Source organism: Eurytemora carolleeae, unplaced genomic scaffold (assembly GCF_000591075.1).
Source record: "Eurytemora carolleeae unplaced genomic scaffold, Eaff_2.0 scaffold5, whole genome shotgun sequence".
Lineage (NCBI taxonomy): Eukaryota > Metazoa > Arthropoda > Copepoda > Calanoida > Temoridae > Eurytemora > Eurytemora carolleeae.
In genome coordinates this window covers 604,336-748,514 of record NW_019396741.1, presented here as the reverse complement: position 1 = coordinate 748,514, position 144,179 = coordinate 604,336, and the positions used below count along the sequence as shown (strand labels likewise).

General features: G+C 32.4%; 9 protein-coding genes and 1 long non-coding RNA gene across 13 annotated transcripts in view; 3 read left to right on the top strand and 7 right to left on the bottom strand.

The window, feature by feature from the left end:
- LOC111708028 (uncharacterized) overlaps positions 1 to 24,508 on the top strand; it is a 34,842-nt gene extending 10,334 nt beyond the window's left edge. Inside the window, exons 16-44 of the mRNA XM_023481271.1 lie at positions 345 to 375; positions 552 to 653; positions 1,409 to 1,480; positions 1,875 to 1,982; positions 2,292 to 2,489; positions 2,999 to 3,126; positions 3,761 to 3,915; positions 4,558 to 4,667; positions 5,534 to 5,614; positions 6,033 to 6,067; positions 7,291 to 7,366; positions 8,252 to 8,290; positions 8,757 to 8,883; positions 9,097 to 9,194; positions 10,082 to 10,174; positions 11,561 to 11,639; positions 12,653 to 12,690; positions 13,387 to 13,494; positions 14,743 to 14,810; positions 15,407 to 15,541; positions 15,682 to 15,724; positions 16,388 to 16,480; positions 16,754 to 16,843; positions 18,608 to 18,700; positions 20,242 to 20,375; positions 21,095 to 21,159; positions 22,006 to 22,079; positions 22,642 to 22,748; positions 24,385 to 24,508. Of these exons, the coding sequence (XP_023337039.1) occupies positions 345 to 375; positions 552 to 653; positions 1,409 to 1,480; positions 1,875 to 1,982; positions 2,292 to 2,489; positions 2,999 to 3,126; positions 3,761 to 3,915; positions 4,558 to 4,667; positions 5,534 to 5,614; positions 6,033 to 6,067; positions 7,291 to 7,366; positions 8,252 to 8,290; positions 8,757 to 8,883; positions 9,097 to 9,194; positions 10,082 to 10,174; positions 11,561 to 11,639; positions 12,653 to 12,690; positions 13,387 to 13,494; positions 14,743 to 14,810; positions 15,407 to 15,541; positions 15,682 to 15,724; positions 16,388 to 16,480; positions 16,754 to 16,843; positions 18,608 to 18,700; positions 20,242 to 20,375; positions 21,095 to 21,159; positions 22,006 to 22,079; positions 22,642 to 22,748; positions 24,385 to 24,493 (2,689 nt within the window). The 3' untranslated portion in view covers positions 24,494 to 24,508. The remainder of the gene's footprint in view (positions 1 to 344; positions 376 to 551; positions 654 to 1,408; positions 1,481 to 1,874; positions 1,983 to 2,291; positions 2,490 to 2,998; positions 3,127 to 3,760; positions 3,916 to 4,557; positions 4,668 to 5,533; positions 5,615 to 6,032; positions 6,068 to 7,290; positions 7,367 to 8,251; positions 8,291 to 8,756; positions 8,884 to 9,096; positions 9,195 to 10,081; positions 10,175 to 11,560; positions 11,640 to 12,652; positions 12,691 to 13,386; positions 13,495 to 14,742; positions 14,811 to 15,406; positions 15,542 to 15,681; positions 15,725 to 16,387; positions 16,481 to 16,753; positions 16,844 to 18,607; positions 18,701 to 20,241; positions 20,376 to 21,094; positions 21,160 to 22,005; positions 22,080 to 22,641; positions 22,749 to 24,384) is intronic.
- Positions 24,509 to 24,823: 315 nt separating this feature from the next.
- LOC111708042 (uncharacterized) lies at positions 24,824 to 26,722 on the top strand. The gene is made up of 3 exons (XR_002766581.1): positions 24,824 to 24,926; positions 25,791 to 25,880; positions 26,575 to 26,722. It is a non-coding gene; the product is annotated as an uncharacterized LOC111708042 (long non-coding RNA).
- Positions 26,723 to 27,538: 816 nt separating this feature from the next.
- On the bottom strand, positions 27,539 to 37,598 carry LOC111708066 (transmembrane protein 87A). Its single transcript, XM_023481318.1, has 14 exons — positions 37,544 to 37,598; positions 35,734 to 35,808; positions 35,612 to 35,664; positions 35,119 to 35,160; positions 34,434 to 34,565; positions 34,205 to 34,263; positions 33,327 to 33,571; positions 32,415 to 32,549; positions 31,881 to 32,086; positions 30,067 to 30,141; positions 29,208 to 29,365; positions 28,993 to 29,105; positions 28,539 to 28,624; positions 27,539 to 27,999 (listed from the first exon to the last, which is right to left on the bottom strand). Exons 1-14 carry the CDS (start codon positions 37,596 to 37,598, stop codon positions 27,955 to 27,957), a joined length of 1,479 nt encoding a protein of 492 aa, XP_023337086.1. The 3' UTR covers positions 27,539 to 27,954.
- A 576-nt stretch (positions 37,599 to 38,174) lies between these two features.
- On the bottom strand, positions 38,175 to 60,429 carry LOC111708032 (ubiquitin carboxyl-terminal hydrolase 34). Its single transcript, XM_023481275.1, has 32 exons — positions 60,403 to 60,429; positions 59,684 to 59,757; positions 59,252 to 59,381; positions 57,006 to 57,048; positions 56,567 to 56,635; positions 56,124 to 56,236; positions 55,375 to 55,484; positions 54,893 to 54,976; positions 53,740 to 53,833; positions 53,335 to 53,419; positions 52,546 to 52,657; positions 52,027 to 52,192; positions 51,563 to 51,622; positions 51,294 to 51,434; positions 50,252 to 50,355; positions 49,470 to 49,579; positions 48,845 to 48,939; positions 46,988 to 47,055; positions 46,291 to 46,417; positions 45,979 to 46,070; positions 45,484 to 45,556; positions 44,941 to 45,023; positions 44,667 to 44,726; positions 44,431 to 44,544; positions 43,457 to 43,551; positions 42,987 to 43,071; positions 42,485 to 42,573; positions 42,116 to 42,177; positions 41,537 to 41,693; positions 40,482 to 40,649; positions 40,027 to 40,172; positions 38,175 to 38,537 (listed from the first exon to the last, which is right to left on the bottom strand). Exons 2-32 carry the CDS (start codon positions 59,752 to 59,754, stop codon positions 38,367 to 38,369), a joined length of 3,177 nt encoding a protein of 1,058 aa, XP_023337043.1. The 5' UTR covers positions 59,755 to 59,757; positions 60,403 to 60,429; the 3' UTR covers positions 38,175 to 38,366.
- Positions 60,430 to 69,737: 9,308 nt separating this feature from the next.
- LOC111708041 (acyl-CoA synthetase family member 3, mitochondrial) lies at positions 69,738 to 74,832 on the bottom strand. Its single transcript, XM_023481287.1, has 7 exons — positions 74,727 to 74,832; positions 73,984 to 74,065; positions 73,505 to 73,605; positions 72,925 to 73,000; positions 72,716 to 72,764; positions 72,112 to 72,223; positions 69,738 to 70,741 (listed from the first exon to the last, which is right to left on the bottom strand). The coding sequence occupies exons 2-7, from the start codon at positions 74,037 to 74,039 to the stop codon at positions 70,626 to 70,628; spliced, it is 510 nt and encodes a 169-aa protein (XP_023337055.1). The 5' UTR covers positions 74,040 to 74,065; positions 74,727 to 74,832; the 3' UTR covers positions 69,738 to 70,625.
- Positions 74,833 to 74,848: 16 nt separating this feature from the next.
- On the bottom strand, positions 74,849 to 78,222 carry LOC111708065 (uncharacterized). The gene is made up of 6 exons (XM_023481317.1): positions 78,115 to 78,222; positions 77,708 to 77,785; positions 77,357 to 77,436; positions 75,771 to 75,835; positions 74,956 to 75,039; positions 74,849 to 74,862 (listed from the first exon to the last, which is right to left on the bottom strand). The coding sequence occupies exons 1-6, from the start codon at positions 78,184 to 78,186 to the stop codon at positions 74,849 to 74,851; spliced, it is 393 nt and encodes a 130-aa protein (XP_023337085.1). The 5' UTR covers positions 78,187 to 78,222.
- Positions 78,223 to 78,828: 606 nt separating this feature from the next.
- LOC111708064 (acyl-CoA synthetase family member 3, mitochondrial) lies at positions 78,829 to 90,732 on the bottom strand. Its single transcript, XM_023481316.1, has 10 exons — positions 90,450 to 90,732; positions 86,150 to 86,432; positions 85,097 to 85,127; positions 83,868 to 83,946; positions 82,235 to 82,323; positions 81,862 to 81,928; positions 81,527 to 81,590; positions 80,763 to 80,959; positions 79,478 to 79,618; positions 78,829 to 79,071 (listed from the first exon to the last, which is right to left on the bottom strand). Exons 3-10 carry the CDS (start codon positions 85,105 to 85,107, stop codon positions 78,829 to 78,831), a joined length of 891 nt encoding a protein of 296 aa, XP_023337084.1. The 5' UTR covers positions 85,108 to 85,127; positions 86,150 to 86,432; positions 90,450 to 90,732.
- Positions 90,733 to 94,895: 4,163 nt separating this feature from the next.
- LOC111708024 (spore coat protein SP96) lies at positions 94,896 to 102,041 on the bottom strand. Its single transcript, XM_023481259.1, has 6 exons — positions 101,776 to 102,041; positions 101,230 to 101,304; positions 100,452 to 100,514; positions 99,866 to 99,887; positions 96,063 to 96,117; positions 94,896 to 95,337 (listed from the first exon to the last, which is right to left on the bottom strand). Exons 1-6 carry the CDS (start codon positions 101,788 to 101,790, stop codon positions 94,956 to 94,958), a joined length of 612 nt encoding a protein of 203 aa, XP_023337027.1. The 5' UTR covers positions 101,791 to 102,041; the 3' UTR covers positions 94,896 to 94,955.
- A 2,295-nt stretch (positions 102,042 to 104,336) lies between these two features.
- On the bottom strand, positions 104,337 to 131,716 carry LOC111708023 (uncharacterized). Of its 4 annotated transcripts, XM_023481253.1 has the most exons (22): positions 131,470 to 131,716; positions 129,388 to 129,447; positions 127,795 to 127,838; positions 126,966 to 127,034; positions 126,281 to 126,381; positions 124,992 to 125,154; positions 124,050 to 124,154; positions 122,297 to 122,392; positions 121,557 to 121,637; positions 121,223 to 121,272; positions 120,101 to 120,185; positions 119,344 to 119,403; positions 118,555 to 118,656; positions 117,959 to 118,068; positions 114,617 to 114,681; positions 110,763 to 110,831; positions 108,748 to 108,836; positions 107,683 to 107,795; positions 106,807 to 106,959; positions 106,094 to 106,156; positions 104,792 to 104,872; positions 104,337 to 104,428 (listed from the first exon to the last, which is right to left on the bottom strand). In XM_023481253.1, exons 1-22 carry the CDS (start codon positions 131,519 to 131,521, stop codon positions 104,386 to 104,388), a joined length of 1,854 nt encoding a protein of 617 aa, XP_023337021.1. In that variant the 5' UTR covers positions 131,522 to 131,716; the 3' UTR covers positions 104,337 to 104,385. The 4 variants fall into 4 exon arrangements, with proteins under 4 accessions (XP_023337021.1, XP_023337022.1, XP_023337026.1 ...); XM_023481254.1 differs by lacking the exons at positions 104,337 to 104,428; positions 104,792 to 104,872; positions 106,094 to 106,156 and having other exon boundaries at positions 106,853 to 106,959; positions 108,770 to 108,836; XM_023481258.1 differs by lacking the exons at positions 104,337 to 104,428; positions 104,792 to 104,872; positions 106,094 to 106,156; positions 106,807 to 106,959; positions 107,683 to 107,795 and adding an exon at positions 108,285 to 108,341.
- A 4,644-nt stretch (positions 131,717 to 136,360) lies between these two features.
- The window catches only part of LOC111708063 (sodium bicarbonate transporter-like protein 11), a 23,966-nt gene continuing 16,147 nt past the window's right edge, over positions 136,361 to 144,179 (top strand). The window contains exons 1-4 of the mRNA XM_023481315.1: positions 136,361 to 136,599; positions 139,694 to 139,763; positions 140,975 to 141,061; positions 141,663 to 141,713. Of these exons, the coding sequence (XP_023337083.1) occupies positions 136,361 to 136,599; positions 139,694 to 139,763; positions 140,975 to 141,061; positions 141,663 to 141,713 (447 nt within the window). The remainder of the gene's footprint in view (positions 136,600 to 139,693; positions 139,764 to 140,974; positions 141,062 to 141,662; positions 141,714 to 144,179) is intronic.

Below are 144,179 nucleotides of genomic sequence, written 5' to 3'. Positions count from 1 at the left end.
AAACTTCTACTGTACATGGAAATTAAGGGAATTTGACCGTACCAAGGGTTTCCAAGACCAATTTTGCTTACAAACATCCAGAGCATATTGTCTTTTGAGATGAAAATGCACAAATTTGTTCACGAAAACTTCGCAGAGTGGTATGATAGGATAATTAAATAAAATCAAATCAAATCAGACTCTAAGGAACGTTTTACTCCTTCTTTCATACTCCAAATTCAAAATGACTATTTACTAGATAACTCAACATCCCTCTGTTGGGGGAATCTAGGGTTGGTATTGGTCAAAAGGCGGTAAAATTGATAGTTACATTCTTTTCAATTAGAAAAATAAATTTTTCGCAGACCAAACCCTGATGCACCAGCCCCTGCTAAGGTATTAAAATGTGTTTTTTTATATTATTATTATTTCATATTTTAAAGATACTAACATTTTAGGGCGCTTCACGCCCATCTTCTATTTTAATTGTGAACATGTTCTCTTAGTGTACATCGTAAAACAACACAAAAAAAGTTCGCAGATTTAAAAAATACCTTTATAACAACTTTCAGGGAATTCTCAAAAAAGCTTCCTCCAATCCCTCATTGAACAAATTGGAGGCAGGATCAGAAATGGGAGGACCCATTTCGGAGGCAGGAGGCACAATTTCGGAGGTAAGAAGGTTCAAGACTCTTGTCCTTCCTTTTACAAGACTATTACAGGGACAATGAAATGCTGTAGTTTCTTAATTGAATAATTATAAGGAGCTATTAAAAACTGGTCGATCCCTCATATGTTATGGCTTTTTATTTATTGTTTGACATATACTAACATATTTGCCTGTATCTAGGTTGGATATATAACTAACATATTTACCTGTATCTAGGTTGGATATATAACTATCATATTTGCCTGTATCTAGGTTGGATATATAACTAACTAACATATTTGCCTGCATCTAGGTTGGATATATAACTATCATATTTGCCTGTATCTAGGTTGGATATATAACTATCATATTTGCCTGTCTCTAGATGGATATATAACTATCATATTTGCCTGTATCTAGGTTGCATATATAACTATTATATTTGCCTGTCTCTAGGTTGGATATATAACTATCATATTTGCCTGTATCTAGGTTGGATATATAACTAACATATTTGCCTGTATCTAGGTTGGATATATAACTAACATATTTGCCTGTATCTAGGTTGGATATATAACTAACATATTTGCCTGTATCTAGGTTGGATATATAACTAACATATTTGCCTGTCTCTAGGTTGGATATATAACTAACATATTTACCTGTATCTAGGTTGGATATATAACTAATATATTTGCCTGTATCTAGGTTGGATATATAACTAACATATTTACCTGTATCTAGGTTGGATATATAACTAACATATTTACCTGTATCTAGGTTGGATATATAACTAATAAGCTGACCGAAAGGTTAAAAGCTCGAGGAGCCCTCATGTCGCCAAAACCAAAGGTAATTTCACTTTTTTATATTTATCTTTAAAAATACCTTGGAAACCCAGCTTTACTATTACTGTGGTTTTGCTAATTTTTCTAATCAAAATTTGAGGCATATCTGTCAAGAGGTTTATGAGTTATGATCAAACATCCAAACAAACCATTATACAAACAGACAGACAGACAGAAATTACTACTTTATTTATATAAATAACTAGCTGAAGTGCCCGGTGTTGCCCGTAAAAAACTACTGGGTTATAATTAAATACTATTAGGTTATTATTGTTGTTAGGAGGAGAGTAGGTGGGTGGAGGAGAACTGTTGGTACTAATGGGTTATTAATCTTGCTGGGAGGAGAGTAGGTGGGTGGAGGAGAACTGTTGGTACTAATGGGTTAATATTGTTGCTAGGAGGAGAGTAGGTGGGTTGAGGAGAACTGGACGAGGCAGAAGGAAGAGTTGAAGGCCTGGGCACAGAACCAGGGAAACCAGTCCTATCGATCAGAGCATATCCCCCAGGTGACATGACATTGGTGATGTGGAAAGGCACATGTTTTTTGACTGTTTGTTCTCAACTTTTGTTCTTTTTACACTAAGCCAAATTTTGACCCAGACAGAAAATATATGCAAAAAACAAGCCAAAAACTACATGTCATGCAGAATGATACAATAAAATGAATGGGTCAGAACCGGTTTAAATATTATAATGATTTTTTAGACCATGCAAGGGGCTTAATTTAAAGTCTTCTTGTGAATATCTAACCAAGTAATGAACTACTTCTGTTCTAGTTAAGACCTATTTGAAATTTTTAAAAAAATCTTTTTTAGCACGGACATTTGGATAGTGGAGTAGAGGACAGATTGGATGGTAGAATGGATGGTAGAATGGAAGGGTATTTAGAGGGTCGATTGGATGAAAGAATGGAAGGAAGAATGGAGGGGAAAATGTACAGAACTTTGTCAGGACATTCCTTGGCAGAGCCTGAGCTTATGGCACAAAACTTTGCCCGAAGAGGTTTAGAGCAGGTAAGGAGCTTTTATGCCATAACGTCATTTTTAACTCCGCTTTAAGATTTGGAAAATACATAAAAAATATAATTTGCATAGCCCTAGAAAAAAAAATTGGCTTATACCGTTTTTACAATAATGCTAGCTAGAGTTTTATATTGGTATTTAAAGAAAGGAATCAAAAAACTAGCTTTCCCGCTCTGCAAGTTTTTGCAGGCTTGCAAGAATATCCGAAACTGTGAAAAAACTGAAAGTTCCTCTAGATTTTGAAATGCTCAGCGGCATTTGTGCTTTTATAATATATAAATATCGTCTTCATTGGCTAAAAAACTAATCATTAAATGCAAAGAAAATGCTCAGGTATTTCTATAATTACTGTTAAAACTCTTTTGATTATTGTTTCTTTCTATTATAAAGTATAAAGGACGTCTAATGTGATTAGAAAATATCTTATATCTGTTTTATCCTTGTCGTTTATTGAAGTTTACAAAAACTAACTTCTAAGCATCAAAATGTTTTTGTTCCAGGTAAATGGAAAACGAAACTTTCGGTCTAAACGGTTCTCCCGGAACCTTGAACCAAGCTTGAAGCGAGCACAATCCTTTCACATGGATCAAAGACTGGATGGAGAAAACTGGATGGATCAACAAAGGAGGTAGGATATCGATGATTGATTTATAACTAGGATTGCGTATAAGTTAAATCTATGAAGAGCCGAATACTCCAAACTAGGTATCCATGATATTTATGTTAAACATTACTATAGATAAAAATTAAAGGGACTGTACGGATAATTTCAAGTCACCCTTCATAACGGTCCCTTTAAACCTTTCACTATTCACCAAGTACAAAGAACTCCATGTGTAAATCTCTCAAAAAGCACTTGAACTCCTGTAAAACCCGGTGTACACTTCGTACAGTGTGAACTCAACGCAGCTGATCCTTTACTTGTGTCCCTTGCAAATACAGAATATTTTAAATAATTTAAAGCAAGTTAAAAAAATCGAAAGAAAATATTTATTGTCTGTCAATTCTAGAAAGTGAATATTAATATATTTTAAACTTAAAATCATTTGTTAACATAGTGTTCAACAATTTAAATCGTTTCTGTAGATTGATAAGGATAGGTTCGACAACCTTGATCAGTCACGGGTTTAAAGAGTACTGTTGTGAATCGAATATGCCACTCTACAAATTGAGGATCACTTTAAATTATCCCTACAGTCCCTTTAACTTGGCCTGGATTTTAGTTTTAGTTAGAAGTATTCAAAAGAAAAGAACTGTTTCAGGACATTTTACCGCGCTAACAGTAAGAACTCGATAAACTCTGAGCACATGGGTGGTCCAGCTGAGAGCTATTTGGCCGGTCAAACAGACAGCTCAGATGTTGAGGAACCGGTGACATTCATGTCAACTGTCACAAGCTCCACCAGAGGGCCAGGAGGTTAAATAAAATAACTATTTATTTCAATTTTTATATATCTTTATTATTCAATTTTCAAACTCAAAACTTTTTATGCAAGACAATTGTACTGAGCTCGGGATTTAAAAACTTGGGAAAATTAAGGCTCAAGACTAAGCTGTCATTGAAACAAATCTAAGACTCGAGCTTTTGGGATAAGTTGCGACTAATTTTCCACAGATTAGAGTTTATTAAATGAGTTAAATAATTTATTTGGTGGATTTTTATGGTTGAAATTGGCGGTTTTGGGATTTGATTAGAATAAGACTCAAAGACACTAAAACCAACCAAGGTCGGTTTTATTTTAATCAGGCCTAATTCCGGCATTTCCGTAAGTCAATCACGGCTTGAGAGCTGGGGTAAGCAATCATCAATCATCATGTTACTTCATGTTACTTCATGTTACTTCATGTTACTTCATGTTACTTCATGTTACTTCATGTTACTTCATGTTACTTCATGTTACATCATGTTACTTCATGTTACTTCATGTTACTTCATGTTACTTCATGTATCTAATTCTTATCGTGATTTAAGATATCTGATTGCTTCTCCTTCTTTCTAGTATTTATATGTGCATTAAAAGATAAATTGACAGAAATAATAATTGACTGACTATTCCAGGTATTGGAAGTTATCTTTCCCGTCGGGAGTTTGGTAGCAATGAAGTCCAACCAGGGCCTGATAGTGGCTATGTTAGCCATAGTAGTGGAGGAGGCTACCCTAAACTACAGGTTAGTAGTGGAGGAGGCTATCCTAAACTACAGGTTAGTAGTGGAGGAGGATACCCTAAACTACAGGTTAGTAGTGGAGGAGGATACCCTAAACTACAGGTTAGTAGTGTAGGAGGATATCCTAAACTACAGGTTAGTAGTGGAGGAGGATACCCTAAACTACAGGTTAGTATTGGAGGAGGATACCCTAAACTACAGGTTAGTAGTGGAGGAGGCTACCCTAAACTACAGGTTAGTAGTGGAGGAGGATACCCTAAACTACAGGTTAGTAGTGGAGGAGGCTACCCTAAACTACAGGTTAGTAGTGGAGGAGGCTACCCTAAACTACAGGTTAGTAGTGGAGGAGGCTATCCTAAACTACAGGTTAGTATACCCTAAACTACAGGTTAGTAGTGGAGGAGGCTACCCTAAACTACAGGTTAGTAGTGGAGGAGGATACCCTAAACTACAGGTTAGTAGTGGAGAAGGATACCCTAAACTACAGGTTAGTAGTGGGATTATCAACATAGCCTAAACTTCAAATTTGTAGTGGACCTGTATACCCAAATGTTTAGTACTTTCCAACTTTTACAACCCAGCCCCGACCATATTCTAGCCCCGCGTTCGGCTTTTTCATATCGATCTTTTTTTCAATCATTTTAAAAAGAATATTTTGTTTATTCTCAAAATCATCGTTCATTTTCCGGTGTCATAGAAAGACATTTCATAGAAATACATTTCATAAATATAGAATACAATATTGTTTAGGTTCAGAACAAAAATACAATATTGTTTAGGTCAATACAAGAATACAATATATATTGTTTAGGTTCAGAACAAGAATACAATATTGTTTAGGTTCAGAACAAGAATACAATATTGTTTAGGTTCAGAACAAGAATACAATCAAATCCTTCACATTATCCATGGACAGAGGTTTCCTTGGTGCTCCACCTCCAAATCTCAAGGAACAAAATAAAATACTTTTTAGAAATTAACATTTAACCCAGAGCTTCGGAGAATCAAAAGAATATATAAAATGTCGTCTTGACAATTTGTCAGTACGGTTTTTACTTTATACTATTATACCTGAATCTGATCAATTGTTAAAAAATAAATTAATATCCATTAAATGCATGGGAACAGTTTTACAAAGCTTCATATAACTATTAAAAAAAAACTGAATATCTCCAGCATTCCATTATCCGTAAAAGTATAGAAGACGACATTTTATATATTCGTTTAATTTCTCTTAAATTCTGGGTTTAACGTAATTGGTTTTAATTTTGTTTTTTTTTAAAGCAAAGGGTTTACATAAACCCATTTGCTGCAGAGTCCGGTATACATCTTTTGTTTCAATGTGTAATATATTTTGTTTGTCTATAGTCCGGTATGTCCGGTAGTATATCTGACTTTGCGAGGTAAATATAAAGATTTAAACCAAACTACGCAAATGCAATCATTAGCCAAAGATTATACGGCGGTAGGCAATTATATCAATATAATGAAGACGATATTCTCAATTAAGTTTAAATTTTTAACAAGCTTTTTTCTAATTACAATTTTACAAGTAATTAAAGAGAAAATTTTTTAGTTGACAGTTTCTCTTTGTTTCCATGTTTATGTGTATCCATGCTGTTCAAAAGCTTGATTTAAATCAAAATTGAAATCGAAAGTCGTCTTCATTATATTAATATAATCGCCTACCGCCGCCTCTCATGATTCCAAACTTTAAAAATTACAAAGTTAGTTTAGTTCTTTTTTATTGGAATTCGTAATTCACGAAGTCACCATCCCCTTCATCCAAATATAGCAATTCTCGATTTACAACAAAAGTTCTAATTTTTATGAAATTCTCAATTGTCTCTCATAAGCAATAAATGCGCAAGACACTTTTGCAGAGAAATCACAAATAAATATATATACAGTTTAAATTAACAAAAATATGCATTTCTAATTCCTGCCAGAGCTGAAAACTTTAGAATGAGATATCCTTAATCCTGATTACTTAATCTGAGTATCCACTGGACACACTTTTGATTTTCTTCTTAAAATCCTCTCTTTTTGGATATCCCTACTGTATAAAAGTTACTTTCGATAACAATTACAGTTACTCAAGTTAGGATGCGATATCGACTGGACTAATATCCGATTCAACTAAAGTCTGCTGTTCACAAGCCGGCTTTTAGAGCATTCAAACAAATATAAATTTAATCATGTTAATATGAACTTATTAAAAAAAAAACAATTTTATCACATTTGAGGACTATAGTCATTTTGAACGTTAGTCTTCATAAACATTAATCCAAAACTTACATTCGTTCAAACAATCAAATTAGTTCAATTGATATGACATCATCATCACCAGAAATGCGCTAAAACTAAAAACCAGTTTTTCAAAAGTTTAGAGTGCATCTAAACTTGACACGCTGGTCGCTGATTGGTAGAATTTTAAACTTCTTTCTTGGATATCTCATGCGACTTAAGCATTAATCTTGATGTCCACCATTTTAAAGTTTTCAGCTCTGATCAGATAAAGTGAATTGAAATTACACGTACAGTCCTTTTAATGTTGAATTTAAACTCCACTTAAAAAAAGTTGAGTTTAAAAATTTTGCTTTTACTTTTTTGTTTTTATTTCTAGATTCCGATCCATGGAAGATTTGACAGTTGGAAAGAAAGAATCAAATTCTAGTATACAGCTTGTCCAAATTCTTAGGGTAAGTACAGGGTGCCCTAATAAATATGGGAATTCAGTGACGAATTCGATATCGTCTTTTCAAATAATTCTTTGATTTAGTATAGTGATACCTTCTGAGAAAGCTGTAATCTGTAAGAGTTTCGTCTGCTATGTTTACATTTTGTTTGTTTACGTTTTGACTGCATACTGTTGTACTTAGTAAACCAAGAAAATTGCACATCTTTACCGTTTTCATAAATTGAACTCTAGCAGACATAATTATATTATGGCTTTTGAAATTAGGTATTACATTGCTAATTCATAACAAAGACGATATACCATTCGTCACTGAATTCCCATGTTTTTTGGGACACCCTGTATAAAAACATCTCAAGTCTCCAAACCTAATTACAGACTATGAAATATACTTTTAAATTTTGATACTTTGGTCCAATACACAAAAAATAATAATTTTTGCTTCCCTTCTCCTCCCCCTTAAACAATGTATCATTTATTATCAGAAAAGTGGAAATTTAAACCCCCAAATGTATTCAATAATAAACCCCCGAGGGAAACTCCTGTATGCCGAGTCCATTAGCGCCTGATCCAATCAGGGTTCAGTCATGTGTTTGTTGTCTATTCTGAACCAATAAAATAGTATGGCGGTAACATCTTTCAATCTTTCTCATTATCCAATCAGAGTTATGAATCCTTCAATCGGCGCTATCAGTAAATGGAAATATTTACTTCTACTGAAACTATAGTGGGGCGTAGCCAAATGGTTTATCATTAAATAATATTGAACCATTCCTTTGTAAAGAGCTGGGTATATAGTTCTTAGAAAATAAAAATTGTTCCAAACAAAAAAAACAGCTTTTTATAAAGAATTGCATAATCATAATTCTTAATCGATAATTTTGCTCAGGATGCCGAGGAGTTTGGATTCTCTTCAATTGATATTCAGGTATTAAATAAGATGGGCTGGACAATTGATATTCAGGTATTAAATAAGATGGGCTGGACATTTTCAGTTCTATTTTTCAAAAAGAAGAGTAGGATTTGTAACCTGGTTTAATGTTAAGGGTTCTAATCCCAATATTCACAATAGTAGTGCAAAACTTCACCTGTAGCTTGATAACTTATCTGAACAGATTTAAATTTTATCTTACTCACGCCACCACGCCACGTGTCTGTATTGCTGTGGATAAAAAAAAATCCTTTTCTAGTGTCTCTATTGCTGTGGATATCAAAAAAATCCTTTTCTAGTGTCTCTATTGCTGTGGATATAAAAAAGTTATAAAAAACATTGTGCTAGATAATAGTATAGTCATGTATTTTCTATAAGGTTAGTTTTTTATAACTAATATAAAAACATATATTTTTAATGTAATAAAAGACAATTTTAACAAAATGTACGCATACATGTACAGGTAGCAGCAGTACACTGTGGAGCTGGTAACCCCGTGGACTGGTTGAATGAGAACTGGGGAAACATGATTGAAACTGTGATGACTTTGGCCAGCAATGTGGGACATGAAGCTGAGGAGAATACTGTAGGTGAGCTATCAATCAATCAATCAATAGTGCGATATTGTTGAACCAATTAATGTGGTTCAACCACTTCTCCTCTGCTTGAACCGGTACAAAAGAAAAGTGGTTGAATCATGTTTGTGCTGTTTAGCTACTTCTTTCTATTCATTAAATCTGGTCTCAGGGGTGTATTTTTCAAATACCACCTTTAACTATCCACCAATTCAAATATTTGATCAGGAACTATCTCCAAATTGGAGGCTCGTGAGGCACTGAGGGCCAACAAAGGAAACATATGGGTGGCGGTGACAGACTGTGTGGAGACCCGGCAGAAGAAGGTTAGAAAAGTGTTTAACCAATATTCCATGTTTATCCAGATTTTACAATCTGAAGGAATCTTCTAGTTGGAATAGAGACTCTCTTCTGTTTAACAAATGGGATTGGAAATCAAATAGAATTGTTAGTAAATTTAATGATAACACTGTTTGAAATATGCTTTATCATATTAGCACCAATGATATGAGTGTGTATGCATTCTTACAAGAGATGAGATTTTAACAGCTTAAACCCGAGTAAAACCCGGTCTTTGCGTCTGCTTAGACCCAAGTAAAGCTCAAGTCAAGACCTGGGTTTTGGATGGACTTGAGTTTAGTAAGAACCAACCATCTTGGGGTTTTCTCTCTTTAAGGCTTGAGTCTTCAGCAGCTGATGATCGTGAATTTCGTAAAGTCTTTTATATTTGTACATTTAAAATCTCATGAACTATTTGAGGTGTCAAATTTTATTAATTATACAAAATAAACATACTATGAAAAAAATGTATCTACATAAAGTTTGAATTTTTGAAATTTACATCTCCTTGTCACAGCTGATCGGAAAAACAGTCTCTCATTGGTCGAATCAGACCCAATCCTGGATTTGGGTTCTATCTAAGCCCAAGTTTGGGCCTTACTTAGGTTTAAGCTTTTAAAATCTCAGGTGCTATCCAGTGCCAAACCCTCTCAAATTGATAAATTGGTGAGAATGCATACATACACTCTAATCTGACTGGTGCTACCATTAGAAAGTATATCCAACAATAGTTATTCATGAAAGAAAAGTTTTAAATAATGTTTTGACGGCAAACTGTCCTGTCTTTTGACAGGCATAAGTTTGAAAACGGTCAAGTTCTGAAAACATAGGTTTAACATAAGACTTCTATTTTTTAACTGATGAACTTGTTCAGTATGATGATTTAATGAGCCGGGGTAAGTTCTCCAGAGAGGATGTTGTAACCATGCTAACTGCTCATCAGGGTGATACTGAAGCTGCATTCCAGGTTAAAATAATCAAAAATCACTTTTTATACTTAAAAAGAGTAATTCATTCATCAATTAATCCTTTCGAAAAGTTTTTGAATTTCAGGGATAAACCACAAAGGATGAGACTTCAGAGACGATTGTACGAAATTTATACTGTTTGTTTCTTTACATTCACGATTCCCTGCAACTGTAAACTTTTTAGGTTCTTTGCCAAATCATTGAATAAGCCATTATGTTACTATATCTAAGGCAGAATACATATTTTAATCCGGGGACTGTCATATTTCAAGAGCTTCTGGTCGTCTTTACAGTCTCAACTTTTGTGGGTATTCTTGTATATAACTAACTCATGAGATTTTAGCAAAATTCCAAGAGATTTCAACAAGTCTTCATTTGCTATTATTGGCTTTTCCTGGGATTATTAAAGGGACTGTAAACATAATTTCAATTGTGACCTTTCATTTGACGAGGAGGTCTACCCCCAGATTAACAACTGTTGACTGGTCAAGGATGACGTTTCCTAACTTAACTACAAATACGCTTCTTATTGTTAAAAAGCTGTTTTTATTTGACGAGGAGGTCTACCCCTGGATTAACAACTGTTGACTGGTCAAGGATGACAGACGTTTCCTTACTTAACTACAAATACGCGTCTAATTGTTAAACAGCTGTTTTTATTTAAGGAATATTAATATTTACTTTCTAGAACTGCCAGAACATAAACATTCACATTGAAATTTTTGAAAATCACGTTGGACATAGAATTTTCCAAGGATGTAAGGCAAGGAAAGTCATTTCAGAAGTGTACACATCTTTAGTACTGCAGTGTACTGTCTCTGGGCGCTAATGTAAACACAAGACGGATGTCGAAGCCTGACTGGGATCCATCATTCACATAAAAAATCAATGAAATATTCTGGTCATAGGAAATTATTAAGTGAATTATCAAAATTATCAAAATTTAATGCTTTTAACCTCCTCGGATACTAAACGAACACTGATGCATCTATTATTGTCTACAAATTCCGCCCAGAGAGAACTGGTTTCAATATGTACACAGAGTATACACAACCGCAATTGACTTTCCATGCCTAACATTCTTGGAATTTTCCATATTTTCCAGGAATCATCATCCTGTTGAGTTAACACAGTACGTTAGCGTACACTCCATTTTTTACAGTTATTTACAAAGTATTTAAGAGCTACAATGAAATATCTGTACTTCATGGTCAGCTAAAGGTTTAAAGGGTATCGTTGTAAATCGGGCAATGCCATCTTTGCATTAGGGGTCACTTGAAATTACGCTTACAGTCCCTTTAAGCCTTGAAAGGAAATCCAAAGCATGTGTTTGTTGGTTAAAGCAAAAGCTATCTGAAATAATAATGATGAACTATGTGTTATAGGAGCTGAATAAATCTCAACTGAAGACATTTCTGCAGAGAATCCGTGCCGGACCCCAGGAGGCTCCAACAAACCAAGAAGGTAGAATCCCTGCCTGTGCCGTAGAAGCCCCACCTCCTTGTCACAGCTGAGCTGTCTTCTACAGAGAGAAAGCTTTCTAAGCAGTCTTTCATTGGTCGAATCATAACCAATCCTGACTTGGGTTTTACCTGCGCTCGAGTCTTTGAATAGGCCGGGGTTTACTCGGGTTTAAGCTTTTAAAATCTCAGATCTGGTAAAAACCGCTATTTCGACCATTTTCTACATTATTTTTAAAATTGTAAAAATGTTGAAAAGTTAAGTTTTATTTAAATTTTGTAAGTTAAGATTTCTAAGCGTTTTTACTATTTGATTTGATCTTGAATACTTATAATTTTAATTCTGTACTTTATAACACTCCTTCTGATGAAATAAATGCTTTGATTATTTTGGACTTTATTCTTCATGTTCATATTTTAATGCACTTACTTTTTATCTTAATACATCAGAAGGCGTGTTTTAAGGTAAACTGGTTTAGACAATTAAAGGGAGCGTATACTCGTTTAGAAAATTAAAGGGACTGTAAACTGGTTTAGGCAATTAAAGGGACTGTAAACTGGTTTAGACAATTATTGGGACTGTAAACTGGTTTAGACAATTAATGGGACTGTAAACTGGTTTAGACAATTAAAGGGACTGTAAACTGGTTTAGACAATTAAAGGGACTGTAATCGTAATTTCAAGTGATCCTCAATGTTTAGAGTGGAATGCTTGATTCACAATGGTAGCCTTCAAATCTTTGTCTGATAAAGGATGGATGAGATGTCTGTATTTGTTTGGCTAAAAACTGTTTATTTTCAATTGCTTTTTTTCTGTGAAAGTGATTTGCGAATTTATGTTTAGAGAAAATTTACACAATTCAGCATTTCTTTTTAGGAAAATGACAATATCGTCATTGATTAGCTCAGAGAGAGGTTTAAAGGGATATCTTGTATCAGAAATGAATATCACTCTTAAAATGGAGGTTTGCTTGTAATTACATATTTAGCCCCTTTAATACTTTTTTCTTTAATTAGAGCTTGAAGATTTTGAGGATGCAACATCAGAAGCAGAGGTAGTATATTAAACTCGTTCTTAAACCCATCTCTTATTGGTCAACTCTCATGTATTTAACCAATGAAATATTTCTAAACCTTCTGAAATTACAATTAAAACAAATCAGAGCTGAAAACTTTAGAATTGGATACCTTTAATACTGATTGATAAATCACTGTATGTATGTCGACACTGCTTAATCTATCTTTTAAATATCCCCGCTGCTGGGTTTGGACCAATGAGATTTCTGTAATTGATTGAACACCAAAATTTCTAATTTATTCGGCCTCTGATTGGCTGTTCGTTTTCTACAATCCACACTGGCTGGTTGCAGTTCAGACACTTTCCAAGATACTTATCTTGGATTATATATTAATCTGGAGATTATTAAAAAGAAGAGATCAAGCATTGATCTTGATATCCACAATTCTAAAGTTTTCAGCTCAGAACCAATAAGCAAACATGTTAAGCTCTTAAAATCAAAAAATATCTTTGTAAAAATCAAATGATAAATGCAAGGATTTGCCAACAGCTTACAACTTTCAGAATGGAGTTTCAAATCCTTAATGAACGCCCCTGACATGTTTATCCATAGGAACACCTAGTACGCCCCTGACATGTTTACCCATAGGACCCCCTAGTACGCCCTGACATGTATATCCATAGGACCCCTTAGTACGCCCCTGACAATCCTAAACTGAATGAATGTATCTAGATTGAAGAACCTGAACATAAAGCTGAAGTAGATCAAGAAGAGGAAGAGGAGAAGGTTGTTCAACAAATTGTTCATGAAGTTGTCTCACCAGAACAATTACAGCTGGAGGTAACATATATTCACACCTTCATCAGATTTATTTTGTAATTTCAGATAACTTATGGGCTAACTACAGTGGTAGCCGATTATATCAATACGATGAATACGACTTTTTTATTTAAGTTTTGATAGTTAACAAGCTTTTTTCGAATTACAAGTTTACAAGTAATCAAACAGAAGCCTTTTAAATCGATAACTTCTTTTTGTTTCCTAGTTTATGTGTATCTATGCAGTTTAAAGCTTGATATAAATCAAAATTGAAATCGAAAGCCGTTTTTATAGCATTGATATAATCGCCTACCACTGTACTAAACAAATACTTACTTCTAAACAAGATCTCTGTCAAAGTTTAAAGATTTCAACATGTTATAAAATAGTGGAAATAAGATCAGAACAGACTTCCAAATACGGAAATATTATTTAAGTGGTTTCAAATCGAAATTCTACATCCAAAATCTATAAAAGTTTCTTAATCATATATAGTAAACGAAAAATGTATTGTGTTTAATCATTCTTTTATTCATGCCTTAAATATGCTACAGGGTTATCCAAGAATGACTTCACATACGAGTCTACTAAATTAATACTGCCTGTTTCCTTACATTCATGGTTCCTTGCATGCAACTGTAAACTAGTTATTTTCTTTGTGATGTTTCCCAAAGGCTTTTTCCCAAGCGACAACTTTCCAGGGGTATTTTCCCAAGTGGCAACTTTCCAAATGTGCAATTTCCCAAGCGGCAACTTCCCAAATGACAATTTCCCAAGTGGCAACTTCCTCATTCTTTTATGTCGATAATCTGGTTTACCTTACGAACTATTCACTACAGATGTTTGTGTTAAATAATCAAAAGATATCTGCGTTTGGAAAGAAATCATTATTATTAAACTACCATATTATATGAGACTTTTTTTCATTGACAATCTTATCAGAGACCCACATTTTTACAAAGATCCCAAATCTTTTCATTAGAGACCACAAGCTCATCATCAGAGACCCCTATATCTTATTAGAGACCCCAGTTTTTCGTCGGAGACCCCCAGATTTTCCTTCAAGGCCCCCAGTTTTTCGTCGGAGACCCCTGATATTTATCAGAGACCTCCAACAATCTGGGGTTTCCGATGAAAAGCTAGGGGTGTCCGATGAACAGCTGGTTGTCTATAATGAAAATCTGGAGTCTCTGATGATATTGCTGTGGAGGTCTCGTTAAGTACTCCAATTATGATTTCCTTTGAATAACTTGACTGAAAACTGTTTAGAGGCAAGTGCGCAGACTCCTAGCAGAACAGAAGGTTAAATCCTTTCAACAAGGGGAGATCATTCTCAGGTTGGAAATTTTTTCAGATTTTTCCAGATTTAATAAATAGAAGAATAAAGTTGAACTACATAGGTTAAATTGAACCACTTCTCTTTAGCATGAGAAGTAGTTAAACCGTGAGTAGGTGGTTCACCTACTTTTCTTTAATCATTAAATCTAATTCCAGGCCTATAACAATTATTATCATCATATGTTTTATGACAAAGGACTTTTTTTCATGGAAGTACCCTTTGTGTAAAAATTCTTGTTATCAACAAATTTTTTGAAGAGACTTCTAAATAATTTTTCTCTAGTATTATTATTATTATTATTATTATTATTATTAATATCATATATAACTTGAGAACGAATTTAATTTTGCATATGTGCATTCGGTATATTCGGTCTATTCGGTATATTCGGTATATTTGGTATATTCGGTATATTCGGTATATTCGGTTTATTCGGTATATTCGGTATATTCGGTATATTCGGTATATTCGGTATATTTGGTATATTTGGTATATTCGGTATATTCGGTATATTCGGTATATGTATATTCGGAATATTCGGTATATTTGGTATATGTATAGCATAATTTAGATTAATGCTTATCCACTGTTCAGATTGATAGATGAAGGGTTCCCTGAAGATGAATGTTTACTAGCAGCTGAACAAGCTTCTAAAGCAGCTGATACTGAAGGAACAGCTGAAGATCTAAATGCTGTCGCAGACTTTAACACTGCTCTAAATCTACTAAAGTAAGAAAAATATTGGTAAAATGGTAAAAAATGTTTCTTCAATATCAATTTTAACCATTTGTACTTTGTAATTTGTAATTTGTAATTTGTATAGCTCTTTTTTCTTCTTTTATTCTGAATGTTAATATTTTGTGTTGAAGGCGTGATTGCGAGTTATGTGCCACGCAAATGAACATAAAACAGGTGAAAACATTTCGAACATGGAGATATTGCTTTAATACAAGTTAGCCTCATTTCTAGAGATCTTACATTCAGGGATGTCAACGCCAGATTCACAACCCTTGAAATCTAGATAAAAGAGAATATCTATGCCTTGAAAGCTTTGTTTAATCAAGTATAATTAAGATATCAATGTTTAAAACCTTGACAAATGATTATTTTCAATTGTGGTTTCTCTACAAAAGTGATTTGCGCATTTCTACGACAGGAAAACATAAAAAAAAATTTCGGAATTAAAAACTTTCAAGCCTCGAAAAATAACAATATCTTCCACATTATTGATTCGAAAAAGGTGTTATGGGTACCGTTGTGAATCGGACATTGTCATCTTTGCATAGACGGCTACTTGGAATTATGCTTAAAAGGGTTCAAACTGAACTTTTTTGCTTTAGATATTGAGTTCAGGTATTGTGAACACTGTTGTTGTTAAACATGTTATATTGTGTTCAGGTTGTTCGTATGGTTGTTTGTGAACACTGCTGTTGTTCAACATGTTATATTGTGTTCAGGTTGTTCGTATGGTTGGTTGTGAACACTGTTGTTGTTTAACATGTTATATTGTGTTAAGGTTGTTCGTATGGTTGCTTGTGAACACTGCTGTTGTTGAACATGTTATATTGTGTTCAGATTGTTCGTATGGTTGCTTGTGAACACTGTTGTTGTTCAACATGTGCCACAAACTTCTTCTCAATCCTAATCAAGGATAAAAACATCTCACAGGTCAGTGGCTTTAGATGGTTTTAAACTACATGTACAATAGGCGTATAGAGAGGAAGGGGGGGCAATGGAGGCTAAGGCCCCCCCCTGGAGAAGTAAAACTGGACAAATTCGTGTACACGCTCCAGGAATATGCAGGGTGTCCCACATCATATACAGGGTGTCCCACATCATATACAGGGTGTCCCACATCATATACAGGGTGTCCCACATCATATACAGGGTGTCTCACATCATATACAGGGTGTATATACCACTGTATATCTTGACTTTCAGGCAGTATGTCCGTTCTGTGCAGAGCCTAGTGATCTTCAAGATGATGATGTTGCACTTGAGTATTTTGCAAAACTAGATATACTGCTTAAGGTGGGTTAGGGAGGGAACACCCGTCCTTCATGAGCCTCCCAGATCTGCTATGCAGCACCGAGCCTCCACTAGGCAGTATACATTTTAAACTTAAACTTCAAATTTTTTTGAATTTTGTTAAATTTAGATAATTCTTTGAAACAATAATTTTGCAGTACAAGATTTATTTAAGCATAAATAATTTTTTAAAAAAGTATCTAATCAAATTCACTTAATAATTTGTTTTCTAAATATCTTCCTTTTTGCGTATGAAATTAAAACTGCTTAGCGGAGGCTCGCTGCTGCATAGTAAATCTGGGTGGCTCATGGCGGCCGGGGGTTCCCCAACACGGTGAGTAGATTATTAGGAAAGTTTATATTAGTATACAGGGTTACCCGCAAAGGATGAGACTGTAAAGACGACTTGAAACTATTCAAAGATGACGATGGTAAAGATAGAAAAGAGTATTATTATAATTGCAGGGAATCATGAAACATTGCAAAGTAAATTTTATGCAGTCGTCTCTGAAGTCTCATCCTTTTTGGACAACCCTGTCAGCTGTGTCCAATTCACAACAATACACTTTAAACCTTGGACTGATCTAGTACATATCAGACTTATTCTAATTAAACTATAGAAACTCTTGTAATTGTGGAAAACTTGATTTCCTGTTCTACATTTAACCCTATATATCCCGATTGGACTATTTTTGTCAATTACAGAGGGGGGGGGGGGTTTACCACCACCCTATGATTTTGCCCTTAGAGTTATTATAGGGGAGTGTGATACATTGTCCAAATTGTCAAGGTCTGCTCATTAAACAGAATTAGACCATTAACTTTAGAGTTGATACAGGGGAGTGTGATACATGTCCCTTGTCCAAATTGTTAAGGCCTGCTCATTAAACAAGAATTAGACCTTTCCCTTTAGAGTTGATATAGGGGAGTGTGATACATGTCCCTAGTCCAAATTGTCAAGGCCTGCTCATTAAACAAGAATTAGACCCCTAATTTTAATGATTAGGGTGTAAGGGAGGATTTTTAAAAAGTTAAAAAAGTATGTCGAACATTTTTTTTAAAACATTTTTTTTTGACAAAAATTAACACATTTTTTCAAGGCCTTTTCAAATTTAAAAGTCTTAGCCCTTTAGCTTAATTAATAAAAAAGGTTTTAACCATTTCTAATTTTTTTTAAAACACCGATCCGCCGTTAGACCATTCTCCACCTTACCTTATGCATAAAAAAAATTATTTTTGCAAAATTTGTTCACAACTATGCAAATGTTGAAAAAGTATAGAAGTTTCAGCGTTCTAATGTAAGCCATTTTTAAGTTATTTAGAAGAAACCACAAGAGATAGGGTTAAAATATATTAACATTTCTAGAATCTGCAGAATATAGATATTTACATTTAGACAAAAAAAAATTCGGTATTTTTGAAGTATATGTAACATGAGCTTTGTTAACTTTACACCATGTATGAAGATGTACACTCTCATTTGACGGTAAGTTCAACACCATTCAAGAGATGACGTTGACTACTCTGGTCTAGAGTATCAGTCAAAGGCTTAAAGGGTACTGTTGTGAATCATACCATCTTCACATGAAAGGGCACTTGAAATTACGCGTATAGTCCCCTTCAGTGGAATACTTTCTCTGAAATATTAAAATCTCTGAGTGTTAAGATTTTGTTTTACAAAATTGCTGATCTTAAGACTTATTGATAAAGATGTTGTATCTCTAGGATATACTAGAGAAGGATATTCATGATCTGTTCTATCTCTAGGATATACTGGAGAAGGATATTCATGATCTGTTCCAAAGAAAGCTCCGAGATAGAACATTAGCGAAGGATCCAAATTTTAAATGGTGCTACAAGGTAAACTTGTAATAAATCAATCAATTAATCAACCAACCAATCAATCAAACAAACAATGAAGTTATTAGTAAAACTAACTTTTTTTGTGTGGGACTTACCATGTTCCCAGAGAAGGTTTACAGATGATCAAAATTTCAAAAATTTGCCTCCAACAAAATTGGATTTTTATTAAATGTTGAAATTTTTGTTTGTTTTTGTTTTACAAAGAGAAAATGTTCACAATTGAAATAAAAGATGTGCGCTTGCCCCCCTTAAAAACATAGTATTGGAATATTTAGAGTCATAATTATATGTCTGATTCAAAATCCGTCAAAAATAGCGTAAGGGACTTTATATACTTAAATATTCAAGACAAGGCTTTTTCTTTTTGTTTACATTTTAAAACAAAGAAGAAAATTTTTTTGCGGATTTAAAAAAAAAATTCGCGGATTTTTAAGAATTTAAATTTTTTTACAAAATTAAAAACCTTTAAAACACATTTTTAAAAATTTTTTNAATTTGACGTTTATTGGATACAAACAAACAAACAAACAGACAGACAAGCCAAATTTATATATAGATGTATAAAATAGATAAAAAAGATCGTGGTAGACCCCCAATGTGGGATCACCAGACCGCCATCAGACGTTAAGGGCCAGTGCCTAAAACCCGTTCTCCCGTCACCCTGATCTCCTTACCCATATGCCCGGGCAATTCAAATCAAACTACGGTACCACCAGATGCTGGCTAGTCACTCAATTGGATGAGGATTGTGTACACTTCAATCATGGGAGGTGTTAAGCAGAACTTCAGAAGCTACTTGGAATTTAGATAGCTTCTATCACTTTGTGCCATGTCTAAGAGGACATGTACATGTTTAGCTCTGCATCTGTTCCTCAGCTCCTTCACTTCAGCATTATCTCCCCTAAGTACCTTCTCAGTGTGGTTTTCGGAATTCAATCGGAGAGCTGGAATGAGCTCTGGTTGCTTTCATATATTATGCTTTGACATTCCAGGATCACATTTGCTTCTTACAGCTTTGCTTTTGCTCCTACAGTGATACACAAAAGACAGTATGAGTTTACTTTACCCAGGGGGGTAGGTCTTCTATTTCCTACTACCGAGTCCCCTGCTATTACTCTGTTCAGAGTTCGGATTTCTTGACTATCATTTACATGATCTTGGAGCTAAACCACTTAAGGCATACAAGCTAGTGAAGACATATCTCTCTTCATGTCGAGAACGTCTGCCACAGCCATATTTAGTAAGCTTCTCTTGAACAATCTCTTGGGGCCATTGAATAGATGGCTTCCCACCGCTACTTTGAGGGCTTCTACTTGGACAGCCCACTTATCATGCGGAGACCTCAATCACAGCATAAAACACTGATTTGAGGATTTGGCCCATCAAAAAAGTATAAAATAGCAAAAACAAAAAAACCTACATTTTACTGGGTATAAATTTAATGACTCACTATACTCTTAACCGTGCCATTAATCCATTGATCCATCAATATATCTATCTATCTATCTATCTATCTATCTATCTATCTATCTATCTAGTGTCCGTTTGGTTTCCTAGCAGATCCTAAGAACAAGAAGTTAGTGTGTCCCGACTGCCGAGCTATGAGCTGCGCTAAATGCCTGGCACCCTGGGAACCAACCCACGAGGGTATCACGTGCCAAGACTTTGCCAGGTATGCGACAAGTTATAAATAAGTTCAAGACTTAAAGGGATTGACTGGCAATGTATGGTAGCTGAACTGATAATGTACTATTGTGGAGACATTTTTAGGGTTCATTTTAGTCATATAAAAAGTTTTAATGATGCATAAATACTGAGTTTGACTCAAATGAATCCTGAAAATTTCTCCACAATACTACATTCTCAGTTCAACTAACATACATTGCCGGTCACTTCCTTTAAAGACTTTAGTATTTCACGCATTTAAATTATTCAATATTAAAAAAAAACACAGTTAATAAATGTTTTATTTTTATAGATGGTCGGTACCATTTAAACCTTTATCTGATCAATAATGTGGAAGATGTGTTTTATTCTCACAATTTCCGCTATTGTTTTTGCAGCCTAAATATTTAAGTCAGAGTTTTAGAAATAATTAATTATCAAAAGGGAAATAAAGATATCTAATTTGTGAATTATCCCTTTAAAGAAGAAAAAGCACAAATTATCGTTATAATAAAGCTCTTCGCTCATATATACATATTTAAATATATGTTAGCAATAGCTGGCCAAACGGTTGACCCAAATTGGCTGAAATTTGTAGGGAACCATTGAGTACGCCGGGGGTAACATAGGCTAAAAAAATCAATTTTTTTTCTCGGGCAACGCTGGGCCCTTGAGCTAGTATCATATGTATTTGAACAGTTAAATTTATGTATATTTTCTCTGGAGATGGAAGGAAGAGAATGATCCTGATCATCAAGCAGCAGGACTCGAACAGCATCTAGCTCAACATGGTAATATTGAAGGGATTCACTTGAACTCACAAACAACTAAAATCACTGCAAACTTGACATTTCGACCAAATATGGAATTAAAATATATGTACTGTGGTAGGCGATTATATCAATACAATGAAGACGACTTTTTAAAAAAGTTTTAATGTTAACAAGTTTTTTTGACTACAGTGATAACCAGAAAACCCTGGAATAGAAAGACGACTTTTAAACTCAAATTATGACTTTAGTTAGTCCAATAAGCACGGGAAACAGAAGTTGGTCCGTTTAAAAAGACCCAATTCACTTAATTTGCGATTTAATAAGTTTCCAGTAAAACTATTTGCTTCCTAACAACATAAAAAACGCAAAAGTATTGCTACAAAGTCGTCTTCTTATTTCGGAGTTTTCTGGTTATGACAGTAGCAAGTTTTCAAGTAATCTAAGAAAAGCCTTTTTGATTGTCAGCTTCTCTTGACTCTTGTCAGCTTCTCTTGACTTCTTTGTTTATGTGTATCCTTGCTGTTTAACAGCTTGATATTAATAAACTGAAATCGTCTTCATTGTACTGATATATGCGACGACGACGACGACGACGACGACGAGACGACTCTTGATTTATAATACCTTTAAATAAGTGAGCATATCAAATACGTAGAATTGTCTGCATCATTGGTTATGAGTATCTTAAAACCGATAATGGCCATATTTTAGCTTTAGCTTTAGCAGGGGGGGGGGTATGGTTTAATGATATTTTTAATTTACAATTGGAAAAACTTAAACCACTCTAAGTCTGCATTACCATGCAATTAATTCCATGAATTTTATTTGATTTTTATTGATGCACAAATTAGAAATTTTTTCAAGGTATTTCTTGTCCTGCTTGTAACTTCAGATATACACTTACTAAAGGAGGATGCATGCACTTCACATGTACACAGGTACATAGAACAAGTATATACAGTACATAGTTAACAGTACACAAGTACATAGTAAACAAGTTTACAGGTACATAGTAAACAAGTATATACAAGTACATAGTAAACAGTACTCAAGTACATAGTAAACAGTACTCAAGTACATTGTAAACAGTTCACAGGTACATAGGCATATTTTACACAAGAAAGTTCACAAGTACATTTTGCACAAGTGCATAGTTTACAAGTACATGTTACACAAATGCATAGCACATAGGTACATATTACACAAGTGCATAGTACATAGGTACATATTACACAAGCGCATAGTACATAGGTACATATTATACAAGTGCATAGATAGGTACATAGTTCACATGTACTATGTATTATATTATTCAATTATATTGCTATTATTGCACAATGCACAATACTATTAAATTTCCCCGTTTTGTTGATTTTTCAATATTTTTTTTTGTACTTCAAGACCAACAGTATTAAGTAATGATTAAAATGGAAAAGATTTTAATACATTTTCACATTTTATTTTATTTTAAATTTAAAAAAAATTAAATTTTTGTTTCAGTGTAAGTTTGAATTCTGTATTGGATGTAAGCGCCCCTTTAAACTGGGGACAAGGTGTGGGAAGGATCCAGGGTGTGCTAAACTAGGATTACACGCACACCATCCCAGGTAGACAACTGTACACGCACACCATCCCAGGTAGACAACTGTACACTTTTAAAGGAACTGTACACGCACACCATCCCAGGTAGATAGATGGACATCTTTTAAAGGAACTGTACGCGTACACTATCCCAGGTAGACAGATGAACATCCTTTAAAGGAACTGTACACGCACACCATCCCAGGTAGATAGATGGACATCTTTTAAAGGAACTGTACACGTACACTATCCCAGGTAGACAGATGGACATCCTTTAATGGAACTGTACACGCACACCATCCCAGGTAGATAGATGGACATCCTTTAATGGAACTGTACACGCACACTATCCCAGGTAGATAGATGGACATCCTTTAATGGAACTGTACACGCACACCATCCCAGGTAGATAGTTGGACATCCGTTAAAGGGACTGTACACGTACACTATCCCAGGTAAACAGATGGACATCATTTAAAGGGACTGTACACGCACACCATCCCAGGTAGATAGATGGACATCCTTTAAAGGAACTGTACACGCACACCATCCCAGGTAAACAGATGGACATCCTTTAAAGGAATTGTAGACGTTGGGTGAAGTGATCTTTCATTCAGTAGAGAAGCATATTTGATACACAACGATGCCTTTTTAAATGCTTTTTATGATTAATAACGTTTTTAACTTTTAGAAATAATGATTTTATTTTTGTTTTGTTTTTTATTATACATTTGCTATATAAACAATGAAGGATCTGGTCAGAATTATACACTTTTTGGTAAGAAGGCAATATCTTACACATTATTAAGCAGATAATGAGTTAAATGGTACCGTTGTGAATTTTCCTTTTTTCCTGAACACAAATTTTGGTAAAAAATATTTGAGTAGGCCAGAGATTATAAATTCAATTAATTGATGGAGTCTCTAAAAGTCTGAATAATTTATTAATTGAATTGAAGATTGACAAACAAAATGGTATATTTAGTGCTAAAAAACAATCATAAAAATAACAAATAGACGAAGGAACGGACAAAGAACGAACAGACGAAAAAATAGACAAACAAATGGACAAAGGAACAAACGAATGAAGAAATTAACAGACAAAAGAACACTAATGGAACGTAAAAAGAAAACTAACAGACGAAGAAATGAACAGCAAAAGAAAAATAATGGACAAAGAAACAAACAGATAAAGAAAACTAACGGGCGAAGAAATGAACAGAAAAACAAAACTAACAGACGAAGAAACGAACAGATAAAGAAAACTAACGGACGAAGGAACAAACGGAAAAAGAAAACTAACGGGCGAAGGAACAAACGGAAAAAGAAAACTAACGGACGAAGGAACAAACGGAAAAAGAAAACTAACGGACAAAGAAACTAACAGAAATAGAAAACTAACAGACAAAGAAACGAACAGAAATAGAAAACTAACAGACAAAGAAACGAACAGAAATAGAAAACTAACAGACGAAGAAACGAACAGTAAAAGAAAACTAACGGACAAAGAAACGAACAGACAAAGAAAACTAATGAACGAAGAAACGCACAGAAATAGAAAACTAACGGACGAAGAAACGAACAGAAAAAGAAAACTAACAGACAAAGAAACGAAGGATCAAAACGATAAAAACATAAAAAGATAGATTATACACTATCCAGGAACTGTTTATTCTACCTGAGGGATAAGGAACCAGAGGATCTTAGGAAATTACTCAAGGTCCAGTTCTTTAAATACATCCTTATATCTATTTACTTATCAACTCAATAATTTAGCAATTTTTTCTTGTAAGTAACTCAACCTTCCACATTTTATTATCAAACTTTTAAAATTCATTTTTTATCCAAAAAATCCTTTTTATTTTATTAATGTTTAAAGTTTAGCAGTATATCTGAAAACAATGTAAAATATTCTGAAAAAAAGTAGTTTTACAACAAATATATATTAAGAAAATATACTTAAATATACTTTAACAAATATATATATATTAAGAAAATATACTTAAATATACTTTAACAAATATATATATATTTAATAAGAAAAACAGTAATGATGATGATGACGATGACGACGACGACGACGACGACGACGACGACGACGATGATGATGATGATGATGATTTAGGATCCACTATGTCGAGTATCTCTGTGAGAAGATTGTGGAAAACAAACTTGAAGTTGTCTCACTACTGGAATTAGGAGAGGTAGAATTGTATTTTCAATTTTATATAAATATGGACCTTGGCCTCATTCACAATGGTACCCTTAACACTTTAATTTGATCAGTGATGGATATATTTTTTTCAAAAAAGTTTTCTAAAAGCTTTTTATTTAAATGATTTATCAAATTATTTTGTTTAATTATATCTAATGTTGGCAGTTAGTGTATATTTTCTGTAAGCAAAGGAATAAAAACAAACTTATAGAGCATACAATTTTATATTTCAACAAGCTAAAGTACCCACTGTTGCCCGTGGAAAAAAAATGCTGAAAAAAAATATTAAAAAAAAAGAAAAAAAAATTTCGAAAAAATTTAATTAAAAAATAAAATAATTCAAAATTCAATAAAATATATTATTTATTTGAAAATTCTAATCATCCATCAAATCACATGGAAACATAAGTTTGCAGATCAAAAATGTAATATATTTTATTTCCATCAATGTTATATTTCCCAAAAACACAAATATTCCTGTGACTAAAACTTATTCCTAAAAACATATACTCCTACCAAAAGTGCTCAGAGGTCAAGACTGATGTATTTTAAATCTATTCAAAATTCAACTTAAATCATTTAATTTATAAGTTTACACCCTGGATGCTCAGGTTAGCGCTATCACACTCAAAAGTTTAAGCCTCCTGTCGTCTTTATAAGGATTCTATTTTGGGAACCCAGATTTGTCTGGAACTAAACTCATCTATAAAAATCTACTTAAAATTTGTAAACCAAGCTAAGAACATTCCCGTGGTTCAAACTTAAACCTAGTTAGTTTACCAACCATAAGCGTTCATGAGTTATGATCGGACAAACAAACAAACAAACATAATAATACATATAAATATTCTAGGTGAAGGCAGTATTTTCACGAGCTGGTAAATTTCTGCCTAAACAGCGGCCTGGAGAATATGAATTCCAGTATCTTAGACGACTTATACAGGTACAGAACTTATAAAGGTTTTGTAAGTGTATATTTAAGCAACTCACGCAAAGATAGCAATGCCCGATTTACAACGGTACCAAAGTTGGCAGAGGGAAGTTTGATTGAATTTAAAAAAAATGTCGCCCAAATGATTAAACAATTTCTCCAATGAAGGGCTTAAAGACCCGTAAAACTGTGGAATAGGAAGACGACATTTAAGCAAATTTATGTGTATTTGACGTTGTAATAACCCAAAGTTTTATCAGCACCTTTAAAATTAACTTGTTGAGTGAATTGGGTCTGTAAATACTGCACAATTTCCGTTTTATTTATTCATTTCACTACTTAAAATAATTACTTAATAAATGGGTCTCACTATATTTTATTGGTAGGGGACATGTTGAAAAATAAATAATAAATGTATTTACATACAGTTAAACCCTTAATGAGCCATACGTGGAAAGAATTTATCAAATGTCGTCTAGACGATTTTTCAATGTGTTTAATGCTATTTACTTAAATTTCAGTATTTGCGAAAATAAATAGATTAATATGAATATGCAGGAACAGTTTTAAAGAGTTCCATATAATCATTTAATTAAAAACTAAATATCTGCAACATTCCATTATCAGAAAGTGAAGAATACGACATTTGATAAATTCTATCGATGTATGGCTTATTTAGGGTTTAACAGAAGTTCTTTTCCTTCAGGTTGTACAGGAAGAAATCCCTCTCGAAACAGCGTGATTGGATATTAAGAACCCTCCAAGTTGTTCCATCAGAAGTTCCCCAAAATTTGATATTTACAAGTCTTGAAGCCCTTGTTATTTTAATTTTTACCGATTTGTTAATTTAAATATTATTTTCAATTTTTTACGTTAATAAATATGGTTTTATTCAGTATTATTCTTAATATTATTATTTAGTGACAAAATTAAAAATCTAATTAGACATTTGATGGCCGTCTAATGTAGATTTAATACAGTTAGGTTAGGTTAGGTGCAATGAATAGTATGACACATTTTGAGTTGATTTTCCAGCTGTATAAAAAATACAAATAAGATTGCTTTAATGTCGTCTTTCTATTCCAGTTTTTAGGGCCTCACTATTGAACTAAGAATATTCCATAAAAATAAGAACATCAATATCAACAACACAGACCAGCCAGAAAATGACAAATTCTAATTTAGAACAAATAATTCTAAGCTTAATTTAAATTTAAATGAGCTGAAAATGAAAAATGTTTATAAAAGTTTTTTTTTATTTCAAAATGATCAAATTTAACAAAGCTTCAAATAACAAATTAAAAAGTACTAAACTAACTAAACTATACAGTATTGCCCAAAAATAAAGAGAGACAATGAATATTTAAAATGTAGTCTTGAAATTTTTGAACGCTAAAATGCCACTGTACTAACTGTAAATCAAAATAAAACCGCGAATTTTCAACATTTGCGTTCGAAAAAATCTAGAACTGGACATTTAAAACACAACATTTTTGCTTTATATTTAGAAAATGGTGTAGTAGTAAATCACATTAAATCTTACTGATGAGGGGGGGGGGGGGGGTATGAAAAGCTTGAAGTATGGGTTAAGAGTAATCTTTGGCTCAATCTAGGATTCAGGCATTGATTTATAAAACAAAAACAAAATCTCAATAATAATCGGAATTCTGTTTTTTTTGCGAAATATGAAAAAAACCTGAATTTCACTGCAAAACTTTTAAAACAAAATAACGTACTGCTATTTATACAGTGTACAAACGGATTTGTGGTGTACAATATACAGTACAGTAATTGTAATGTGTACAGTAGTTTTACATCAAATATTTTCCGTGTTCACATACGATACGAAAACAACAACGATGTTTACAGTTATGGTTCTGAACTGTACTGCAATATCTAAGATTCTAAACTGTACTGCAATATCTGTATCTAAGATGTTGTACTGTTTTGTTTAAATGTCGACTTATAAACAGTACTGCATTGTTTACAGCTTTACAAAAATGCCTTTACGTAGGATTTCTAGCTGTACTGCAGAGAATACATGTAGAATTTTAAACTGTACTGCATTGTTTACAAACAGTCATGTTTACATTAGCTTAGAAATCTCAAGCTTTGTATTCTCAATCTCCTCCTGAAAATATATTTATTAGTAAAATAAATTAAATAATCAGTCATTTAGTTAGTCAGTGAATTAGTCATTTAGTAAGTTAGTGGTCAGTCACTCAGTCAAAGATTAGGATAGTTAGTTAGTAAATAATTGGGTTCGTGAATGATTAGGTGAGTAAGTAAATGCGTGAGCGAGTAATTGAGTCAGTCAGCAAGTGAGTAAGTTAATTTGGTTAACAGGGGGGCTCAGCTAAAACAGCCCCAGGCTATTGAGTCCGCCTGCTGCGGAAAATAATATTTTACATATTGTGATTTTTAAAAATTAATTCGTAAATATTGTTTTTTTTTTTCTGCAGAAATAAATGATTTGATATGATTTGATTTGAAGTTATAGAGTATGTATTGCCAAAGTTAGGAAGGAAGCAAGCAAGTCAGTTATTAAGTCAATGGTTGGATAATAATCAAAAAGTCAATGTTAGCGAATGAGTGATCAAACTAGTAACTAAGTGATTGAGCAATCTTGTGAGTGATTGAGTTAATGAGTTAGCTAGTGAGTGATTTAACCTCCGAGTCTAGAGCAGGAAGAGCAGGCTCAACTCCTGCAATATTCTCCTCAACCCAGGCCAGAGGATCCTCTTCAGGGTCAGCACCTAAACATAGCAATCAATCAATCAATCAAACAATCAATCAATCAATCAATCCATTCACCATTCCGTCAATGAATGAATAATGAATGAATAAATGAAAAAATAAATGAATGAATAAATAAATATAAAAATGATTGAATTAATGAAAAAATGAATGAAAAAATGGACGAGTTAATGAAAAAATCAATAATAAATAAATAAAAGATAAGCATCAGTTCTGGATGGATGAATAAATACATGAATGAAAGAAAGAAAAAGAGTTTTTAGTCATAATGAAAATAAGAATAAAATGGATGATTAAATGAATGAAACGATGATATGATGAATGAATTTATGAATAGGTGAAAGGATGAATGCATGAATGAATAAACCTGAGGGGGTATCAGGTCTGGAAGATCCCTTTCCTCTCATCTTCATCCCCTCCCAGGCATCATTATACAATATCTCTTCATCAGAAGAATAATCATCATCTCCTGGAAAAGTTTAAAAATAATCCCATACATACTAAATATAACCCTCATCATAAATAATATACTCCCCCCCTCTTTATTTTGAAAGCAACTGTTAATTAGGGGTGTGAGCTAACTNAGCCGTTTGGCCGGCTATAGGGAACATATATATACGAATTACGAATGTCTTTTTTTTTGATAAATAAAGAATATATAAATGTATTCCTGAGAAGAGAAGATGCCAGAAAGCTTCATCCACCCAGAGATCTTTCCAGTCTGTTAAACATTCTACAACCTTAATTATTCAGTAGGTATCTGGATTAAACTTTATAGACAAGTTAATGGGTACATCTGTCAAACCCTGCAAAGAATGGATCAGATAGAGGTCCCCATTAACTTGTATAAGAGAACTTAAAGACTCTCCATTAGCTGAAACATTCAACACAGACAACAGGGGCATTTTTTGGTATGTATCTGATTCATACTTAATGGGGATCTCTGTCTAACACCTGCAAAGAATGGATCAGATAAAGGTCTTTATTAACTTGTCTAAGAGAACTTAAAGACTCTCCATTAGCTGAAACATTCAACACAGACAACAGGGGGATTTTGCGGCATGTATCTGATTCATACTTAATGGGGATCTTTGTCTAACACCTGCAAAGATGGATCAGATAGAGGTCTTTATTAACTTGTCTAAGAGAACTTAAAGAATCTCCATTAGCTGAAACATTCAACACAGACAACAGGCGGAAATTTCGGTATGTATTTGATTCATACTTCTGTCTAAAACCTGCAAAAAATGTCAATTTGTCAAGGAAAACTCCTTCAAATATTTTGTACCCTAGATTTTGTTTTTAAACCTTCTAGAAACAGGGGAATTATTCAGTACATATCTAATTCATACTTTGTCCAGTTCATTCCATGTAGATTTTAGAGAGGTCCCTAGGAAAAACTTTCTATTATTTAAAATTCTAGATAGAAATTATATCTTACCTTATGATATTTGATACTCCAGATCATGAAGATAATACTGGACAGAACAGCAAATGCGAGGGTGTTCGTGAAATGCTGAAAACAAAATATTTCAAAAATGGATCCTTCATCAACATTAAGACACTAGTCTATATTTAGACAGAGATATCTTTGTTTTTCTATTTCTAATTTAATTAGTTCTGGCAGTTTTTATTAACTTTGATAATCCCCAGACTGAATTTAAAGAATTTGAGCAACGGCTTAAATTTAAGCCACGCCTCAAAGGTTCCACTTAAAATCGTATTAATTATTTTAAGATTTAAGCCGGCGCTCAATTGAAACCGGTTTTTGGCGGATTTTTGACGCGGCTCAAATTTATTAAATATTATGTTTTCACTTAAATTAAATTTTTCCCCATTATCATATATAATTATAAAACCGTTAGGGAATGGAGACAAATATTAGAGACGGAGGCTTGGAAGACGCCCCCCTTCCATTACCATTTATTTCAGCCTGACAGAATATGCATTAGAAATATGTGTTTGTTGAATTCAGTTGCTGACACATCTAATGCGTGTAGGAAATAGGAAAGGAGGCACCTTAACTTGGTTCTAAAGTTTGCAGCAAAACTGCAAAGAGTGTGAACTTTTTTTTCTTCCAAATTAGCTGAAATATGATTGAAAGATGAATGAACTAGAAGAAAATGAAGAACAAGAAATATAGAAAAGTCAAAATATTTACATCTGACATCATAAAACTTTTTAAAAAATATTGTAAAAAAAATTTTAAGTTTAAAAATTAAGATGTAAAATTTTTTCCCATTCAAACTAAATTTTCTTTTTCATTTACATTAATATATCATAAAAATGTAAGTTCTAATTTTCTTCATATTTATCATTCCCGCATGTTGGGAGTGAACCCCCCCCCCCCTTTTAGAGTGTCTTGCTAACGGACATTTTTCTCCTATTTGGTTTGTTAAGGATACTGTTGACACAAATTCAACGTCAAGTGATTTATTAAATAGCTTCGATTCACAACAACACCCCTAACAACCTTTGCAAGTAGGGTTTCCAGCAAATAAGGCAAATCGGCGAAAAATGCGAAATTTCCGCAAAACAAGAAGTGCGAAAATTTTGCGAAATAACAAATGCGAAAATTTATGGGAAAACAAAATGCAAAAACTTTGCAAAAAAAAATACTGAAGAGAAAGTTTTTTTGCTCGATAAATTGTTGCTGATAAAAAAACTTATGGTTTTCGCGGAATTTTTTTCTTTCGCAGAATCAATTTTCGCAAATTGAATCGTTTTCGCATTGTTTCGCGTAATTCATTTTCGCGGAAATTAAATTTAAAAAACAATATCTTCCTCAATGTTACTCAGATAATGGTTTAAAAGGTCGGGTTGTGTTTGTAAATCGGATATTCCATTTTTGAAATAGAAGGTTACTAGAAATTGCGTCTGTTTTCCCTTTAACTTAAAAAATATTAATACCAAATATATTATCAAGTACAATAGGTGGCAACAGAGAAATGGACCAATGATACACGACGTCACAATTGTGTCAAATATAACAAGAAAAACTAAATTTTCACAGATTAGTTGACATGTTTCCCAAGATTAAATGAAAAAATGAAAAATAGATAAGAAAATAAAGAACACATAGAATTGCACTTATTTTACTGTAAGCACTTTATTCTAAAATTTTCACTATTATAAATAATTTTGTCGGACACAAAAACTAAGTTGACACTTGTGACGTAAGAATACAGCTGTACTGAGAGTGTACAAATTCTACATTGCCATCTATTGTACTAGAATCTATTTGATTAATACTACCTTATAAACTGAAAGTTTGACCAGATTCCTCCTGAGCCTCAGTGCTCTAGTTGTCTGTATGAGAGCGCTGAACACCCACCAGCAAATAGATGCATCTATCACCGCCAGGGGGACAGCGGACATCAAGGTTATATTACTAGGATCGTTCTTAGGATAGATAACCCTAGTTACAGACTCAATACTAGCCAAGATACAGTAGAGTCCACCTATACCAGGAGTTCATCTAGGTTTAATCTGGGGAAACATGTTTACACCTATTTCACCCCCTCCCTCCAAAAAAAAAGCATAACAGGAGGGCAAGGTTAAAACAGCCTCTGGCCTTGCACGCTCTCCTGGACACTTCTGTTAAAATATTGTTTGACAAAATTTTGTCATTAATTTTAAGATGTGCCGATTAAATCAAATCAAATCAAATCAAACAAACCAAACCAAACCAAACCAAACCAAACCAAACCAAACCAAACCAAACCAAACCAAATCAAATCAGGGACTGTACGAACAATATTGAAAACTCTAGATGAACTCCTCCTGCACCTGTGGCAACCACACGGTTGAGTGTAGGACCAAGACGAGGTTTAACTATACCATATCCCAGGCTAACTATAATCACCAACATACGGGCCAGGGTTCTCTTCATACAGGAGATAAGTTCAGCACTGATTATTAAACCTGGAGTACAGGGGTTTCAATTATTTTCTATAGATTTGAGCGGAGTAGAGGGGTTAAAAGGAGCTGTAAGCGTAACTCCTCTCTCTGCAAAGATGACTACGGTGCCTTTAAAACCTTTATCTTATCAAAGATATTTTTGTTTCTTTTAGTTTGAAAGTGTTCGGATTCTGATCTATAAAATATGTTTTTCTGCAGTTGAAATGCGCAAGTCACTTTTGTAGAAAACACAGAATTGAAAATAATCAGTTTTCAAAGTTATAAACATTGATATCTAATTCAAACTTGATCAGACAAAGCTTTTAGGGTTCTGTTGTGAATCCGGCATTGTCATCCATGAATTGAGGTTTACTTGTGTATTTGATATTGTTTGAAAGAAAATGGTTTTACTAGTAACTTATAAAACCACATATTAAGTGAAATGGGTCTGTTTATACTGCACAATTGCTGTGTCTCACCTTTATTGAACTATTTAAAGTCATTAATAGAGCCTAAAAGTCGTCTTCCAACACTAGAGTTCAGTGTACGTAAAATAAAATGTAAAAAACTAGGGGCTAAACTTTGTACTGTTATTCAATATATTTTGTGGTTTTATCGGATGAGCCACTTCCACTTTAATCGAAAATATATTTTTAAAAACATTGATATCTCAATCATATTTGTTCAGACACAGCGTTTAATGGTACCGTTGTATATCAGGCGTTGTCATCTTTGCACGGAGGGTAACTTAAAAAGTTAAAATTACGCTCATAGTCCCTAAAAACAAAGTGGAAACCCTGCCTTGTGTTGCCTCCCCATTATTATTAATATTCTGATATTCGGAGGTAAACATTGCTTTCTCAACCATCCCCAGGAATATAACGCCTCCGATCCAGAACTGCAATCGGAGGATGTCCCTCCAGTGGATAGAGCAGAAGATCAACCAGAGGAGGCCGAGCACAACGTAGACTCCGCACATGAGGCCGTAGAAGGGGAGCATCGGCCAGTCAGTCAGGGATAGGTAACCAGCAGTCGGAGATAGAAACCTAGTCATCAAAGGGATTGTTGACATTATTTCAAGTGACCCCTTCATTTGGCAAGTATGCCATAGATATCCTTATTGCATCAGACTAAGGATTCAAGGGCACCGTTGTGAATCGAACATAACAGTTTATAAATGAAGGTCACATGAAATGCTGTCCACAATCATTCTCTGAATAAAAATACCAGCAATTATAAAATTTACGTTAAAAGCTTTTCAGAATTCTTACTCTTAAATTGAGTTAAGGAAACCAAGAAAAATAAAATGATTGATAACTTTTCTTCAAGTAACTCTTAAAATAAGACTGAACATTAAATTGTAACTATACTTGACTATCTGCGGACTTCTACATCAAAAAATCTAAAATTTGTTCCATTCGAGATTAAAAAACCTACATAACCTCTGCCATAGTTTATATCAATTTGAAGTTTTAAAGCTTATTCTATAAATGTATGAATATTGAAGGATATTTAAAAACAAGTTGCCAAGCTTAAGAATAAAGCAATTCTCTAAAAGAAAAATCTATCTCTTATATATATATAGGTTGCTTCTATAATTTAAATAATATTTTTTTTAAGTGCGTAGATTAAAAAATGCTGCCGCGTCGGGATTTATGTTCAAAATTGGCGGATTTTACCTGACTTGAAGTGATGCATGAAAGGTCTGCTGACTTGGATTAATCTGATCTTGAATCTCCTTGGACACAATTTAATAAACCGCAAGCGCAAGCGCAAGAGCAACAACAACAACAACAACAATAATAATAATAGTGATAATAAAAATAATATTAAATAAGCTTAAAAATCAAGACCAAGCCCCTATGTAGTCTATGTAGTTCAACTACTTTAATTTATTAAATTTAGTCCCTGATCTACTAAACTGATGAGGACAACTAGAAGGTAGACCCCGTCATGTTTGATAACATACTGAGGAGCATCTACAGCCCCGACACTAGACACTGCACCAGGGTTGTGATGGGACTCAGGAACAACTTGCCGCTACATTAAAGAAACAGTTTACGTAATTTCAAGTGACCCTTCATTTATAAAATTGTATGCATTTTCAAATTTGTGACCCTCCATGTGTAGAGCCAGTGACATGCCTGATACACAAAGGTACACTGAACAGTTTGATCAAGTATGAATTATATTTACATTATCAATGTTTATAAAAACAAAACTGACTGATGAAGTCTTTCTACAAAAGTAATAGTTCTGCTGCAGGAAACAAGGTACGTATAACAAGGTACGTATAACGAGGTACGTATAACAAGGTACGTATAACAAGGTACGTATAACAAGGTACGTATAACAAGGTACGGATAACAAGGTACGTATAACAAGGTACGTATAACTTATTTAAATTAAACACTTTTCCGATTAGAAGAACAAAACTATCATCGTCATTTTTTTAACAGATAAGGGGTTCAAGGGTACCGATGTGAATCGGTCATGTTTGATTTCTGCATACGGAAATAATTGAAAAAACTCACGACTCATATTTTGTAGAACGTTTTGTTATTAAATCTAAAATCTCGAATCAAATGATCACCTTAGAAAGGTGAGGTTGTGGGGAAGGCAGTGCTTCAGTTTTCTTGAAAAAAATTTACATATACAAAGTTTAACAGTCACAACTCATCTAATGTCATTCTAAATGTAAAATTGAGCGCATCGGAAAGTCTTTCTCACAAACGTTTTAAGGTTTCTTTCACTATGAAGTAATTTATAAGTTGTTAGATATCAGCGCAAAAATATAAATGCGCATGAAGAAAAAGAGAGGTGCTTTCAAAAAAAATGTTGATGCATGAAGTATAAAGTAAAAAAGCTCAAAGTAAAAAAGGTGGTGCATGAACAAAAAATAGTTGCGCCAGAAGGTGGCGCATAAAAAAGTGGTGGCGCAAGGAAAGAAGTAACAGCATTTTAAAAACAGGATGGCGCATGACAAAAATTTTGGTTCATGAAAAATATTAGTGGCGAATCAGAAAACAAACTTCAACAATCTAAATTGGTCTGGCCTCAAAATACAAATTAGGAAAATAGCTTACCGGAGTGGTAGGATCAAATGGTTGTATCAGGATAGAAGAACCGCAATCATAATCTGGAAAAATAGACTTTTTTGAAATTATAAATCCAATAAGAAAATCTTTAATTTTGCAAATTTAGTTACCTATAGGATCAGGCTTGACGAAGTGCACAGTATAATTAGGTGCGGCATTTGCGTAATATTCGGATATTCCATCCCCTGAATTTATATAACGTTAGACTTAAGTAGATTTCTCGTTTTAAATCATAAGTTCTTTTATTGAAGAGCTATTGAGAAAAGCAATTTTTTTTAATTGATATCATTTACTTTTATCTCATACGTGTGCGTAAGATCAAAATAATGGAATAGGAATTAACGGAAAAGAAATGGCGCTGGTCTGGCATGAGAAAGCCAGTCGCACTGCTTTGCAAACGAGTTCGGTATTCCTTACACACACTCTTTTGGTACAGACACACAACATGATTACAGTCAAGGAAATTGCAGAACAATGTTGTCAATTATAATTAAGCTTGAATAACGACTATATTTATAGTAAACTTTAATCCATTGTTTCATTCTTTGCATGAAAATCTGGCTTATAGTGTTGACCTAAATATATAAATAATATACTACATGTATATTAAACTTATTTTTAAGTAAACAATTAACAATAAACAAATGTACTCTCCTAGACTGTACAAATACCGAGATTCTTTGTTACCTACAGTAAACGCCTTCGGTTCGGTATTACTTACACACACTCTTTTGGTACAGACACACAAAACATGACGTTTCCGCCCCCTGCAGCTACGAGGTTACAAAGTTGTATCAGTAATGTCGCATATGTTCGACTTTCTCCTTCTTCCTGGTTTACAGTGATATACAGAAAACACGTAAAATAAGATTTCTATAAATTTTTTAAACAATTAGGATCTTGACAGTAATTTATTTGTTTAAAAAGTAATACATTGATAATTTTTTTTATTAATTTATCTATTTCTAAATCCTTTATTTAAATAAAAGTAAAAACTTAAATAAATAGATATATAGATTTCTACAGAGTGAAAGTTGATTGTTTATTATTATTGATTTTGTCTAACAAGATACACATATTTTACTTTTCTTTTATTCAAGGGACTGTAGGCATAATTTCAAGTGAACCTACAATTTTAAGATCTGTATTGCGAATTAACAACGGTACATTAACACCATCATCTGAGCGAAAATTGTTGTGATATTCTTAGGGTTCTTTCTAAAAATTAAAATTTTCAATTGAGCTTTTTTTGTTGGAAATGATCTGCGGATTTATTTGGCAGAGAAAAGGAATAACCCTGCCAAAATAATCACTTTAAGACATAAAAACGACGAAATCTTACTTCTTGTTGCTCAGATAAAGGAGTAAGGGTACTGTTGTGAATCGGACATACTCCTCGTTAGATTGCTGGTTAAAATATTAAGCCTGCGTACATTTCCCTTATATGGATTTTAAAATAAAATGATCCCAGCTGTTTGATTAAACCTAGCAAACGTGAGCAGTTTTTTAATGATAATTGACCTGGATTATTATAACAACTCTTAAAATAATAGTTGATCTGGATTATTATAATAACTCTTCAATAATAATTGACCTGGATTATTATAATAACTATTTAATAAAAAGTGACCTGGATTATTATAATAACTCTTAAAATAATATTTGACCTGGATTATTAAAATAACTCTTTAATAATAATTGACCTTGATTATTATAATAACTATTTAATAATAATTGACCTGGATTATTAAAATAACTCTTTAATAATAATTGACCTGGATTATTAAAATAACTCTTAAAATAATAATTGATCTGGATTATTATAATAACTATTTAATAATAATTAACCTGGATTATTATAGTAACTCTTTAATAATAATTGACCTAGATTATTATAATAACTCATTAATAATAATTGACCTGGATTATTATAATAACTCTTAAAATAATAATTGATCTGGATTATTATATACATAAACGAGCATGATCTGAATAGGAAAAATACAATTTTTGTTTGGTTTGACTTTACTTTCCGATTTTTTTTTGGGGGCTTTACTTTCCGATTATTGGTCTTTTTTGGCTTTATTTTCCGATTGTTGGTCTTTATTGGCTTTACTTTCCGAGTATTGGTTTTTTGGCTTTACTTTCCGATTATTGGTCTTTTTTGGCGTTACTTTCCGATCATTGGTCTTTTTGGCTTTATCTTCCGATTATTGGTCTTTTAAGAGTGACATTTTTTTTGTGTAAAAAAAAATTTAATTAAACACATTAAAGTGAATTTAGATACAAACAAATGTAATAATTATCTAATCAGTTTATAACTTTTGACTAAAGCTAAAAATTGGAGGTTTTCTATAAGGACAAATAAAAAATAATGATTAAAAATACTACCTGTATACGAAGTTGGATCTGTGATATCCGGAAAAGTCCAAATCCCCGGATCCGGAGCCCCGCCGACTAAAACCGCCAAGGCGGTCAGTGACAGAGCTAAACGCATTTTAGTTCCCGCAATTTCAAAACAAAAATTCAAGATGGCGGCATTGTTTTAAAATCTGAAAATAATCTTTCACTTTTATACAGTTTTTAACTCTTGAACAATCACAATATCTTTAAACAAACAATAATTTACAAAACTTTCATTAGAAAATCATACCAGGCTTTGGATTTAACAAGTCATGCGAAACTGAAGCAAAATACAAAACAACCTTTGATAATGCCAAAATGGATGATAGGATTAATTTTCTTATTTGGTTTGGTCTGGACCAGCTGGTGACGACGAGTGTTCGTTTGATTTGGTGCTCTCCTCCTTCTCCTCCTCCTGCTCCTCCTCCACCTGCTTCTGGAGCTGGTTGATCAAAGAATCACAACTAGAGAACAGGATTTGTAACGTGTCCATCAGCTTCTCGTTTCCTCGCTGAACAAATTACAATAAAGGGACTGTAGACGTAATTTCTAGTAAAACGTTCCATTTAAAGGTACTGTAAGCGTAATTTCTAGTAAACGTTCCATTTAAAGGGACTGTAAGCGTAATTTCTAGTAAAACGTTCCATTCAAAGGGACTGTAAGCGTAATTTCTAGTAAAACGTTCCATTCAAAGGGACTGTAGATTTAATTTCTAGTAAAAAGTTCCATTCAAAGGGACTGTAAGCGTAATTTCTAATAAAACGTTCCATTAAAAGAGACTGTAAGCGCAATTTCTAGTAAAACGTTCCATTAAAAGGGACTGTAAGCACAATTTCTAGAAAAACGTTCCATTAAAAGGGACTGTAGACTTAATTTCTAGTAAAAAGTTCCATTAAAAGGGACTGGAAGCGTAATTCCTAGTAAAACATTCCATTTAAAGCAGCGTTTCAAACGGATCCGGATCCGGATTCGGTCGGATCCGTATCATTTGGTCGGATCCGGATCCGTATCAGGAAACGTTGATATGGATCCGGGTAGCGCCAAAAATTAACCAAAACCATGGAATAAATAAATCAAAATGGTTCGTAAATGTATTATTTACATGACGAAAATTTTTCAAAATTATCTTTAATAATTTAATGTTTACATTTATATAATAGTAATGACGACATTTTTAACTTTAGGATTACTCGGAATATATAATAAATAATAGTTTATAAATTATAACCTTGCATAACATTTAATAGGGAAAATCCGATTCACAGAATCAAAAGTTACCTCGGATCCGGATCCATCATCACGGATGCGGATCCGCATCCGGATCCGCATCAAAATGAAATGGATCCGAAACACTGATTTAAAGGGACTGTAAGTGTAATTTCTAGTAAAACGTTCCATTCAAAGGGACTGTATGCGTAAGTTCTAGTAAAACGTTCCATTTAAAGGGACTGTAAGCTTAATTTCTAGTAAAACGTTCCATTAAAAGGAACTGTAAGCGCAATTTCTAGTAAAACGTTCCATTTAAAGAGATTGTAAGCGTAATTTTAAGTGAGCCTCCATGCAAGGATGGCAACAAAGGATTCATAACAGTGTCCTAGAAAGCTTTGTCTGATCAAAGAATGCATTAGATATCGATGTTTATAATTTTGAAAACTAATTATTTTCAATTGTGGGTTCTCTACAAAAGTGACTTGCGCATTTCTATACTGCACGGAAACAATTCAGAGTTATCAGAAATATACAATTTGAAATCTGGAAAAACAACAATATCTTCAACATTATTTATCAGAAGGTTTAAGGGTACAGGCATGAATTATACATTGCCATCTTTGCATGTAGGCTAACTTAAACATTTCGCTGACAGGTTGCATAGATATAGGAATTGGAAAATTATAATTTTAGGCTAGTAATTAAAAGTAAAATATCCATCAGACAAAAGTAAGTAATATACATATATATAAAAAGTATTCTGATAGAAAAATAAACTGTTTAAAATTTACCTTCCTAGAGGGTCCTGCCTTTTCCTCCTTCTCCTTTTTCATACAATCACTTTCCAAGGGATATTTTTCCTTCTCTCCCTTCTCCTTTTTCATACAATCACTTTCCAAGGGATATTTCTCCTTCTCTCCCTTCTCGTCTTGAGATTCTGAAAAATAAAAAATATGCTGCTCCCTTAAATAGTAATTTATTTGGTACATAAATGAAACTGTTGATTTCCTTCATTATTTCTGCTGCATATAAATTTCTGACAACAAATCCCTTGTATAGACATAACAAAATTGAAATTGATAAATTTTCAGATATATCTTTATCATTTCTGCTGAAATAATAATTAAAAGAATAATAAAAGTTTTTTAATTCCAAACGCCATTGACTATTCCTTGAAAAGTATCTATTCTTCCAATAAAAAATTTGCGATAAAAAACAATTCAAGTTTTTAACATTTAAAACTAACCTAACGAAGATTGAACCCCTAAACCTTGTTCTTTAGGTCCTGAAGCCCCTTGGCCCCCTAATGTTCCTTGGTCCACTGGTGTCTGTTTGACTGGAGACGTATTTGTATGTCTGTTCACTCTTTCCCGGAGTATCAGTAAACTAGGTAGAAGATGCTTTCCAGAAAATCCTGAACAAAATGTATGTTGTAACGGATGAGAATCCCTGAAAGAATATTATAAAATCTGCAAGAACATCAGGATTCTGGAACCAGAGATGACCTCCTTTTCTAATAAAGAAATTTTTTTTTCAGATTTTTAAAAAATTCCATTGGCAATGCCGGGCACTTCAGTTTTCCATATTACATATTGTATTTCTACCTAGAGTAAGTAATGTTAAATTTTGTATACAGTGAAACCCATAAAACTGTGGAATAGGAAGACAACTGTCAGATTCAAGTTATGATTGCAACAATTGTGCAGTGTACACAGACCCATTTCACTTATTTTATGTCGTTAAACCAGAAAACTCTGGAATATGACGAGGACTGTTAGACTGAACTTATAACTTCAGATAGTTCAAAGATTTCTGCAGTGCAGTGCATTTCAATTTATTACAAGTGAAACTATTTGCCATGTTTGAACAACAAAAACACGTAAAACATTACAATAATGTCGTCTTCCTATTCCACAGTTTTCTGGTTCTTACTGTATTTTTCCTTCTCCCCTTTCTTCTTCCTACCTTTAGTTCCGGTCTTCTTCCTACCTTTATTTCCGGTCTTCTTCCTACCTTCAGTTCCGGTCTTATTCCTACCTTCAGTTCCGGTCTTATTCCTACCTTCAGTTCCGGTCTTCTTCCTACCTTCAGTTCCGGTCTTCTTCCTACCTTCAGTTCCGGTCTTCTTACTACCTTCAGTTCCGGTCTTCTTCCTACCTTCAGTTCCGGTCTTCTTCCTACCTTCAGTTCCGGTCTTCTTCATACCTTTAGTTCCGGTCTTCTTCCTACCTTCAGTTCCGGTCTTATTCCTACCTTCAGTTTCGGTCTTATTCCTACCTTCAGTTCCGGTCTTCTTCCTACCTTCGGTTCCGGTGACAAGTTGAAGCGCGCGCACGTCTCCCACAGCGCCCTTAACAGCCTGTAGATTGTTAAGATCTAGTGTGTGCGCATGGTCCAGGAGAGAGCGCACAGAGCTGAGCACATGATTTACTTGATCATTGAGTACCTGAGCGCTCACCTAAATAAGGGATATTCAGGATTATGGAAGTTTCAAACTTGAACAATTAGCGATTTTGTAGAGCTTGTGATCCATATTCTAAATTGATTTCATCCCATAAAATGACGATTACTTCCCTTCCCCACCCTCTCATCCCATTTATGTAATTCAATTTAATTCAATCCCATTCCCACCAAACCATATTCATTTCATTCTATCCCATAACTAATAATTTTGGTTGATCTGTGGAAGACCATATATAGTATATATTTGGTAACCTTTCAGATGTCATATATATTCTAGAGTCATAATAAAATGAAAAAAAAATGATTTTTCAAGAAATTATTAACCCCTGCATTGTACAGTGTACACTGTACAGACCCCTGCATTGTAAACTGTAAATTGTACAGACCCCTGCATTGTAAACTGTACAGTGTACAGACCTTTGGAAAGAAGATAACCAGGAACTGGAAAACATACTGATTGTTCAAACAGGATCTCTCATCTAAACAGTCAATCGTTCATCATCAATAAATCAATCAATCAATTATCATCTATTATTATCAATTAAATATAATCAATTATTCAAATAAGCAATCACCAAATAATGTATTATTCGATTTTAATCAAAAAGCTAGTTCGTTAGAACATAAAAACTTAAATTTTAATCAAATCTAAAACAAAAGAAAACTAAACTAAATAAACGAAAAAGTTAACAAATCATCAAGCAACCATTGAATCAAATTATGAAATGAAAATATTGAAGGAAAAAGTGAGAATAAGAATAAGGGGTTAAATCTAAAAGTATTTACCAAGAAGAACAGCGTCAACATATTCCATGAACGCTGTAGATTCAACTAGTAGGTTAATACTGTTATTCAAGGTGCTCTCCTCTATATTCCTAGATAGATAGATAGATAGATAGATAGATGGATAGATAATTAGATAGATAGATGGAAATATAGATAGATAGATAGACACCAATGACTCCAAATGACAAAATGACTATAAATAACTATTAATGACTATAAACAACTATTAATGACTTTAAACAACTATTAATGACTATAAACAACAATTAATGACTATAAATAACTTTTAATAACCATGAATGACTTTTAATAACTATAATTGACTTTTAATGACTGCATGACTAAATGACATAATAACAAGATAACAGAATGCAAAATGACATGAGTACACGAGTACACGAGTACATGAATAAATGAATAAATGAATAAATGAATAAATGAATAAATGAATAAATGAATAAATGAATAAATGAATAAATGAATAAATGAATAAATGAATTACTTTGAATTATAAATATCCAGCCAGAGTTTAGGGAAGAGCATGAAGTGAAGAGGAACACCGTCAAACCCGACAATGGCGCTCAAATCTATAAAATAAAGTTTTTTTTGTGTAATACATTTTTATGAGAAAAATCATCTCCCAATAGAATGTTATTAGTCTTTACCTTGTCCAATCTTCTAACTGAACAAATTTAGATTCAATTGAATTTTATGGGTAAAAAGTGTGATTAATATTGAATTGAATGTGCGTAAAAAGTCTAATTGATTGATTGAATTGAATGTGCGTAAAATCTTATTGATTGATTGAATTGAATGTGCGTGAAAAGTCTGGTTGATTGATTGAATTGAATGTGCGTGAAAATTCTGATTGATTGATTGAATCGAATGTGCGTGAAAAGTCTGATTGATTGATTGAATTGAATGTGCGTAAAAAGTGTGATTGCTTGATTGAATTGAATGTGCGTAATATACCTATTAGAGGTTTGGTAACTGATTCTTCATTCACTGCAACACGAACCATTAGATCCACCAGGTGATGGAAACTCCAGAAATACCGATGCAAGGCTCTAGATAGATAGATAGATATATAGATATACAGATATATAGATAGATAGATAAAAAAATAGATGAACAAATAAATAGATAAATATTTAGTTAGATAAATAGATAGATACATTGATAGATAGATGAATAGGAATATAGATAGATAGATAGATACATTAGATCCACCAGGTGATGGAAATTCCAGAAATACCGATGCAAGGCTCTAGATAGATAGATATATAGATATATAGATATATAGATAGATAGATAAAAAATAGATGAACAAATAAATAGATAAATATTTGGTAAGATAAAGAGATAAGATAGATAGATAGATAGATAGATAGATACATTAGATCCAACAGGTGATGGAAATTCCAGAAATACTAATGCAAAGCTCTAGATAGACAGATAAGTATATACTATATAGATAGAAAAATAGATAGAAAGACAGTAATATATAGAAAAATTGACAGATGACTACATGGAAAGACGCAGACAGCCAAAGATAGGTAGATAAATAAATTGGTAGATGTATAAGTAGGTAGATAGATAGGTAGATAAATAAATTGGTAGATGTATATGTATAAGTAGGTAGGTAGATAGAAAGGTAAAACTATTAGTTTAGTTAAATAATAACAGATACTCTTTCTTAGAAGATAGGAAATTAGAAAGATAGATAATTAGTTATGTATTTGGACAGAAAATCGTATTATAAGAAACATTTTTAATAAATAAATAAATAAATGCCCCCTCTTATATTCTGAATTCGGTACAATAGATAAAGAGAAAGATAGATATATGGAAAGATGTATAGATAAAGGGATAAAGAGAAAGATAGATATATGGAAAGATGTATAGATAAAGGGATAATGGGGGGAAGTTAAATGAATGGTCTTTACTTATCATATTCTGGATCTTGTCCATGGCTGGCCTCGAGCTGTGAAGCTGGAACAGTTAACTGCAACATTGGCCTCGGAGGCCTAACTGCCTTAGCAGGCAGATTTCTACGATGCCTGGAATTTTATTGTTAAAATTTTGTATTTAAATAAACCTATGAGTGAAGAGAATAAACTTAAAAATGATTTAAATTTTTTTATTAAAAAAATGTCAGAAAAAAAATATTTAATAGTACAACCTGCGAGGGAAGAATGGTCCGATCATGGAGGAATCCGTCTCTGAGGACGCAATGTGAGATCTGATAAATATAATACAGGGTGTTTCAATAAATATAATTCAGGGTGTTTCAATAAATATAATACAGGGTGTTTCAATAAACTTGGCAATTAAAAAATATGTTGAAAACATTCAAACTGATATGAACGTTAGTTTTGAAATGTAAAAGAATTAACCAAAAAACGTCTGAAAAACAAATAATGTAAACAGCTGTTAACGTTATTCAAAACCATTACCTGTGGAACATAGGAACCATGTGGCAAAGCATTTCTTTAGGCCACAGCAGTAACATTTCCTTTAGGCAGCTTAAACTAGTCTCCTATTTAATTATAACAGTAATAATAATGATACTTTATGACAGAGCAGAAACATTTCCTTTAGGCAGCTTAAACTAGTCTCCTATTTAATTATAACAGTAATAATAATGATACTTTATGACAGAGCAGAAACATTTCCTTTAGGCAGCTTAAACAAGTCTCCAAATTAATTATAACAGTAATAATAATAATACTTTATGCCAAAGCAGTAACATTTCCTTTAGGCAGCTTAAATTTGTCTGCTAAGTAATTATAACAGTAATAATAATAATACTTTATGCCAGAGCAGTAACATTTCCTTTTAGCAGCTTACACTAGTCTTCTAATTAATTATAAAAGTAATAATCATAATACAATGTCTTTAGGCCATAGCAGTAACATCTCCTTTAGGCATCTTAAAATTATCTTTTAACATTTTATAACAGTAATAATAATGATAATTGGAAAAAATGATGGACTAACCTTTAGTTCTGAAGGAGTGAATGAATTACAGAGTGTAACTAGTCTACTTGTCATCTCAGGCATCTCCTTCCATCTATTTGAAATTTTATTTATTTACAATATTTAGTGATGTAGAAAGTAGGAATTTATATGTTACCAACTGAAGTGCCCAACGTTGCCCGTGAAATAAAAAAAATTTAAAAAATGATTTTGCAAAAAAAAATTGAAAGATTAAAAACATTTTTTTATAGAAAAAAGCAAATTTTATTTATCCAATGTTACCCCCAGGGCTTCCTTAAATTTTTTAGCCAATTTGGTCAAGCCGTTTGAAATAATTGAAAAGGAAAAAACAAGAAGTGCCTGATGTCAAATTCTACGACATGACACGACATAAAATGACATTCTAAAAGATATTAAATGACATTGTAAAAAATGACAAGATATGAAACGACATACAATGACACAAGATATAGTAAAAACATATAATGCTAAGAGAGAAAAAATGCCTAAAAATACCTTGATGTTACTGCATGAAGCTCAGGGCTTTTACTTGAGCTGCGCACTGTTCTAATCAAATCCAAGAATATGTTCAACAGTTCACGGATCTCCTGGGATATAAACAAAATTTACATATGAAATGCTTTATTTGGCGCTTTAATTAAAGACCATTTATTTATTTTTAATATCAACCCTAAAACCACGAATGGAGTCAGTACCTCCCTATAAAGCTATTAGTTAGATGGCTAGCTATGGCTTCATGATGCATAAGATGCGGAATATTGAATGCATCAAAGATGAGACAAATCATGAAGGTGATCTACAGGTTACCTGAGTTACGTGACAAGCTGTTGCTTCGTGATGCATAAGATGCAGAATATTGAATGCATCAAAGATGAGAGAAAGTGCATTATGACAAACTGCAAAAACTCTATCTTCTGCAGTTTCAAGCAGAATCCTATACATTTTACACATTCAATACAATGTAAAGTAATTTAAAACTATTTGTCGAAAAATAAATATGTTCAATTAATTTAATTCTCAATTTTCTGCTCGAAAGATAAGGAGATCTCATTCATCTTTTCATTCTATTGATGTAAAAGAAAACCTTCTTGGAGAATAAAACTTAAATCTCAGAATCTTGAATAGAATAAAATAATAGAATTTTGATGTAAAAAATGGAAAACTTTATACCAAACATGATACCGTGGGAATAGGAAGAAAATACTTAAACAATCTTTTGTATATTTGAATTTTTAAAGAAAATAAATTTCCAGTAGCTTCAAACTCAACTTATCAACTAAAATGGGTTTATGTACATTCTACACTGTACACTGCACATTGTACATTGTACACTGTACATTGTACACTGTAAATTGTACACTGTACATTGTACACTCTACATTGTACACTGTACATTGTACAATTGCTATGTTTTACTATTCACAATCATAACATGAGTCTCAACAGTCATCTTCCTATTCCAAAGTTTTATGGTTCTGACTGTATGTTTAGTGTTGATGTGTTCCTAAGAGCAGAGATCAAGGTGACGGAAGACGACCTCCCATCCAGAATACCCAGGTAAAGTTGCAAAGTCTAAATATTAAGAATATATTTTGCAGTTTAATCAGAAATAATCATAAAAAAGAATCTTTAAAAATTAAAATTTAGGGTTGGAAAAAAATAATAAGAAAAAATCCATCAATTAATTCATTAATAAATTAGTTAATAAAAACAACTCAAAAATCATTCAAACTTCAATGACTCTTGATCAATTACTTAGACTTTAAAGAAATGTTAACATCTAATCTTTCAATCATTAATTTACAACAAGAAAACATTGAACTAAAATTTCCAATTGATCCATCAATTTAATTTTAGGACGCTCTAGCACCCTCGAACGTGAAGCCATCCGGCTGGCAAGCACATTTTAGGAACAGCAGAGAGCCTACCTATCCGAACATTTTCTCAAGATTTTTGCACCCCGAGACTGGCAACAAATCGTATTCTTTGAAAATCCGAACATTTTTGCAACCCGAGACTGGCCTGGTGCCGACCATCTCAAATATCCATTCAGTTTCAGGATCATTTAATTAATCATCCAATATGTAAAGCTTTCTATATTCAGACCCTCAAAAGAAACTGCATATTACAATTACATCGTTTATCCAACCCTAACATCGAATTCCAAGATGTAATTTTTCCCTCTAACGACCATTTACATTACGAATAGATTTAACGACTTAGCTAAGCAATTGTTTTTTTTTTGGTATGGATTTATCCAGAGAGCCAAACTTTTGTATCTTAAACCAGTGATTTTAGTGCTCAAGCTAAGGGTGAAACTATTTCATCGTAAGTGTCAAATCCTTTTTCCACAAACAAAAAATTATACAACAGTAAATTAGACACAACATTTGTATGAGAAAAAAACTTTTAAAAATCAAAACTCATTATTCCTTAATTCAACCATTTAAAAAAAACAGATCATAAGGGAAGGTAGATTTTCGATTCCATGCTGATATGGGTATCTTGAACCTCTGAGTAGTGAATACCGTCCATTTATGTGTTTTTTGATATTCCAAAAACTGTTTTTTTGCTTTAAAGCTCAATTTTCAATGGATTTTGGATTTTACAAATTTAATGTTTCTGAACTCGGTGCTTCAAGACGGATACTTTGAAACCCATCTTGATTTGTCAATCAAACAATCAATCAATCAATCCATCTTGATTTGACGAACTTTTATCTGGCTTACATTAGTCCTTGGTGCCTAGTTTCAACCTTAATAAAACAGTTTTTTGAAAGAGAATAGAATATATATATTAGAGTGGAATTTAGACAATCCCACGGTATGAATTTTGTCAGTCCCTTTCAGCCTGAAATGGAGTTCAAAGTGTACAAATCATGTAAATGTTCATAAATAATTTGATTTATAGTTATAACGGAAAATCATTGTTTGTAAAGTGAAAGACATAGAGTCTATGTGAAATGATCATTGGTCAATTATGAAACCAGCATATTTCATAATTTTGTTTTCTTTTAACATTAATTTTAGATTTTCTATAAATAAGGTTATATATCACAAATATGTGAAGTACACCTGCAGTATTGAAACAGTACAACAAAATGGCCTTTTACACTTTTTTCTAGTAAATTCCACTCTATTATATATTCTGTTCTCTTTGACTTCTTTCCAACTCAACTGGTAAAACTAATATGTTGGATGTCTCATTGGTGCCAGGGAGGACAGCTTTCCCTGATTCATCGATTTAAATCTTAAGTTTGAGCCGGGGACATCAAGTTCAGTAGCTAACGATAAGCGCTATCCCATGCAAAAGTTTCGGCCCCTGGACATGTACAAAATACAATTTATATTTAGTTACACACCTGAGTTTTAAAGAGTCTGATCTCCCTAATTTCTTGTTCAGTAGAATCTGGAAACCTTTTCACAAACTCTTCTACTAGCTTCATTAACTCATCAACTAGAAGAACACAATTTCAATATCTGACTATATCTACTTTTGCTTTAAAGGAATCAGTGCTTGGATCCCGGATCCACCCTAGTGCTTGGATCCCGGATCCACCCTAGTGCTTGGATCCCGGATCCACCCTAGTGCTTGGATCCCGGATCCACCCTAAACAAATGGATCCAGGGTATAATAATTCCTTCAAGAATTTTTTTTTTGAAGTAATTAAATTTTTTTAATATTTTTTTAGCTTATTATTATTATGAAACTAGATGAACCATTCAGTCGAGATTTGTATTATGCATGCGAGCAACCATTTTTTCTGTTAGGATTTGGCTGATCTTTGGATCTGGATATATTTTGCAGGGAACTAGAAGTGGTGTTGACATTTTTCTCAAAAACGCATTCAACTCAGTTTTGAGAAAAGATTGGTCGCGCTGTATTTCCAGTTTATAATATCATAATGTATGGCCTTTAAAACGTCTATTGATCAATTGGAATTTATTGAGTATAAATTGCTAAATATATATATATGTGTACGGCACCTGCTGCTGTGTACTGAGTACTATATGGAGATATATTCTTGAACGCCCATTGTATATTCTGATGCTGAGCCAAACTTCGACAGAAACTACGGTTCTCAGCACAACACATCCTAAACAATTAAAGATTAGAGTTTAGAATAACATCTGTTGACCATCTAGTGAGGTTTTGTGTCAACCCATTTAAAGCAACCCAGACCGCCTACAGGTAAGATTAATCCTGATCCAGCCCGGTCTCCTTTTCTATGAGAGGTACAAGAAGTAACAATACTTCTAAAAGTTGATTTTAACATTAGAGCAAAGCTGTTGTTTTAAATCAAATCAGAGTTTATGGGTCACCCTTCTGCCTAATGCCTGTCTTAAACCCTAAGAGAATTTACAAAATCAAGGATGAGATATGGTTTTGCTTCAGTACGCAGGAGATGGAGAAGCTTACTGAGGTCTCTTACTCTGACAGCATATGTCTGAGATTGAGACAATAATTGTGTTACATATGCCGAGAATATGCAGATTAAAATACATCTGGAATAAATAACAGATGTTTTTAATCAAAATAATGCAGTAATAGTCAGAAAACTGTACAATAGGAAGACGACATTAAAGCAATATTAAATTGAATTTCAAAGCAAATAGCTTTACTAGTAAATCATACAATTACTTTAAGTAAAATGCATCTGTTTAGACTGCACAATTGCTGTTCCACATGTTCACTGGACTATTAATAGTCATAACTTGTGTCTAAAAGTTGACTTCCTAAAAGTTTCTGGTTATCACTGAAACACTACCTGAGAATACCATAGTAAATAGGAAGCATTGTTCTGTTGAATGCTACAACTTCAGCATCTTCATGATCTGCCAGGATATAGTTGAATGCTAGGTTCCTCACAACCTTAATATTAAAAGAGTAGCTGAAGTGCCCAGCGTTGCTCGCGGAAATTTAGAATAAACTTAAGAAAAAATTAGACTTTTGAAAAAAATAAAGATAAAGAAGAAGTTCCATCTTCGATTCTGATGGGATTGAACTGGGCCCCTTAGGTTTTCTAGATTGATTAGGCTTTAAATAGTTTAATTTTAACTCCAACATTATAAATCAAATCAAATCAAATCATAAGTTGCAGGGATGGCCTAAGACTCCAGTAGTGGATTGGAGTTTCAAGTCTTCCCCATTCCTGGTGTTTCAGTCTGGCCTTCTGTTACAATATAAATTCTTTAGTATGAAATTTTCCCAACCGATTTTAATCACAATTGATTTATTGATTACATGACATCTCCTAAAGTCTAAATTGGGAGTAATGTCAATCTGAAATAAGGATCACCTAGTCCAACTGAAAAACTGAAATGCATTTATTACAAAAAAAAATAACATTTAAAAGGTTTAATATTGGGACTTAAATGTTATCACTTGCTGGTAGGTCTTAGAACCTTTCATGAACCCCTGTTGTAATCAGATGTGAGCCTTAGAGGTGCAGGAGGAATGTAAACATCGTAGCCTAGTAACTACATGCCCAGGTCAGGCTACCATGGGCCTGGGCTTGCATAATTCCCAAGCTTTCACCCCAGCCCATTTACTCTTCGGAGAGATATCTCATTTTGTTTGGAAGTTTATTCCATAAGGTCGCAATCCTGGTGCTGAATCTACCTGTGGTTTGGAGAGTACTAGCTGTATATTCTCCCTACAGTCTACTAGAGAAGAATACCAGAACTGTAGATGAACTTGCTTATTAAAAATCTACCTGTGGGTTGGAAAGTACTAGCTGTATATTCTCCCTACAGTCTACTAGAGAAGAATACAAGAACTGTAGATGAACTTGCTTATTAGAAATCTACCTGTGGGTTGGAGAGTACTAGCTGTATATTCTCCCTACAGTCTACTAGAGAAGAATACCAGAACTGTAGAAGAGCTTGCTTATTAGGGTGTACAGGAATACTGGGTTCAGACAGCTTTGGGTGGAATAGACACCATAGATCCTGAAAACAATAATTCTATGATAAGTTAAAGTATCAATAAATAAATAATTATTATTTCAGAAAGAAATCCTTCCTAAAAATAAATTCCCATACCTCTGTGCGTAAGTAATAACAAATAACTATATTACCTGAAAGTATTTCCCAAGAAGCAGCTTTTCTGGTTTTCCCAAGAGTAAATGGTTCATCACCTAGAAACATTTATAATCATCAGCACAGATGCCATGGAAATAAAAAAACACATGAAAACAATATGTTCTCAAGTGAACTAACCCTCTAAAGGAACCAGGTTATTTCGGGGTGATTTTCAAACATGCATAATTAGATCTTAACATCAGTCAGTGAATTCTAGAAAACAAAAAAAACCTTCCCCATTTTTGGAGACCAAAATCAAGAACTTGACCGAACTGGCCTCCTACATTAGTAGCAGTACAGATTGCAGTAAAACTGTGCGTTTTCTTTTTATCCTGATTGGCTACCCAATCCATCTGTGTATGATTAATTGTTATTGGTCCAAAAGAAAGTATGACAATAAACTCAACAATGCGTTTTGTTGTTGTTTAATATATGAAAACATAACAAAATGTACACCCACCTGGAAGTATGAGACTAATTTGTTGCTGCCATGGATATTAATATCAATATAATGTTTGCAGGTTTTCAACAAGGATAGGAGGAAGTCCAAGAGACGATGGACTATATGGATACCATCATTACTCTCCACGGACTCACGGATCTGTAAGCCAGTACCCCGGGGAGTCCTAAACATCATTAAATATACAAATCGTTTATCAAATCAGTGAAGTTCGTAATAATCACTTTTAACTAATTTAAAAGAAAATTTTACTTTACCAAGGGTTTCCAAGACCAATTTTGCTTACAAAACATCCAGAGCAGAAAAATGTCATTATCCTTCTGATGAAAATGAACGATTTTCACTCCAAAACCTTTGCAAAGCGCAAAGCAATGATTTTCTACGTAATTGTCCCAAGGGAGATTTAAGTAATTTAACATCCCACTGTTAAGGTATCATTGGTCAGTAAAATACAAAACAGGACAAGTCAGCCAACAAACATGCCATAGATTCAATGAATAAATAAAAAATAAAACCTACCGAAAGGTCTGTCTGAAATGAAGGCTGGGAACTAGAGAAACAAGAAGGAATGCTGCTGAGTTTCTCACTTTTCCATGACAGTGTCCAATCAAATACTGTTGCACCCAGTCCCCTGAAAAATGTGATACTTGTGAATGCCGGACAAAACTATCTAGACAGTCAATTGTGCCCTTTGATGGTGGTCTAATAAGCCCACTCTTTAAAAATAGACATTGATTCAAAGATATTTTCCATATTTAGACAATAAAAATGAGTTTTAATATATCTGGTAATCACATATAAATGGTACACATATTCACACAAAATTTATATTTTTACTAGTCATAGATTTTACATGTTTACAGTTGGTTCCAAGAATTCAAGTGCGTTTATACTAATACAAATAATTGGGGCAAAAGTGGGAGCAAAAGAATTGTTTTATCTGAGCTGGGAATTTTCGAATGGGATACCTGTAATCCCAACTTCTTAATCAGAATATCAAATGTGGACACTTTTAATTTCTTGCTTAATCCACTCGTTTTTGAATATATAACAGAAAAATCAAAAACCGGTTTTTCAAAATTAGAGAGACCCCCCCGTTTCTGTGTAGTAATCTTTAATGGCGCGCAAAATTTCAAATTTCCCGGCTTCTGAAACGCGACTCTGATTGGTTGAATTTTATGCACTTTTCAGGATACAAGTACAAGACTTGGTTAGTCTAGAGATTAAGAAAAAGGGAGGGTCAAGCATTGATCAAGATATCCACCATCCTAAAGTTCCCAGCTGAGATAAAATAAGATAAACTTTTACCCATTGAGCTGAGAAGCCAGGTTTGAGCATGTTTATTTCTTGTGACTTGAATAGATAGCCAGTCCAGAGCAGCTTGGGGACAAGCCTAGATAAAATAAAATATTATCAATTAATGAACTACAATAGTTAATGATTATTTTGAAACATGATCAAAAAATGTGTCTTCTGTTAACACTGCCAATCTGAAGTATCATTATTGAATTATGAAATATAGAAACTATGATCTTTAACTAATTAAACCATCTAGTAGCTGGTTCTTGTCAAAGGTTCCCTCAGGATAAATGGTGCTTATTAACAAGCTTTATCTGTTAAAGTGTATGATTAGGAAGCAGGGGAGGAGCGAAAACGCCAGCAACTTATTCTCAAACTTTAAATGGGTGGATTGAATGATGAGAAGTATATTACCTTAGCTAGATCCCACACCCTGCACATGATGAGGGTTGTGTAACAGGGTAGACCAGCAGGTCCTCCTGACAGTTCTGTCAGCAAGGTCAATAATCTTAATATTTATATATTCTCAGGGTCCTCCTGACAGTTTGGTCAGCAAGGTCAATAATCTTAATATTTATATATTCTCAGTATAATCCAGCACTTCCTCCTGACAGTTCGATCAGCAGTCAATAATCTTAATATTTATATATTCTCAGGGTCCTCCTGACAGTTTGGTCAGCACGGTCAATAATCTTAATATTTATATATTCTCAGTATAATCCAGCAGGTCCTCCTGACAGTTCGGCCAGCACAGCCAATAATCTTAATATTTATATATTCTCAGTATAAGCCAGTAGGTCCTCCTGACAGTTCGGTCAGCACGGTCAATAATCTTAATATCTATATATTCTCAGTATAATCCAGTAGGTCCCCCTGACAGTTTGGTAAGCACAGTCAATAATCTTAATATTTGTATATTCTCAGTATAATCCAGTAGGTCCTCTTGACAGTTCGGTCAGCATGGTCAATAATCTTAATATTTATATATTCTGAATTCATTTAATTTATTTACAGAAAAAATTAGACTAAATATGTTGAACCAACTAAATATTGGATAACTATAATCAAATTAAATATGGTGTTTTATTTTGTCTTAAAACCATATCAAATCAAAATTGAAATTCACTTCAAGTTTAATTTAAAAGTTCCAGAACAAACACCTTATAGCTTTGTTGATAATTATGCTTGCCTAAAGACAAAACACAAAGAGGGTTACTAACAGATTTGCATCTAATGCTAAGTGCATTACGCAAGAGCTAAATGCTAGACACTAAACTGTACACACTTAAAGCTAAACGCTAACCGCTAACCGCTAACCATTACACACTAAACGCTAACTGCAAACTGCTAAATGCTAAACGCTAACCGCTAACTGCTGAGCACTAAACGCTAAACACTAAACGCTAAATTTTAAATGCTAAACGATTTACACTAAATGCTAAACATTCAACTTTAATGGTTTAAACCTATTCTCTGAATGTTAAACCTTACATCATTAAATGCTAAATTTTTATCACAACTTTTAATGGTCTGGAGCACATATTTCATTTGATATAAGATCACTTACTTGAAGAAGTGAATGGAGTGCTCCTGGTTCTTTACACCAAGAAATACCATCTCTGCCACACTTTCAGCCAGTGAGGGATTATGTCTAAAGATAGATGAACATTATTAATTTCAAGATACTAGGTTGTCAAGATGTATAGTACTTCTCTCAAAAGGTGTTTTATGTAATGACAATGTCATCTTTGTAAATGGACAACAGTCTTGTTTTTAGGCATGTTCTAGCCATAATGCATGGCTCAGAACCGCATGTTCTAATCTAATTTGATAGATTTATATTTCATATTAAAAAAATAGGACTGGGATGAAAATTCAAACTTCATTTTGGACTTTTGATGTTGGAGCTCAAAGCAAACTCTTCAATCCATGAATTGATTTGATGAGTATTTGCCAACAGCTTCAAAGTTTTCGAATGGGGTTTCAAATCCTTGCTGCACTGTACATTGAACATCTCATGTTTTTCTTAAAGGTTTGCATCTATTATACCTGGTCAAGGAGAATATAAGGTTGCAGGTCTGTCGTATGTTTATATTCTCCTTGGTGATATTGTAGAGAAATATTGGGAACTTGCCACAGGTCAAAGAGTTCAACGTTGTCTAAAATGATATCTGTATAGTGTATACAATACAAATGAATAAATTCCAATGTTCATCGGATAAAGATAAAATATTTCATTATTCCCCAGATGGTGATGAATATATTCACACAATTACTAGATGACGACGAATATATTCAAATAATTACCAAATAAATCTGAATATATTAAAAACTTCTGGATGCAAATGAATCAATTATAATATATAAGCCAGATAAATATATTCCAATATTTAAGCTGGATTAATATATTCCAAAATCTAAGCCAGATGAATTTATTCCAATATTTAAGCCCATGAATTTATTCCAATATTTAAGCCGGATGAATTTATTCCAATATTTAAGCCAAATAATGTATTTAAAATATATAAGCCGGATAAATTTTTTCCAATATTTCAGCCAGATAAATATGTTCCAATATTTAAGCCAGATAAATTTATTCCAATATTTAGGCTGGATGAATGTATTTCAATATAAAAGCCGGATGAATTTAATCCAATATTTAAGCCAGATAAATATATTCCAATTTTTAAGCCAGATAAATATATTCCAATATCAAAGCCAGATAAATATATTCCAATATTTAAGCTGGATAAATATATTCCAATATCTAAGCCAGATGAATATTTTCCAATATTTACCGGATGAAGATGGATGAGGTTGTCTGGTCCCCTGGATTTCTCCACAAGTACAGCAATCAAGGTGATCATTTTGTCCAAGGAGGCTGTTCTACTAGCGTTCATATCTACTCCTACTACAATCACGGGGAGTAAGTTCATATCTACTCTTACTACAATCTGGGGGAGTTAGTTCATAATTAGTTCATATATACTCCTACTATAATCAGGGGAAGCAAGTTTATATCTACTCCTACTATAGTCAAAAGGGGTAAGTTCATATCTACTCCTACTATAATCCGGGGGAATTAGTTCACATCTACTCCTACTATAATCAAAGGGAGTTAGTTCATATCTACTCCATTATCAGGGGGAGTAGTAAGGAGTAATCACCAAATAAAACATTAAAAAAAGATATATGGTATAATTATTAAGATGTCCAACAATTTATTCAATTACTTCGTTACCTAACGGCAGAGTAATGATATCTTCTTCCTCCTCTTCATCATCTGATATATCAACTTCAGGATCCAAGCCTGAACCAAACCCAACCAAATCAAACCAGCTCAAAGTAAACTCAAACCGGTTAAAACTGGAAGTCAAAGTAAACCAAAGAAGTTCAAACCAGGTCAAAGTAAACCAAATAAGTTCAAACCAGGTCAAAGTAAACCAAATAAGTTCAAACCAGGTAAAAGTAAACCAAATAAGTTCAAACCAGGTCAAAGTAAACTGAACCAGTTCAAACCAGGTAAAAGTAAACGAAATAAGTTCAAATCAGGTCAAAGTAAACTGAACCAGTTCAAACCAGGTCATAGTAAACAAAAAAAAATAATTAAAACCAGTTAAAATTGTTAATATTAGAAAGCGAAAAAATATGAAATAATGCATTTTTATGAATTTGGTTTCCTCCGATAGTTTTGAGGTAGAACTCTACACAGCTGGTTATGGCCTAAAAAATTTTGAGATGAAAAAATGTTAACATTTTAGCAGAGCTTGAATTTTTGCAGAAAAAATAATTCTTCACTGTTTGGGAAAATCAAAAAATCTTATAAATAAGGAATAAGTTAATCTCCTTCTCGAGGAGAAATCAGCTTATTTCATGGTTCGCAGTTGTTCACTTACATTACACATCTGGAGCTAAATTTGTCTAGCTAACAAAAAATTATGAAATACATAAGTTAATAAGGAGGACGGAATATAATCTTCAGAACATGTTATTATATAACCTTCTGAACATGTTATTCAAAAAGTTTCAAGTACGGAATATAACCCTCAGAAAATGTTATTCAAAAAGTTTCAAGTACGTAATATAACCTTCAGAAAATGTTATTCAAAAAGTTTCAAGTACGGAATATAACCTTCAGAACATGTTATTCAAAAAGTTTTAAGTACGGAATATAACCTTCTGAACATGTTATTCAAAAAGTTTCAAGTACGGAATTTAACCTTCAGAACATGTTATTCAGAAAGTTTCAATTACGTAATATAACCTTCAGAACATGTTATTCAAAAAGTTTCAATTACGGAATATAACCTTCGGAACATGCTATTGAAAAAGTTTCAAGTACTGAATATAACCTTCAGAACATGTTATTCAAAAAGTTTCAAGTACTGAATATAACCTTCAGAACATGTTATTGAAAAAGTTTCAAGTACTGAATATAACCTTCAGAATATGTTATTGAAAAAGTTTCAAGTACTGAATATAACCTTCATGTGGGTGACTAATTAGATATGCCAAAATACATTTGAAAACAATGGTGTGTTCTAAATTCACTATGTCCAAGAGTACAAGATGAGTAGAAAAATGTTCAGAATGGCCAAATATTAGAAATACAAAATTCCATAGTTTAGCACTTAGAGCAATTTCAGGTTTTTTGGCTTGTCATTTTAGTTTTGTCAGTTCAGGCCCCTTTTGTAGGCTTATATAAGATTATTAATATCATTATTATTATTATTAATAATAGAAGATATATCACCAGAAATGGTAGAAAACAATTGCATTTTCAGGTCTTAAGTCAATCATAACTGTAGTTTCAAGGCGTTATTCAGTAATCCGTCCAAAGTGATTCTTTGACTTACAATGGAGCCCATTAAACCAACTGTCTGATCCAAGGATATTCTTTATTTTTTCACTCAAAAACTGAATTGTCTCGAAACCAAGATTGTACACTAGCACGAAGTTTACACTGCAACCTCAACAGCTCCGACTCAAACAGCTCAACAAATAAGAATGTCTTCTTTAACCTTTTTAGAACAAAGTATCCTTGTCAATCAGACATGCCATTCTACAAATAGAATGTCTTGAAACTAAAACTACAGTCCCTTAAACCCCTGTTTATCACTATGAAGCTAAAAGAAAACTGAAAAACACCTGTTATTAAACTAGAGCAATTTGTACTTCTCAGAATAATTGTAGTAGGTGTGTTTCTACACATTTGAACAAAAAATAAATTTACTAGATGAATATATAAAAGATTGAGATAAGCATAATTTTCTATAACTAGAATGAAGGGAAGCATGGTCTAAGAAATGTACAATGTTAAAACAGGCAAAAAAATTTCAAGCCAAACTGTTTATAAGATAGAGCATATTGAATAGATATTAAAGTTTATGCATTTCAAACAACAAATTTTTTTTCAAAACAAGTTTTTGGTGAGGAATATGATGAAAAACTTATTTAACGTTTTTTAGCAAAAAACGACATTTTAACGTATAAAAGGTAGTGCCTAGTCTTTACGATATGAAAATCTTTAACAAGATCTAGAGATTTTGAGCAGTTGTAAAACTTCACTTTATGACCGATTTCATGGACTATCACTAAGGTGTTATTTGTGACAGATATTATGGTAGATTTATGCGTCTTAATGTTCATTGAAGAGTTTTCTTTTTGGATAGTCACTTAGAACTCTTGATCATCTAGCTTGATAACGTCTAGAAGACTTCTTGACCTATATGGCCAGTTAGAACTCTGCCTCTTGATCTTCTAGCTTTATAAAGTCTAGAATAGTTCTCTACCTCTGTATAGTCAGTAAGAACACCCTTTGATCTCCTAACACTGGTAAAGTCTAGATGATCTCTTTACTTGTATAGTCAGTAAGAACTCTGCCTCTTGATCTCCTAGCTTGGTAAAGTCTATAAGAGTTATCTACCTGTATGGTTAATAAGAACTCTGCCTCTTGATCCCCTAGCTTTGTAAAGTCTAGAAGAAAGCTGAAGAGTTCTGTAACATGCTTCAAGTGAGGTTTAGCTGTTCCCGACTCCAGGAGACGCAACAAGGTTCTAAATTAAAAAAATATATAATTAATCTTTACCATCCTCAGGATACATTTCTTTTTGATGCGGATCCGGATCCAAATCAGCAAAAGATCCGGATCATGATCAGAGAGGCTAAAATACGAATTTAAAGTACTGCAATATTTCACAAATGATGCATGTGATTTCAGTTTTAAGACAAAAATCATTTCAAGTTCATAGTTAAGCTTTGAGCAAACTTAGCGGTAGAATTATCTCAAGAAGAATGGCGGGTGGGGAGGGGGATTTTTTAAAGAATTAAGATGTTTTTGTGATTATAATGTTCCTACCTGACAAAAGATGTGACAGGTGAGGTGAGTCCAACCAACATTTGAGTAGCTGGGTCCGGGTACTCATCCATATCCTGGATATCAATCAATCTATCAACCAATCCATCAATTAATCACTCCATCATTACAATATTCAATCAATCAAAATAATCATACTCAATCATTCAATCAAAACATTAGTGAAGCAATTGATCTATCCATCCATTAATCAACCAATCAACCCAACAAATGAGTTACTTGTTCAAAATCAGCAATCAATTTATTCTTCTCCGCATGAATCTACTGATTTATGAAACCTTTTAAGATCTTTTGAACACGCAGTGTGGTCCATTACATTGAAGAAAATGAAGACAATATTTAAGCAATATTGTGTGCATTCAATGTTTCACTTTAACTTTAGCTTGAAAATCAACTTTTCAAGTGAAATGGGGGTTTGTTTTGTTTCATGTTCATTGAAACGTTCAAAATAACTTTAGTCTAGACTTTAGTCTTCCTCCTCCATAGTTTTGTAAAACCTACGGAGACCAGAATGAAAGGATAAGTCTCCTCTGCCATCATTGAAGAAATTCTAAAATCTACAAAATTCACACCCGCCCCCCCCCCCCNAAAGTCTCCTCTGCCACCATCAAAGATAAATTTAAAAATCTACAGAACTCGACACCCCCCACCCCTAAACAGGAAACGGAACTTGTACACTGTACAGTTCCAGCCTGTCACACCTCCAAGTGTACACAATATACCTGTACGCTCACTTTATTGTCAGTCTAACTCTACTTGAAACCATGAATCAAAGAAGAACCCAAATTAAGGATATGGTCCAAGGAGAGGAGTGAAGTCCAAGATGGGTTTTTGGAAGATGGAATGAGCTAAAGAACACCGAGATTATGCAGTTAAAGTGTGTATTTTTATTTCCAAACTATTAATTCAATTATGTTATTTTAATGTTCTAAACATTCTTTTGTTCAGCTTGAACCTGACTAGAATAAACTAAATATTCAAAGATATCTGCGTGCAATTGTTGTACAATAAAAGGTTCAAAATCACCCTGTTTTTAAGCTTAACTGGATTATACACACTAAAACTTCCAACGTTTCAAAACAGTATCGTGTCAAAGTTTGCTTTTATTAAACTTTGCATTATCTTTCTCCTAAAAGAATAAAAATTTAAAAAAGATCCAAAAACGAAGGCTACAAAGATTACAACATGTTCGTTTTTAGAATGTTTTTTGGTCGTTTTTAGCTTATATCTTCTGTCAGGGTCAGATTCGACATACTAAAGTCAAATGTTTAACATAAGAATTTTAGAAAACAATTTTGATCCTGAAAGAAAGTGTAAACAACAAACGACCTTAAAAACGAACTAATGTAAAGCACATCATTAATCACAAATTCGTAAATCTGCAGAACCAAATAATAATTTTATTCATGTCTAGAACCCGGAACATGAACAGGTCAATGAAAAGTACTAAGACGTCAATAGAATGTCCATTCCGTTATAAAAAATATTTTAAAATTCTTGAAATCTTATCCACGTGGCTCAACATATGAAGAAGCAATGCCTTGTGAACTTGTTTATCTGTCTAGCTGTAAGTCTGATTTAACCAAATATAAGACTGAGACTGAAGTGTAAAAGTATCAACATGTGTCAAAAGATAAACTACTGCTGGAACTGTAAACATTTAAAGTACGCAACAAGATTATAAAAGCAAATATTAGAGTACGAAAAAAAATCCAAAGAACAAACAAAACCTTGACAATCAATAGAAAGTATAATTAAGATCACACAAATAATGATAAAATCAAAATTAGAAAAAACCCGACTTCTCTTTTTTTAAATTATGAAGTGATGTAACAGGTATTGTAATTTGCTTATGAATTATTTTTTAAAATAGTGCTTAGAGCTGAATACTTTAGAATTGTGGATATAATAGATTGATTTATTTAACCTTTTTTTCTTCTAGAAAAGTGTCTAAAATTTAACCAATCATAGTGTTGTTTGCATAAATCAAACAGCCAATCAGAAGCTGGGTAAATTGTGTGCACAATTCTTGAGATAACTCATCGTTAGTGGGAACCCATGAGGGATATCCAAAAGACAGGAATAAGCAGAAAATCCAGGTTGGATATTTAGATTAAAAGGACTGTAAAGGAAAATGAAAGGGGGTATAGGCTGAAACCTAAGTATCTTATGGAGTTGATCAAAAGCCTTGCGAAATCTATTATTTGAATTTAATAATTTTTCATTTTTAATAGATTAAATTGATAATTAGTATACATATAATTATTCATTCGTCCGTATCACGTGACCAGAATTCTCACCTATGGCAGTGCAGTATTATTGTCACGTGTCTCTGTCTGTATCCCGTTACCAGTTTTATATCAATTTCTCGAGACAGGAACATCAGATAGAACTCGCAAGGGTTTTGATCAGCTTCTTAGTAACTTAGTTTTTAGCCTATACCCCCTTTCAATTTTCCTTTACAGTCCCTTTAAGCAACGGGACTATAGGTATCCAGCTCTGAACATTTTCACAAAAAAAATTAGTTGCAACAATGTAAATCACAAAATCTTTAAAGATATTTCTAAAAAAATGGCAAATACAAGATTCTTTATAGCACTATTTTCCCACTGTACTAAATTTAATTTACCTATATTTGGTTATTATTATAAAGATTTATTCACACACAAAGATATAAATACATATATAAATGGTGTAGTTTAAATTTGTTTAAATACATTTTTGAATATATAGCTTTACAAAAGAAAAAAAGAAAAATTTGCAAAATTATGCACAAATAGGCGATATTGATCTTTACTCATTACAAAACATATTTATCATTTCAGTTATTACGTAATCATCGAATCCTTCAACAAATAAATTATTCGTTCTTTTATTTAAAAGTTCTTGTAAAACCGAAACTTTCCATGCATGGTCCAATGGGACATCAAAATATTTCATTTGCTTCTTAACTAATATTTTACTAAGATTAGAAATATTTACTGAACATTCATTTGCAAAAGAAAATAAATTTCTGCCAAGAACTGAGTTAAGGTCATTTTTACATAAATTAGAAAGATATCTAATGCAAAGCTTAGAACTTGCTTCAATGGTCTCATAGAAAGACACAGATCTGCTAGCTAACATAGTTTTTACATGTAAACATTGTGAAATACTTTCAATCAAGTACCTATGCGTATCTCTAGGTACATTAAAAAGAATTCTAATAGCAGTATTCCATGCTGTATGCAATTTTGAAACACATTGGGAACCCAAGTCCCAAATATTTGATCCATAAATACTACAACAATAAATTTGGTATTGGTATTTGGTAATATTATGCATTGTTATCTAGCTTTTATCAGAGAATTAAATTTATTTGTTTATATTTTATGAAAAAAGATATTTTTCGTATATTTTAGCGGAAATAAATATTTCTAAATTTTTACCTTAGCAACTAGCTTGACAATTACTTAAGCACTAAAAACACGAAGTTTACAAAACATAAGTAAAATCATGAAATATTTGTTGAAAACGTTAATTAGAAATTTCTTCAAAGCTAAAAATATTTTGAATATTTGAATAATTATAAGAATATTGTCACGATATTCGGAGAAAATGTTACAGAAGCCTTAATTTTTAACTGAACCCGTCTGCTATTTAGAAATTTATCATTTCTTTTAAGACTTTTCATAACATTATCTCTCCCGCATTTCTCAAAGAAATGACATTATTTTCCTTATCTAGTTTCGTCCTATTATAATAACAAAAACCAATCAACAATCGTTTAGTGGAAGCGAAGTCCCATTCCCTATTAACCAAAATATGAACGGTATTACTCAAACAACTCAGTACTCGTTTTCGACGAAAGGTAACTGGCCAAAAAACATAAGGGAGTTAGAAAAGTAAAACTAAAGGGTGAAGGCGCTACGACACATCAAAGTCGACCCGATCCAAAATGTTGATGAACATTTTTGATAGCTGTCTGGATCTCTTTTCACTGTAGGATATATACGCAATTTTTTTATTAAATATTGGGGAACCCATAATACTACGGAAAAGGAAGAAATCATTTAGACTTACTTTATACAGTAATAGTTTAAAATAGTTCAATCAACATGAAAACAGGTATTGCTATCGCTATATAAAAGCAACTTTTAAAACTATTGGCTTCATACCAGCTTTAAATGCACAACAGATGTCGTCTTCCTATTCCGCAGTGGTTTGGTTTCCGGTTAAGATTGTGAATCCTTTATGACAATCTATCACTAAGAATCAAGTATATATGTATATTGGTTAAAGGAGTGAGGTTAAGAAACTGGTTTGATTCTCCAGGTGTGGCGTTGAGTACTAAGAAGCAAGAAACCGTATTATTCAGTATCCTTGAACACAACCCGGTACATTCATACCCGGCCTATCCTACCATCCATAGAGGAGAAATATTATAGAGCATACTCATTCATACCCGGCCTATCCTACCATCCATAGAGGAGAAATATTATAGAGCATACGCATTCATACCCAGCCTATCCTACCACCATAGAGGAGAAATATTATAGAGCATACTCATTTATAACCGGCCTATCCTACCACCATAGAGGAGAAATATTATAGCGCATACTCATTTAAACCAAACTTATCCTACCCCTGCCTTACTCTTGTCAATGAGGAGAAGTTTTATAAAGCATTTTCATATCCGGCCTATCCTACCCTTGCATGCCATACCCTTGCCATCAGGATTTCAAAAGGAGGGTAAATTTTGGCATTTTTTCGCATTTCGTTCGCTCAAAAAAAAAAAAATTCGTTTTTTTCGCGAAATTTTGCTTTAACCTGCTTCGCAAAAAAAAATAGGGAGAAACCCATTCGTATTTGTTGTATAGTATATTGTATAGTTGATAGTATAAGGTTGGGGGGCTCCTCAATCTACATATATTAGACAAAAATAGCCCTACAAAAATACTTTCAAAATGATATAAAATCCAGCAATTTTATTCAGTAATGTGATAGTTTGTTAACAATTAGTACACATTTATAAATTTGAATTTATTAATATTTTTTAAAGATTTTTGAATTAAGATAAGCATTTGTATTACTCCATTAAAAGAACAAAAAAAGGGAAAATCTCAATGAATTTAAGCAAACCTGTGAAGCTTGAAATGAAGTATTAAGGGTATACTATAAATATATATCTATCTATCTTTTGCCCACTGTGACTCATCAAGAACTGGTTTACCGGTGACTGTAACGTGGGCAGGTTCATCCCCCACCAACATACAGGAAGTTAACTGTCAAAAATCCGCAAAGTATTTTTCCATCTAGGCGTAACATTGCGCGATTTCGACAAAATACTTAATTTTCTCTTCAGTTTTACAGAATTTAATTAGAAAATGACTGTGCTACTTTTTAAGGATGCCATGAGTTAAATGGAAAGATATAGAGATAGAGATAAATGAATAAAACATATGCGTGGGTTGACAAAACCATAATTGTAAAATTTCTATATCAGGAAGTGTTGAGTCATAACAACATCATACAGAGCTTTAAAACTGACGGATTAATTTAAGCTTATTCTTTTCTTGTGTGAAGCTTAACCTTTTCTCATCCATTGATTTCCGAAAGTTTTGATAAAGTATTTCATTCAAAACATTCAAAAGAGAGAATTAGCAGAGACAAAAATAAAATTTTCGTTGAAAAGTTTGACTTTGACATGTATTACAGTCCCCTTTCTTAACAAAATGAAATATTAAAGGGGGTGTTGGAATCCCNAGTTATAAATTAAATAAAAAAATTTTATAAATAAAATTAAATTTGTTATGGATAAAAATAAAATTTGTTATAAATTGAAATTAAATTTTTTATAGATTAAAATAAATTTGTTACAAATTAGAATGATGTACTCCACTAGATTCAGGGTGAATTTAACGATCCATAACTTTAAATATTTAATGAAGTCTCCACTAAACTATAAACGGAGATGAGGAAGAATTATTTCAGTTGTTTGAAGAAAAAAGTAGGATTTAGTATTAGAGAGTCAAAAAAAATTATTGATTATTCCGATAATTTTTGGACAAAAATGTGCAAGATATAGGATTGGCTACTGACTAAAAGTTAGAACATAGTCTTAAGGACTTAGCGCTCTGACATAGATGAGGGGGGGGGGGCTTAACAGCTACTCTTACCCATCATTAAAAAATATTATCTCTAAAGGCAACTTAATATTTAGGCGAATTTAGTTTTTAAATTACTTTAAGACTGATTTCATCAAATCAAAATTCTTAATAAGATATTTTGTTGTAGGAAAACTTTAATATTAAGCTTGTTTCTCTTACAGTGGTAGGCGATTATATCAATACAATGAAAACGACTTTTTTATTTGAGTTTTAATTGTTAACAGGTTTTTTTCAAATTACAAGTTTACAAGTAATCAAAGGGAAGCTTTATTAATTGCCAGCTTATCTTGACTTTTACATTAATGTAAATCCATGCTGCTTAACAGGCTAACAGCTCTTAATAATTTATTAAAGATTGAAATCGAAAGTCGTCTTCATTGTATTGATATAATTGCCTACCATTGTAGCATGCAAGATTTAAAGGTTTGGTTGTAAATCACTTTAATCAAATCAATAGCTTTTTAGATTTAGAGTGAACTTTGTACTGATATCCTTGTACTCTGCATGAATATCATAAATGATATGTGTACTCTTATACTTTCTACTGTCTATATAATATATATTATATACTGTGTACTCAATATTATTGTGTACTTAATACAGTAATACTACGTACTCTGTACTGAAGTTTATAATGTTCTGCATGTGTACTTGCTGTAAATCGCGTTTTAAAAGTGTGTGGATAAATTTTCAGATTTACTGTGTACTAATGAACTGTATAATATGGACTGTGATATTGGTACTCAATTTTATCTACTGTGTACTACGTACAAAACTGTTTACAATATTTAATGTCCTTAAATATTTATGTGTTCTTTATACTATATACTATACTTTATATTCTACTTTATATTGTCGACTGTGTACTGTTTACTTGCATTGGAGAACATTTCTATAACGTTAATTCTAAAGCTTAACATTGTAACTTAGCAGTTAGCTCTACTGTCTGCATGGTTTATATATACACTGACAGTCAAGGCAGAGAGCAGGTAGTTTGGTAGATACTTAGACAGATAGAACATGTAGGATATATACTTAGACAGATATATACATGTAGGATATATACTTAGACAGATAGTTACATGTAGGATATATACTTAGACAGATAAATACATATGGATAGATACTTAGACAGATATATACATGTAGGATATATACTTAGACAGATAAATACATGTAGAGTAGAAACTGACAGATAGATACATGTAGGATGTATACTTAGACAGATAGTTACATGTAGGATATATACTTAGACAGAAAGATACATGTAGGATAGATACTTAGACAGATAAACACATGTAGGATATATACTTAGACAGATAGATACATGTAGGATAGATACTTAGACAGATAGATACATGTAGGATATATACTTAGACAGATAGATACATGTAGGATATATACTTAGACAGATAGATACATGTAGGATATATACTTAGACAGATAGATACATGTAGNACTGTAAACATAACCTAAAGTGACCTTCTATTCAAAGGGACTGTAAACATAACCTAAAGTGACCTTCTATTCAAAGGGACTGTAAGCATAGCTTAAAGTGACCTTCTATTTAAAGGGACTGTAAGCATAGCTTAAAGTGAGTTTCTATTTAAAGGGACTGTAAGCATAGCTTAAAGTGACCTTCTATTCAAAGGGACTGTAAGCATAGCTTAAAGTGACCTTCTATTTAAAGGGACTGTAAGCATAGCTTAAAGTGACCTTCTATTTAAAGAGTGACGTCCCTAGATTCGAACCATTGACCGATCACCGAGGACAGAGATCTTAGTGTATTAATCTCTTAAGTTAGGGGAAAAATTCAAATGACCCGTAAAATTGGAGTTTACATTATCGTATTGTGAACTCAATACAGATGACGCCACATTTATTCCTGAAAATCTAGAATACTCTGAGGTTTTCACAAAGGATTTGAGTCTTTGCCACAAACTTAAATATTCCATTCCCTTCATCTTTACAACCTGGCGGTGCAAACCTTTGATATTTCAAACTTAGATTACATGATCTAACAAAGTTTATAGTTTAAAATATCTAAGGTCTACGACATTGGGTTCCAAAGATAGAGGTACTTTGTGGGGAAAACTAAATTCCTTTGAATGTGAATATTACTATTCTGCCGCTTCTATTAACCCTATCCCTGCTGGGGTACTTGAAAACCCCTCTAAATCCCATGTTTTATGTCCAAATATGACAAATGATACATCATTAGAAAGCTCTTGTGCTCTACTTTTAGAATCTGCAAAAAAATTTGCAAATTTGCAAAAATTGAATTTTTATCGCAAAATCCAGTTACATAGTAAAAATGTTTGCAAAAAAAATTTGTCCAAAAAATGAAAAATTATACATTTTGAAAAGCCCTTGACCATACCAAATATGCAAAAAATTATGCAAAATTTTAAATAACCTGATTTTTAATCAAGAAAAACTAAAAATGTGCAAATTTCCTTTGACAGGTTGTTTGCAAAAAAATTGCAATTTTTTTCGCAAAACTTGTGCAATCCGTTTCCTTGTATCATAGGCTTTCCAAAAAGCTAAATTTTATCAAAATCTGACGAGTGAAAGTGGGTCAAAACAAAGATTTAGTTTATTACAGGCAAAAGCAGTCATTCAGGCAGTGTGCCTGAGGACTCAGGCTGTTAGTATTAAAGCCCGGTTTTAGGCCTAAAGGGAGGGCTTTGGGTATGTAAGAAAAGTCAGAAAATTTCAACAGCCTCAGACCAATACTTTTTGAGTTATGTACAAATAACTACAGGGGGGGGGGGGGGGCAAATTGACCCCCCCCCCAGCAGGAATAGGGTTAAGTAAAAATCCCTGAAACAAAAAACAGTTTGCAAACTAAGTGTTCAACAATTACAAGCGTTTCTATAGATAAATTATAGAAGTTCGTTATCCTTGAAGGGTAACGTTGTGAATCAGAAATACCTCTCTTTAAATGGTACCGTTGTGAATCAGAAATACCACTCTTTTAAGGGTACCGTTGTGAATCAGAAATAACCCTCTTTAAAGGTTACCGTTGTGAATCAGGAATACCTCTCTTTAAATGGAAGGTCACTTGAATTACGCGTACAGTCTCTTTCCGCATTGATTTCATTATAATTTACTGAAATTTTGAATAAAACTGAACTATCGAATTATCTTTTTTTGCTCATTTTGGCTAAAACTCGATGAACCATTCAGACAAAAGAAAAAATAATCTCTTTTTCATGAACAGTTAAAATTATGGTTTTAAGGGCATATTTTTTCTTCATTTCTTGGTTTATATTTTTCCCTTTGAATCCGAATCCGTGGATGCGCAAAATTTTGAGGATCCAGATCTAGGAAGCAAAAAAATGTTGCGATCCAACGGGTTACAACAGCTCTTCAGATTTAACATGATCTATAAACTATTTAAAGCAAACAAGCATGAATGTATTTTATTATGTAAATATTCTATATAAATGAAAGTATATTTCAGTTTTTAACTTCACATTTTATTATTAAAAAAGAATTATAAATGAAAGTTTTTATTTTCATAGAAAAAATATCTAACACATCAGAATTACACTTTTGCAGATGTTTAAATTATATAATTTGCAGATGTTTTATATGATATTGGTATAAATATTAACCGTATATAGCATCGTTCACAAACAGTTAAAACAGTTATTGAAACTTCAAATTAAAAGGTTAACAAAAAAGCTGTAGAAAGCCACGGTTACCATTTTGTAAAACAATTTTAGTCAAAATTCTAAAAAAATAGATATATAGTACTGTTATCTACGTTTATACAACCATTATAAAGTATAAGCACTTTATTGTGACTTAGATAGTGTTTGAGAAAGAGAAAGTCAAAACAACATGAGAACGATGGAAAGTTTGGATTTAAAAACCATAACTAACATTATCTACGTCATTTTATTGAATTGCAAGTTATAATCTTGAAGCAAAAAAAACATCTTTCATTCTCTTTAATCACAACCGGGAAAAAAATTAAGTTTTCTTGAACCTTAAGCCTCAAACAGGAACCTTTTCACATGTTTAATCACTATTAGAACCATTAACAATTGATTATTATTGGTTCAGGAAGGTTTGTTATCAATCCATTCAATATTAGAAGCTTTGACATTTTGACAGTGATTTTATTTTCTTGATCTGAACAAAATTGGACAAAACCATTAATATGTTAACCTTTTGATATAATTACCCATTTTGAATAACACCAATTTCAATATGACATTCTTGTTTTAAATCATCAAAAGAAAATCTTTGAAAAAATCAATCATTAGAAACATTTACTTTCTAATCTAATCCATAGAAAGAATGTGTTAGGACGTATTTTATTACAATTTTAATCAGTAATAGCAGGGGGTTCTTTATCAAGGCCTTAAATGAAAACCTTTGGATATTTCAGGTCATTAATCCAACATTTGACATTGATATGTTCTTGTCCCATAAACTTGAAAATAGTAACTTCGGGATCAGTTCACGCAAATGTGAGCCTTTGGATCTGTTTAACCACCCTCAAATCCTTTGGAAGTGGGTTATTCTTGACCCATTTGAACATATTTAGTCACTATTGAAACCATTTAAATTGTTTTATGATTGAACCAGTCTGTTTCACAATTGTTTTCAGTTGATTTTATAAGAATTCCGATTTTCTCTACTACTTTTTTTCATTCACTCGCACAGTAGTTTAAGTTAACTGTTGGTGTGATCGTAGAACCGTTTGAAGATTTAAATCATGGCAATGTTTTCTTCTTTCTTCTTGAATGATGAAACATGATTTACAGCTTTGAATCAAAAAAGCATAGAACAGGAATGTTAGGGAACTGGTTGAAAAGAGGCATCTTGTCAACATGACCTGTTCTATTTCTAGGGATGTTCTCCACAATTTTCAGCACTAAAACAAAACAGGTAAATAATGATCAATCAAAATAAGAAAAGTTAAAGAGTCAACAGTTAAAGTACTTCCATGCAAAAGATTATCAAGTACAATAGGTCACGTGGTAGTAATTAAAAAAATGACGCCATTGGTGTCAAATTATACTTAGTTCCAAACACATTTTGTCCGACACTGAAAATTGAAATGTCAGTAAAAAGTGATGAAAATACAGCGGAACTGATTGTTAGTCTTCAGTGCCTCTTTCTGTACTTGATAATCTATTTTGAGTCCGTGCCTAAAAGGCTCTTTAAGCTAAACTGTTTTTTATTCCTTTAACAATGGATAGTCTAAAATGGATATGCAATTTCCCACCACTGTTCTTTTCCTTTAAATTTTATCCAAATTTAGAACCAAAATAATGTGCCTTCTGATTATGTTATGCAAAAAAAACCTTTAAAAGCCATTTTCATGAAATGTCGTGTACACTCTTGACAGTACACACTAACTAGAATGAATCATATTTCTGGACATATTATTGTTGCACCATTCTAGAATTTTCTCATATAATGTATGGGAGTGATTGTACACTGTACACTGTACACATAACCTGAAGGAATCATGTCCCTGGACATATTATTGTTGCACCATTCTAATTACTCATTTAATGTATGGGAGCGAGTGTACACTGTACATACTAACCTGAAGGAATCATATTCCTGGACATATTATTGTTGCACCATTCTAGAATTTACTCATTTAATGTATGGGAGTGAGTGTACACTGTACATTAGGGGTGATTGATTTGTGACTTTTTTAGAAATCAGCCAGCCGCCCACTTGAGGTAGCTGCGTTTTTACTTTATAAAAAATATTGTAATCAAAAACAAAATTAAAAATCGTCCATAGGGTTGCGAATTGATGATTTATTATTGGAGAAATCGCCGTAAGGCCAAAAAAAAATATTTAAAAATAAATAAATATGATACATATCATTTTCTTGGAAATGTCATGCTGAATTCAGATTCGAAACCCATCTTTAAAAATATTAAAATCTACAGAATTTATGGCCAAATAACGATACTAAATTCAGGATTTTTAACTTGTTAATGTTTTTGATAAGTTTTTTAGCTCTAACTCACTCAATTTTCAATTTTTTTAAAAACACTTTTGATTTGAATTCGGCATTAAATTTCCAAGAAAATGATGTGTGACATGAAAACATGTGGCGTTACGATGAATTCTCTGGTATTAAATCGTCAAATCGCAACCTTCTGGACGATTTTGAATTCTTATTTTATTTGCAATAGTTTTCTTAAGTGAAAACCCTGCGACCTCTGGTGGACGGTTGGCTCAATTCCAATATTGATCACCCTTACTGTACATACTAACCTGAAGGAATCATATTCCTGGACATATTACTGTTGCACCATTCTAGAATTTTTTCCAAATCCATTTTCCTGTTTTTATTGAGAACTAGCAAAGCTGCAATCTTCTGCTCTGCCTAACAGTTTTAAAATAAATTAATCAATCAATCTTTAATATTGATTTTATCGATTGCGAATAAAAAGTCAAAGAACCAATCCAACCGTTCATCAATGCACATCATAACACAAAATATCGGACATAAAGTGACTGTGAGCAAAATGTCATGTGACGCTTCATTCAAAGATGACAATGTCCAATTTACAGCGGAGCTCTTGAAACCTTAACCTGATAAAAAAATATGGAAGATACTTTTGTTTTTCTAACTCAAAGTGATATTGTCTATAAATTTCTTCATTGCTTCTTACAAGCAAGAAATGCATTAGTACTTTAGCAGAAACCCGCAAATAAAAATAAACAATTTAACTTTAATCAACAAAACATTGATATCTAATTCATGCTTGACCAGAAAAAGATTTCCAGCGAACCGTTGTAAATCGGCTTTTATCATCTTTGCATCCACGGCGACTTAAAATTACGCTTACAGTCCCTTTAATATTTTACTACTTACATCTGTGTCCCCAAGACCCACAACTGTAACATCGTCAATATCAGGATTACTGAAAAACGAATGATTGAATTTCTAGTTTTATTGGTGAATTAAATAAAAATAAGAAATTTGAAGGGGGGGGGGGGGAATTTTAAAAATATTGGATTGAAGTTTCAGAAAAGAGAAAACCTGCCAGTTAATGTTTTTATAATTAAGATATCATTTAGTACCTTAATAGTTTCTTCTTTATTTCTAAAGCATTTACAAGCTCTCCATTTCGTTCGATTGTCTTTATATTTAATCTGCCTGAAATAAATAAAAAATATAAATACGAAGTTGAACAAAACAAACAAAATGGTATAAGAACCATACCTTTAATAATTTTAATAATATTTTATGCGAGCGGAACTTTTAGTTTTTCATCCCTTGAGAAAGTAAAAATCCATCTCTATCTGGATATTTTCCATCTGTGGCCATAAAAAAATTGCTATTGGCCAATTTGGGAGAGTTCCAAAATATCAAAAATGTATCGCCCTCAAAATGCTTTAGGAATATGGGGAAATCTGGGGAATTTCCAGAAATCCCAAAATGCTTAGGAATCTGGGGAATTCCCCCAAATTCGATTTTCTTCAAAAATATAATTGCTGACAGATCATGCAATATCGTGACCAACCATTAAGGATTAGCTCAACCTCATTTTAAAGTTTCGATCTCAATTAACTGGTATTTTCATCAATAATCAAACTGTTCTTATTCTTGCTATTTTCCTTGTACCGTACAACTATTAAGTCATTAAACTGAATAAGTTACCTTTTACAGTATAGCATCCAGCTTCGTAGAGTAGGATATCCCCAGTTGGTATCCAACCATCATAGCTGAATACATCCCTCTCCTCCCCATCATTCCAGAACCTTATATAATCAATAAATATCCAACCATCATAGCTGAATCAGTGAATACATCCCTCTCCTCCCCATCATTCCAGAACCTTATATAATCAATAAATATCCAACCATCATAGTTGAATACATCCCTCTCCTCCCCATCATTCCAGAAACTTATAAATATAATAAATAATTAATAATACCCCCTCCCCTCTTCCCGATTTATTATTTTGCTTAAGACCAATGAAATGAAAAACAAAATAAGAAAAAATGAAAAATACATGCAAAAAAATCAGCAATAAATAAAAAAAACTTAATATTTTAGGGTATTTTTCATATTTTTGTTCCAACTAAACTTGAATCGCTTGTAAGTCAATGTTTTAAGGTTTATATTTACTTTTTTACCTTTTAGCAATAGTGTCTCCCTTGACTAGTAGTTCTCCTAGTATACCTGGACCCATTTCCTCCTGTATATTCTCCTCATGGACTGAAACAAAAGTAAAATCAATAAAAACCGGCAATTGGATTTTATTAAAAATATCGGAAGAATAGACTCTCTTTAAAGCTTTTTGTACCTTTTATTGTTACTTTTACCTTCATATTTAAAGAATTTTCATGTGTTAATGATTAGTAAGCTTTAACTTCTATATATATATAAGCAGTAAGCACGTCTCCACAAATGTCATGAACGACAGAACTTATGATGCCAACATTTGTTGTGGTAATTCGCAAAAGCGGAAGGTAAAATAACTGTTAAATACAAGTTGTATGCGATTAATGATTTATTTTAAAAACTACCAATGAAAACTGTAAGATTTGTTAAAGGCCTGCATCTAAATAGGGACAGCAAATTGAATTTTCATTTCTTACGGATCAATTTCCATCCCGATTTACAACAGTACTCTTGGAAGCTTTGTCTGATCAATGATGAATTAGATATTCAAGTTTTTATTTCTTTTAACTGTTTATTTTTATTTGCAAGCTAACTGCAAAAATGACTTTCCTTTTAAAACGCAATGGTGAATTTATTAAAATTAATTTTCAGAAGACGACAGAATCTTTAATGGGTACTGTTGTAATTCGGGCATTGTTGAAAAAACGCTTACACAATAATTTCGAGTAAAATTGGGAATAAATTACTATTTTACCTGTGACACCATTAGCCCCATCTCCTAGGAGAATATCAAAACTTGTCTTAGTATGATCTCGAAATTGGACTGGAAATAACAAACATTTTAGAAAATACAAAAGGGCTTTTCAAATGTGAATATTAGAGCTGTGAAGCTTATTTCAGGGGGGGGGTGTACCGTACCGTACCGTACCGTACCGTACCGTACCGTACTGTACTGTACTTTACTGTACTGTAATGTACTGTACCTGGTATGTTAACAGAGCCTCCAATTCTATTGGATAACACTGTTCCTGCCTCAGGAGATATGTAGTTGTGAAGAATATTGTGCCCTAATATATTTTAAAATTATTGACATACAAGGTTTAGCAAAAATAGGGCTAAGCCAATTGATTACTGGCTAGCATGTCTTATTGGATTAGATGGGGCTTTTTTCGGGATAAAATTGACAAACCTGATTTTGACAAAAAAAATTAAATGTTTTTTTCTGATAGCATAAGATTCCTTTGCTGAGTTAAGGATGTTGGACGTCGGTATAAAATTTTTAAAGAAACTTTCAAGCTTGCATAAACTTAAACTAGAGGTAGCAATCAGGAACCCCAACCTTATTTATTTATTTATAAATATGCAATGACCTGTGAACATTAAACATAAATCTTTATACTTAAAATTTATGAAATCAGGGGTTAACTCTGGTAAAATGCTCATTGTCCTCCATGAAAAGCCTACCCCTATGTTTTTAATCATTTCAACACAATTTTAGACATCAAACCCAATTTTAAAAAATTTAAAATTATTAGTTTACATAAATAAATTTAGTTCTCAAATGATTTGTTAAAAGGGGAAGACGCCAAAGTAGTTTTTTCTTCGTAATTGTCAAACAATCATTATTTCTTTGAGACAAAGATAATTTTTTTAAGTGTTTGCCCAAACAAAATACGTTAATAGACATCGGCAAGTGTCCAAATATTGATATTGATGTCTAAAATTGTGTAAGCACTAGGATGTAGGCTCTCCACGCTAGACACTATCAAAGTGGAGCTAATAATAAAACACAAAGAACCTGTCAAAGATTTCCATTGAGAATTAAACTCCTCTGAGAGTGATGAAGAACTGGAGGCTGTCAACCTGAAAACATTCAAATTAATTTAAAGAACCTGTCAAATCATTCGTTGGGATATTTAGAAAGATGAAAATTTCCCTGTATGATAATTGAAGGACTGCAGTATGGTTTTGGTGAATTATATTGACGTACTAAGCCTAGGGGTGTCAGAAATGATTTTTTTTTGCAGTTTTTTGAAAACGTCCAATAAACCAAAAAAAGTTTAATTTTGATTAAACTTTTTGTTCTGGATGATTACAAATATCTATCTAAAACTTTCTTAAACCGGCATATTTTTTCTATATTCATTTAGTTAAGAGTTTGAGTCAAAATAAGTATTAATAAATGTTGCTTTATATCGAGTAGATATCCTCAAACATACCGATGTAAAACCTTTCAGAAAGTAGGAAAGATTCTGCAAAAAAAAGTTGCCAAACCAAACAGTCCGAAGCGAGGTATGGGAAGAGCTATCTTTATTGATGCAAATGAAAACATTTGTTTATAAATTTCTGAATGTGTTCTTCTATAAAAAAAATATTTTTAATTATTTCTTCAACAATATTGAAGTCATATTCCTTTATTGGAATTAATTTCTTGTATAATTGTTCAATACTTTTATTATTGTTTTAGTCGTTTTTGTAGCGCCCAATTTCCCATAAATTTAGCATTTTATCTATTAGTATAGAGGACGTGAGTCAAACTCTAATGAAAACGCATAAAACAGTATACATATTTCTTATAACTTATTACTAGAGGGTTCAGAACTTGAGTAAATATCGATATCACACGTGTAAATGTTTATCAGTACTATGCCCCGTATCCGTTCTATCTAATTCTGTTGAATCTTGTGGGATTTGTTTAACGCGACCAAGCATCGTCTTCGACATCAGTATAGTTTGCTTGTCTGTCTATTTTGTTTGTAAACGAGATAATCGTCAAAACGTCACAATAACCCAGGGTAGGTTTATAGATCTCAAAAATTGAAGTAAAGATCCAGTCAAAGTCCGAAAACATTATACAGTATTTAACACAATCTGAATCCGGTTTTCGCCATTAAACTTAGATTTTTTAGAAACACTAATTCTTAAAACCTTTAAAATGTCTTTAATAAACCTATATATACCCTGTGTCATAACCCGAACATATAATTATCTATGAGTTTATACTTCTTAAAGAAGTCACATATTAATCTGCACAAATGAAATATCTGAAATTTAAATCTACCATATGTAACAACGTGCAACGTTGAAATGATGACACAAGTTAAACTGTATTATGATGAAAACCAGTTTATTATAACAATTGTAATCCATTTACAAGAAATATGGTAAATGAAATAAATATTTTGCTTAAAAAAAAAATCTCAATAATTGAACAAATTTGACTTACAAAAAAAATAAAGATAAAAGAGCAACGATTAAAAGTTAAAATAGAAGAGAGCCCAGTTCATATAAATTTGCAACGTTTAAAATCTGTCCAATTGAATTAATAGAATAGTAACTTTCTATTGATATCAAATATAGCTGACTGGCACGTGACAACAGTACCTGACTTTCTTTACACAAGTTGTTTTAACATATTCCTTTGTTTTTTTATCTCTCCATATTTCATCTCCTTTCTTCAATAACTAAATAGAATATATAAAAAAGCATATATATAATGGAGTAAACATGTAAACATGTTAATATGTAAATAAATTTCAACTCTCTTCACATCAATAACTATAAAAAAAAACCATGTAAAAATCTTAAAATAGACCTTAAAAAAAGAAAAAATTAAGAAAAAATAACAACTTTTCAAGCTTAGGGTAGAAACCATTATTACAGTGAGATACATGAGACCCATCTTTGAAATCAGATTTGAAGGGATATTATTTTAGAAATCTTATTAAAACTTACTTCCAGGTACATGCTAGGAGTTCCAGGGAATAAACTGACCGGTCTACAGCTGTTAATACCCAGCAGGTGGGACCAAACCTGACAATTCGAATATTTTATTTATTCATAATTTAAAATTGCACCATGAGGACATCTCATTAAAGTTTCTTTGCATAATTCTCATTAGTTTTAAATTCCATTCTTTGAAATATCATTTTTTTCTCTAAAAGGAGAAATTTTTAAACATTTTTTTTCGCTGAATTTGTGAAAAAAAAATTTTATTAGGTAAAAAAAATTTTGGAAAAAAGGATCAAAAGAATGAAAAAAACTGTCCAGTTTTTCCTTTTTTCCCAATTAATAAAAAATCATTTCCCCCTTCACCCTGTTACATTAGGTTAACAATGCCATTATAAGAACAAACAACTTACCCTTCCTGGATCAAATGAATCCAAAGTAACAATCTTTGCCCCGCAACTAAGAGGTGCATACAAGCTGTTCATTAAACTGTAAATCTAAACATTTATCAGGGATAACGCAGGTTAGAATTGATCTCGGGTTGGACTGATCAACATGCTCCCCCCCCCCCCAAAGTGGGGTATTTCAGGGGTCAGGAGGTGTGTGTGAGTGTATTCTGAAATCTCTTTTTTTATAAAAATTGTATCAATTGCAACTTGTATTGATTTATTTTGAGTTCAATTTATAATTACTTTTAAAAAATAATAACTTTAACGCGCAACATTACACCAACGTACTCAGAAACTTCTCTAAACAAAATTCTTGAACTAAATCAATTTTTGAAAAATTTGGAAATGGCCTTTTCGCTTTGAGCCCCAATACTGCATTCTTGTGACTGGAAAGTTATAAAAGATTGAAAGAAGATTGAAGGCTCCATGCACATTGCACAATAACGTTTAATTTAATTTCAGGAAAATTTGATAAAATTTTATTGAAAATTGTCTTCAATACTAATAACAAATATATTTTAAAGTTAAATATCAGAAAACTAGAGAAAATTCACAGTGTTATCGCAAAATGTGTCTTATTCTTCTGATATACATAACAACAGAGACGCTGGAAAATAGTTAATTGTCCTACCAATACGATTTCTTGTTGTGACATGCAACAAGACGAATTTTGAATTATTACAGATAAGTTTGCCAGCTAAAAAGCAGGTTTTGCGCTATTATTGTGCAATGGCGCATTGGAAACCCTAGTTTCAAGTGTGGGAAAGTTGTAGTTGAATTAGACCCTGCAAAATAATCAAAAGTAAAAAAGTCAAAATTCCCAGAGAAGTTTACCTGACTGGAAAGGCTTGAATGAGAGAAAATAATACCCCTAGGGTTCCCTATTCGACCAGCTGTGTACAATATCATAGCATTACTTGCCTAGTTAAAAAGTGTCATCTTTTTAGTAAATATTATACAACATTCCCATTAGACTAACAAACAAGTGCCAAGTGATTAAACAAAACAGCCAAATATGGTCTATGTTAGGTAAAAAAAACAATCTGTTTCAAACCAACAATGGCTAGGTGCCAGTCTAAATTAGAAAAAGAAATCTGCTGCATATATTTGCAAATCTTGTGTCTCAAATTGTCCCAAAACATAAATTTTACAGCTTTTTATAAAACTAGAAATTCAAGGCGCTTCGCGCCCTTCTTTCTAGCCTTAGAGGTCAATCGAATTTTCTTATTAAATAATCATATTTTAAAAAAGTCTTTCTTCACAAATTTCCACGGGCAACTCCGGGCATTTCAGCTAGTTTTAATAAAACATACACCCCCGACTTTACCTTGAGAGTTGAACTGTCTACAAAGTAGTCTGGTAATCTAGCGTCTGATGATTCGATGGATTCAGGATTCTGCCACCAGCTGTCATCTAGTGCTATCAGCTTCAATCCAACTGATTTTGTTATCGTGTTTAATGCATCAACCTGTAATTGGAAAATGTGAGTACGGGATCTAATTCCTAATACCTGAAGTACTGAATACTCAGTCAAAGTATTATTATCATTATTAAAGGACAACCCATCATTCAATGAAATAGGGGTCGGTGCTCTTAGCCGCCGAAACGTATCCATGGGCTGACCGAACCGTGTCACCCTAGGGAGAAGACTTATACTAGGCGATCCGCCCAAGACAGCTCCGTTTATGGAGACTCTCTGAAAACCAAAGTATTAGTACATAATAAAGTTTTTTTTTTGTTTTTAATAGGTTTGAAAATTTTCAAAAATACGGAGTCCAAGATTCAGAAAGGGAAAATACCAAGTTTTCCCCTTTTTGATACATTAACCTAAGAAAGGGGTTCTATCATTATCAAACATTTTTAAACAAAGTACACATAATTTTGCCTGGAAACTATGTTTTCCCAATATTAAACATAGACTTTGCAAAAGCCTTTGACAAGGTCCTTAAAAAACGCCTTGTAACAAAATTCAGAGCACATAGTATTGATGGAAATCTTCTGAACTGGATTGAATCTTGGTTAAGTGACAGAAGACAGAGAGTAGTCTTGAATGGTAAATATTCTTTGTGGATGGAAGTTGAATCTGGAGTACCACAAGGATGCATCTTGGGACCGGTTGGATTTACTATTTATATAAATGATCTTGATGATCCAATACAGAATCTAGTAACACTGATTAAAAAGTTTGCTGACGACACAAAAACTGCAAAAATAATCCTTGATGATCAATGTATTTTAGATATGCAAGAATCACTCAACGAACTCCATAAATGGGCAGAGAGATGGGGAATGGTATTCAACGTCGACAAATGTAAAGTGAGCATATTGGTAAAAATAACCCGAGTTCCACAATCAAAATTTATGGCAAATTGGTCAAGGGCTTCATTAGTTATAATCCGACATACAAACAGAGATTACTACTTAATATATAATATATATAGATATATTAAACCCTTGAGAATTACGAACAGATCTTGAAATGCATTTCAACGATCAAAAGTGTAGAAATCGGGTTTTTTCGGTTTTTTTTTTCACCTAACATTTCTCCTACATGTTGAAAAAGAGAGACCTCTGATTGACGATAAAATAAAAAAAACAAGGTCAATAAGTACCTGGAGCTGGCTTGTCAGAACTATTTTAGCTCCACTGTCACGAATAAGAAATTCAAGCCGCTCGTTGGAGACATTCACCGGAAGTGGAATAACCACGTTCCCTGTCATCCAGCAGGCCCACGTGATGATCACGTGGCTTAATCCGGTGTCACTCATTACACAAATCTTATTGTTAGTCCAGTCATCCCCCAAGATACCTAATAAAAACTGGATGAACAGTTTGTAGTCTAATTAATAATTAATTGGGCTATGAGTCAGATTAAAAAAGGTGGAGAGGGCGGGGGGGGNAGGGACTCTTCCAAAAATCGAATATTAAAATTTCAAATTTCAATTTGTAACAGAAGGATAAGTATACCTCCGATCAAAACAAGGTTTCAGAAGAGAATCAAAATAAAAAACTGTCAAAATTTGCAGTTTGTAAGGTGTAGACAAGCTAATCTAGGACATGCATTTAAGGCACGGGATTTAATATTACTATGCAACATTATAAATATCGTTAGTCAGAAAAGTTTCATGACGAGAAATTGAGTTCCTAATTTTTCCACATAAAATGATTAAAATATTAATATAAATCTTTCTAAGAGTAAGGGAAAGATTGAGAAACAAGTTTTTCTTAAATTCTTCGTCTTTTTTAAGTTAAAAAAAAAAACTTTTAGAATTGAGAAAACTACATATCCCTGGATGTAATTTAGTAAAATGCATTTTTGGCGCCGAACAGTCGCATAGCACTTACCTAATAGACCCTTGGCTCGCATAACACTTACCTAACAGACCCTTGGCTAAGTCCCAACTTCGCATATACAAATCTTCATACAAATATTCGGAACCCTGGCGTCAAACAAACAACAAGACTATTTATCTATCATAATAATAACTCATTTAAACTATTTTAAGATCTTCAACCAACTTTGATCCGTCTGTTTCTTAATAATTTTGTCAACTTTTGAAATGTTAGAAATTGTTTAGTTTTGTTCTAATTTCAATTTACGGCGCTTTCCCCCTTGGTCACTTATCTAATGAAAACCGAAAAAAGTATAACAACCCAGGCGAAAAGAAATCAATGATAAAAAGCATGTAATAAATACACTTGAAGTCATTCCTTGGTGGAGATTGCAACCTTCTTTCTGAACTGTTCTAGTCCATGGAACACTGGCAAACTTTCAAATCTAAAGGAATTTGTTTTTCATTTTTTTCTTCTTTCAAATACTGCAGTATAAGTTCGAAACATGGTATGGATCACACCCATAACATTTCTTTCTAAAAAACTGGTTTAAACATTGACCTGCAACAAGAAACCAGCTATTTTTAATATATATTCATCATTTATACTTGTCTAAAGCAAAATTACATTCAAAATAAAAGTTTACAATTTATTAATAATACTCTTTTCTCTGAATATCGCATTTTATGATTGACAGGGCAAAGTGAAGTAAATGTAAGTAATAAAGTAATATGCAAAGTGTATAGTGTACCTGTTTAATATATTTGAAGAGCTGATGTTACTGTCTGCTTGAAACTTGGTCTGTGTGTGAAGAGTGGATCCGGTGGGAGGATTTCCGGTCTGAAACAGTTTTTAGTTATCTTTTAAAATCCGGATTCAGAACTTGACAGATCTTGACATACGGATCCGGAAGTTACAGTCATTTTTTAAACATCCGGATCCAGAAGTTCAGAATTAGTATTTTAAAATCCGAACCAGAAGTTCAGAATCAGTATTTAAACATCCGGATCCAGAAGTTCAGAATCAGTATTTTAAAATCCGAACCAGAAGTTCAGAATCAGTATTTTAACATCCGGATCCAGAAGTTCAGAATCAGTATTTAAACATCCGGATCCAGAGGTTCAGAATCAGTATTTTAAAATCCGAACCAGAAGTTCACAATCAGTATTTTAAAATCCGGATCCAGAAGTTCACAATCAGTATTTTAAAATCCGGATCCAGAAGTTCAGAATCAGTATTTTAAAATCCGATCCAGAAGTTCAGATAAGTATTTTAAAATCCGGATCCAGAAGTTAAGAATTAGTATTTTAACATCCGGATCAAGAAGTTCAGAATTAGTATTTTAAAATCCAATCCAAAAGTTCAGAATCAGTATTTTAACATAAGGATCCAGAAGTTCAGAATCAGTATTTTAAAATCCGATCCAGAAGTTCAGAATCAGTATTTTAAAATCCGATCCAAAAGTTCAGAATCAGTATTTTAAAATCTGATCCAGAAGTTCAAAATCAGTATTTTAAAATCAAATCCAGAAGTTCAGAATCAGTATTTTAACATCCGGATACAGAACTTCAGATCATTATTTTAAAATCAGGATCAAGAGGTTCACAATCATCCGGATGCAGAAGTTTACAATCAGCATTTTTAACCTGAGGATTCAGAACTTCCTAATCAGTATTTAAACATCGGAATCCAAAACTTTACAAGTCATTATTTTACCATCCGGATCCAGAAGTTCACAATCAGTATTTTAAAATCCGATCCGGAACTTTTCAATCAGCATTTATATATCCGGATCAAGAACTTTACAGGTCATTATTTTAAAATCCGGGTACAGACCTATACAATCAGAATTTTAACATCCGGATGTTGCAAAAGTTGATCTGGGCATTTCAATTTTCCTTTTGAAAAATATGCATTGGAAAAAGTGTAAATTTGGGAACTAGCATTCAGAAACAGGAACTTCAAGAATTGTACATTTGGACAACATTTGAATTTTGGACCAAAAAAAATAGTTTAATATTAAATCAGAAAAAAATATATTCACATACGGGAACACAGCCATTGGTAAAGCTATAAATTATGGAAAAATGCAAATCTAAAAAATGTATATATAATTTGAGATATTGCAAACATCAAAAAATCCATTTTAAAAAATTGCAGATGGTAACACCAATGTAGAAAAAAAATATATAATTTAAAATACAAGAAATGTCGTTTGGAAACAATGTATATGGAAAAATTTTTATTTATGGACACATGTACAAATAGCTAGCTATAAACGAGCAACGAGTGTACATTGCATACAAATGGGAAAATGAACACGAGTAAACCATTTACGTTTGATAAAATACAAAATTTGAAAATTATAAGTTTGGAAGATTTACCTGTAATGTCCTTGTAATAGGTAGCAAGCAACTATTTAAGGAAGGAAACCTCAAGGTTGAAATTAGACGCAGAGATCCTCTATCCAATACAATCCATTGAATTTACATTGCATTTAACATTAGAATAGTAGCAAACTTTGAAATAGTGTAACCTTAAAAGTGTCGTCTAATTAAGTTTAAAATATATATTAATATATATGATTTTTTTAATCATTTTCAATTGTGGTTTCTCTACAAATTGACTTGCGCATTTCTACTGCAAGAAAACATTTAGAAATTGTAAGATGTAAACCCGTACTCTTTTAAACCAAAAAAAAACGACAAATCTTTCAAAATATTTAACAGATAAAGGTTTCAAGGGAACTGAATTGGGGGGAATTTCGTATAAAGATTTAAATAATTGATATACTGCGTCTGCTTCTGGGTTTTTTTTTGCGATATTTTTTGAACTGTTAATGGCAGGGTCCCCAAATTTTTTTAATTTTGATGAACAGTCATAAGACATATTGTAGTAACAATTCAAAGCTCTGGCTCAACTTCCTGACTGACCATATAAGGCCTGAACAAGTCTTTTTGATGTGATTTTGAAGGATTTCACTTCAAAAACCCTTTTTTAGGCAGTACTTTATCAGTTATACAGTTTAGTTATGGCTTTGATTTTTTGCTACAACATGTCTTATAGACTGTTAAGGACAATTCACAAAATTTGGGGACCCTGCCATTAACGGTTCAAATATTGCAAAAAATAACAAAATCAGCTTTATGAAGTCGTGAAACTAAAGATTCGTTTTTCAACCTGAAAATGCACTTGATTCCTACAATATCTTAAACATGGATTTGCTCAAAATTCCTATATGAAATTTCCTGAAAATTGAGATTAAAATTCAGTAGACTGCCTATTAATATATTCCAAAGAAAAAGTTAAGATGTTTTGACTTGAAACCTTTCAGCAGTGTAAGGGGGGGGGGAGGTAGGTCACTGAAATTTCGAGTTTTGTCTCTTTAATGAAAATAAATATGAATTACAGATACATTTCTAGTTGTAAAATCTTTTTCAACCCCCTATGAAAGTCAATGAAGGTTACGACTTTCTTATATATGCCATCTGTAATTATTTAGATGCAATGTTCATAAATTTTTTTGATTACAATATTACATTATAAATTATTAAATTTGTTTTACATATTATTTTTTTAAAAAAATGTTATTCAGCATTCAATTGGACTGTTCCTAAATTCCATTGTGATGCCTATTTTTTTTCCTGAAATAAAATAAAATTCGAGAATTGCTAATTGGTAACTTTTTTACCCAAAACACAGAAGGCTGAACCGAGTAAGTCCGAATTTTGTGTGGGACCTGGCGTATTTAATTCAGAAAATATTTGTTTGTGAACACTGTTGACTATTGATTGTTCATAATTAACTATCCAACATTCTGATTTACATTTATTCTATGAATAAAATAAATAAATAGATAAATAAATAAATAAAATTATTAAAATCAATCAATAATCCAAATATGTAATTTCAAATCCCCATTTTAAAACAACCGATAAAGTTACGTCAATTTTTGCATATTTTGAAATTTTTAGCACTATCATATTAAAATATTTCTCTTCCTTTGAATAAAGTTGTTATGCTTGATGAAATTTTTTTTTGGGAAACACCGGCTAGTTTAAAATGTCTCGGTTTTGGACCTTGAAACTTCGAAGATGAAATATGTACTTTTAGTATTCAACGTTCAACGGTAGAGTTGATTTTTCATTTATAAAATATTATGTCATCAGAGTTGTTGAATACTTACGAAACTAAAATATAATATCTCAATGGGGGTAATTTTTTAAAATACTAGGCTTTTAGGTCGGTACATTGCGCCCCCTTTTCTACGAAACAATCAATTTTAGCTTTTAACTGTTCATCTGAAAGTTGTCATCTTTAATCATTCTCAAAGTTTCGCGGATTTATCCATTTATATTGACACCATGCTCATTTTCAAAAATATATTATAACATTTTTTTTCAGAAAAAAAAGGTTTAACTTTGACTTTCCATACATTTTAGTAGCCATAAAAAATTGGACGTTTATGATACAACCAACAGACAAGCAAGTAAACTTTCGTTCCAAATTTTCTGCAGTTTTAACAGATTTATGTCTAGAAAAAATTATAAAAAATATATGTCAAATACATTTAAATTTTGAAATATCAATAATTCACAAGATAAAAATGCTGTTTTGGAATGTTTTGGTTATTAAGAATACTTGGCATCGGGAGTAATATCAATACCTTGAAAGAGAACACAGCGATTGTTCTAGAAAAAATGTCCTAAGCAGTAGTTACATAGGAACAGGAGTTTGTATCAATTGTGCCACATGAACAGGAACCAGCATAAAGAATGCAGCATGCAGAACAGGAGCATCAGTATCAGCAGTTACGCATGAACAGGAGGATCAGTATCAGCAGTTACGCATGAACAGGAGGATCAGTATCAGCAGTTACACATGAACAGCAGGAGGAATCCGAGCAGGAAAAGATATATGATGATCACAAACATGATTCATTACCAAACCTGAAAATAAAATAATTTTAATTTTCTATCCAATGAGCGTAGAGCAAAGGAAAGGGGAAAAGGGTTTATCTAGATTTTAGTTTGACCAATAATGTGCAAGGACAGCTAAAGAACAAGTTTTATTGAAAATAATTACAAACATTGCAAAAAAAAAGGATAAAAGAAGGACTGTTTATAAAATATTATTTATATTGAATATTTGACCGATTCTAGAGCTGTCCCAAATCCCAATATGTGACGTAAAATGTAGAAAAAAATCATCTTAAAAGGGCTGTTACGAAAAATTTAAAGGGGGAATAGGCTGAAACCTAAACACTTCCTGACATGCGAAATTGATATAAAACTGTGCCAACGTTATACCAAAAACTGATCGATTAAGAGCTTGTTTGAAAGCTACGCTCGTGTCTCTGTGTGACATTCAGAGCCGATGAGATCGTACCCATGGTTAGGCATTGATCGCTTGAGAGTTGTGTCCCGGTTGACATTAATAGAGGACGAGTTGTACCTGGATTGATACAGTTCTGGACGAAGTTTTAAGAGTACGGCATTTACTACAAAGGTTGATATAGTAAACTTAAGTTTTAAAACATGGAGGTGTCTGAATCTATTCCCTTGAGTAGAAACTGTAACAATTATCATGGATTCTATACTAATGAATATTATAATTTATTTGGCTTTCAAGACGCTTCGCGCCATCTTCTTCTATTTTAATTGTGAACATTTTCTCTATGTTTTAAACATATTGTAAAAAAATAACACAAAAAGTTTGCAGATTTTGTAAAAAAAATAAGTGGATTTCTAAAATGGAAATGGAAATTGAACGTGGTTGGAGACTAATTTTCTATTCTGATATTTATGCTGGAATATATTTGAATCAAAAGAAGCAATAAATCAGCTATTTTAGTAAAAAAAATCAAAATTAAGCCAAAAAAATTGCTTTTAGGCACAACATTTTTTAGGTGGGCTTCGCCACCAATCTTAAAATATGGGCCTCATTTTTTGTATTTGGGTCTATTAGTATTCTCTCTCTGGCCTAGACCCCTCTTTTGAAGTTGGCAATATTGAGAAACTTTTATATTTTAAAAATTAAGAAATATATGTTCGCTGGGATTCTGTTTATATTACTAGCCTTAGAGGGCGCTTCGCGCCCATCTTCTAAATATATTGTGAACATGTTCTCTTTGTGTACATCGTAAAACAAAACAAAAATAATTCGCGGATTTTCACAAAAAATTTCGCGGATTTTCAAAATTTTAAAAAATTTAATGACGATCGAATTTTGATGGAGACAAATATNAACCATGGACGCTGATGTAAACTTACTTTGATTTCTTTCTTAATAGATGACATTCGTGTAAGTAATTATATGAAATCATTATAAAAATTGTTCTTATCAATGTTATATTGTTGCTATAATACTTCAATCTATTTCAGTTAAACATCCAAACTCTTCTACCAAGTTTAACATCATCTGAATAAAGAATTAAAGAAAACACAGTTTATATATGGAGAGTAGTTTGAAACCGGTCATTCCAAGGGAAATCAATACAATCATCATAACCGCAAATTTAGCATTACTGACAGAATTTGATTATGAAAATCATAAAATAATTTTGCAAAATGTGAAGTACTGCAAACTATCAAATTTTTTGGCTTTCTTTTTATTTACTTAATTTCAAGGGTAAATTCTCCCAAGTTCGATGACCTTTTTGACTAAAAACACATAAAAATGTCGTATTTCTTATTTCTCACATCAAATCTCCCGTCCCACCCGACCCACCCGGTTCTGGTAAAATATAGACTCCTGTTAAACAGCATTACTTCCTACTTCTCTGTTAGTCCTCCATAATTTAAATACCTAAGATTTTTTTAAAATAACATAAAATGTTGATTTAAAATGACCATGTTGGAAAATTAAGGCATAAAACTTTTTTTTGAATAACTTTCAGCACAGAATTTGAAACTACATCCCAAACAGAATCAATCCAATATCTAAAATTACTAAATTTAAAAAAAACGTATTTTAAAATGAGAAATCTAGATTAACTTTTTCTCGCTCATTTATTTTCATTTAAGATTTCAATCTTTAAATCACATTCAATTCATCTCAGAACTCATTCATAACTTTCAATCTCAGATCTTCTTCATTAATTTCTATCATCAGATCTTGTTCATAAATTTTCATCCCAGATCTTATTCATATATTTCCATCTCAGATGTTATTCATAAATTTCCATCTCAGATCTTATTCATAAATTTCCATCTCAGATCTTATTCATGAATTTCCATCCCAGATCATATTCATAAATTTCAATCTCAGATCAAATTCATAAATTTCCATCTCAGATCTAGTTCATACATTTCCATCTCAGATCTTATTCATAAATTTCAATCTCAGACCATATTCATAAATTTCAATCTAAGATCTAGTTCATAAATTTCAATCTAATTGATCTAGTTCATAAATTTCAATCTAAGATCTAGTTCATAAATTTCCATCTCAGATCTTATTCATAAATTTCCATCTCAGATCTTATTCATAAATTTCCATCTCAGATCTTATTCATGAATTTCCATCTCAGATCTTATTCATAAATTTCCATCTCAGATCTAGTTCATAAATTTCAATCTAAGATCTAATTCATAAATTTCAATCTAATTGATCTTGTTCATAAATTTCAATCAAGATCTTGATCATAAATTTCAATCTAAGATCTAGTTCATAAATTTCAATCTAATTGATCTAGTTCATAAATTTCAATCAAGATCTTGTTCATAAATTTCAATCTAAGATCTTGTTCATAAATTTCAATCTAAGATCTGTTCATAAATTTCAATCTAATTGATCTTGTTCATAAATTTCAATCAAGATATTGTTCATAATTTTCAATCAAGATCTTGTTTACGTCTTAAATTTCTTTTTTAAAATTCTAAGTTAAAATCTCATTAAAAATGTCATATCATAATTCTTAAATAAAATTTCCATAATTTAATATCAGACCTCATTCATAAATTTCCATCTCTAATTTTTTCAAAAATTTCAATTTCAACTTTTTAATTCTCATTCATTTATTTCTATCTCATTCATAAATTTACATCTCAGATTACATTCAAAAAATTTCATCTCAGATTTTGCTTGAAAATTTATTTTTAAATTTGCATTTCTGAGATATAATTTACATTATCGCAAATAGTATTAATACATTTACAGATCTATTGAATGTATGGAAGAAACAAAAAACACAAGGCTACTGCAGGCAAGCTGAATGCTGATAAAGGATTAAAGTTGTGACGTAGATATTTAATCTGTCTAACGTGTCTAACCGAGTGGCATGGAAGCCATTCATTACCAGGCTTAATTCCAGACAGGAATTATTAAAAATTACACAAGCAGAAATTTTTTTACAGGGATTTCATGGTCACTTTTATGTCAAACCCATGACTATGGAAGTTGGAAGATGTGTTTAAGCAAGATTTAATTTTTCTTTGAAATCTTCATTGGAGTGAACAAGGAATCTATTCTTAAAACTCAAAATTGAAGAGCTAGAAGGTGCCTGAGCTGGGAACTTTTGAATGGTGAATATCGGGATTAATGCTTGATCTACTATTTTTCTTAATCTCGAAATTGAATAATGCTTGTTCTCCTCTTGTTATTAATCTCCAGATTAATTAACCGATTGGGATTAAGGATATTCCATTCTAAAGTTTTCATCTTAACCTAACCTAACCCTAATTAACAAAAAAATAAATAATAATAAATTTGCTGAAAAATAAATGGTCATGTACAAAATTGATAGGAGGGTGGGGAGGGGGCAGGGGGGGTCCAAAAATCGTATACTAGGACAGACCCCATAATTCCAAATTCGTTTATGTTTCATTTCAAAACTTTATATTTATCAAACATTTGAAAATGAATTTTTTTTTAAAAGCTGCTGCTTTACAAATAGTTATTCTTATAATTAGATAAAAGTCACCTTTAAAACTAACGTCTAGAAGTTTCAAGCCAGAATTGCGTACTTGTGAGTATTAGAGTCTAGAGAGGAACAGAGTGGAAAAACAGCTGATCAGATTTGTCTAGCCTCTATCAAACTATGTCTGTTGTAACGGCCTTGGAAGGTTTATAACCAAAATAACGTATACCAGATAATTTATCATTAGGTTTCACTCTAAAATCCAAGTATTAAGACTTGAATTGCCTGAAATTTAGTTTCAGCTGACTGCTCGATTTCTTGCATTAAGGCTCGAGCGGTCTGTAAACTACTAGAGTAGTATACACTATACACTATACAGCAAGGAGGATTTTTAACTGTTGTATAAGTGTACTGTGTCGGCTTTCACGGTTTCACCGGACTTTTAGCACAGACTAAAAAATAGGGGGCCACAGGGAGAAAATGTAAGGGGACTAGGAGAGGAAGGGGGGGGGCGGGGTACAGAGGAACCAATTTGTGATTTAAATATCAAATACATGTTTTCCCAAATTTCGGGAAAAAGCTCAAAATATTTTTTTACTCAACCAATTTTTGAGAGCCTAGGCAAAAAAGATTATTTCTTCTTTTCAAATCGATCAAATCAAAGTAAATTAATAAATATCGGAAAATGTCATAATATTGCTTTTTTGTCTAGCAATTGTGTTGAAATGGTTAAAACTTTAGGAGGAGTCCACCCCATGCAGGAGTCCGCTCAATGTATTACACCGGTACGTTAGTACTGTTATCCAGAGAAACCCCGGTCTGGCGCCTAAAGAAGTTAATACGACTTAATAAAAATGTAGAGTGCATAAAACCCACGTACAGACTACAAAAACCCCATTGCAGTTTATGTTAGGAAATCAGTATACAAAATATTTTTTCCTTTAATATTTAATGTTTTTCTTGATTAGAATCTTTTGAGTCTATTAAAAATAATAATATATTTTCTTTTAAGGATCAAAAATGGAAAAAGCTGGCATTATTCGAGGTACAGCTTGGCGTAAATAAGGGGAGTTATTGGGGTTATTTACCCCCCACCCTAGAATCCTTGGGGTAAATACCCTCCCTAGAATCCTGGGGATAATTACCCCCCCCCCAGAATTTGTTTTAAAAAAAGGTTGATTTTAAGATTAAACAAAAAAAAATTAAGTGTGCAGATACTTCAGATATTTCAGATTTTAAGTCAACATATTCTAAATGATTCTAAATTCTAAAGTTATAGTTAATGTCATTACAATAAGATATTTTTTTTTAATAGAAAAGAAGGGTATGGGCAATTTGAAGAATACATTTTAACTTCTAAATAATGTCATTTCCATATTAGATTTATTTAGGATTTTAAAACATACTTGTTGACACAAATAAAAGAACAACAGGGATATTCGGTAACTTTATTGAATAATAGCATGAAATGAGAAATAAAAGCAAAGTTTAAAAATATTGGCCCTTAATTGGGAGTATCTAAACGGTTGAAAATGAAATAACATTGATTAATAGTGTTGAAAGGAAAGGAACAGTTGGAGCTTCATGATGGTCAGCTCACAGGTGTCAGCATCTTGGCAGCAAAGGGTTCACATCTAGGCGACGGTCCTGGAGGGTTTGCAGTCTGGATTATGTGTAGGGAGGAACTTGAATTGCCTCTCAACCCCGGGACATGCAACTGCTTTGTGGATTTGGACATGATGGACGCTTAGACATTAGCAGCATTTGTTGCTAGAGTAGACATCGGTGGCAGTATGAAGGAGTTAGTAGTTCCAGATCAGAGGTGTTCACATCTCGACATTCTAAAGCTAACTGACGCTGTTCCCCACAAGTAGAGGCGGTAAGGGGGGGGGGAACATGAGGAGACACATTTGGAGCGGATATAGTATTATAGTATTGTGAATCTTCCGCGGTCAACTTCGCTACACAGTAGTAATCGTCTTCGTGTTTTCTTGAATTTGTTAACAATACTACATTGACGACAAGAAAATTTTATAAATTAGAAATTAGCAGAGGCGAAACTAGGGGGGGCGGCCGGGCGCGCGCCCTACCCTAGCACCTACCTGAGAGGGGGGAGGCACCCTCTCCTGCAGAATAAAATGAAATATTGGTGAATATCATTATCACAGGAGTCAGGAACAATAAAACCAAAAGAGTTTTGTGGCAAAAACTCAGTTCCAAATCTAGAGAACATTCTGAGACTGAACCAGGCAAACTTCTAACTGATTATCATATTTAATAACTGTAACCTGTTTATCTTCTTTAAAAGAACTTCTCTAAAATCGAAAATGAAATACGATTATGAATGTTGGTTATAATGATCAATCATTAATTCAATAACTTCAGGAGAAAACGTAACATTATCTGGGTTTTTTTCAATGTAGATGATTAAAATTATATATGTATTTTGATGTGTTTCTTTCAGAATATATAAATGATTATTTCTTGTAATTAAATATCTGTAATTAAACAATTGACTCTTATCGTTAATTTTACAGTTGTTGAAAGTATACATTTTTTTTAAACACTAGAAAAAAAGCGATTGGAATTGAACACAGCCAAATCTGCATGCAACAACTGAAAATTTCCTTTTTTTCGACATCAAACCCTGTAAAAAGAACTTTTATTTAAATTTTTTTTCTANCAACCCCCCCCAGATCATTACAAAATATTATTTTGCCCCTAGCAAAGTGCTAGTTGCGCCTCTGGAAATTAGAATATAAACAGAGACAATATTTGTTCAAAGTTTTGCAGAGTAGCTTTTCAAAAGATTTTAAAAAGTAACATCCTTTTCCTCTTAGAGTAAAACTATTTTTATGTTGCTTAAAATAGATTTTAGTTTTTTTACAGATCTTTCTAGTTTATGTAAAATGAATGACTATAATGAATTTGATACAAAATAAGGTGAAAGCTGAAAGATAAGAAATGAATCCTTTATTTGATAGAGTTTGTAAATGCCAGAAATGAGTGGAAAATACAAATCAAACCTATCTAAAACCAATAATTTGATATACATCATGATATTTTTCTATTAAAAATAAATCTAGGGGGGGTTAAAAAATTCGGCGAGCTTCGCGCGCCACATTCAAAAAATTTTACCCCCCCCCCCCCTACAGAATCCTTATTTACGCCCCTGATTCGGTAACCGCCAAAAAAGTCCTAGGAAAAAAGTTTCTGGAAAAAAAGTTCTAAAATTTCACACTAAAAAGTCCTGTGGAAAAAAAGTCCTTTTATTAAAAAGTCTCCGGAAATTATTAGTCCTACCAATTCGAGACTTTATTTTCTAGGACCTTTTCTCTTGCTCCAGTATGATTTTATACAAAAAAAGTCCTCGGAAAAAAAGTCCTCTAGCAAGTGAAAATGCATGATTCACAATCCTAGGTTTTTCTTTTTCTCGAATTTATTTTCTTCAGGACTTTTTTTCCTGGTATCTTATTTCCTGAGACTTAATTGGCAGCCCCCATACTATTTTAGGGGAAAAAAAGTCCCAGGAATCCAAAACACAGGACTTTATTTCCAGTGACATTTTTTCCAAGGACTTCATAAAATTCGGACTTTTTTTCCAAAGTTTTTATTTCCAGGTTTTTTTTCCAGAATTTTTTTTCCCGGGACTTTCTTACATAGATTCGTCTTTATTTGGTAATTTTACATCGTCTATACGAATTACGCAACATCCCGGCCCTTACTGAACTTCTGACCTACTATATAACTTTCCGACCTATTGCAATATCGGAACTATACTCCGGCTGTTTATTTTTGTATTATTTGACGGTTAGGTTAGGTCAAGACAATTTTTGGGACGAGGGCTGCGGCTAGGCTAGGGGGCCTTTTAAACTGAAGAACATGTTGCATGTTTTCGTTGTTTTAGTTTAAAATTGATTCTTTTCTATAATAAGGCTCTGATCCGCTTATATATATGCTGTATAATTTATATATAGGCCAATGTGTTACATCAAAAAAGTCAAGAACTCCTCTACTATATATTGCTAACATACAACAGGGTGTCCCACGAAACATGACAGATGGTGAATAGTTTTGACGAATGTCTTCTTCCACATACTGTATAAGACTTTGTGCAGTTTATTTCTTTAAAAAAATGTTTAAATCATATATATTTTACTGTGTAATCAATTTTACTGTGAAATCAATTTTACTATAACATAACTGTCATATAAAAAATGTTGTTAGTCTTTTTATTATATAAAAAAATTTATCAAATTATTTTAAACTATTAAACAATTGTCATGTTTCGTATGTATGTTAGCATAGACATACATAGAGAGGAGGTCTTAATATTTTTGATGTAACACATTGGACCCAACCAACCCTGGTTTATAATGGGGCCCATGAAGTCCAAATATGAAAAAAAAATAGGGGCCAGCAGTCTTTGTCGAATTGCATTTCTCATTTTATGGTTAAAATGAAAGCCAAAATTGTCCAAAAAAACGTTTTTTTACATATCTTTTTAGTTTTAAATTTAAGTAAAATTTGCGAGCCTGAGAAATTTCAGAAATGTGAGATGTGTCTATGCCAATTTTTTTCTTTTATGTCTTGTTTAAGCACTAAAGTTATGTTAAGCTGCTGCTTTTGTTGTTGTTGCTGTTGTTGTTGTTGTTGTTGTTGTTTTTGTTGTTGTTGTTGTTGTTGTTGTTGAAGTAGAAGTAGTTGTGGAACTTGTAGTAGTGGTTGTTGTAGCAGTAGTTGACGTTGTGGTGATGGTGGTTGTTGTAGTAGTTGCTGTGGTGGTTGTTGTTGAAGATGTTGTTGTGGTTTCTTCAGAACTTTCGCTCTCAGAGCTAGATGAGCTTTCTTCTGAACTGCTACTCTCTTCAGAACTGCTACTTTCTTTAGATTTTTTCTCTTTTGACTTCTTTTCCTTTGATCCCTTCTTCTTCTTTTCGCCAGAAGAATTTTCTTCGGAGGAATGCTTTTTCTTTTTAGGAGATCTCTTTTCCCTACGGTAAATAATCTTTTTTAAAAGTTTAATCGCTAAATCTCCATTATAATGACAGACAATTTAATGAATTCAAGCCACGTCTCAAATCCTCCAAAAACCGGTTTTAATTGACCGCCGGCTTAAATCTTGAAAAATATAATACTTTAAGCGGAACCAGCCATATTTGAGCTGCGGCTTAAATTTAAACCGCGGCTCAAATTCTTTAAATTCGGCCTCAGAACTAATTGTTTTGTTTATTCTGAGATCAAAAGTTCTGTGTTTTGAATTCCGGGATTAAGTTGTTATCTGTATATTATGCATCAGTATACTTCAGATTAAATTAATTCATCTGAAGTGCAGGGACAGTTAAAATTGAAGGAACAAACACTTATCAGTAACAGTTAAAAATTGGTGGATATCCGATACACTCCTGTATACCGAGTCCATTAGCGCATGATCCAATCAGGGTTCAGTCATGTGTTTGTTTTCTATTCTGAACCCATAGAAATAGTATGGCGGTAACATCTATCTTTCTATCTATCTCATTATCCAATTAGAGTTATGAATCCTTGAATCGGCGCTATCAGTAAATGGAAATATTTATTTCTACTGAAACTAAAGTGGATATGGAATAATCACACAAATGTTTTGACCTCAGTTCTACCCCATCCTCCTCATTGTAATTCATTATTAATAATTAAAAATCTCTGTGTAAAATATATTTCGAAAATAAAAGTTTCATACCTGGTTACATGAGCTTTTTCAAACCAGTCTTTTGAACCATGAATTCCCCCATCCTCTTAAATATACATGTAAGTTAATTGTCGTTAAAAAAAAGACCTGTCTTTTTAGTTTTTGGTCCTCAACCCATTAATAATTAAAAAAAATAATCTTTAAAGGGAGTGACCGGCAATGTATGGTAGTTGAACTGAGAATGTAGTATTGTGGAAAAAGTTTTTTGAATTCATTTGAGACGTACGTTTTTTTAAAGGGTTTCCAACGAAATTATCGTTCAACGAAGTTCGCAAAAATGAACGAACGAAATTCGTTCAGTTTCATTCAAATGTTTCGCCCATTTCGAGCCTATATCCTTTTGATCGGTTTACAACTAGTCATATGATTTTCGTCTTTATCACATGACAATGATACTGGTGACGTAATACGGACTATATGGTCCCTTTAATAATCTAAACTATCCACTCTAAACTCAACATTCTAAACTCAACACTCAGCATCCTATACTCAACACCCAATACTCAACACTCTAAACTGATCGCTCTATGCTCAACATTCTAAACCCAAGACTTTAACTAAAACTCTAAACTCAACAACCATAAGTCAACACTCTAAACTCAGCACCCTAGACTCAACACTTTGAACTCAACACGCTAAACTCAAAACTCTAAGCTCAACTTTTTAAATTCAACACTCTAAACTCAATACTCTAAATTCAACACTCTAAACTCAAGACTCTGTTTTCTCCCAGACCACCATCAATAGTATCAATAGATTAAATATTAATTAATTTTCATAGTTATTAAATAATTATCATCAATGGATTAAATATTAATTAGTTTTCATCTTGGTTAAATAATTATCATCAATGGATTAAATATTAATGAGTTTCTCTCTTGGTTAAATAATTATTATCAATGGATTAAATATTAATTAGTTTCACTCTTGGGTAAATAATTATCATCAATGGATTAAATGTTAATTAGTTTTCATCTTGGTTAAATAATTATCATCAATGGATTAAATATTAATTAGTTTCTCTCTTGGTTAAGTAATTATCATCAATGGATTATATATTAATTAGTTTCTCTCTTGGGTAAATAATTATCATCAATGAATAGAATATTAATTTGTTTTCATCTCGGTTAAATAATTATCATCAATGGATTAAATATTAATTAGTTTCTCTCTTGGTTAAATAATTATCATCAATGGATTAAATACTCATTAGTTTCTCTCTTGGTTAAATAATTATCATCAATGGATTAATTAGTTTCTCTTTTGGTTAAATAATTATCATCAATGGATTAAATATTAATTAGTTTTTCTCTTGGTTAAATGATTATCATCAATGGATTAATTATTAATTAGTTTCTCTCTTGGTTAAATAATTATCATCAATGGATTAAATATTAATTAGTTTCTCTCTTGGTTTTGTCAATTTTCGCGAAATTTTCGTTCGATAAATAAATTTTTTTTTCCCTCGTCAAGAAGATTGTTTGATGTTTGACGGAGTGTCTGGAGAGGCCCCTCCCCAAGGGTAAATGTGTCGCACATTTTCATGTTATTTAATATAAAAGGAACAACTAGCAAATACTTTCAGAATAACAATAATTTCTTAATAAATTAGTTTAAAAATTGTGTGTATGAAAATGGATAAATTAAATTGTTGAACAGTGATTTCTGCATTCCTGTTAGTGCAGTTTAGTGTTAAATCTTAAATATAAAGAGTTACGCACAAAGGAAGAGACTTTAATTACAACCTAAAAATCTTTCCCCCTTTCACGGTTTGGGGGGGGGTGTTTACACAAAATCGTAGGGGGGGGAAACAATCTCCCCCCTTCTCAGCCTATATTGCACAAATATAGCCCAGCCAGGACAGGGTTAACTATGAAGATCTGAAAGGTGAAGTTAGTTTTTTATCTTGAAAATAGTTCGTGAATGGTATATTCAATTGTTTGGCAAAGAAAAAATAAGTTTAAAGCTGCGGGGAACATTCAACTTTAAATATTTGTATTTTAGTTGGGTTCAGAAGAGATTGAATATTTGTATTTTAGTTGGGTTCAGAAGAGATTAAATATTTGTATTTTAGTTGGGTTCAGAAGAGATTAAATATTTGTATTCTAGTTGGGTTTGGAAGAGATTAAATATTTGTATTTTAGTTGGGTTCAGAAGAGATTAAATATTTGTATTTTAGTTGGGTTCAGAAGAGATTAAATAATTGCATTTTAGTTGGGTTCAGAAGAGATTAAATATTTGTATTTTAGTTGGGTTTGGAAGAGAATATCGTTGTGCTTGTGAAGTGACGGTAATCTAACCACCGGAGAGAAGATATTTTCTCAATTAATTTCAAATTTTGACTGTTGTTTTTGAAGTCACATCCTTTGTGCAGTTTGTAATGCTTGTTACTATGACTGGTTCATGATTCTTGTTAAAACATAAAAGTTAATTTAATATGCAGACGAGTTATTTAGATTTTTAGTATGTGTAAATACTTTGCACTCAAACTCTGCAAATATACACATCACTAGCCTTGTAGGGCGCTTCGCGCCCATCTTCTAAATTAATTGTGAACATGTTCTCTTTGTTTACATCGTAAAACAAAACAAAAATAGTTTGCGGATTTTCACAAAAAATTTCGTGGATTTTCAAAAATTTAATGAAGATCGCATTTTGATGGAGACAAATATTTGAAATTTTGATCATTCATAAACCTTCCCTGTGGTCCCTTGCTGTCCCACAAAAAAATTGGGCCCGATCGGTTCAGCCGTTTTGACGTTTATTGGATACAAACAAACAGACAGATAAGCCACATTTATATATAGATTAATATGTATTATATGTCTCAAATGAATTCTAAAAAATTTCTCCACAATAATACATTCTAAGTTCAACTATCTTACATTGCTGGTCACTCCCTTTAAATCAGGAATATATATTTAGTGCATGGTAAAATAAGAAATTAAAACATTCCTCAATAAATTCTGATTTTAAATGAGCCATTTTTTTACTTCACGACGATACCCTAATGCCAGTGTTCCAATTCTAATCTGAAAATATAAATAATGTCCTACAAATTTGTAGAAACGTAGGTGAACGTCGACAATAATATGTTAGGTTGGCAGGTTGGTTAATTGCATTCATTGGTCAGTTGGTTCAGTTGGTTCGTTGATCAATAGGTTCATTGGTCAGGCTCCTTAACTCGGACACAGGAGTTTCAAATAATCACGTTAACTGGTATATTTGAAACCTGCAATCAAATGCAGGATAAGTAAAAATAAATGACAATGTATAAATGTTATTGCATGTTTAATAATATATCTTACTAGTTTTGTCCGGGTGATAAGGAGTGATTAAGGATTGGAGGGTTTGATGGAATAGTTTAATGGAAAATATGGCAAAATGACCAACACTGATTTTTGAATAAAATCAATTTTTGTTCATCAAGAAATATTATTAACTGATGGGAGTCCTGCAAATTCTTTGGATTTGCTGGCAGCTGGGATATTAAGAAAATAGGCTCACATGGCACATTTTTCAACACAGAATATACAATAGAATGTTTTTTTTACTATTTATGTCAACAAATTTAAGTGCAATGAATTAAAACCTAAAAATGTTTAATTATCAAAAGCCTGACGAGATTTCTTTGAAATAGCAGGTTTATGATGTTAGAGATTATGAGAGTGAATACTTTTAATATCATTCCTATATTTAAACAAAACAAATTTAAACTACACCATTAATATAAAATAGGTATTGATATCAATGTGTGTGAAAAATCTTAATAACTTATCGAAACTATGAAATACCTTGAAGTTTTCCACCACCGTTCTAAAAAGGAATAAGGATCATTATTGTTTACTTAAGTAATTTTAGAAACTTCACTTGTGTACAGTGTGTAGTGTACAGTGTACAGTGTACAGTGTAATTGCACAGTGTGCAGTGTACAGTGCAGTGTACAGTGTGCAGTGTGCAGTGTGCAGTGTGCAGTGTGCAGTGTACAGTGTGCAGTGTACAGTGTGCAGTGTTTAGTGTGCAGTGTACAGTTTGCAGTGTACAGTATGCAGTGTACAGTGTAATTGTACAGTGTGCAGTGTACAGTGTACAGTGTGCAGTGTACAGTGTGCAGTCTACAGTGTGCAGTGTACAGTGTGCTGTTTACAGTGTGATGTGTACACTGTTTAGTGTACAGTGTAATTTTACAGTGTGCAGTGTACAGTGTACAGTGTACAATTACACTGTACACTGCACACTGTACACTGCACACTGTAAACTGTGCACTGTACACTGCACACTTTACACTGCACACTGTACAACTACATTGTACACTGTACACTGCACACTGTAAAATTACACTGTACACTGCACGCAGTGTACAGTGTACAGTATGTATACCTGCAGAAAATGAAGTTCTACAGATTCTCTGACACTGAGAAGTGGTGATTGTGCATCCCCAACCTGGATCAAACAGAGACTTTGAAGAACATTTCCAAAGTGGTTCAAATATTTCAAGTACAAAAATCAAAGAGAAAAGATTTTAATTATACAGGATGTATTGAGGTATAACTTTTTTTTTAACCAAAATAGACATCTCGACTGAAAATGGAAAAAGGGAAGAAGAGGGGGAAATATATTAGCATATTCCTTTTAAATTTATCAAATTACGGAGATTCTCTATCATGTTGACAAGATAAAAAGGTCAGTAGGTGAGACAGACTTGGTTTACACGGGTAGTGTGATGTACTGTATATAATTTGTAAACATTTCAATAAAGTGTACACTTTAAACTCCTTTTCAGGCTCAAAGGGACTGACAAAGTACAGGGTGTCTCACGAAACATGACAGTTGATAAATAGTTTTGAATGTCGTCTTCCATACACTATATTAGATATTAAAGGCTGTTTGCAGTTTATTTCGTTTAAAAAATCTTTTTCTCTAGTATATTTTACTTTGAAATTAATTTTACTATAATATGACTCTTAAATAATATTTTTATTATTGTCTTTCGTATTAAAAAACTTATCAAATTATGGAAGAAGACATTCTAAACTATTTATACCAACTGTCATGTTTCGTGGGACACCCTGTACATACTGAGGGATTGGCTAATTTCCCTTCTATTCTAATTTCTGTTCTGTGACGAAAATGCAAATTAACAAATCGTTTATTTCACCTTTTTAAGTGGAGCGGAGTTTGTTTCTTGAACCTTTATCAGTATACAACACAGAACCGGCAAAAATACTAAAATCTATGAGTAATAAAATTAACCTGATAACGGTTTATTGCTCACAATGAACGGTTCACGATATACAATTTACGGTTCAAGGTTTATGATATAGTTTAAACATTCTATGTTTTACGTTTTCAATTTTACGGTTTCAAGTTTACGGTTTATCAGTTTACAGTTTACTGTTTACTGTTTACTGTTTACTTTTTACTTTTTACTGCTTACTATTTATGGTTTACGATTTATGGTTTACTGTTTATGGTTTACAGTTTACGGTTATGGTTTACAGTTTACGTTTACTCTATACTGTTTACTGTTTACTGTTTACTGTTTACTGTTTACTGTTTACTGTTTACTGTTTACTGTTTACTGTTTACTGTTTGCTGTTTACTGTTTACTGTTTACTGTTTACTGTTTACTGTTTACTGTTTACTGTTTACTGTTTACTGTTTACTGTTTACTGTTTACTGTTTACTGTTGGTTATTACTAACCTCTTTGAGAGACATCTTCAAACTGAATGGTTTGAAGATTCAGAAGATAAAAAACTTGTTATTCTTCTTTTTCCCTTTACCAGGCTATATATCTTTATACAGAGTGAATCCCCATGAGAACTTAGGCTTCTAATAACTACGCTAAAAAATTGATTAGGGGCACGAAAATCGTGCAATAATTGCGCAACGGTTTTTTACGCCTGGAGAAACAATTGAATGAATTTTCGAATAATTGCGCAAATCTTAAAATATTTAGTTTCCTAGACGGTAGTTTTGGTCTTTTTACGTTTTCAATCATGCAAAAATTCTGCCGATGGCAGAATTGAAAAAAATAAAGTTTTCAAAAATTTTCACACAATTTATAAGTAGTAAAAACTGCTTTATATAATTACAATCATAGTTTTTAACACTGAACAATTTAATAATATATATATATATATATTAACTATAAAGCAATAATCAGAACAGCTTCTCAGTTTTCATATTTATTAATACAAATTGTTTCAGATCTCTCGATCCTCATCAGTCAATAAACATTCTATAATAATTTGTCCAACAATTGTTTGTACTATAATAATTTGTCCAACAATTATTTGTACTATAATAATTTGTCCAAAAATTGTTTGTACTAAAATAATTTGTCCAACAATTATTTGTACAAGAATAATTTGTCTAACAATTATTTGTACAAGAATAATTTGTCCAACAATTATTTGTACAAGAATAGTTTGTCCAACAATTATTTGTATGTTAATAATTTGTCCAACAATTATTTGTACTATAATAATTTTTCCAACAATTATTTTTACTATAATAATTTGTCCACCAATTGTTTGTACTATAATAATTTGTCTAACAATTATTTGTACTATAATAATTTGTCTTACCATTGTTTGTACTTTAATAATTTGTCTTACAATTTTTTGTACTTTAATAATTTGTCTTACAATTGTTTGTACTATGATAATTTGTCCAACTTTTTTTGACCTACAATTGTTTGTGCTACACTCATTCCTACAATCATTTGTCATATAATCATCTGTCTCACAATCATTTCTCTTGCAATCATTTTTCCTACAATTATTTGTCCCACAATCACTTTTTTACAAAATCATTTGGTCTTCAATAAGTTGTCCTACAATAATTTGTTCTAAAATTATTTGCCATTCATCATTTGTCCTACAATCATTTGTTCTACAGTCATTTGACTCACAATAAATTGTCTTACATTCATTTATATAATGATAATTTGTCCAACAAATATTAAATCTAAAATCTTTTGTCCTCCAACCATTTTGTTCTAAAATCATTTGTCATACTATCATTTGTCCTACAATCATTTGTCCTAAAATTATTTGTGATATGATTTTTGTCGTACAATGATTTATTCCACCAGTTTTCCTATGATCTATCTATTGTCCTACAATAATTTATCCTACAATTTTTTATTCTACAATTATTTTCCCTAAGATCATTAATGTCATTCAATCATTTGTCCTATAACTATTTGTCCTACAATTATTTGTCATACAATTATTTGTCATACAATTATTGGTCCTACATTAATTTTTCCTACAATAATTTTTCCTACAATCATTTATCCTACAATTATTTATTCGATAGTCATTTGTCTTTCAATCATTTTTCTCCATTCTCTAACTCTTATTTTATTCTTAAACTGATTTCTATCAGGATTTTGTAAATAATTCTTGAAAACTGAATAAGCAGGATTAAGGAAAAGTACAAAAGCTTACAAGACTCTTTCTTTTTTCTCAACTAAGTGTTGATTGACTGAGGCTAGGAGACATATCTCTTTAGGACATGATATAATCATAGAGAATAGAATATATATTAGAGTGGAATTTAAAGAATCTCTCGGTATGAATTAATGAGTACATTAATACAGTATGTTCCCTAGACTATTCATTTCAATTTCGAATTTTTTAAAGCTGTTAAATAAACTTTATAATGAAAAAGGTGAATAAAAAACATCATTTGATTTATAGTTATAACGGAAAATCATCGTTTGTAAAGTGAAAGGCATAAAGTCTATGTGAAATGATCATTGGTCAATTATTTGGTTTTCTTTTAACATTAATTTTAGATTTTCTATCAAATGATATTCCAGAGCCCAAAAGGTTATATAGCATAAATATGTGAAGTACACCTGCAGTATGGAAACAGTACAACAAAATGGCCGTTTTACACTTTTTTCTATTAAATTCCACTCTAATATATATTCTATTCTCTATGGATATAATGGATTGTAGGACTCTAAACAATACACATGTACACTGGAAAATGATATAAAACCTATTAAAAAGAAAGACGGCTGTTTATAGACTTAAGTTATGATTCTAAAAAGTCTAAGTAATCTTTAAGCTACTGCTAAAACTATGTGTTTTTCAACCTAAAATGCAAAAAAAAGTAAAAAATGTTGTTTTCCAATTCCTAATATGAATATATGGTGCTGCAGTCCAAATGATTTCTAACAATATCAACTGCAGAACTAACGATGTTAAATAAAAAAAAAACTAACCTAATCTATATATATACTTTGTTGTATATTTGTCTGTCCCTTTGTATCCAATAAACGTCAAAACGGCTGAACTAATCGGGCCAAAATTTTGTGTGGCACATGTTCCCAGGAAAGCTTTATAAATGATAAAAATTTCAAAACTCTGATTTAATAATCCCTATATCTTTGCAATCCAATGTATTAGACCTGAGATATTTCAAACTATGAATTGTGTTAGATCAAATAATCTAAGTTTGAAATATCAAAGGTTTACACCATTAGGTTTAAAAATATAGGGATTGGAAAATTAAAGTTTGTGGCAAAAACTCAATTCCTTTGCCTCCAACAAAATTCGATTTTCATTAGATTTTGAAAATCCACGAACTTTTGTATTATTTTTATACAATGTATTCAAGGAGAAAATGTTCACAAATGATATAAAAGCCGGGCGCTATTCGCCCTGAAAGCCTAGTTTTTAAATATTTAATAAAACCTTGCCTGGTAAGCTTTGAAAATTCAGCATAATTTTCCCGCATTTCTTTTCGGTGAATTTTATCAGCATACTTATTATATAAAGTTCTAAAACATTAAAAATGTAAAATTTTGGGTTTTTCTTTAAATAAATAAATAGAAATCTTAAATATTGTGAAAATATAATTCCAATTGAACCTTAACAAAGACTAGAAGTCTGATTCCCATTGGTACCGTGTTGAATTTTGTCAGTTTTTTTCAATGTTTCTGAAGCATCGGCAAATTCCACAATGAAATAAGGATATCCAAATAGACTATCAAGTATACATTAGGTGGCAACAGGGAAATAGACTTATTATAAACAACGTCTAAAGTGTCAAATATAACCAGGAAAACGAAATTTTCTCCCAATAGTTGACATGTTTTCCAAGATAAAAAAAGTGTAAAAACAGAAAATAAAGAACACATAAAATTGCACTTATTTTACACTAAGATAAGCACGTTATTCTAAAATATCACTATTGTTAATAATTTTGTCGGCTGTACTGAGAGTGTATAAAATGTAAGTTGCCATCTATTGTACAATAACATTTTTGAGAATTTATCTAATTCATCTGTAATCAGAGAAAGATTTTGAAGGGTACCTGACATGCCACTCAATTATAAAATGAAGGTTCACTAGAAATTACGCTTACAGTTTCTTTACCTGTGTACTGTACAGTTTCTTTACCTGTGTACTGTACAGTTTCTTTACCTGTGTACTGTACAGTTGCTTTACCTGTGTATTGTACAGTTTCTTTATCTGTGTACTGTACAGTTGCTTTACTTGTGTACTGTACAGTTTCTTTACCTGTGTACTGTATAGTTTCTTTACCTGTGTACTTGTATAGTTTCATTACCTGTGTATTGTACAGTTTCTTTACCTGTGTACTGTCAGTTTCTTTACCTGTATACTGTACAGTTTCTTTAACTGTGTACCGTACAGTTGCTATACCTGTGTATTGTACAGTTTCTTTACCTGTGTACTGTACAGTTTCTTTAACTGTGTACTGTACAGTTGCTTTACCTGTGTACTGTACAGTTTCTTTATCTGTGTACTGTACAGTTTCTTTACCTGTGTACTATACAGTTTCTTTACCTGTGTACTGCACAGTTTCTTTAACTGTGTACTGTACAGTTTCTTTATCTGTGTACTGTACAGTTTCTTTACCTGTGTACTGTACAGTTTCTTTACCTGTGTACTGTACAGTTTCTTTACCTGTGTGCTGTACAGTTTATTTACCTGTGTACTGTATAACTTTAGTAAGATTCTTAATTCTTTAAACTTACTTAAATGCCAATGTTTCATTCCAATTTGGAATAAATGGCTTTATCATATTTATTGCCATCCCTCTAAAATAAAAAGCGTTACATGTCATTTTCATAAAACTTTGTGAAATGGTTCAAATTTCTTAGGCAGATATATTTCAGAGGGACCCATAAAACTGTGGAATATGAAGACGATTGTTAGAACCAATTGTTAATAATCAATGAGCATGAACTAAGAAACAACACAGACATATTTCTTTTCTTTAGGCGGGATTGAAATAAGAGACGCGGTTCAAATTTGAGACACGGTTCACATATGAGACATGGTTCAAATACGAGACACGGTTCAAATATGAGACACGGTTCAAATATGAGACACGGTTCAAACATTAAACATGGTTCAAATATGGGACATGGTTCAAATATGAGACACAGTTCAGATATGAGACACTGTTCAAATATGAGACACGGTTCAAGTATGAGACACGGTTCAAATATGAGACACAGTTCAAAAATGAGACACGGTTCAAATATGAGACACAGTTTAAATATGGGACACGGTTCAAATTATAGACACGGTTCAAATATGAGACATGGTTCAAATATGAGACACGGTTCAAATATGAGACATGGTTAAAATATGAGACACGGTTCAAATATGGGACACGGTTCAAATTATAGACACGGTTCAAATATGAGACACGGTTCAAATAGTATAATATATAATATCCTACTTGACAAGCTCAGGCAGAGCATCCATGAAAAGATAGTTTTCTGTTAGAGCAATATTATCATCAATATTAAAGATGGTGTGCGGCATCTGATACGGTAAATATAATACTTCACCAGGCAGTTGCACAAATTCTAGAACCTCCTTCCCATAATATCTTAAATAGAAAAAAATAATAAAATAATTTTAAAAAAAAATAATTCTCAAAATCATCCTTCCAGAATCAAGAGGCCGAATTCAAAAAATTTTAACTGTTTTCACTGAACCGCCGAAAACCGGTTCCAACTGAGCGCGATCTGGCTCAAATCTCGAAACACTAAATATAATTTCAAGTGAGAGCCAACCATGTTTGAGCCACGTCTGAAATTTGAAACGTGGGTCAACTTCTTTAAATTCGGCCTCAGAATGGACACTCCATGGAGAATTTAAAGATTGAATTTGCGCTCTTGCTGAACAATTATAAACAAGAAAAACTTCTCTTATGTCTCAAATGAATTCTGATACTCACTCTCAGTATTGATATAATATAAAACAAATAAAATCGGAGACTGGAACTTTTGTTTGAGAAAGCTCAGGTTAGTGTTTTCTGAAGTATTTAATTACACTAAAGTTTCGAACTCAGAAATGCTTGAACGCCGTACAGTCCCTTTAAGTAAAATGTATTTAAACATAATTATCACTAATTGCCTCTTTGGATAAGTCATTGATATAAATGCATAAATCATTCATAATGATTAAACGACAAATCTTATTTTTCAGAAAATATTTAATTTCGGCTCAGAGGGGTATATTTTAGCAGTACGACGACATTATCGTTTTTGTATTCCGAAAAGATGAAAATCTCCTTACATATGAATTATTTAATCAAAAAATAAATTACTTTTTATCTCTGATTTGTGGTAGAATATGTTTAAACCAAGGATAGGAATTAGATCCATCCGCCCAGTGTTTACCAGAACATTTAGAATCACAGTTAAAATCTGCAACCTCAGCCTATACATATTTAGAATCACAATTAAAATCTGCAACCTCAGCCTATACATATTTAGAATCACAATTAAAATCTGCAACCTCAGCCTATACATATTTAGGATCACAATTAAAATCTGAAACCTCAGCCTGTACATATTTAGAATCACAATTAAAATCTGAAACCTCAGCCTATGCATATTTAGAATCACAATTAAAATCTGAAACCTCAGCCTATACATATTTAGAATCACAATTAAAATTTGCAACCTCAGCCTATACATATTTAGGATCACAATTAAAATCTGAAACCTCAGCCTGTACATATTTAGAATCACAATTAATATCTGAAACCTCAGCCTATACATATTTAGAATCACAATTAAAATTTGCAACCTCAGCCTAAACATATTAATAATCACAGTTAAAATCTGCAACCTTAACCTATACACATTTATTATAACAGTTAATATCTGCAATCTCAGCCTATGCATATTTAGAATCAAAATTAAAATCTGCAACCTCAGCCTATACATATTTAGAATCACAATTAAAATCTGCAACCTCAGCCTAAACATATTTAGAATCACAATTAAATTCTGCAACCTTAACCTAAACATATTTAGGATCACAATTAAAATCTGCAACCTCAGCCTATACATATTTAAAATCACAGTTAAAATCTGCAACCTCAGCCTATACATATTTAGAATCACAATTAAATTCTGCAACCTTAACCTAAACATATTTAGGATCACAGTTAAAATCTGCAACCTTAGCCTATACATATTTAGAATCACAGTTAAAATCTGCAACCTCAGTTTATACATGTTTAGAATAACAGTTAAAATCTGACCGTACAGTTTTTTATCTGACTGTTCAGTTTTTTATCAGACGATATGGAAGTCGTCATTTAATATCCACGTTTGTTTGGACACCCTAGGTACAAAAATAGTTGACACAAATCTAAACTGGCCTGATAAGGTAAGACGACCCACCATTTTCTTCCGGTGAGAAGCAAGTTCCAAGCTCCCATAAAGTCAGGGTCAGTATGCATTTGACTTCCTTTAATAAAGACTAATATTATATACGTTAAGGTACACGTAATATTAAGAGACCTTCCATTTATAGAGAGACATGTCCGATTCACAACGGTACCCTTCAAACCAATGATGAGGTAGATTTGTGATTTGTATATCTGAAGATCAAGTGCCCGACTCGAGATTACAGTGTACACTGTACACTTCGTGCTAGTGTGCACTTCCGCGGTTTCTCGGCACTTAACTTCCAGCAGTATAAATAAGAATATCTACGAATTTTTTGATCAAACAAATCCCAAAGGTTTAAAGGGTAGCGTTGTAAATCTAACATGCCTTTTTTTAAAAAATGGAAGGTCCCTTGAAATTACGCTTACAGTCCCTTTAAATGAACTGTAAATGCGATATTAAGTTAAGAGACCTTCCATTTTTTGAGCGATATGCCTGATTCAAACCTACATCTAATTTTAAACTTTTGTCTGGTCAGAGATAACATTAATGGCTGTCATCATTTGTTAACTATTATTCGGATTTTTAAAACCGAGTTTGACAACTGGAATATTCAGGATTTTCGGGAAATATTTTAAGTCATTTGTATTTGCAAGTTAATAATTTACAATACGGTTTACAGGAATAGTTTGCTAACACTGTTTAATGATCAGAAATACAGATTTATCCGTCGCAAAGGTTTCGAATCGGACATGAATACATTTTTAGTGAAATTAGGTATTTATTTAACTCTTATTTTATTCATATCTTTCTTTCTATTCGAAGATATAAGGATTATAGTTTGGGGCAATTTTCAATTTTAACCCTGTGTGTTTCTCAAACTTTCATTTTTATTACTAATAGCATGTGTAGACAGTAGATCCAATATTCAAAAGTTGTATTGGACCTCTTTGGGTACATCGGGGTATGTTGGGAGCATTGCGACATATTGGGTACAAATTGGGAGTTGGGACACATCGGATAAATGGGACAGATTTGGTAAAATTGAACAGATTTGCTAAATTAAACATATTTGGTTAAACGGAATAGATTTGGTAAATTGAAACAGATTTGGTAAAATGGAACATATTTGGAAAAATTGAACAAATTTGATAAGAGGGAACAGATTTTTTAAAACATAACAGATTTTGTAAAACGGAACACATTTGGTATAATTGGAATACATTTGGTAAAATGGAACATATTTGGTAAAATGGAACACATTTGGTAAAATGGAACACATTTGGTAAAATGGAACACATTTGGAAAAATTGAACAAATTTGATAAAATGGAACACATTTGGAAAAATTGAACAAATTTGATAAGAGGGAACAGATTTTATAAAACATAACAGATTTTGTAAAACGGAACACATTTGGTATGATTGGAATACATTTGGTAAAATGGAACATATTTGGTATAATTGGAATACATTTGGTAAAATGGAACACATTTGGTATAATTGGAATACATTTGGTAAAATGGAACATATTTGGTAAAATGGAACACATTTGGTAAAATAGAACACATTTGGTAAAATGGAACACATTTGGTAAAATGGAACACATTTGGTAAAATGGAACACATTTGGTAAAATGGAACACATTTGGTAAAATGGAACACATTTGGTAAAATGGAGCACATTTGGTAAAATGGAACACATTTAGTAAAATGGAACTCATTTGGTAAAATGGATCACATTTGGTAAAATGGAACAGATTTTGTAATTGCATTTGGTAATTTGGCATTTGGTAAAATGTGATAGAATGTGACACAATTTGTAAAATGCGACAAACCAATGCATTATCAACCTTGATTTTAAAAACGTTACTTGAGATGATATTTTTTCTGGTTTAAAATGAGCAACCTTTGATCGTAGTTTATCCGAACAGTGACACAGAAAGTTGATCATGACGATCATAAATTTAACGATCACAGAAAATTTCATCGGCAATCCATGATTACCTGTGTTTCTGCTGGACATGATAATCCAGGCGAGATCATTGTTATATTTTGTTATAGCGTACAGGTCGTCTAAACAAATTAAGATAAAAGTTCTGGAAGTAGTTAAACTATGTATTCTTAGTAGAACCACTTTTCTAATTGATCTGGACGGTACTAAAACGTTCAATCTGGTAGATGTAGTTAAACTTCTCTACGTTAAATAAACACTCTTTAAACCTAAATCATATTACACTTTCGGGGTCATTCAAATTACATATTTTTCATTATTTAAACTGGAAACAAAGAATTTGTATTATATCATATCTGTTCGGTTCCATAGTAGTAAACCTATCGTGTAAGAATTCCTATTATTACACGGTTCAGGAGAAACATTTTCCAATGTTGATCGCTTCCTAGCGTTTAAGAATGCTTATATTTACACTGGGAGTGTAGAATTTTCATTCTTTAACGCTCAGATTGTGTAAGAAAGGAAATTATTACACGGTCGGAGCATGAAAGACTATATATTTTTACACGCTTTAAGCAGTAAAGAATTGAAATTATTACTATAGCTTAAGAATATTCTTTCTTACACGCTCCTTATATTGATCTTTTCAACATAGATCAATATTGATATTAACTTAATTATTTTGTACGAATAACATGCACACTCACCTTTTCTTTTATATTAGTACATGCAAACTTACCTTTTTATACTTTATAACATCATGCTCACTTACCTTTTTTATATTAAAACATGCAAACTTTCCTTTTTATACTTCATAGCATCATCCTCGCATACTTTTTTTATATTAAAACATGCAAACTTTCCTTTTTATACTTCATAGCATCATCCTCGCATACTTTTTTTATATTAAAACATGCAAACTTTCCTTTCTATACTTCATAGCATCATCCTCACATACTTTTTTATATTAAAACCTGCAAACTTTCCTTTCTATACTTCATAGCATCATCCTCACATACTTTTTTTATATTAAAACATGCAAACTTTCCTTTCTATACTTCATAGCATCATCCTCACATACTTTTTTTATATTAAAACATGCAAACTTTCCTTTCTATACTTCATAGCATCATCCTCACATACTTCTTTTATATTAAAACATGCAAACTTTCCTTTCTATACTTCATAGCATCATCCTTACATACTTTTTTTATATTAAAACATGCAAACTTTCCTTTCTATACTTCATAGCATCATCCTCACATACTTTTTTATATTAAAACATGCAAACTTTCCTTTCTATACTTCATAGCATCATCCTCACATACTTTTTTTATATTAAAACATGCAAACTTTCCTTTCTATACTTTATAGCATCATCCTCACTTACCTTTTTTATATTAAGACATACAAACTTTCCTTTTTATACTTCATAGCATCATCCTCACATACTTTTTTAAAATCAAAACATGCAAACTTTCCTTTCATGCTCACTTACCTTTTAATTTTTAGAAGTATTGATAAACCTTAATTCAGAAATTTCCATTCAAATCTTTGCCTAGCTTAGTCCTGGCACAAGAGTGTAAGAGGGACCCCCACCCCCTCCCGCTCCCCCTGTGCATAATTAACATAACTCATGAAGAATGATTCAGAGATCGTTCAAATTTTCTGACCTTTCCTTAAAAAACTTATGGACAATGCTTTAAGCCTTATATTAGGCTTGTCATCAAACTGTCTAGTCCCAGGCATACTGTCCGACTGCCTACTTTATTCAAACTGTCTAGTCCCAGGCATACTGTCCGACTGCCTACTTTATTCAAAAAAATTTTTAGTGTTTTGCAAACCATGTTTTGTAAGAGTTTGCAAATCTGTATGTTTGTAATAGTCACGGTCAGAGTTTTTCTAAAATGGAAAGGGTGTCATGTTTTTCACAATTTCAATCAACAGTTTTTTCACTTTATAACTAGATACTGAACAAAAATAGCTTTTCCAAAATTCCACATTCAATTGTAATATTTGGACAAAATAGACAGAATTTAGAGGTGATGGGGGTCGATTTGTCCCCCCCCCCCTACAGCTAAAACTGGGTTTGAATTGTACCTCAGCATAGCTGGAGTTGAAGTAGTACCACAATCAAAAACATTGCCTGTTATGTTTATAAAAACAAGTCATTTAAAAACTTTATGTGGGGTCTTAACACTCCATAGGAATGAAAACAAACAATAAATCTTGATTCATGAACTAGTTCTTTTTAGATAATTTGTTTTTCTCTCCTCTTTTTAGAAGATTTAGGATCTTATATACAGCAAATGATTTCACGCTTTTGTTTGAGACAGTCCACTACTACTCTCTACCTTCTCTCCATCTAAAAAACTCAGGGCACATTCAACATGCTAGATCCAAAAATAGCATCAAGTTAAAAAAAAACAAGCAAATGCAAATAACTTAGTAAACAAACAAACTAAAGAGACAATCACACCACATGCATATTTACAAATAAAGAACCAATTTTTACTTATAAAAGTTTTTAAAATTTTACCATTATAACATTAGAAAAATAAAAAAGTAATAATCAGGACAAGAGCAAAAGTGAAATATAAAAACGTATTTACAACCTTTAATGATGTCAATTATTCCAAATTGATATAGTCGTATTTCACACAAACTTTTAAAAATATAATTTCTTGGGTATTTGTTCATGGAACCTCACAAATATGATACAATATTAATATTATGAGGATAAAAATGTAATAATGGAATTCTTAAACTCGTTGAAAAAATCTTGATGCATTCTTTAACCCTGGCCTGCCGCCTTCGTTAAAGAATACATCAAGATTTTTCATCTCGCTTAAGAATTCCTTTAGTACATTTTTATCCTCATAAGATTATCCTATTTATTGTTTTAATAGCAATTCGTTGTATCTTCTTTTTCTTTATTTGAATTGTATACACTATACAGTGTACAAACAAATAAAACTTGTGCGTTGAAACTGTTTTATGGTTTTTGCCACAAACTCATATGTTCTAATAATATTAATATCTATGGAACCTGAAGTCGTAGACCTTTGATATTTCAAGCTACGCATTCTTGTACATTACATAGTGTATGTTTGAAAAATCAAAGATGTACACCATCAGGTTACAAAGATATAGAGTTAGGAACATTTGAGTTCTTGTCAAAAATTCAGTTCCTTCAGTTGCATGTGGCCTGTACATTTTTTGCAAAGATCAGTTTTAACAGTTAGAAATACAAATCCTTTAGTGCAATTTAAACTTAAAAGATATAGAAATCATATCAATTTTTATCGGCTATTCCAGTATCAAGTTACAGTTAATGATGCTTCAATGTGTTGTTAAGCTAAATCTGAGCTGGAAACTTTAGAATGGTGGATATCGAGATCAATGCTTAATCTCCTCTTTTTCTTAATCTCCAGATTAAAAAATGCTTGTTCTCCTCTTGTTATTAATATCTATATAAATTAATTGATCAGGATAAAGGCTATCCCATTCTAAAGTTTTCAGCTCCGACTTGAAAACACCTCTGTCATCTCAGAATGTCAGAGATTATGAAAGTTCTACTTAAATCTTACTGGTCCAACCCTATCCTTGCACTGCACTGGGTTTAATTCCACCCAAAAATCATATATATTTTAATATTTCATTAAAAGTGCGACATTTAAAAAGTAATTTTCGCCGTATCCTCCTGGCTTGTCCTATGACTAGTTTTATCAGCAAATTGGGGAAATCGTTCCGGCGCAACTTTCGCATTTTTCACATTAAGTTTGTAAACAATTTTTTTTGATGAAATAGTAGTAAGATGTTTGTCAGTTGCTATTGGGATTGTTTAAAATCATTACTTGAGAAGCGTCTTCCTTTTCTTTTTGTGTGTATTAAGTAGTCTACACACCTGGCATTGGAGGGGGCTTCCATAAACCATCCAGAACAAGGCACTGCTCATACCCGGGCAATAATCTAAACAGAGCTGGCAATAAATTAAAAAAGAATAGGCAATAATCCAAACAGAGCGGGCAAAAATCTCAACAGAGTGGACAATAATCTAAACGGAGTGGACAATAATCTAAACAGAAAAGGCAATAATTTAAACAGAGCAGGCAATAATCTTAACAGAGCGGGCAATAATGTAAACAGAACGGGCAATAATCTTAACAGAGCTGGCAATAATCTAAAAAGAGCGGGCAGTAATCTAAACAGAGCGGGCAATAATCTAAAAAGAATAGGCAATAATCCAAACAGAGCGGGCAATAATCTTAACAGAGCGGACAATAATCTAAACAGAGTGTGCAATAATCTAAACAGAGTGGACAATAATCTAAACAGAAAAGGCAATAATTTAAACAGAGCAGGCAATAATCTTAACAGAGCGGGCAATATTATAAACAGAACGTGCAATAATCTTAACAGAGCGGGCAATAATGCAAACAGAACGGGCAATAATCTTAGCAGAGCGGGCAATAATCTAAAAAGAGCGGGCAGTAATCTAAACAGAGCGGGCAATAATCTAAAAAGAATAGGCAATAATCCAAACAGAGCGGACAAGAATCTTAACAGAGCGGAAAATAATCTAAACAGATTGTGCAATAATCTAAACAGAGTGGACAATAATCTAAACAGAAAATGCAATAATTTAAACAGAGCAGGCAATAATCTTAAAAGAGCGGGCAATATTATAAACAGAACTTGCAATAATCTTAACAGAGCGGGCAATAATGTAAACAGAACGGGCAATAATCTTAACAGAGCGGGCAATAATCTAAAAAGAGCGGGCAGTAATCTAAACAGAGCAGGCAATAATCTGAACAGAGGGGGCAATAATCTTTACAGAGCGGGCAATAATCTAAACAGAATAGGGAATAATCTGAACAAAGAGGACAATAATCTAAACAGAACAGGCAATAATCTTAAAAGAGCGGGCAATAATCTTAACAGAGCGAGCTTTAATTTGAAGAGTGCGGGCAATAATCTAAACAGAATGGGCAATTATATAAACATAGCGGGCAATAATCTAAACAGAGCGGGCAATAATCTAAAAAGAGGGGGCCAGCATCTTAACAGAATGGGCAATAATCTTAACAGAGCGGCAAATAATCTAAACAGAATAGGCAATAATCCAAACAGAGCGGGCAATAATCTAAACAGAGTGCGCAATAATCTAAACAGAATAGGCAATAACCCAAACAGAGCGGACAATAATCTAAACAGAGTGTGCAATAATCTAAACAGAGTGGACAATAATCTAAACAGAAAAGGCAATAATTTTAACAGAACAGAGCGGCCAATAATCTAAACAGAATGGGCAATAATCCAAACAGAAGAGGCAATAATCCAAACAGAATGGGCAATAATCCAAACAGAACAGGCAATAATCAAAAGAGAGCGGTCAATAATCTAAACAATGAAGGCAATAACAGAGTGAGCTTTAATCTGAAGATAGAGGTCAATAATCTAAACAGAACGGGTAATTATCTAAACAGAGTGACCTTTAATCTGAAGAGAACAGGCAATTATCTAAACAAAGCGGGCAATTATCTTAATAGAGCGGGCAATAATCTAAACAGAGGGGGCAATAACCTAAACAGAATGGGCAATAATCTAAACAGAACGGGCAATAGTTCAAACAGAACCGGCCATAATCCAAACAGAACAGTTACTAATCTAAACAGAGCAGGCAATAATTGAAACAGAACGGGCAATAATCCAAACAGAATAGGCAATTATTTAAACAGAGCAGGCAATAATTCAAACAGATCGGGCAATAATCTAAACAGAGCGAGCTTTAATCTGAAAAGAGCGAGCAAAAATCTAAACAGAACAGAGTGGGTAATAATTTAAACATAGCGGGCAATAATTTGAAGAGAGCGGCAATAATCTAAACAGAGCAGGCAATAATCTAAACAGAGCATGCAATAATCTTAACAGAGCAGGCAATTATCTAAACAGAGCAGGCAATAATCTAAACAGAGCCGCCAATAATCTAAACAAAACAGGCAATTATCTAAATAGAACGGGCAATAATCTAAAATAGCAGGCAATAATCAAAACAGAACGGGTAATAATCTAAACAGAGCGTTGCAATACTCTAAACAGATCGGGCAATAATCTTAACAAAGCGTGCAATAATCTAAACAGAAAGGGCAATAATCCAAACAGAACAGGCAATAATCTTAACAGAACAGGCAAAAATCTAAACAGAGCTGGCAATAATCTAAACAGAACAGGCAATAATCTAAACATTGCGGGTAATAATATGAAAAGAGCGGGTAATAATCTTAACAGAACAGGCAATAGCCTAAACAGAGCGGGCAGAATTCTGGAGAGAGCAGGCAATAATCTAATCAGAGTTGGCAATTAGTTAGCAGACGGGGCAATAAATTAAACAGAATTAACGGATAATAATTTAAAGAAAGTGGGCAATAATCTAAAGAACGCAATAATCTAAATAAAGCAATAATGTAAATATAAGGATCAAAGATCAAATGAATTTAACTGATTATCTGGTCTGCAGATTAACCTCCGAATTTGTTACTTGAGAACCGAGAGAAAACTACAGGGTGTCCCACGAAACATGACAGTATGCAGGACGACTTGAATGTCGTCTTGATTTTTGATATAATTTGCTGCGTTTATTTTTCAACCTAATTTTAGAAGTAAATTTCTAGAGATAATAATCACCAAATTTCCCTTGTCCTGCCATTTCCAAAATGTGGTCTGCCTTTTTTGTGCTTCCAATATTGCCCGAGATATGAAGAATTTCGTTCAGATTTCGACAATTTTGCTTTTATTTAACAAAATTGAAATCTGAACCAAACTCTTTATATCTCCAGTAATATTGAAAGCACAAAAAAACGCAGACCACTTTTTGGAAATGCCAGGGCTAGGAGAATTATGTGATAGATGTTTCAAGAATCATACATGTTAAAGTAGATAGAAGACTAAATGTCACAAATAAATTCAAATACCAAAGACGACTTTCAAGTCGTCTTGCTATTGTCATGTTTCGTGGGACACCCTGTAGTTTAACTCATTTGTTCTGATTTAGTATAGCGCTGCAAAAGTTTTAATGTTCTATGTACAACAAAATGATTATAGATTATTCGCAGATTATCTTCAGATTTTTTGTTTTGACTTCAAGTTTCTTTTATTTGATTTGTTTTGCTTTCATCTCATTTTGTTTTGTTTTTCTTTTCTTGAAAAACCAAAACAAACATGAAAATTATTAATAAAAGCTTACTCTAATGTGCCTGGAATTCTGTATTGCTGGTAACAATCTAATCTGGATTTTAAATAGGACAGTTTCAAAAATACTCTTAAATCTCCCCTGGACCGGTGTTTCACTAAATCCTGAATGCAATGATTATTCAACACTTATAAACATATATGATTACAGTTTTTCTGTAGATTTAATTGTACGCCAAAAAGAGCTCAACTAATTGGGCCATTTTTTTGGTAAATCACATGACCAAAGGAAAATAATAAAAAATTGCATCAACATATGTACCAGAAAAATTCGAGACATTTTTTTTGTAAATGAAAATAATATATATATATCTACTCTTCTTGTTTTTTGTATCCAATAAACGTAAAAACAGCGGAACCATCGGGCCCAATTTTTTTGTGGGACCTCACATCATTCCAGGGAAGGTTCATAATTTAAAAATTCAATTTATACAGGAAAGAAATATTTATTTTACAATCAAAGTTTGAAATATCAAAGGTTTAAACTTACATCAGGTTCTTAAGATAAAGAGATTAGAAAATTAGAGTTTAAGTTAAGTGAAGTTTACAGTTCCTTTAGTATTATGTATAATGTTTGGGGTTTAAATTAACCTTATATAGAAAATGTGCATCATTTGGAGTTTTAACATGAGTAAAACTGTGTGTTGAAGAATTTTCTACACTAGCACTAGACTCCATATACAATCGTTCAGCCTACCAAAGAACAAAATACATTAATTGCTTTTAATGATAAATTGAAATATGAGGTTAGGTTTTCATACAGGGGTTACCACAAGGAATATGAGGTTAGGTTTTCCTACAGGGGTTACCACAAGGAATGTGAGGTTAGGTTTTCCTACAGGGGTTACCACAAGGAATATGAGGTTAGGTTTTCCTACAGGGGTTACCACAAGGAATATGAGGTTAGGTTTTCATACAGGGGTTACCACAAGGAATATGAGGTTAGGTTTTCCTACAGGGGTTACCACAAGGAATGAAACTTTAGAGACGCCTCAGGGAAAAGAATTGAGTTTTTGCCACAAACTCTGATTTTATAATCCCTACATCTTTGGAACCCAATGTCGTAAATCTTTGATATTTCAAATCATATTATTTGATCTATCAGAATTCATAGTTTGAAATATCTAAGGTCTACGACATTGGAATCTAAAGATATAGAATTTAGAAAAGCAGAGTTTGTGGTAAAGACTCAATTCCTTTATAATCTTTAAGTACACAGTTTAAAGGTTATGTTTAGGGCAAAAGACCAAATCTATCTATTTTAAGTCTTAGAATTCCCCGTGGGTTACCCTGTAGCTGGTTATGAAGAAATCTAACCTATAGTTTTCAAAATATAAAAATATAACACCATTTTTATATATTTAGTTCTGTTTTCTTTACCTTGTTATAATCAATTTTGAAATTGTTTTTTCTCATAGTTTCAATCAGTCTTCTTCTTAGCTAAATATTAACAGAGATGAGAACTGTTGGATGGTATAGCACTGAGCCACATCGACTCAATCGGACATCTTTAAACTGTTGGATGGAATAGCACTGAGCCACATCGACTCAATCGGACATCTTTAAACTGTTGGATGGAATAGCACTGAGCCACATCGACTCAATCGGACAGCTTTAAACTGTTGGATGGAATAGCACTGAGCCACATCGACTCAATCGGACATCTTTAAACTGTTGGATGGTATAGCACTGAGCCACATCGACTCAATCGGACATCTTTAAACTGTTGGATGGTATAGCACTGAGCCACATCGACTCAATCGGACATCTTTAAACTTTTGGATGGAATAGCACTGAGCCACATCGACTCAATCGGACATCTTTAAACTTTTAAAGTGAAGGAGTTAGGTTTGAATTATATGCTAAATCCGCCAGTAAATATTTGATATTAGGATTCAAATAAAGGACTTAAATTCCTTAAATCAAACTGTTGTTATAAACAGATTTGAAATAGAAAAGTATGACCTTGGGTCCAACACTTTTGTAAATATTCGCGGATTTGACCGAAGAGGTCCTGATGTTTCCAACTTTGACCCAGTTTTTATCATGAAAAATAATTTAGGGTTTGAAGCGGTTCATTTTGATTTCAGACATGTTTTGATTTTGTATTTTTAATGGATAATTTTATTATAAAAACCTTAGGTCTGGAAACTGTAGTAGAGGTTTCATTTCCCCGATAAAATAATCTCTCCAAGGTTTCTTCAAAACTTAGACCTGCAAACCTGAAAATTAGAACTTTAGACCTTTGAACATAGATATTAGAACTTTAGACCTTTGAACCTAAACATTAGAACTTTAAACCTTTAAATATAAACATTAGAACTTTATACCTTTACAAATAGATATTAGAACTTTATATCTTTAAACCTAAATATTAGAACTTTATACTTTTAAATCTAAATATTAGAACTTTCGACCTTTAAATATAGATATTATAACTTGATACCTTTAAACCTAAATATTAGAACTTTATACCTTTAAACCTAAATATTAGAACTTTATATCTTTAAACCTAAATTGTTAGAAATTTCGACCTTTAAATATAAATATTAGAACTTAATACCTTTAAACCAATATTAGAACTTTATACCTTTAAAACTAAATATTAGAACTTTATATTTTTAAACCTAAATATTAGAACTTTCAAACTTTAAATATAAATATTATAACTTTATACCTTTAAACCTAAATATTAGAACTTTATACTTTTAAACCTAAATATTAGAGCTTTCGACCTTTAAACCTAAATATTATAACTTTATACCTTTAAACCTTAATATTAGAACTTTATACCTTTAAACCAATATTAGAACTTAATACCGTTAAATCTAAATATTAGAACTTTATACCTTTAAACCTAAATATTAGAACTTTAGACCGTTAAATCTAAATATTAGAACTTTATATCTTTAAACCTAAATATTAGAACTTTATACTGTTAAATCTAAATATTAGAACTTTATATCTTTAGACCTAAATATTAGAACTATCGACCTTTAAACCTAAATATTAGAACTTTATACCGTTAAATCTAAATAATAGAACTTTATACTTTTAAACCTAAATATTAGAACTATCGACCTTTAAACCTAAATATTAGAAATGAAACACAGAAATTGTGCAGTGAAAACCAACCCATTTTATTAAAAAATTGATTTAATAATTGTCTCGTGAAACTATTTGCTGCTATAATGTCGTATTAATATTCCATTGTTTTCTGGATATCACTGTATGAATAAAAGATTTCTATAACAATTACCTTTGATATTCTGACCTCGGGTTGGGGAACCAGGATTTATTTAAACAACCCTAAATTTGAAAATATGACTAAACTATACAGATGCTGGAACATCACTGAAAAGTTTGCTAAAAATACAAAAAAAAACATTCTTAATTGATTATTTTTTTTACAAACTCTTCTCTCACCAATAAGCCTACATATTTTGTTGGATAACCTTATTTTAAAACACCAAAATTCCCAACAGATAAAAATTTTTATTTGAAAAAGTCTTTCTAAGCAAAGATGTTTGTCAATTTTGCACCATCACTTTAAGATTTCAGTATTCATTATTTATATTTTACTTTTGTTTTACCTTTAGAATTACAGGAATTCTTTTTTTCACGTAGTTTTCTAAAAATTCTTCTTTAGAAATGTTGCAACGTATTTTCTTTATCTAAAAAAAACATTTTTTTTGTTTTTAACAAATATAATATCTTTAAAGGAATTGAGTTTTTGCCACAATGTCAAATTTTCGAATCCCTATACCATTGCAACCTAATGGTGCAAACCTATGACATTTTAAACTTAGATTATTTGGTCTTTCAGACTTCATAGTTTCAAATATCTTAGGTCTACGGCATTGTGTTGCAAAGATATATGGATTAGAAAATCTGAGTTTCTGGGCAAGACTTAATTACTTTATTCAAATGATAATAAAAATAAATCATAAAAATAATGATAAGAATAATAATAATGGTTAAAAAAATGATAAAAACAACAGCAATAATAATAATAATTGTAAATAAAAATTATAATAATGATAATGGTAATAATGATAATAATAATTAAAATGATAAAAATTAAAATAAAATAGAATTGATGAAAACCAAGTCAATAATGATAACGGCAGTAACGAAAATAATAAAATAATCAATAATGATGATGTCAATATTTTAATAATTTTGATGATAGTAAAGATTAGGATAACACCGCTAAGAATAATGAAAAGAAAAAATTCGGTATTTACATAATATATAAAATTAATAGTCTTCAATCTTAAAATCATAAAATATTTATTTATTTAAAGAATTTGATGAAAAAAAAACGACTCACCATCATAGGTATTTCTGTATTACTAATATCAATTTCTGTGAAAAATGGAGTTTCAGGACAACATTTATTAATATTGGTTGTATCTCTATCTAAAATCTAAAATTAAATGTTTTAAAGGAATATGAAATCTTTCTCAAAAAAACAAAAAGGACATAACAAGAATAAATAAAATAAAAATAACTGTTTGTGTGATTTTTACCTAAATATAAAAAAAAAATTAAATTTAAAAAGAAATACATGTTTTAAAAATATTGTAAGGAAATTGTGGATTCATTGATTAGATCAAGGTTTAGCAAATTGTGAATCTGACATTCTTGATTAGACCAAGGTTTAGCAAATTGTGTATCTGACATTCTTTATCAGACCAAAGGTTTAGCGAACTGTGAATTTGACATTCTTGGTCAGACCAAGGTTTAGCGAATTGTGAACCTGACATTCATGATCAGACCAAGGTTTAGCAAATTGTGAATCTGACATTCTTGATCAGACCAAGGTTTAGCAAATTGTGAATCTGACATTATTGATCAGACCAAGGATTAGCAAATTGTGAATCTGACATTCTTGATCAGACCAAGGTTTAGCAAGTTGTGAATCTAACATTCTTGATCAGACCAATGTTTAGCAAATTGTGAATCTGACATTCTTGATCAGACCAAGGTTTAGCAAATTGTGAATCGGACATTCTTGATCAGACCAAGGTTTAGCAAATTGTGAATCTGACATTCTTGATCAGACCAAGGTTTAGCAAATTTTGAATCTGACATTCTTGATCAGACCAAGGTTTAGCAAATTGTGAATCTGACATTCTTGATTAGACCAAGGTTTAGCAAATTGTGAATCTGACATTCTTGAGCAGACCAAGGTTTAGCAAGTTGTGAATCTGAAATTCTTGATCAGACCAAGGTTTAGCAAGTTGTGAATCGGACATTCATGATCAGACCAAGGTTTAGAAAATTGTGTATCTGACATGCCCTTCCTTGATTAAAGTTACGTTTACAATCGTTTCAATGGCAGTGTCAATATAATTTGTTAATATTTTATCATCCTTAACCTGACTCTTGCTTAAGGGGGGGGGGGGGTAATGGGCAATTTGTCCACCCCCTTTTGCTATATTTTTTACTTAACTCCTATAGTATTTCCTGGAAATGCAGGAAACTTGGATTGTCCAGTTTTATGCCTGGTTATTTCTTTGATGATGGAAAACTATAATTGTCCAGTTTTATACCTGGTTATTTCCTGGATGAAGGAAAACTAAAATTGTCCAGTTTTTTAACTGGTTATTTCCTGGATGAAGGGAAACTAGGATTGTCCAGATTTATACCTGGTTATTTCCTGGATGAAGGGAAACTAGGATTGTCCAGTTTTATACCTGGATATTTCCTGGATGAAGGGAAACTAGAATTGTCCAGTTTTCTAACTGGTTATTTCCTGGATGAAGGGAAACTAGGATAGTCCAGTTTTATAACTGGTTATTTCCTGGATGAAGGGAAACTAGGATAGTCCAGTTTTATACCTGGTTATTTCCTGGATGAAGGGTAACTAGGATTGTACAGTTTTATACCTGGTTATTTCCTGGATGAAGGGAAACAAGGGTTACCAAGTTTTAAACCTGGTTATTTCCTGGATGAAGGGAAACTAGGGTTGTCCAGTTTTATACCTGGTTATTTCCTGGATGAAAGGAAACTAGGATTGTCCAGTTTTATACCTGGTTATTTCCTGGATAAAGGGAAACTAGGGTTGTCCAGTTTTATACCTGGTTATTTCCTGGATGAAGGGAAACTAGGGTTGTCCAGTTTTCTGAAGAACTTCTATCCCAGAATTGAACACTTTCCAGCATAACAACTCTTTCTTGTTTAAACTAAAAAAAAATAGAAAAAAGGTTTAAAAACTTTGTGTTTGTTTACTTTTCTTCCAAAATAGTAAACAATTGTTTTAGTTTATTTTTATTCACTTTATATTTCCTCCTGCCACAAAGGAGAAATTTGAAAAAAATATTGTTTCTTGTCTTATTCAAAATACAGTTAAAGGATACTTAATCTTTAATTGTGCCCCCCCCCCCCCTCCAACACAAACAAGCTTCAAATAAACTGAATTCTTTGATCAAAGTAATTAAAATTAAACATTAACATTTTCATTCTGAATGGTAAATTATTTTTAAAAACTCATCTCTCTTGCTTTATTCCTAAAGCTATGTGTTTCACTCTCCACTAAAACCAACTTTTTATTAATTCATAGTACTTAGTTTGGGGTGGTTTGCTGATTCTTCAGGCATTGCTTAGTTATATGTAAAGCTGAACTTCCTTACCCGTGAGCCCTAGTTTTAATAAAACTAGTTCCTCACAGTCCAAACATAGCACAGTAAAATGTATTCGCTACTAGAATCTCACTAAAAGTATTTTAGCCCAAAAACCTTTAATTAGATGGTATTCACATCTAATATTGGGTTCTTTGTATTTGAATATAGGTTGGGTTAGGCTTAAAAATTAATTGCTCTCACCGTTAACAGAGAGTTGTCCAAATTAGAAAGGGCTTATTCATTTGGTGTACTGTACCGGTTTGTCTCATGTAGTCTGTATTTGTATTGTACTGCTTACTCTAGCAGCTTAAAAACTTGCCTTGTACTTGAAAGAAACCGGAGTTTACATTGACACAAACCTTATACCCCCTACCTTTAGTTTACCTTGCTTTGACCTACCTGAGCTAATCCAACACAGTTTGTTGTCTGCTGGCAGACCCGCTCTGCTTCAGCCGGGTTCTGGTTTAAATCTAGCTCCCACGTGCTACCTCTCTCCCACGTGTTCAGATCTTCAACTTCAAGTTCAGGACTGCTCAGTTTACCCCGCATAAGAATATAATCCCTTAAAGTATAAAATTACCTAGCATTATGCCATCATTAGAAATTAAAGAACTTGCTTATGTGTTAATGAAATTGTTGTACAATCTCAGTTTCTGTTCAATTTCTGTATAGGAAATAGGAATGCCATTAAGTATTCATCTTGCATTATGATGTTACATCTTAATATTCTGTTATAAGTACTAAACTTTAAAACTGAAAAATCAATTATTTTGTTATGCTCCACCTCGGTTTCTCTAAATTTAACTAGTAATCCCTGACTTATTGTAAACTTTCAAAATCTTGTAATATTCATCATATTGTAAACGTTTAGGTAATAGGTGCAGGGGATAATACCCAAAACAGCAAATAGCTATAATCTCCACCAAATTGCTATAATACATATAGTGAACAATATAAAAATAGTTGCAGATTTTTGCCTGTAACATTATAACTTGTATGTGTATTTTTAGCAATAAACTATATCTATCTATCTATCTACATTAAACGTTAAAGCACTGTGCTATTAACTATTTAGTATACTATTATTTGGGTTCACAGTGCTATACAGGTGCGTACACAGGGGGGGGGTACATGTTGCCCCTCCTCCCCCCTCTACTCTTATTTTACATAATATCTATGTCGTTTGTTCAAAAAATCTCTGGCTCCTGAGTAGTTTTCTGCAGACAATCATTAGTCTTCCGTCCTTTTTATTCTCCTCCACCCCTCCTACCCTTTTGTAGTCTTATGCCCCCCCCTCATGGGGGTTGCAGAAAGACTTGCCAAACTCTTGCAAAATTCATAATACAGGGTCACCCACACAAGGGAAAAGACTGGAAAGACTACTTAGATCTCTTTAAATATAGCAATCCCAAGTGCCTGAAATTGCTCATTTCATGGTTTAGCAAAGAAAGAAAGATTATAATCAGTGACGTTTCTTTCTATCTATCTTCGGAGATGACATTTTCCATACATGGGAGTGCATCGAGAGTAACCCCAGTCATTATACAAAATGGGAAAAAACTAACGCCTAAAATATATACAGTAAAACCCTAAATGAGCCATACATCGAAAGAATTGCGAAAATAAATAAATAGCTATGAATACGCGGGAATAGTATTAAAGAGCTCCATATAATCATTCAATTATACCTGTTAACCCTGTAAGATGTCCACCCCCAAAAATGTGGATTTTTCTGTGAAAAATGGATTGTTGAAACATAGTGGAAGAAATATAATTCATGTGGAACATCCTAAAAATAGAATAAGAAATGTAAAATTGCAAATAGATCATCTTAGTGAAGAATTCTGAAATTCGTTGTAATTTCAGGTTAATAACAGAGGTCTTTTAATATCAACACTTTTGATGTATGTAAAGCATCAAAAGTGTAATTTGATAGCATCAAAAGCAACAAGCAATCAAATTTGATGCCTTTCTCAAGCTTTTTGAGAAAATATTAACTTTTCAGTCAAAATATGACTGAATGAGCCAAAAATTATGAAGCATTGTTTTTCCCTGTGCTTTTCAGTTGGATTTAACACCACAAATATTTCTCATGAGTTGTAAAACAAGATGAAAGACATCCTTGGCAAGATAGGAAGCCATAACCACCCCCCCCCCACTCCCTCCTTTTTTGGATCCTCCTTTTTTGGATATAATGACTCAGGATATCAAAATTGCCAAATTTCTTAATAGCTAGTTTTGATAGGTATACATGCACTCATTGCATTGCTGGAAATGGCAAAGAGTTAATGAATTCAATGGACTCTAAATCACTTTTCTAAGGCTGTTCTAAAAGAATTCTAGTGTAAGGATAAAAGAGAATGTCGTCTTTACCACACTGTAAACTCCACGAAATGTAAATCCTGCACACTGTAAATCCTCCTCGCAGAGAGTTGCTCCTTCCTGTGAACAAAAAATTGATTTTAAAATCTAATGTTAAATCTTTAATTAAAAGATCAAGTAGATAATTCAGAATTAAAACTTTAAAATACAAAAATTTCAGATTTTCAGCCCATCCAGGATACAGTCATTGAAGCCATATTAACTAATTTGGCAAAGAAAAAATGTTTTAAAATGACTTATCAAATTTCGTAAATGGCGTCTTTGAAGTCTCATACTTTGTAGGTTCAAAGAGAATCAAACTACAGGGTGTCCCACGAAAAAGTAGCAAGCTGACTTGAAAGTCGTCTTTGATCTTTGCATTTGTTTTTGGCATTATAAGTCGTCAACCAACTTTGATTCTTGAAACAATTACCAGACAATTCTCCATTTCCAAAATGTAGTCTGCCTTTGTTGTGCTGTTACAGGAGATATTACGAGTCACGTTCAGATTTCAGAATTGATCAATAAAACCAAAATTGTCGAAATCTGAAAGAAATTCTTCATATCTCGGGCAATATTAAAAGCACAAAAAAGGCAGACCACTCCACTTTGGAACTGCCAAGACCAGGTGTATTTTGTGATTATTATCTCTTGAATTTTATTTTAAAAATTTCTCTGTTTTCTGTTTCCCTGATTCTCTGTTTCTAGCTGTTTCTCTGTTTCTCTGTTTTTCTGTTTATCAATTTCCCAGTTACATATCGTTCATTTGTCCATATATGTCCGTATTTGTTATTACATTCAAGTAATTTATTATCTATGATCACTCAAATCAGTTGTTTACCTCTGCAGTCATTAATCCATTTAAATCACTGTATTCAAACATCCCTAAAAAAGTAAAATAAAATTTTCTTCAAAATTGGAAATTGTTTCGAAAAGAAAAAATTTTAAAATCATTTCATATCAAATAAGTTTGGTGTCGAAATAAGTGAAATAATTCTGTCGTCTTTCTCAAACTTTAAATTAGAAAAACAGTAAAGTTTTGTTGTTTGTTTGTTATATTATTCATACCAGTCCCAAATGCAGGGTTAAGGGGAGTGACCAGCTATGTAAGGTGGTTGAACTGAGTATGCAGTGGTGTGAACAAATTGTGGATTCAATTGAGACATATAAAACTTTTTAAAGATCTGTAACTCCTGAGTTTGAGCGCAAAGTCGACGTTCAAAATCTTACTTTTGGGTAGACACGTTTTCAAAAATTTTTTTGTTCTTATTATTAAATATCTTTTTTTGAGATCTAGATATTTATTATCTCCGTATCGAGATTATTTAAATTGTACAAAATATTTTACATGGATTAAATAAGACAGTTTTCATCAAACTCGTTTACATATATTTTGTGAGAATTATATAGGAGTTAATTTACGGATACATTTTAAATAAAAATTTGATATCAATGCTACTTAGATTATGCAAAACATACGAATTGAGAATTGTACCAATGAAGTGGTGGAACATTAAATGCTTAAAATGGGTTGTTGACGAGACAGGTTTATGTGGATTGAATAAAAATATTTTACAACCAAATCGTTTACATATAATTTGAGCAAGTTATGTTGAATCAGTTTGCGTCTACATTTTACATTTTTAAGGAAAAGATTATTAAACATCAACGACAAAGAAAGTAAACAAAATTCTACATTAAACTAATTAGTTGTTTAGAAACAGCTTTGGAAAATAAAAATTAATCTTATCATCGAAAATATGTAATCTTGTTCAATTATTAGTTTCTTCTTATTATTATTCTTGTTTCTCATTATTCACAAAGATTTTCTGCAGATTTTCTGGAATTACTATTAAAAAGACGACATTTGAAGAATTTGTAGAAATCTGCGAATAAATACAAAGAAAATTCAAGATTCTAGCATTGATTTATTGACAAATTTCTTTTGAGAAATATGTTCCTATTCCTAATCATCTAATTAGTTTACTGTATAAATTTAACTTTATTTTTCGTCGTCGTTACTTCATAATTTAAAAAAACCGATTCTGAAAACCTACCCACTCAAATTCATGATTTTGAACGTCGACTATGCACTCAAACTCATTAAAGTTTTATATGTCTCAAAGGAATCTTAAAGAATTTTTCCCTGAGAAAAATCCTAATTGGCATTTCTGATTAAATCATAGCGAAGACGACATCAATATAGTTTTTTTATTTTTATTTTTATTTACAAGGTTACAAGTACAACTACACAGGATGTGAAATGCAAGACGACTGTTCAGAATTTATTTAGTATTAAATCTTGCATTCTTTCAATTGCAGTTTTAATTTGTTTTATTAAATTGCCAAGTCGTTAAACAACATAATTTAACCTACAGATAAAGAGTTGTAAGTCGTCATTAAAGTGTCATCCTTTGTGGATAACTCTGAATACCTTCTTTAATCCTGCCGGTGTAGAATCCTGAATAACCGGTTTGGGAATTTATCAATAAACCTGTAATCAATCAATCAATCAATTTACTGGATCAGAAAAAAAAGATGACAGGTTGAAATTCTATCGATGCATGCAAACTCATTAAATCCAGCTTACATTAGAACTAGCGTTGGGCATATTGTAGAATTAGAGCTGATACTTTTTCACAGACAATTACAATAATTATAATAAAACAGACCCATCATCGCACAATTTAAAAGCTTCAGCTTGAGTCTTAATTCCTTAGACCTGCAGCTTCAATGCTCAATCTATAGACCCAACGTATGAATCACATGATCACATAATTGACAACAGCCAGCTTTTAGGCTCGATTTAAGGAATTAGGCCCAATGAAAATAAAACCGACCTTGGTTGTTTTAGTGGAAAATTTGTCTTAATGTTGAGTTTTATTTTACTATCCACCCCTTGAATCCGCCACATCCAACCATGAAAATCCGCAAAAAAAAATATTAAGCCGGATAAATAACTCAACTCAATTAGTTGCAACTTAAATTCGAAAGCTCAAGTCTTAAATTAGTCTCAATGACAGATCAGAATTGTTCTTTATCTGGTATACCCATTCTGGTATGTTTTGAAAAGTTTACAAATTTTGACTTTTTATGAGGATCAAGATGTCGATTTCGGAGTATTGAACATTTTCATGAGCAAGGATATGTCTGACTTGTCATACAGTCTCTTTAATTTAGATGTTGTCTTGTTTCACAGTCCCTTAAATAGACGCTGACTTGTCAGACAGTCTCTTTAATATAGATGTTGTCTTGTTTTACAGTCCATTTAATAGACGCTGACTTGTCAGAAAGTCTCTTTAATATAGATGTTGTCTTGTTTTGCAGTCCCTTTAATAGACGCTGTCTTGTCAGACAGTCTCTTTAATATAGATGTTGTCTTGTTTCACCGTCCCTTTAATAGACGCTGACTTGTCAGACAGTCTCTGTAATATAGATGTTGTCTTGTTTCACAGTCCCTTTAATATAGGCTGTCTTGTCAGACAGTCTCTTTAATATAGATGTGTCTTGTTTCACGGTCCCTTTAAAATACGCTGTCTTGTCAAACAGTCTCTTTAATATAGATGTTGTCTTGTTTTACAGTCCCTTTAATAGGCGCTGTCTTGTCAGACAGTCTCTTTAATATAGATGTGTCTTGTTTCACAGTCCCTTTAATATACGCTGTCTTGTCAAACAGTCTCTTTAATATAGATGTTATCTTGTTTTACAGTCCCTTTAATAGACGCTGTCTTGTCAAACAGTCTCTTTAATGTAAATGTTGTCTTGTTTCACAGTCCCTTTAATAGACGCTGTCTTGTTAGACAGTCTCTTTAATATAGATGTTGTCTTGTTTCACAGTCCAGACGCTGTCTTGTTAGACAGTCTCTTTAATATAGATGTTGTCTTGTTTCACGCTGTCTTGTTAGACAGTCTCTTTAATATAGATGTTGTCTTGTTTCACAGTCCGTTTAATAGACACGTTGTCTTCATAAAATTACTTTAACTCAATAAATAACTATTTTGGGTTAATTTCGTTGGAGTTATGGGAAGCTGGAAAATGTCAATTGATCATTTTCTATATAATTTCAATACAGGATAATGAACAGTTCTGATTTTTTTTCGTAATGCCTAAATTTTGGCATGATTGAACCATGTTTACTCTCCCTGAAAAGCTGTCTGATCGTTCATATCTCCAGTAATTTTGAAAGTGCAAAAAAGGCAGACAACATTTTTGGAAATGTCAGAGCTAAGGTTAATTTGTGATTATTGTTTCAAGAATCAGAATCGTTTAAGGCGGACCATGCCGGCCAGTCGTCAATGAGCCAGTTCAAACAGAAAGAAAAGTAAAGATTGACTAAATGTGTATTAAACGTACTGCAGGGTGTATGTAAAGTGATACAATGTAAACAATAACATTAACAATAACATGTAATGCGTACAAATGGGAAGATATTTCTATAGCCATATGTGTCTCTAGACTGTTCAGAATTACTCAAGACTACTTTTAACCAGCTCGCATCAACAATTGGATTGATTCCTAAGAAAATTGTTGTAAACGTTGAAGACCATCCATTTTGTAATAAGATCATTGTACTTATATTCACTTGATTAATTGATTGCTATTTTCACTTGATAAATTGATTGCTATATCTAATTGATTAATTGATTGGTATATTTACTTGGTTAACAATGATTTGTTATAACAGGCGGACTAAAATCAATTTCAAATATGACGTGATGAGAATTCTAAGGATGTAATATGTTAACTGCAATCTCACTACATAGGTTGCTTTAACGTTGTAATAGGAGATCATACATAAAGCTATACATTTGGACACTATATTAACGGGAGAGTTAAAAAATTTAATGTTTTTTGATTTTTTGACATCCATCCCCATCTACAGGGAGTCCTGTAAAATATGTGAATTAAAGGACGATTCATAATTCATGAACACAAACTAAAACTATAAGCAGAATGGTAAGTGTATCTCACAAATGTTTCATCTCTAAAATTCTGTTCGGAACAAATTTTTCGTAATTTCTAACAAAATGTTCGTTATTTCTAAAAAATGTTTGTAATTTTTAACATAATTGTTCGAAATTTTTAACAAAATGTTAGTTATTTCTTTACCAAAAATATTTGTAATTTCTAACAAATATTCGTTATTTCTAATAAAACATCGTAATTTTTTTAACAAAATATTCCTATTTTCTAAAAAGATGTTCGTTACTTCTAACAAAATGTTCTCAATTTCTATCAGAATATTCGTAATTTCTCTCAAAATGTTCGTCATTTCTAACAAAATATTTGTTATTTGTAATGAAATATTTGAATGTTCTTAAAAATGTTCGTAATTTCTGGCAAAATGTTTTTATTTCAGCAATATGTTCGTTATTTCTAACAAAGTGTTGTTCGTTTGTTCTAACAAAATGTTCGTTATTTCTAACAACATGTTCGTAAATTCAAAGAAAATGTGCGTCATTCATAAATAAATATCCATAATTTCGAACAAAATATTTGAATTTTCTATCAAAATGTTCGTAAATTTGAACAAAATGTCCGTCATTTGTAAATAAGTATTCGTAATTTCAAAGCAAATGTTAGAATTTTCTAACAAAATGTTCGTTATTTCCAACAAAATGTTTGTTATTTCTAACAAAATGTTTGTAATTTCTAAAAATTGTTCGTAATTTCTTTAAAAATCGTAATTTCCAACAAATGTTCGTTGTTTCAAAAAAGTTCGAATTTCTACCAAAATGTTCATAATTTCCAACATAATGTTCGTTATTTCTAACAAAATGTTTTTACCAAAGCATTCTTACTAAAATGCGTTAATATTTGTTAAAGATATGTTTACCATATATAGTATAAATCTGTGTCAATTTTAAAAGATACACAATTTTAAAAGTTCAAATGCGTAAAATATTTCGTTTATACAAACTGGGTTTTCTGATAACGATCAGAACAAAATTTGTACATAGTCTCTAGCTCTTAATTACCTTGTTTATTTGCTGCAGCTAATGCCTCCTTCCCCCCCCCCCCCAAACCGTTGGTTGATTCAGCATTCATAAATACAAAGTAGTAATCTCTGTTTGTCTTTGTGATCATAAATGCATAACTCAAGATCCCTTTGAACCAATTTGGCTAAAATTTTGGGTAGGGAACTCGGTAGAACCACGGGAATGTTCTTAGCTTGGTTTAAAATTTCAAAATTGAGTAAATTGACGTTTATAGAGAAAGTTTTAGATTTTCAGGCAAAGCTTTGTTCTCCTAGCTAGTTCCCCCAGATAAAGGAGTTTGCTGACACAAAGAATTTGGTAATTTCCTAAAAAACGATTTTTGTTCATTCTCATCATGAAACACAAGACAAATGCTTTTTAAGAGAAGTATTGTGACAAAACCCAGTCACCCCCCCCCCTTATGACCCCTTAAAATATCCCACTGTTATAGGGGGTCCTTCTTACAACAGCCTACGCAGTTTTGGATTCATTAAACTATCTAAACATTTTTCTTGTTAATGATTAGTTGTGTTTAAACTTATCTAACCTTGAAATATAACTGGAACTGAATTAAATTAATTGTGTTAATTATGAAAAAATTAAATTTTAATGAGAAATTCAAGAGGCTTTTTATCACTACTTTTGGTGTGAATCAGATGTATTTTTTTTAATTTTCTTAACCAATTTTTTTGTAGATTTCATTTTTGAAGGGGCTGATTTCTACTCCAGACTTTGCATGAAATCAAGTCTGGGGGTTATCTAAGAGAGATAGAGGGGGGGGGGCGCTAATAAACATGTAATTACTCCCCCCCCCCCACCCAACTCACATTCTCCATTTTTATTCATAGTGCTTTTTTTATAAGCTATACCAACTTGAAAATAGTCAATTTTAAAGAAAATATATTTTGAACTATTCAAAACAACCCTATAATTTTTTAATGTTTGAAAAATGTTTGAAAAATGTTTGAAAAATGTTTGAAAAATGTTTGAAAAATGTTTGAAAAATGTTTGAAAAATGTTTGAAAAACGGTTGAAAAATGTTTGAAAAAAGTTTGAAAAATGTTTGAAAAATGTTTGAAAAACGTTTGAAAAACGTTTGAAAAATGTTTGAAAAACGTTTGAAAAATGTTTGAAAAATGTTTGAAAAATGATTGGAAAGTATTTGAAAATTTTATAAATGGTGAAAAAGAAATTTTATTTTTTGTTTCAATATATCAACCCTCCCCATCAAACCATTTTTGTTCAGTTTTCAAAAATGAACAGGCCTATACTGATTAACCAAAAAAGGGGAATGATTGGCGTCTTCTTTCATTCTTTTAGATTAAAATAACGTTAATAACGTGGTTAATGTATGAGGTAAAATAAAGGTAAAATAAGGTTTGCAGGGCCCGAAACTATATGTAAATAGTAAATACAAATACTCTGATTGCATGCATATATTTAATTCAAATTATAAAATACATTGATTTTAGAAAGAAATAATGTTTTAAACTGTGTTGTGACAATAAAACAATACTGTGCAGGTTACTGATTGTATAAGTAAAGGTAATTAAGCCATTCTTTTTTTAATTTAAAGGAAGGAGAGGGATGGGGGGGGGGTTCATGCACTTTTTAAATAGGAAATAATAACTTATTTTAACAAAAAAATAAAAAAAATCTTTTTCAGATCTTAAATTTAAATTCCAATGAAATTTAGGATTTTTAATGATAAGCACGCACCTCTTGCCCCTTTAGTAAAAGTATATTCAACCTATATAAAGAATAAAGTCTGACCGCGTCAACCTTGTTGCACCGGCTAGTCCTGTCCATAGAGCTTGTTACAGTACAAACTAGGACCGGAAAGGTTGACCCGGCTCGGAAATTCAAATGTACTACGGCTACCCGTGTAAGAATCGAAATGACAAACTCTGGGGAAAAGATGAAACTTAAGAGTTTTTTAGTATTTTATCAGCTACGAACTGATGTATTTTTCTTTTGAGACGCAATATATCTTTTCAGAAATTGTCAACGATGTTTATAAAAAAAAACATAAACATAATTATATTCGAACAAAAATAATGTTTAAACAATAAAAAATAAAGAATGTTTAAGGATTTTAACATGCATGTTTCAGGGACGGATTCGTGCTCCTTGCAAGGAGAGGGGATGGGGGTGCATGAGGGATCCCCCCACCCCCCGTTAGGTCTAAAAATAAAACTTACTTCGTGTACGGTGTACCTAAAATCTTCATATCTCCTTGGTTACACTCTTACAGAAGACAAAAGAGAGAGAAATAAAAAGATAGATAGATAGATATAATATAGATAGAAAGATAGTTAAATACTTGGATAGAGTCCAGTTGGAAAGAATTCTTTGACCGTAGTAGAGAGTGTAAAGTACACTGTATACCCCAATATACGTTCACGCAACCTTCAGTATACAGTACAGTGTACTCTAACTCACGCATTTATTTCTTGTGAAAATGTGAAATACCATTGTCCTTTTCAACCTTTGGACATTTTAGGGGCCCTAAAAACCAGTTTAAAGGTTTTAACAGAGGACTGATTAAAGATTGGAGTAAGAGCAGTGAATAGATATAATTAAAGTGATATTGCTTGTGTATTTCAGGTCTGAGAGGAGAGGGGAGGGGGGGGGGACTGGGGAGGCATGCTCGGGGGATAGCTTGAGGTTTCAAACAAAAGATATTACTCTTCATAAAAGAAACTATAACATAGGATCTTGTAGCATTCGTTTCTCAAATTTCTTAAATTTACCATCTTATGTTTCATATATATCATATACAGGGTGACAGTGATTAAGGGTTTTGAACACCAGTAAGCTTTTAAAATAACTCGAAAATATGCCCAACTGGATATTTTTTATTACAATAGGGGTCGTTTATGTGACATTTTGTCGTTGATGCTTCCTTTTGTTTTTCGAATCAAAAACAAAAACAAATATCAATCAAAATAAAGTAATTCCACAATCAGAGGCCTCCTCGATATATTTGGTATTGGGAAATTTCATTACCTCACCCCCCCCCCTCTTATAGCATGGCTACACCATACTTCCATAATTTTCTTAAACTGTATAGTAAGAAATAGTTGGTCATGTCAGTTTATCAATTCATTGCACATGGATTTAAGTTATTATACATAAAAAAACAATCAATGATATTCTTATATACTGGCTTGATAAAAAACAACAATGGATGTTTTTGTTTTTGTAAAAAAACATTTAAAAGATTTCGTTGTTAAACACTAGCTTGAAACGTTTATTTTGACAATATATTCCATTTTAGAGAAACCATCATAGAAATTATCAGTTTTTAAAGAGAAAATTATGAAAATCTCATGCATTATTTTTAAGAAAAAGCTGTTTCTAGTATCGTTGTGAACCCGACATGCCACTTTATCAATGAAGAGTTCCTTGAAATTATTTTTCAGAAAATGGGACGTGAAATGGACAGCGACCAGGACACAGAGAATGAGGACAAGAATGAATCAAAGGACAAGGTAGAGGACGAGGATAAAAGTGAGGATGAGGACAACAAGAACAGTCTTGATATCCTTACGAATAAAGAGGACAAAGATAAAGCAGAGGACAATGATCTTGAAAAAGATGAGCACATCGATAAAAGTGATCTTATCGCCACAACACACAAACCTGTTCTCAAAAAAGACTTCAGGTAATAATCTTTAGTTTTGAAAGAGGGTTTTCCTCCCGTTTTCATCCATTTTTATTTACACAACAGTTTCACTACGTTTTAGTTATATTCTTGTAAAAAAGACTTGATTTTAAAGATGGACAATTATATAATTATATAATAATATTCTGTTACTAGTTTTTAACCCCAAACCAAACAGTTTTAAACTACTACTTGTGCTTATTTGAATTAAATGTTGTTAAAATAGGCCGATTTCTTAGTCCTGGAGTTGTACCATTGGTACATTTAAAAATACTAATCAACCACAGTCAACTGAGTTTACCTATGGTTGAATCCTAGTTGCACCTGGGTTATCTCTACCTAAGGTTAAATAACCATAGGTTGAACTCTACTTATGTTACTTTTGTGTTTAAGAAATCCGGACATGGGTAAACCATAGTGTAAATGACGTTGTACCTATGGGTGAACCTATGGTAGGGCCTTTAAGAAATTAAATCTGACATGAAAATAAATAACATTAGCTGTTTCACAGGGAAATTAAATGCAACTTATTTTTTTTTTTGAAAATTTCGAAAATCTATTTATTTCGGAATATGATCAAAACTTCAAAAATATTTGTGTTGGTCAAAATTTAATTTGAAAGTTTATGTCTTCGTTCTAGCTTGATTAAACATATCAAAGCTGAAAACTTTAGAATTGGACACCTTTAATCCCGATCGGTTAATCTGAATATACATTGTGGACACTTTTGAATTCTGCTCAATCCTCTCTTTTCGGATATCCCTTCATGTTCGTTAATTGCACGCCAAAAATTTCAAAATTTCGCAGCATCTGATTGGCTTTTCGGGTTTCTCCAAACATTCCTCTGATTGGTTGAATTTTATAGAACTTTCTGAATACAAAATAAAGAATAAATAAATCTTCAGATTAAATTAATCTTCAGATAGTTTTGAGCTACAGGGTGTCCCACATCAAATTAGACCGCGTCAATGGGTCTAAATTACGATTTGGGGGACAAATCATAAAATATAAGATGAATGAATCATTTTGAAAAATTTAATAAGGCTAATAGAAATTTTTTCTTGCAGAAAATGCTAGATTTTTCGAGTATTATATGTGTATTTAGGCGTTACAGATTGGAGAAAGTCTAATATGATATGGGACGCTCTGTAGATCAGATTATTACAAAGAAACATATTTAAAGGGACTGAAGAGGTATTTTCAAGTGCCCCTTTATTGATAGATTTGCCCGATTCACAATGGTACCCTTTAAACCTCTATCTGAGAAACATCATTAGGAAGATATCATCGTTTTTCTATCTTGACAATTTTGAAAATTTTCTTCATGATGTGTGTAGCGCAGGAAGGCCTTCAGGATCTTCTTGGCATATATCTGGAATAAGGACACCGCTAGAGATAAGGCATAAAAGAGATAGGAAAACAATGGACAGGATAAAGATCACAATAGTATAAAGACTAGCGGTGCCATCCTGGAGGTGAAGAAAGAGGACAAGAGAACAGCTACGATGAGAACCTAGATATAGGATCTCTGAGTGGGGTGGCGTAGCATGAATTCGCAGACCAATTAAGAGAAACCACAATTGAAGTTAATCAAATGTTCAGGAGAAAAATGATATCTAATTCATACCTGATTAGAGAAAGGGTACCGTGGTGAATTGACCATGTCTCTGTAAATAGAGGGGCAGTTGAAATTACGTCAGCAGCCCTTTTAAAATAATTTTACATAAATGCATTTGAAGTTTTAAAGTGAAAGCAGAAAAGTATTGCTGAAGGAAAAGAATTATCTGAAAGAAAGGATTGACCATGTATGTAGACTACAGGTACGGGCGATAGGATTGACCAAGGTATGTAGACTACAGGTACGGGCGATAGGATTGACCAAGGTATGTAGACTACAGGTACGGGATAGGATTGGCGTATTATATGAATCTGTGACATAGCATCCTCAACTAAGCTTTCCGTGTGTACTGCAGTGGTTTGAAGTACTGTGAACGAAGAAAAGTGGGGTTTAGTGGAGAGTGATATTTGGACTGCTGAAGAACTAGTTTCTGTGGCGTATTTGGACTACTGAAGAACTAGTTTCTGTGGCGTATTTGGACTACTGAAGAACTAGTTTCTGTGACGTATTTGGACTACTGAAGAACTAGTTTCTGTGGCGTATTTGGACTACTGAAGAACTAGTTTCTGTGACGTATTTGGATTACTGAAGAACTAGTTTCTGTGACGTATTTGGATTACTGAAGAACTAGTTTCTGTGGCGTATTTGGACTACTGAAGAACTAGTTTCTGTGGCGTATTTGGACTACTGAAGAACTAGTTTCTGTGACGTATTTGGATTACTGAAGAACTAGTTTCTGTGACGTATTTGGACTACTGAAGAAATATAGTTTCTGTGACGTATTTGGATTACTGAAGAAATATAGTTTCTGTGACGTATTTGGACTACTGAAGAAATATAGTTTCTGTGACGTATTTGGATTACTGAAGAAATATAGTTTCTGTGGCGTATTTGGACTACTGAAGAACTAGTTTCTGTGGCGTATTTGGATTACTGAAGAACTAGTTTCTGTGACGTATTTGGACTACTGAAGAAATATAGTTTCTGTGACGTATTTGGATTACTGAAGAAATATAGTTTCTGTGACGTATTTGGACTACTGAAGAACTAGTTTCTGTGGCGTATTTGGACTGCTGAAGAACTAGTTTCTGTGACGTATTTGGACTACTGAAGAACTAGTTTCTGTGACGCATTTGGACTGCTGAAGAACCAGTTTCTGTGACGCATTTGGACTGCTGAAGAACTAAATTGATCTGAGACGTATTTGGACTACTGAAGAACTAGTTTCTGTAGTTTCTGTGACGTATTTGGACTACTGAAGAACTAGTTTCTGTGATGTATTTGGACTGCTGAAGAACTAGTTTCTGTGACGTAATTGGACTACTGAAGACCTAGTTTCTGTGACGTATTTGGACTGCTGAAGAACTAGTTTCTGTGACGTATTTGGTCTACTAGGAACTAGTTTTCCTATCGCCCATACCTGTATAGTCTACATACCTTAGGATTGATAGCTAAACGGCAAATATTATTGTTTAGGGTTGATGTAAGAGGAATGAAAGATATGACTGAACTACTACATAATGCATCTGTAGAACTAAACCTACAGGTTAAACATTTATTTACGCTGACAGGGATATTCCATCTTTATAAATACAAGGAAGATCTTTTATAAATGTCGTTTTCTTTGCCAAATGCCGGGGAAATTATAATTTAGTTTCAAATTTACAGTTAAAAATAAAAATTGACAAGTTCTATATGTCATCTACAATGAGCCCTGCAATATCAATTTACAAGTTAAGGAAATTGTGAAATTTAGAAAACAAAAATAGAAGTCATAATCTCAATTAAAATAGACTTTTCTATGCAAGTTGTTTATATACGAGTATAAAACTATTTTATCATGTAGCGACAGTTTTATGTGGTTTTATAACCAAAAATCTTTTATTGGAGACCAAAATTCGGGGCGTGGAAACAGAATATTGGAGGCCATGAGAAGTAGCAAGAGGCGCGGAGACGATTTTACGTGGCTTAGAGGTCATGCGCGTATCAGGAGACCCCGGAGGTCATTCGCGAGGCTCTGGCGGCCCTGCAACCCCTACATTCTACAACATATGCAGTTTTTTACAGAAAAATATCCAACTAAAGAGACCAATAGAACTAATAGAACAACAAGGAATTCCCTTATTTTTGTTTACAAAATAAATTTACTACAAGTATATAAACAAAACTGTGTCTGAGCAATCCTTGAATTTGTTTCTCTAAAAAACTACAGTTCATTTGTTTTGTAAACAAATATTTCAGGGTTCCATGTAGAGATGGACATCATTTTTGTGAATAAACAAAATTTTTGAGAAAGAACGAAATTTTTTGTGAACAATGGTGACGTTAAGAAAAAAAAGAATGGTTTGGATTGTTTATAGAAAGGAAAAAAACGATAATTTTTTTAAAATTAACGATCCAAAATCGTTCGTTCGAACATTTTTTTTTATTGAAAAAACTAATTTTCCGAAAGATTTGAAAAAATCTATTGTTTTTTTACTGAACAAACGATTTTTTAAAAAACTTTTCGAAACAAAAGTTTTTTATTGAACGATGATTTTTTAACAGACTTTTAAGAAAAATATAGTTTTTACAGAAATAAATGAAATAAATGTAAAATTAACTATAAGTTTGAGAACTAACGAAATTAATTATTTTCTAAACGATTGAAAAAAATGAAAGAAATGGGTCATTCACGAACGAAATGAAATACCCGAACGCGCCCATCTCTAGTTCCAAACTTATTTTCCTTAGTTGTTATGTTTTAATGTACTGCAGGTTCCTTGTACAGCTCAGATAGTTGACGTACTGCTAGAATCTATGCTGAGTAAAAACAAACAAACTATTACTAAACAAGAAATAAAGGAAACCAATAAACTAATATTTTTTCATAATCTCTTAAACAATCAAGGTTTTAATAGCGCTACATTATTTTTGTAGCGTCATTTTTGTTAGCGTTATTTTTCCAAAATTGTGATTTAATTTTTAAAAGAAACTTCAGAGGAATCAAGAAATATATAGACCAGGAACCGCCATATCTGATGCGTCAAATCTGTGTACTGCAGTGGGAGGAGATTAAAACAAAGAATTCAGGGGCAACGCATCATTTTTGTCCAAAGGGTGGAATAAGAATATATAGCTATTGTATTTTCCATATTGACCAGAAAGCCAAAAATCATAAGTATTCGCTCTAACTTGATCTATTTAACTTGTTTTTTGTTGAACTGTGATTGTTTAAATTGTTTAAATTCGTACCACAGTGTACAGTTGCACAATTTGCGTATATCTGAGTTGGGCGTTCCTGTATATAGTTTCTTGAGAGGAATTAATAGAGAAAATAATTAGTTTTTTAAAGTGAAAATAATGGATCAGTCGAGATAAAAAAAGGGTTTCGAGAGTATCGTTATAAATTAGAAATGCCATTCTTAAGATAACGTCTAGAGTCCCTTTAAGTTTGTTGGTTTAGTCTCTAGTGTTTGCTGATGAGGATTGCACATCATTGGCTCAGGTTTTACAGGTACACTCTTAGTATTATTAGCTCAGTGTTTACAGGTACAATCTTAATAATATTAGCTCAAGTTTTACAGGTACAATCTTGGTATTATTAGCTCAGGTTTTACAGGTACAATCTTAGTATTAAGCTCAGGTTTACAGGTACAATCTTAGTATTATTAGCTCAGGGTCTACAGGTACAATCTTAGTATTATTAGCTCAGGTTTTACAGGTACAATATTAGTATTATTAGCTCAGTTTTTACAGGTACAATCTTAGTATTATTATCTCAGGGTCTACAGGTACAATCTTAGTATTATTAGCTCAGGTTTTACAGGTACAATCCTAGTATTATTAGCTCAGGTTTTACAGGTACAATATTAGTATTATTATCTCAGGTTTTACAGGTACAATCTTTGTATTATTAGCTCAGGTTTTACAGCTACAATCGGTGTGGTAACAGTCACGTTTCACCCAATAACGTTTCACCCAATTTTAGGTGAAATAACTTTTCATCCAATAACTTTTCATCCAATAACGTTTCACCCAATTTACGTTTCATCCAATAAAACGTTACACCCAAATTACGATTCACCCTACTCAAGTTTCGCCCAAATTACACCTACTTAAGAGTTTCACCCTTTTTTTTTTATTCCTCTAACATATGTTGCATTGCCCAATTTCTGATCATAACTCAACTCCTGGACCGATTTGCCTCAAATTTTGATTGGGGAAATCAGGAGAATCATGTAAATCTTCTTAGATTTGTTAAAATATTCTAATCTGAGTGGGTCGACTGCATATTGTTGTAAATCCGCAACTTTTGTGCTCGAAATCTGCAAACCACATTTGAGCTCAACATTGCGGGCAGTTACATGTAGCTAATTATATAAATGTTCAAAAGGGAGAAGAGCTTGGCCAGGACCAAGCTACAAGAGCTGGTTACAGTCAGACGAGCCGACCCAAATGATCACGAACTGAACGTTGGTCAGCCCGGATGGCAAATCTTAAAGGGAGTGTTCGCCAAAAATGAAAAATGAAAATCTTACTTATATCTGTTGCGTCTTTAAGGAGAAAATTGTTAAAAACGTCTCATACCGAATAACATGGCGTCCATACAAATTGAGAAAATTGCAACATACGACTTAGACCACAAAAAGATCAATTTAATTTTAAACAAATCATTCAGATATTACAACCTATAGTCATCGATTATCTTTCGCCACATTTGTATATATTTGATATTTCATACTAGTTTTGATTTTGGTTTTTAAAATAATATTTAGCTTACAACTTGTTTTCGAACATTCCTGGAAAATATGAAAATGCTGTCTTCATTACCAAAAATCCTCGAAACAGGAAAAAATGTTTTTATAAGTAACTCTCAGATCATAACAATTAAAACATATTATGAAAAATCAACTATATATAAATGTGGCGAAAGATAATCGATGACTGTAGGTTGTAATATCTGAATGATTTGTTTGAAATTAAATTGATTTTTTTAAAGTCTAAGTCTTATGTTGCAATTTTCTCAATTTGTATGGTCGCTACGTTCTTCGGTATGAGACGTCTTTAACAATTTTCTCCTTATAGACGCAACAGAAAGAAGTAAGATTTGTAGCAATCAAAAGGGCTTTTCATCGCAAAAAGCCTATACCCCCTTTCATTTTTTGCGAACACTCCCTTTAAGGTTGCACTCCAAACCTTCAATCCTAACTTCATTAAAGAGTGCATGTTTTGACTATGAGAGGATGCCTGACCTGAGCAGTACTAGAATAGATTGTTAATTGTGTCTTTATGTATATAACTTTTGTAAATTCAAAGATAAAATTTTTATAAATTCATAATAAAATTGGCAAGAATTTTTTTTTGGGGGGGGGGTTGAAACTCTTAAGTGAGTGTAATTTGGGCGAAACGTGAGTTGGGTGAAATGTAATTTCGTTGACTTTAAGAGTCACTATAATAAAACAAAGATATCTGAAATGGATATTTCTAACATTTATTTAAAAAAACAAAAGTTTTGAAATATTTGCATAAGACTGGGTAAAATTGGTTGGTTAAAAATGAACAAAGAAAACTATTGACGAACATCAGTTGGAACATATTTGTAGAGCTTCATGATGGTGGTGCAGATCATCAGGAACTGGAACATCAGGTTTCCGCTCACCCCAGGCTTTGGATAAGGAAGGGGAGAGATCGCGGTTTTATCATTTTCGGGTATGAGGGAATGCGTCTCAATGTTTGCATGATAATTTTGGAACTCTTGGAACAATATTGAGCTGGATGTAAGCATCGTCTGTTGATAGCTAGGTATCTGCAGCATCACCATGAAGGAGCCAGGGTTGCTCCCTGAGACGGAGTTGTGGTCATCTCCAGTGTTTCAATCTGACTGCCGGGCTGGGATGTGTAGAGGGGTGAGGGGGGAACGAAGGAGCGAGGGTGACATGTGGGCGCTTCATGGCAGAAATAGATACACACGTCTTGAGAA

Coding starts and splice junctions, on each gene's coding strand:
- LOC111708032 (XM_023481275.1), bottom strand. CDS start 59,754: ATGGATGAGTACCCGGACCCAGCTACTCAAATGTTGGTTGGACTCACC. Junction 41,694..42,115: donor TGGTTATCTTCTTTCCAAAG/GTCTGTACACTG, acceptor TCCCTTATTTAG/GTGAGCGCTCAGGTACTCAA. Junction 38,538..40,026: donor AGGCAGGACCCTCTAGGAAG/GTAAATTTTAAA, acceptor TAATTTGTTCAG/CGAGGAAACGAGAAGCTGAT.
- LOC111708065 (XM_023481317.1), bottom strand. CDS start 78,186: ATGAACAGCTTGTATGCACCTCTTAGTTGCGGGGCAAAGATTGTTACT. Junction 75,836..77,356: donor ACTTGTGTAAAGAAAGTCAG/GTACTGTTGTCA, acceptor GAATGTTTTCAG/GTTGACAGCCTCCAGTTCTT. Junction 75,040..75,770: donor TCAATGGAAATCTTTGACAG/GTTCTTTGTGTT, acceptor AAAATATATTAG/GGCACAATATTCTTCACAAC.
- LOC111708041 (XM_023481287.1), bottom strand. CDS start 74,039: ATGGGTCCAGGTATACTAGGAGAACTACTAGTCAAGGGAGACACTATT. Junction 73,606..73,983: donor GGAGACACTATTGCTAAAAG/GTAAAAAAGTAA, acceptor TGATTATATAAG/GTTCTGGAATGATGGGGAGG. Junction 73,001..73,504: donor TGGATGCTATACTGTAAAAG/GTAACTTATTCA, acceptor TATTTATTTCAG/GCAGATTAAATATAAAGACA.
- LOC111708024 (XM_023481259.1), bottom strand. Junction 100,515..101,229: donor ACTCCGCTCCACTTAAAAAG/GTGAAATAAACG, acceptor TGTTTGATCCAG/GTTGGGGATGCACAATCACC. Junction 99,888..100,451: donor TAGAACTTCATTTTCTGCAG/GTATACATACTG, acceptor ATTCCTTTTTAG/AACGGTGGTGGAAAACTTCA.
- LOC111708064 (XM_023481316.1), bottom strand. Junction 81,591..81,861: donor AGGTTGCAATCTCCACCAAG/GAATGACTTCAA, acceptor GTTTGACGCCAG/GGTTCCGAATATTTGTATGA. Junction 79,619..80,762: donor TTCTGACAAGCCAGCTCCAG/GTACTTATTGAC, acceptor TTCCAATTACAG/GTTGATGCATTAAACACGAT.
- LOC111708023 (XM_023481253.1), bottom strand. CDS start 131,521: ATGATCTTATTACAAAATGGATGGTCTTCAACGTTTACAACAATTTTC. Junction 114,682..117,958: donor AGAATTCCAGGCACATTAGA/GTAAGCTTTTAT, acceptor AGCTCTGTTTAG/ATTATTGCCCGGGTATGAGC. Junction 106,157..106,806: donor GCTCTGCCTGAGCTTGTCAA/GTAGGATATTAT, acceptor TTTTTATTTTAG/AGGGATGGCAATAAATATGA.